This window comes from Chiloscyllium plagiosum, unplaced genomic scaffold (genome assembly GCF_037043375.1).
Source record: "Chiloscyllium plagiosum isolate Xiang-an unplaced genomic scaffold, Cpla_swu_hap1 HiC_scaffold_31, whole genome shotgun sequence".
In the NCBI taxonomy this organism is placed as follows: Eukaryota; Metazoa; Chordata; class Chondrichthyes; order Orectolobiformes; family Hemiscylliidae; genus Chiloscyllium; species Chiloscyllium plagiosum.
The window spans coordinates 71,617,763-71,742,658 of record NW_028270169.1 but is presented as its reverse complement, the minus strand read 5'-3'; the positions used below and the strand labels follow the sequence as shown (position 1 = coordinate 71,742,658).

Genomic DNA, 124,896 nt, shown 5'->3' with positions numbered 1-124,896 from the left:
CTCCCTCGTTGTGTGTGTGTGTCCCTCCCTCGTTGTGTGTGTGTGTGTCCCTCCCTCGTTGTGTGTGTGTGTGTCCCTCCCTCGCTGTGTGTGTGTCCCTCCCTCGTTGTGTGTGTGTGTGTCCCTCCCTCGCTGTGTGTGTGTGTCCCTCCCTCGTTGTGTGTGTCCCTTGCTGTGTGTGTGCGTGTCCCTCCCTCGTGTGTGTGCGTGTCCCTCCCTCGCTGTGTGTGTGCGTGTCCCTCCCTCGTTGTGTGTGCGCGTGTCCCTCCCTCGCTGTGTGTGTGCGTGTCCCTCCCTCGTTGTGTGTGTGTGTGTGTGCGCGTGTCCCTGCCTCGTTGTGTGTGTGTGTGTGTGTGTCCCTCCCTCGTTGTGTGTGTGTGTGTGTGTCCCTCCCTCGTTGTGTGTGCGTGTGTCCCTCCCTCGTTGTGTGTGTGTCCCTCCCTCGTTGTGTGTGTGTGTGTGTCCCTCCCTCGTTGTGTATGTGTGTGTGTGTCCCACTCGCGGTGTGTGTGCGTGTCCCTCCCACGCTGTGTATGAGCATGTCCCCTCTCTCACTGCATGTCTCAGCATGTCCTTCCCTCACTGTGTGTTAGTGTGTGTATATGTGTGTGCGTGTGTGTGCGCGCGTCCCTCCCTCGCTGTGTGTCTGTGTGGGTGTGTGTGTGTCCCTCCCTCGTTGTGTGTGTGTGTCCCTCCCTCGTTGTGTGTGTGTGTCCCTCCCTCGTTGTGTGTGTGTGTGTGTGTGTGTGTGTCCCTCCCTCGTTGTGTGTGTGTGTCCCTCCCTCGTTGTGTGTGTGTGTCCCTCCCTCGTTGTGTGTGTGTGTCCCTCCCTCGTTGTGTGTGTGTGTCCCTCCCTCGTTGTGTGTGTGTGTCCCTCCCTCGTTGTGTGTGTGTCCCTCCCTCGTTGTGTGTGTGTGTGTCCCTCCCTCGTTGTGTGTGTGCGTGTCCCTCCCTCGCTGTGTGTGTGCGTGTCCCTCCCTCGTTGTGTGTGTGTCCCTCCCTCGTGTGTGTGTGTGTGTGTCCCTCCCTCGTTGTGTGTGTGTCCCTCCCTCGTGTGTGTGTGTGTGTCCCTCCCTCGTTGTGTGTGTGTGTGTGTCCCTCCCTCGTTGTGTGTGTGTGTGTCCCTCCCTCGCTGTGTGTGTGTGTGTGTCCCTCCCTCGTTGTGTGTGTGTGTGTCCCTCCCTCGCTGTGTGTGTGTCCCTCCCTCGCTGTGTGTGTGTCCCTCCCTCGTTGTGTGTGTGTGTGTCCCTCCCTCGTTGTGTGTGTGTCCCTCCCTCGTTGTGTGTGTGTGTGTGTCCCTCCTTCGTTGTGTGTGTGTGTGTGTCCCTCCCTTGCTGTGTGTGTGTGTGTCCCTCCCTCGCTGTGTGTGTGTGTGTCCCTCCCTCGCTGTGTGTGTGTGTGTCCCTCCCTCGCTGTGTGTGTGTGTGTCCCTCCCTCGCTGTGTGTGTGTCCCTCCCTCGCTGTGTGTGTGTGTGTCCCTCCCTCGCTGTGTGTGTGTGTGTCCCTCCCTCGCTGTGTGTGTGTGTGTCCCTCCCTCGCTGTGTGTGTGTCCCTCCCTCGCTGTGTGTGTGTCCCTCCCTCGTTGTGTGTGTGTGTGTGTGTGTCCCTCCCTCGCTGTGTGTGTGTGTCCCTCCCTCGTGTGTGTGTGTGTCCCTCCCTCGTGTGTGTGTGTGTCCCTCCCTCGTTGTGTGTGTATCCCTCCCTCGTTGTGTGTGTGTCCCTCCCTCGTTGTGTGTGTGTGTGTGTGTGTCCCTCCCTCGCTGTGTGTGTGTGTCCCTCCCTCGTGTGTGTGTGTGTCCCTCCCTCGTGTGTGTGTGTGTCCCTCCCTCGTTGTGTGTGTATCCCTCCCTCGTTGTGTGTGTGTCCCTCCCTCGTTGTGTGTGTCCCTCCCTCGTTGTGTGTGTGTGTCCCTCCCTCGTTGTGTGTGTGTGTGTCCCTCCCTCGTTGTGTGCGTGTGTGTGTCCCTCCCTCGTTGTGTGTGTCCCTCCCTCGTTGTGTGTGTGTGTGTGTCCCTCCCTCGTTGTGTGTGTGCGTGTCCCTCCCTCGCTGTGTGTGTGTCCCTCCCTCGCTGTGTGTGTGTCCCTCCCTCGTTGTGTGTGTGTGTGTCCCTCCCTCGTTGTGTGTGTGTGTGTCCCTCCCTCGTTGTGTGTGTGTGTGTCCCTCCCTCGTTGTGTGTGTGCGTGTCCCTCCCTCGCTGTGTGTGTGTCCCTCCCTCGCTGTGTGTGTGTCCCTCCCTCGTTGAGTGTGTGTGTGTCCCTCCCTCGTTGTGTGTGTGTGTGTCCCTCCCTCGTTGTGTGTGTGTGTGTCCCTCCCTCGTTGTGTGTGCGTGTGTCCCTCCCTCGTTGTGTGTGTGTGTCCCTCCCTCGCTGTGTGTGTGCGTGTCCCTCCCTCGTGTGTGTGTCCCTCCCTCGCTGTGTGTGTGTGTGTCCCTCCCTCGTTGTGTGTGTGTGTGTCCCTCTCTCGTGTGTGTGTGTGTGTCCCTCCCTCGCTGTGTGTGTGCGTGTCCCTCCCTCGTGTGTGTGTCCCTCCCTCGCTGTGTGTATGTGTCCCTCCCTCGTTGTGTGTGTGTGTGTGTGTGCGTGTGTCCCTCCCTCGTTGTGTGTGTGTGTGTGTCCCTCCCTCGTTGTGTGTGTGTGTGTGTGTGTGCGTGTGTCCCTCCCTCGTTGTGTGTGTGTGTGTCCCTCCCTCGCTGTGTGTGTGTCCCTCCCTCGCTGTGTGTGTGTCCCTCCCTCGCTGTGTGTGTGTGTGTCCCTCCCTCGTTGTGTGTGTGTGTCCCTCCCTCGTTGTGTGTGTGTGTGTCCCTCCCTCGTTGTGTGTGTGTGTGTCCCTCCCTCGCTGTGTGTGTGTCCCTCCCTCGTTGTGTGTGTGTGTGTCCCTCCCTCGCTGTGTGTGTGTGTCCCTCCCTCGTTGTGTGTGTCCCTTGCTGTGTGTGTGCATGTCCCTCCCTCGTGTGTGTGCGTGTCCCTCCCTCGCTGTGTGTGTGCGTGTCCCTCCCTCGTTGTGTGTGCGCGTGTCCCTCCCTCGCTGTGTGTGTGCGTGTCCCTCCCTCGTTGTGTGTGTGTGTGTGTGCGCGTGTCCCTGCCTCGTTGTGTGTGTGTGTGTGTGTGTCCCTCCCTCGTTGTGTGTGTGTGTGTGTGTCCCTCCCTCGTTGTGTGTGCGTGTGTCCCTCCCTCGTTGTGTGTGTGTCCCTCCCTCGTTGTGTGTGTGTGTGTGTCCCTCCCTCGTTGTGTATGTGTGTGTGTGTCCCACTCGCGGTGTGTGTGCGTGTCCCTCCCACGCTGTGTATGAGCATGTCCCCTCTCTCACTGCATGTCTCAGCATGTCCTTCCCTCACTGTGTGTTAGTGTGTGTATATGTGTGTGTGTGTGCGTGTGTGTGCGCGCGTCCCTCCCTCGCTGTGTGTCTGTGTGGGTGTGTCCCTCTCTTCGTGTGTGTGTCCCTCTCTCGCTCTGTGTGTGTGTGTGCGTGCATGTCCTTCCCTCGCTGTGTCTGTGTGTGTCCCTTTCGCTGCGTGTCTCTCCCTTGCTGTGTGTGTGTCCCTCCCTTGCTCTGTGTGTGTGTGTGTGTGCGCGCGCGCGCCCCCATTGCTGTGTGTGTGTGCATGTCCCTCCCATGGTGTGTGTGTGTGTGTGTGTGTGTGTGTGTGTGTGTGTCCCTCCTCACTGTGTGTTTGTGTGTGTGTATCCCTCTCTTCGTGTGTGTGTGTGTGTGTCCTCCCTTGCTGTGTATGTGCGTGTCACTCCCTCACTGTGTATGTGAGTTTCCCCCCTTGCTCTGTGTGTATGTATGTGTGTGTGTGTGTCCCTCTTGGTGTGTGTGTGTGTGTGTGTGTGCTTGGCCCTCCCTTCTTGTGTGATCATGTGTCCCCCCACCTCGCTGTGTGTGCGCGTGTCACTCTCTTGCTCTGTGTGTGTGTTTGTGTGTGACCCTCCCTCGCTGTGTGTGCATGTCCCTCCCTGGCTGTGTGTGCGTATCTCTCTCACACTGTGTGTGTCTGTGTTTGTGTGCTTCCTCATGTGCGTGTCGCTCCCCCGCTGTGTGTACATGTCCCTCCCTTGCTGTGTGTGTGTGTGAGACCCTGTGTGTGTCTCTCTCTCGGTGTGTGTGAGTGTGTCTCTCTCTCGGTGTGTGTGTGTGTGTCCCTCCCTCGCTGTGTGTGTGTATCCCTCCCTCCCTCGCTATGTGTATGTGTCCCTCCCTCGCTGTGTGTGTGTGTCTCCTTCCTCATGCATGTGTCGCTCCCTCGCTGTCTCTGTGTGTGTCCCTCCCTCACTGTGTGTGCGCGTGTCATTCTCTTGCTGTGTGTGTGTGTGTGTGTGTGTGGTCCCACCCTCGCTGTCTGTGTGTGTGCGTGTCTCTCCCTTGCTGTGTGTGTGTGTGTGTGTGCCCCCTCTCAATTTGTGTGCCCATGCCCTCCCCTTTTGCAGTGTGTGTGCTTGTCCCTCCTTCGCTGTGTGTCCCTCCCTCGCTGTGTGTGTACGTGTCCCTCCCACGCTGTGTATGGGCATGTCCCCTCCCTCACTGCGTGTCTCAGCATGTACTTCCCTCACTGTGTGTGTTTGTGTGTCTCCGTCGCTGTGTGCGTGTCCCTCCCTCGCTGTGTCTGTGTGTGTATGCGCGGATGCACGTTTCCCCCCCCCCCCGCTTCGATGTGTATGTCCATGTCCCTCCCTTGCTGTGTGAGTGTGTGTCCCTCCCTATCTGTATGTGTGTGTGTCCCTCCCTCACTGTGTGTGTCCCTCCCTCACTGTGTGTGTGTCCCTCCCTCGCTTTGTGTGTGTCCCTCCCTCGCTGTGTGTGTGTCCCTCCCTCGCTGTGTGTGTGTCCCTCCCTCACTGTGTGTGTCCCTCCCTCACTGTGTGTGTGTCCCTCCCTCGCTTTGTGTGTGTCCCTCCCTCGCTGTGTGTGTGTGTGTCCCTCCCTCGCTGTGTGTGTGTGTGTGTGTCCCTCCCTCGCTGTGTGTGTGTGTCCCTCCCTCGCTTTGTGTGTGTCCCTCCCTCGCTTTGTGTGTGTCCCTCCCTCGCTGTGTGTGTGTCCCTCCCTCGCTGTGTGTGCGCGTGTCCCTCCCTCGCTGTGTGTGCGCGTGTCCCTCCCTCGCTGCGTGTGCGCGTGTCCCTCCCTCGCTGCGTGTGCGCGTGTCCCTCCCTCGCTGCGTGTGCGCGTGTCCCTCCCTCGCTGCGTGTGCGCGTGTCCCTCCCTCGCTGCGTGTGCGCGTGTCCCTCCCTCGCTGCGTGTGCGCGTGTCCCTCCCTCGCTGCGTGTGCGCGTGTCCCTCCCTCGCTGCGTGTGCGCGTGTCCCTCCCTCGCTTTGTGTGCGCGTGTCCCTCCCTCGCTGCGTGTGCGCGTGTCCCTCCCTCGCTGCGTGTGCGCGTGTCCCTCCCACGCTGTGTGTGTGTCCCTCCCTCGCTGTGTGTGTCCCTCCTACGCTGTGTGTGTGTCCCTCCCTCGCTGCGTGTGCGCGTGTCCCTCCCTCGCTGCGTGTGCGCGTGTCCCTCCCACGCTGTGTGTGTGTCCCTCCCTCGCTGTGTGTGTGTGTGTCCCTCCCTCGCTGTGTGTGTGTGTCCCTCCCTCGCTGTGTGTGTGCGTGTCCCTCCCACGCTGTGTGTGTGTCCCTCCCTCGCTTTGTGTGTGTCCCTCCCTCGCTGTGTGTGTCCCTCCCTCGCTGTGTGTGTGTCCCTCCCTCGCTGCGTGTGCGCGTGTCCCTCCCTCGCTGTGTGTGCGCGTGTCCCTCCCACGCTGTGTGTGTGTCCCTCCCACGCTGTGTGTGTGTCCCTCCCTCGCTTTGTGTGTGTCCCTCCCTCGCTTTGTGTGTGTCCCTCCCTCGCTGTGTGTGCGTGTCCCTCCCTCGCTGTGTGTGTGTCCCTCCCTCGCTGTGTGTGTGTGTGTCCCTCCCTCGCTGTGTGTGCGTGTCCCTCCCTCGCTGTGTGTGTGTGTGTCCCTCCCTCGCTGTGTGTGTGTGTGTCCCTCCCTCGCTGTGTGTGTGTGTGTCCCTCCCTCGCTGTGTGTGCGTGTCCCTCCCTCGCTGTGTGTGTGCGTGTCCCTCCCTCGCTGTGTGTGTGCGTGTCCCTCCCTCGCTGTGTGTGTGCGTGTCCCTCCCTCGCTGCGTGTGTGCGTGTCCCTCCCTCGCTGCGTGTGTGCGTGTCCCTCCCTCGCTGCGTGTGCGCGTGTCCCTCCCTCGCTGCGTGTGTGTGCATGTCCTTCCCTCGCTGTGTGCCTGCGTGTATCCCCCTCACTGTGTGTGTTTGCATGTCGCTCCTTTTCTGTGTGTGGTTTAAGTAAGTTCATCACGAGAAATGCAGGGTTTAATGTACAGGTAGAGGGGTGGGATCTGTGTAGGATGCTCTTCAGAGGTTTGGAATGGACTGGTTGGGCCGAATGGCCTGGTTCCACACGATGGCGATTCTATTCAGGTTATTGGCCAGCCCTGTCAACCATCCCCGTCTCTTACACCTTGCCTTATCCCCAATATTCTCCTAAACACTGTAATCTCCTCCAGACTCTAAAACACTCCTTGGCGATGTAACCTTCTCCAGTCGTTGCAAAGATCGATATGTCTGTCACCTCTTCCTGCTTTTAGAACCCTCCCTATAACTATTACCATTTGGTACAGCACTCCCAATCATTGTTCCCTCTTGAAACTCCCACAAACATTTGTATCTCTGAAAACTCATCTGGACTTGCTCAACTTCCCTTTAACAGTTACGTGCTGAGACCTGCTCTATATCAGTGAAATAATTAAGTCTTGGCAACACTCACTGTTCTAATCTCCCTCCAGCCTTACAGCACCGAGGATCTGTAGAAGTTCTTTTCAAACCGACAGCCATCTCTGTGTCTGTAATCTCCTCCACTCCCCATAATACATTCTCTCTGAGCTCCTCTGTAGTCCACTAAACACTCCCTAACACTGTCTGTATCAGTGTAACCTTCTCCAAAAACACAACCTTCCCTATCTGTGTAAATCTCTACACTGGTCCCTGTCCCTCTCAGCTCCATCTAACAATACAACCCTCCATGTCTGTGTATTCACCTTCAGTCCCTACTCACCTCCCTATCTGTGTAACCTTCTCCATGCGTTTTTGCTTCAGTCTCTTCAACTGTCCCTGTCAGTGTAACCTCTTCCAGACGTGAAAACTCTCCTCATTTTGACTTACTCAGACCACACAACCCTCACTATCTCTAACCTACTCCTGTCTGAGAAACCTACCTCTGCAAATTGCTCCAACTCTTCCACTCTCCTGCAGCTCTTACATCCCTCCCTATCTACCAAGTCTCTTCCAGTCCCTAAACACCAACAGTCTGTGGAGACCCGACCACCATCCCTATCAGTGTAATCCTCTCAGGTCTCTGCAGTCATCCTGATCTGTCGAACTCACTCCATGCCTGTGCCTCTCCCAATCCAGTCTCTACAAAACCTACTATCTATTTAACACCCTCCTGTCACTATCACCCCCATGTCAATGTAAGCTCCTCCTGTGTCTCCACCATCTACCCATCTCCATAACCTTGTCCAGCTCTTACACCACTATCTATTTAAACATCACCCTCCCCTATAACTTCCTCCTGATTGTGCTATGCTCCCTTATCTGTGAAACTGTTTCTGACCAAAATTGTTATCTCAGTCTCTGAAAAGAAATCCAGATTCCACAGCCTCCATAACCCCCAGAACCTAAGCCTTCCTATGTCTATAAACATCTTCAGTCACGACTACCCTGCATATCTCTGTTCTTCCAGTCAATACAAACATCTTTATCTCTGTAATCTGCTCAGCTCCCTAAAACACTCCATGTCTGTGATCCAGCCCTGGCCTACAAACATCCTTATCCCTGTACACATCTCCATCCCTCCCAACATTCCCAACTCCATGAACCCGTCAGCCCTACAGCTCTCTACATTTCTGTAACCTCCTGTGGGTCTATGGTCCTCCCTCCCTGTGAAACCACCTCCAGTCCCCACATCCCTCCCAATCTGGGTCCTCTGCTCTAGATCAGACCATTGCTGTCTCTGTAAACACCTCCACTCCTGACAACTCTTCCCATTTGTGTAACCTCGTTCAGACACCATACTCTCCAGCTTCCTGAATCCTCTTCCTGCATTGCAACCAAAACCACATGTTTATGTAATATCCACCAGTGCTTACACCCTCCCCAACTCAGTAACCACTTGCAGCCCTAACAAAACACCTAAACTGTGAAACCTCTCATTTCCCTAAATTCCTCCCTCCCTCCCTCCTCAAATGCCTTCATCACCATGAAACCTCCCAATTGCTGAAGCCTTCTTTTTGCATTGCAACCCTCCTAATGTCTGCAAAATCCTCCTGTCCTGATATCCCTCCCTGACTCTGTAATCCCCACCACCCTCCAGTGCCCTTCTGGGGAACATGGCAGAGGAGGGAAGATTTGTAAAGTCCGAGCCATGTTACGGAGGTAGAATTCTGGGAATTAAAGATTTGGTCTAATGTCTGTGGTGTGCAGATTATTGGCAAGGACTCTAAAGACAGGATTTATGACTACTTGGAAAACCATAGTTACATTAGCCACAGTCAGTATGGGTTTGTGAGGAGTCAGGTCATGCCTCACAAACCTTATTGCATTCTTTGAGGATATGGCAGAATACGTTGATGGCTCATTCAGAATAGAAGGATGATTGGGATACAGGGAAATCTGTCTGTCTGGATACAGGATTGGATGGCCCAGAGAAGATAGAGGGTGGCACCAGATGGACAGTATTGAGCCTGGAGCTCAGTGACCAGTGGTGTTCTGTAACAATCGGCTCTGGGACTCTGCTCTTTGTGATTTTTGTAAATGACTTGGATGTGGATGTTGGAGAGTGGGTTAGTAAGTTTGCCAATCGCCTGAAGGTTGGTGGAGTGGTGGGTAATGTGGAGGGCTGTTGTAGGTTGCAATGGGACATTGACAGGACGCAGAGCTGGGCTGGAAGTGGCAGATGGAGTCCAATCTGGAAAAGTGTGAAGTGATTCATTCTGGAAGGTCGAATTTGAATACAGAATACAAGGTGAAAGGCAGAATACTTGGCAGTGCGGAGGAACAGAGATCATGGGGTCTGTGTCCATAGATCCCTCAAAATTGCCACGCACATTGGTAGGGTTGTTAAGAAGGCATATGTTGTGTTGGCTTTCCTGAACAAGTGGATTGATTTTAAGAGCCGTGAGGTTTTACTGCATCTTTATAGCAGCCTGGTGAGACCACACTTGGAATATTGTGTTTAGTTCTGGTCCCCTGTTTACAGGAATGCTGTGCAAGTTTTAGAGAGCGTACACAGGAGATTTACCAAGATGCTGCCTGGAATGGAGGGTATTTCGTATGGAGAAAGGTTAAGGGAGCTAAGACTTTTTTCATTGGAGTGAAGAAGGGGGCGAGGCGACTTTGTGGATGTGAACAAGATGATGAGAGACACAGAGTGAGTGAATAGTCAGAGACTTTTCGTCCTATGGAATAAATGGCTATTACAAGGGGGTGTAATTTTAAGGTGATTGGAGGATGGATAAGAGGATAGAGAATGGTAGGTGGTTGGATGCACTGACAATGGTGGTCGTAAAATTAGATACTTTCAGAACATTTAATAGACTCTTGGATAGACACATGAATAGTAGTAAAATGAAGGGTATGTCGTATACTTTGATCTTACAGTTGGATAAAAGGTTGGCATGAAATCATGGCCGAAGGGCCTTGGGCTGAACTGTTCTGCGTTCTATGTTCTGTCTGGTAAACTGGGTAATAAGCTCAGATCAACGTAAAAGGATATGGCATTCAGGAGGAGCTAGTGAACTGGATACAAAATTTGCTTGATGGTTGTAGACAGAGAGTGATGGGAGACATGTTGTTCTTCTGACTGCAGGCATGTGACCAGCGGTGTAGTGGGCCCACTGGTGTTTGTTATTTGGATAAATGGTTTGGATGGGAATATTGGTTTCCTGGTAAGTAATTGTTTTGGCTGACACTGAAATTGGTGGCAATGTGGACAGTGAAGAAGGTTATCTATTTTTCAACAGGATGAACAGTCCTGCTGGGATAGTGAGCCGAAGAATAGCAGTTGGAGTTTAATTGGATAAAGGTGAAGAGTTCCATTTTGGTGAAACAAACCAGGGTGGGACTTGTACAGTTAATGTTCTGGCCCTGGGTAGTGTTTTCAGTCAGAGACCCAGTGACCCAGGTACACAGTTCTTTGAATGTGGTGTCACAGGTAGACAGTGGGTGAAGCAGGCGGTTGGGGTGGTTACCTTCATTGGGGAGAGCATTAAGGGTAAGAGTTGGGATGTCATGTTGTGGCTGTAAAAGACATTGGTGGGGCCACCATTATAATATTGTTGATCAGTAGGAAGAACTCATCTAGTTCACTAACCTCCTTTAGGGAAGGACATCAAATATTCTAACCTGGTCTGGCCGACATGTGACTCCAGACCCACAGCAATATGGCTGACTCTGAGCTCCCCTCTCAGTAATTAGTAGAGGGGTCAAAGAACGTTGTTCCAGGCAGTGACACCCACATCCCATGAATGAATATATATAAATACATATATCCCTCCCGACCTCTGCAAACCCCTCCAGCTGCAGCAATCCGTCCTGGCTTTGTAACACCCTGACCACTCTCTATAACACTCTGACCACCTCCAGTACCTTCACCTCTCCCTGTTCCTATTGTGTCAATGAACCCTGACCGTGGATCCCCTTCCCACAGCCCTCCTCCTGCGAGCAGACCCATTGCAATGCATTAACATTTACTCCTAAAACACTCTCTCACTTCAGGATTTTAAGTACTTTTTGGTGATCTTCTCAGCCTCATAATCTCGTATGATTCCTTTTGTCCTGAGTGAGGGATCAGTGGGAATTTCTTGCTGAGGTGTTTACTGTTTCAATTGATTGTCCTTTTGTTGAGTATTTTGCATTGTCCCTTCAAATGTTTTCCACTGTTCATTGACAGGCACATATTTCAGTCTGTTTAGCCTGTTTACCTTGGTCAGTTCTCCTCTCAAACTCATGTCATTGGCTACTTTTGTTTCTAGTTGTAGCTTGTCCTTTCTGTGATTCACTTTAAAACTTTATATTTATTTAAACTGCACTTTATCACAATTTCCCGAAGGATCTCTCCAGGTGACATTACTCATTCACTAAGTTTCATTACACGGTCGCTGTGCGATAGTTATGTCCCAAGCCAGTTGCATAATGTGTTTTTCAAAGAAACACTGAAAAAAAAATTAACCGAACTCCTCTTCCAATATCAATGTTGCCCGTGTGATTGTCCCATATTATACAAATATTGAAATTTTCCAAAATTATCACAATGCCTTTGTTAAAAAATTCCAATGAGTTCCTGTTTATTGCAGTGATGAGCAATGAAATGCTGTTCGGTGGCTAAAACTGTTTTCCTGCTTGTGTCCTTGGCAAGTAGTAGCCAGAATTTACATTCAGACTGACACTACTTCATGATCTGAGGTCAAATGCTTTCTCTGTAATGCCTTTGTTAACCATTATTGTTAGTGTTGCCCATTTTGCCTGAGTTTGCACATGATTACGAACCACTGAATATTTTTGTTCACCCTGTATCCATGTCTCCCTGGTGTCTAAATCTCTTTTATCTCTGTGTCACAAATCCATCTACCGTATTGCAGCAACGTTGTCCATTCAAAAAAAAACATAATATACTCTCTTCCACAATGTCCTGTCACAAATCTATTTGCTGATGTACAATTTTAGTTAAACTCTGTCCCATCCTGTTCCTTTCTGCTTGTCTTCAGCCACATTCCCATGCTGTTCCATTGCTTCACCTTTTCCCTTTGGATTTGGAAAGCTCCTTTCACCTGCATCCTCTCTGTCAGTTTAATGCCCTGTCCATAAACCTAACGACATGATTGGCCAGGACACTGGTCCCAGCACAGTTCCAGGGGAACCATCCTAATAGATTTTTAAATCAGGTCTGGGATGTGTGAGTCTCTGGCTGACCAGCCTTTCTTGCCCAGTCCTAGAAGCCCTTGAACTGAGTAGCTTGCTTGGCCATTTCAGAGGGTAATCGAGAGGCAAACACTTTGCTGTGGGGATGTCGTGCAGACCACGTGAGGATGGGCAGATGTCCTTCTCGAAAGGACAAGTGTTTGGATTTGTTGTATATCAGCAATGGTTTCATACTTATTTGTGGATTGTTAATTATTATTTTTAAAATTATTGATTTCAAATGTCTCCTTTTCAGATGGCGGGATTCAATCCTGCCTCCCCTGAACATGAGCTGAGGTTTTGGATACATTCTCTCGCAATAATACCACTCGGCCATCACTTCGCCTGCTCACTGGGTGCTCATCCCTGAGCACTGATACCAGGGCATCATGAAGCTAAACCCATTCTTCCGACACAATTGTGTGATCCTGACACCTTCCAGCAATCTGGGACTATTACTTAATATCGCTCCATTTTCCAGACCTCTGTGGAACTCAGTGCCATCCTCCATGTGTAACCCTCACTGCATCTGTTTTATTTCCCATTCTGTCTATTTCTCTGTCTCCTGTAGTTACTCAGGAAAGTCCTGACTCAATAGCCTTCCCAGCTGCTGGGTGGATCGTCCATCACCACATGGAACGCAGTTGGTCTGCCAGAGAGAGACAAAGGGAAAGGAGATCTGGATCCTTCAATAAATCCTGTAGTGAAGTAAGGTCACCCACAGTGCACAGAGCAAAGAACAATGAGAGGGCTCCAAACATCTGTTAACACAACATGACATAGATACAGTGCTGGAGGGGGAGCACAGTACACACACACAGACTCCAGGCTCAATCACCACCCCAATGTAAGTTCTGTTATATTAAAACTCACTACTCTGCAACAGTGTATCTATGGCATGTCTTGTGGTCCAGTGTCTTCAATAATATTTAATTCCTAGAACAGATCCTATCGCTGTAACCTCCTCCCTTCCCGATACTCCCTCCACATACTTGAAATGCACTGCATTCCAGACTACCAGCCCTATCGCTGTAACTTGCTTCAGTGTCTACAACATGCCTTACCTCGGTAGTCTGCTCCTCCAATAAGGTAAAAACAAGGACTACAGATGCTGGAAACCAGAGTCTAGATTAGAGTGGTGCTGGAAAAGCTCAGCAGGTCAGGCAGCATCCCAGGAACAGGAAAATTGACGTTTCCTTTATCAGGAACAGATGCCGGGAGCCAGCAGAGTGGGGAGATAAATGAGAGGGGAGTGGGGATGGGGAGAAAGTAGCATAGAGCACAATAGGTGAATGGGGTGGGGAAGAAGGTGATAGGTCAGAGTGGAGGATGGAGAAAGGTAGCAAAGAGTACAATGGGTGAATGGGGGTGGGGATGGGGGTGCTAGGTCAGAGAGGAGGGTGGAATGGATAGGTGGAAAGGGAGATAGGTCATGAGTGTGGTGCTGAGCTGGAAGGCTGGAGGGGGGTGAGATGGGGGAAGGGGAAATGAGGAAACTGGTGAAGACCACATTGATGCCCTGGGGTTGAAGTGTTCCGAGCCGGAAGGTGAGGCGTTCTTCCTCCAGGCGTTGGGCGGTAAGGAAGTGGTGGTGGAGGAAGCACAGGAGCTGCATGTCCTCGGCAGAGTGGGAGGGGGAGTTGAAATGTTGGGCCATAGGGCGGTGGGGTTGATTGGTGCGGGTGTACCAGAGATGTTCCCTAAAGTGCTCCGCTAGGAGGTGTCCAGTCTCCCCAATGTAGAGGAGGCGATGGAGCCTGTAACTGGAGTGGGTGTGGTGTTAGGGGGAATGGGGATGGAGTCATGAGCAGGGGCGGTGTTCCCCTCAGGGTTCTGGGGGCGGGGATGGTGACGGTGGGACCTGGGGGGGGTGTCAGCAGAATGCAGGTGAGTAGCGTTGATGTGGGTGGAAGTGGTGGCAAACACGGCAGTGGGGGAGCGTGGAAATCACTGAGTGTGTGACATCAGCGATGATGTGAGGGGTGGAAGTGATGTCAGAGATGGAAATGTGTTGCTGGAAAAGCGCAGCAGGTCAGGCAGCATCTAGGGAACAGGAGAATCGACGTTTCGGGCATTAGCCCTTCTTCAGGAAGTGATGTCACTTGTGTATGAGGAATTGTGAGGCATTTACTTTATTTTAACCAATAATTTCCTGTCACCAATCTGTTTGACAATGTCATATTTCAATTAAACTCAGTCCCTTACTGTTTCTTTCTTTTGGTCTTCATTCACATCTCCATGGTGTTCCAATATTTCAACCTTTCTCTTTGGACTTGGGAATTTCCATTCACCTCAGACCTGTCCCCCTCCTCATCTGTGTCCATTTATAGCACACTGCATAATCTGGTACCAGAGGAGCCTATCCCAATAAAATAACTCAGTCTTCTCTGAGTACTGGTAGCAGTGCTCACTGGTCAGAACCACTTCTGATAATACCATTGTGTGATCCTGATACATTCCTGCATTCTGCTGATATCACTGTCTCTCTCCATGTGGTATCCCTCACTGTGTGGGTCTAATTGCTGCCTCTGTCAGTGTCTCTCGCTCTTCCAGCTATTCCAGATCCTGAGCCAACAGCATTCTCCACTCCAGAGGGAAGCAACTGCACAGGTCATGGATGGAGACTGGGAATTTCCAGATCTCTGTGGGACTCAGTGCCATTCTCCATGTGTAACCTTCATTGCATCAATGTAATTTTTCATTCTGTCTACTTCTCTGACTCCTGTAGGTATTCCTGATGTCCCTGACTCAACAGAATTCCCAATTCCTGTCTCGTCCATCACCACATTGAAGACAGTTGGTCAGCCAGAGAGAGATTGAGAATGAGATCTGGAGCCTTCAGTAAATCCTGCAGCCGGTAAGATCACTCACAGTAAACAGCACAGGGAGGAGTTCGTGGACTTTAATTCAGACCCTGAGGGCATGATGTAGGAACAATGCTGGGCAAGGAACATGAGAAAATTCTCAGGCTTCATTATCACCATCTTGTCTGTAAATTCATCTGTTCCACAGAACCCTCCCTATGTCTGTCAGTTTCTCCATTGTCTGTTTCATAGATACCACTTCCCCTATCTCTATCATCCTCTACAATCCTGCTTATCCCTGTAAGCTCCTCATATATCAGTAAAACTCTCCAAGTTTCTGCCTTTGCCTTTAATCCCGGGTTCTGTCACATCTCTCCTTAACTGTGAAAAACAACTTGTCAGTTCCTTTAGCCATCCCTGTCAGTGTAGCCCTTTCCAGACCTGAAAAACTTCCCTGTCTTTGTGACTTTTTTGAACTCCTATTACCTTCATGATCTCTGTAACCTTCCAGTCACGACAACAAAAAAGTTCTGTATCTTCGTAACTCCACCAGCTGTTAGACTCCTCCTTGTCTCTGGACACAAAGCAGAGTGACTCTGCTTCTCTCATAAATTGGTTTCTACATTTCTAATGATGACTATGAACTCTTCCTGTCTCTAAAACGCACTCAGTCTCTGTAAACTCTGCTGGTCCCGCTTCATGTAATTTCCTTCAGAAACTGCAAACCTCTATGCCTTTAATCTCCTCCAGATGCAACCACGCAGTTTATTTCTATAACCCCCACGAGTCATAGAGTCATAGAGATGTACAATATGGAAACAACCCGTCCACGCCGACCAGATATCCCAACCCAATCTAGTCCCACCTGCCAACACCCGGCCCATATCCCTCCAAACCCTTCCTATTCATATACCCATCCAAATGCCTCTTAAATGTTGCAATTGTACCAGCCTCCGCCACCTCCTCTGGCAGCTCACTCCATACACGTACCATTCTCTGTGTGAAAAAGTTGCCCCTTAGGTCTCTTTTATATCTTTCTCCTCTCACCCTAAATCTATGCCCTCTAGTTCTGCACTCCCCAACCCCAGGGAAAAGAGTTTGTCTATTTATCCTATCATCCATTTATCCATACCCCTCATAATTTTGTAAACCACTGTAAGGTCACCCCTCAGCCTCCAAAACTCCAGGGAAAACAGCTCCAACCTGTTCAGCCTCTCCCACTGGCTCAAACACTCCAACCCAGGCAAAATCCTTGTAAATCTTTTCTGAACCCTTTCAAGTTTCACAACATCTTTCCAATAGCAAGGAGACCAGAATTGCACAAAATACTCCAACAGTGGCCTAACCAATGTCCTGTGCAGCCGCAACATGACATCCCAACTCCTGTACTCAATACTCTGACCAATAAAGGAAAGCATACAAAATCCCTTCTTCACTATCCTATCTACCTGTGACTCCACTGCCAAAGAGCTATGAACCTGCACTCCAAGGTCTCTTTGTTCAGCAACACTCCCGTGCATCTTACCATTACGTCTAAGTCCTGCTAAGATTTGCTTTCCCAAAATGCAACACCTTGTATTTATCTGAATTAAACTCAATCTGCCACTTAGCCCATTGGCCCATCTGGTCCAGATCTGAGGAAACCGTCTTCGCTGTCCACTGCACCTCCAATTTTGGTGTCATCTGCAAACTTACTAACTGTACCTCTTATGCTCGCATCCAAATCATTTATGTAATTGACAAAATGTAGAGGACCCAGCACCAATCCTTGTGGCACTCCACTGGTTACAGGTCTCCAATCTGAAAAACAACCCTCCACCACCACTCTTTTACCTTTGAGCCAGTTCTGTATCCAAATGGCTAGTTTTCCCTGTAATCCATGAGATCTAACCTTGCTAATCAGTCTCCCATAGGGAAACCTTGTTGAATGCCTTACTGAAATCCATACAGATCACATCTATCACTCTGCCCTCATCAATCGTCTTTGTTACTTTGTTACTTCTTGATTTCCCACGCACAAAGCAATGTTGACTATCCCTAATCAGTCCTTGCCTTTCCAAATACATGTACATCCTGTCCCTCAGGATTCCCTCCAACAACTTGCCCACCGCCGAGGTCAGGCTCACCGGTCTATAGTTCCCTGACTTGTCTTTACCGCCCGTCTTAAAGAGTGGCACCACTTTTGCCAACCTCCAGTCTTCCGGCATGTCACCTGTGACTATCGATGATACAAATATCTCAGCAAGAGGCCCAGCAATCACTTCTCTAGCTTCTCACAGAGTTCTCGAGTACACCTGACCAGGTCCTGGGGATTTATCCACCTTTAAGCATTTCAAGATATCCGGCACTTCCTCCTCTGTATATCTGGACTTTTTGAAAGATGTCATCATCGATTTCCCTACAGTTTATATCTTCGATATCCTTTTCCACAGTAAATACTGATGCAAATATTCATTTAGTAGCTCCCCCATTTTCTGTTGCTCCACACAAAGGCCGCCTTGCTGATCTTTGTGGGGCCCTATTCTCTCCCCAGTTACCCTTTTGTCCTTAGTATATTTGTAAAAACCCTTTGCATTCTCCTTAATTCTATTTGCCAAAGCTATGTCATGTCCCCTTTTTGTCCTCACTGGGCGGTCCCGCAGGAATATCCTCTGTCAGTCCTGCTGGGATGTTTCACCCAGTCAGAACCAGCAGCTCTCCTCCTCTCTCAGCTCCCCTTCTGTCCTTCCTGCAGCATCTGTCCCCTGGAACATTGAGCTGCCGGTCCCCTCCCTCCCTCTGCTGTTGTTCTGTAATACCTGTGAATTTTCAGTCCCATGTTCCCATCCATGCCATGCGCTCATCTGCCTTAACTGTCAGGCCTTTTACATCAAAGTCAGTGCAGTTGTATTGATCGGTTTTCCCTCATTGCCTGCTCTGCTCTTGCCTGCCTTATCGATTGAAATGACTCTTTGAAATTCAGTCCCAACTTCAAACTTCAGTCTCTAGCCTGAGACAATCCCCCTCACTGTGGACAACACCCTCACCCTTCATGTCATCTGTAAACCTTCTGCTGTCACATCCAACTCATTAATGTACATAATAAACAGCGATGGTTCCTGCACAGATCCCTGTGGTACATCCGCTGGTGAAAGGCTCCTCATCACCGAAACAACCTTCCACCAGTTTTGGATCCAATTTGCCAACTTGCCTTGGATCCTAGTGGCTCTTCCCTTTTGGACCAGCTTTCCATGTGGGACCTTGTCAAAGGCAGTACTGAACCCAATGGAACCCACATCATCTGCACTGCCCTCATCAAGATTTTTCAATCATAATTTCAAAGAAAACTCAGCTGAATTCATCAGACAGGATCTTCCTTTGCCAAATCCATGCTGAATATCCCTAATTGCTTCCTGCCTTTCCAGTTATTGATTCAAACTGTCCCTCAGAGTTGTTCCCAATAATTTCCCTCCCCCCGCTGTCAGACTGTCTGCTCTGTAATTAGCTGGCCTATCCTTTGGGTCCAGTGACCACAACTGTCTTCGTTTTAACATTGTTATGGAAAAAGATCAGACAGATTGACAGATTAAGGTGTGAAACTGGAGCAGGGCCAGATTTGGGGACATGAGGCAGGATTGAGCAGAGGTGAATTGGGTGAATTAAAAATCACACAACACCAAGTTATAGTCCAACAGGTTTATTTCAAAGCACTAGCTTTCAAAGCGCAGGTGATCAGCCTAAAAGATGAAAGGCTTAGACAAAATGTGTTTGATATTACATTCCATGACACTGCTATCATGTTGCTATAAATTCTGAGCCTTAAGATTGTGCTCCACAACCACCTGATGAAGTAGCGCTCCGAAACCTAGTGCCTCCAAATAAACCTGCTGGACTGGAAGCTGGGGTTGTGTGATTTTTAACTTTGCCCATCCCAGCCACCATCGGCTCCTCCACATTATGACTATCATCGATTGGGCAAGACTGTTTGAAGAAAAATGAATGACTGGAAAACGGGATGCTTCTAAAAGTGTGATCTCAAGAATCCAGGGCCAGTATGTCCCTGTTAGAGTGAAGGGAAAATCTGGCAGGTTCAGGGATCCCTGGCTGATGAGGGATATTGTGGCTCTGTTCAGGAAAAAGCAAACAGCATACATACAGTTTCAGCTATTCATATCTTCTTCCAGTCCTAAGGACATGATCAATCTCAGGTCCCTGCAGCACTCCTGATCTGTAGATCTCACTGCAATGCCTGTGACTATCTGATCCAGTTCCGAAAAGACTCACTATCAGTGTAACATCCTCCCTTGCCTTTCACCCATCCTGTCAATGTCAGGTCTTCCATTCTGTCCCTCATCTACTCATCTCCATAACCTTCTCCATCTCTTACACCCCTATCTGTGTAAATGTCACCTTCCCCTACAAACTTTCCCACTTTGACCAAACTGCAGGAGTTACTAATGCTCCCTTATCTGTGAAACTGTCTCCAACCAAAATGGATGTCCTTATCTCCTGTTAAAATTGTAAGACACCACACCCTCTTTATCTAAAAAACCTGCAGAACCTAAGCCTTTCAATAACTATAAACATCTTCAGTCACGATTACCCTCCACATGTCTGTTTGTTCTTCTAATCTATAAAACCGTCTAGATTTCTGTAATCTGCTCCATTCACATAAAACACCCCTGTCTGTGCAAACCACCCCATCCTATCAACATCCTTATGCCTGTAACTGCTGCATCCCTCCCCACCTCCTCATCTCCATGAACTCCTGTAGACCCTACAGCTCTCCACATTTCTGTAACACCCTGTGGCTCTCTGGTCCTCCCTCCCTGTGAAACCACCTCCAGTCCCCACACCCCTCCCAGTCTGGGTCGTTTGCTCTAGGTCAGACCATTGCTGTGTCTGTTACCTCCTGACAATCCTAGCAACCATTCCTATTTGTGTCTCTTAATTCCGATCCCATCTCTCCAGCTTTCTGAAACCTCTTTGTGCCATTGTGAGCCTCCTTATTTAGAATATAGAGCGGTACAGCACAGAGCAGGCCCTTCGGCCCTCGATGTTGCACTGACCCTTTATCCTACTCTCAGATTAAACTAAACTAAAGGCCCCACATTTTACTATCATCCAAGTGCCTATCTAAGTGTTGCTTATGTAACTAATGTATTGGTCTCCACTACAAATATTGGCGGTCCATTCCATGCATCTGCCACTCTGTGTGTAAAAAAAAAAAACCCTCTCACATCTCCCGTTAAACATTCTCCAATCACCTTCCATTTATGTTCCCTCGTTATAGCCATTTTTGCAATGGGAGAAGTATCTGGTTATCCTCTCTATCGAGGCCTCAAATCATCTCGTTCACTTCTATCAAGTCACTCCTCATCCTTTTTCATTCCAATGAGAAAAGCCCAAATGCTCTCAACCTACCTTCATTAGACCTCCACTCCTGATAAATCTACTCTGCACCCTCTCTAAAGCTTCCACATCTTTCTGATAATGAGGCAGCCAGAACTGAACACAATATACCAAATGTTCTCTAACCAGATAGAGCTGCAGCATAACTTCATGGAACTTAAACTCAATCCCGCTGCTAATGAAAGCCAACACAACAAACACCTTCTGAACAAGGCAATCAACTTGAGTGATAGCATTGAGGGATCTATGGACGTGGACTTCAAGATTCTTCTGTTCCTCTACACTGTCAAGAATCCTGCCTTTCACCCTGTAAAGCTTGTCTGTGGAATCCTGCAATCTTAAACCCTCCCTATCTTGGTAACTTCCTGTGATCCCTACAACTCTCGCAAACAGTGAAACCTCTTCATGTCCCGACAATCCTCCTTCGCTCTGTAACCTCCTTTATTAGCATCTGCCCTCAAAAGTCCTGAAGCCTCCTTTTTTTTACCACAGCAGTATTCCTAATATCTGCAATACCGTCTCACCCTGATCTCATTCACTGTCTCTGCAACCCCATCACCCTCTAGTCCCCTCTGGGGAATATTGCAGAGTAAAGGAATGGTTGTAGAGTCCGGGTCATGTTACAGAAGTAAGAAGGGCTTCAGAATCTGGAGGATGGTACAAATGTATGAAGGGACGTGGATCCTGAGGAGGCTAGAGGGAGCAGGATTCATAGAACCTACAGGATGGGACCGAGAGTGGTTTGTGGAACCTGAAGGATATTACAATTTAAATGACTGACTCTTTTTGATTGGACTATTTATGCAGATATTTATCATGATGGCTGTGCACAGCTTCAGATTGCCAGGCTGGGAGATGTGAGCTCAGATGTGAATCTATTTGCCCATTCTGTCTGTGTGCCTGACACTGACCTGGTGCTGCTCAGGTAGAAAGCACTCTCCGTGTATATTTACGTGACTGACCAGAGCTCACCACATCCAAGCCTTTGTTTGGAATGTTCTTTATTTTTTTCATTATTTTCAAGTGACAATTCCGCAAGATGCCGTAATTGGGGAGTTTCCATTTTGAGAGAATGAAACCTTTACCATTGGAAATTGGGAAGCCTTCCAAAATGAGATAACGGCAGTCCAGAGACAGTATCCAGCATTCCTGTTAGGGTGAAAGGAAAGGCCGGTAAGGTGTAGGGAATGCTGGATGATTAGAAAATTTGAGGTTTTATTTCAGAAAAAGACGTAAGCATATGTCAGATACAGGATTAGTGGTGCTGGAAGAGCACAGCACTTCAGGCAGCATCCGAGGACAGGCAAAATCCGAGGACAGGCAAAATCGCCTGTACTCGGATTTTGCCTGTCCTCGGATGCTGCCTGAACTGCTGTGCTCTTCCAGCACCACTAATCCAGAATCTGGTTTCCAGCATCTGCAGTCATTGTTTTTACCTATATGTCAGATACAGACAGGAGGTCTCCCGACATATTTGTTCCTCAGTCTGCCACAGGTTATTCAGGGTCTGTACACTCGTATCAAATTGATGACCCATTCTTATTTCACAGTTCCACTAACACAGTGGCCAATCCCATAAGAATGTCCTCTCTAAGTATTGCTGTGATGGTTCATGCACTCAAAACCCACCACCACGTGTCCTTCCTCTCTTGCCAACCCTTCCATGCTTCCTGTGGTCTCTCTACCTTGAAACAATGATTTGTTGGTCCTATCCCTCCCTCAGCAGTGTTTCTGTAATGATTTGATTAGATTAGTTTACTTACAGTGTGGAAACAGGCCCTTTGGTCCAAAAAGTCTACACTGACTCTCCGAAGAGCAACCCACCAAGACCCATTCCCCTACATTTACATCTTCACCAAACATGACGGGCAACTTAGCATAGCCAATTCACCTAAGCTGCACATCTTTGTGACTGTGGGAGGAAACCAGAGCACCCAGAGGAAACCCACGCAGACACGGGGAGAATGTGCATATTCCACACAGATAGTAGCACAATGATAACTATAATCTCCAAGTCCCATATACCCATCCATCCCCGTGTTCATCTTCCTTAGCTGTCAGGCCCCTTGCATTGAAATAAATGCAGGTTAATCATCAGTTTTTCCCTATTCCCTGCTATGTTCTTGCCTGCCTTGTCTGTTGGAATTGCTCTCTTTAACTTGTGTAACAGTCTCAATCTTCTTTCTGTCTTTATGACAGTTTAAGGTCCACTAGTTTATACACTCTCAAGCCGCTTCTCTAATTTGCCCCACCAGAATGTTGGTCCACATCCCACCCCCAGGTCAGGTCCATTCCCCACCCTGTCTCCCTGTGCTAACCCCTTCAGGGATCTATGGCATTGTCCACCAAGGTCCCTGTATTCCTCAGCACTCCACAAGGACCTAACATTCATTATGTCTGTCTGTCGCTTATCATTCCTCCCACAGGGTATTATCTCACTTCGATCACTCTAAACCCTGCTCAAATTATCATCTGAAAGACATTGAACTGTAGACTGAGATCAACCGTCGCACTGTGGACAGAACCTCACCTTTCATGTCATTTGCGAGCCTACTAATGGTTCATTCTGCTTTCACATCCGAGTTGTTAATGCCCATTATAAACAGCAATGGTTCCTGCACAGATCCCTGTGGTACACCCACTGGTGAAGGAATTTCAAACACGAAGCAGTCTGTCCACCAATTGTGGATCCAATTTACCAACTTGCCTTGGAACCCAATGGCTTTTTACTTTTGGATCAGCCTTCCATGTGTGAACTTGTCAAAGGCCTTATTCAATTCCATGTAACATCTGCATTGCCCTCATCAATACGTTTAGACACCATTTCAAAACACTCCACTGACTTTCTCAGACAGTATCCTCCTCTTCCAAATCCGTGAGGATTGAGCCGAGATGATCTTTACCGTTGTAAGTGTTGATTTGTCCTCAGAATTGTTTCCAATAATGTCCCTCCCCCTGCTGTCAGACTATCTGCTCTGTAATTACCTGGCCTATCCCTGCTGCTCCTGAACAAAGGAACCACATTAGTGATCCTCCAGTCATTCGGCACTTCATCTGTGACCAGAAAACTATTAAATATATCCACCAGGGCCCCAGCAACCTCCTCCCTTACCTCCCATAGCAGCCTGGGATACATTTTATTGGGCACTGGGGATTTCTCCAGCTTTATGCCTATGAAAACATTTAATACCTCCTCCGTATTGATCTTAACATGTTCTCGAACCTCACCATCCCAACTAAAATCCCTGGCTCCTGTGTGAATACAGATGAGAATTATTCATTGAAGACCTCACCTACATGCACAGATTGTCTCTTTTATTTCTAACAGGCCTCATTACTTCCTCAGTAATCCTCTTATTCTAAACATATTGATAAGATACCTTGTGACTTTTCCTTAATAGTATCTGACAAGGATATTTTATGGTCATTGTGTGTCCCTCATTTCTAAGGATATCCTTGCAGTCCATACACTTTTGAATGGCTTCACTTGGTTTTATTGCACTGTGTTTTCTTTTTAAAACTCACGATGTCGCTTGATCAGTATTCACTGGATATGCTGCCTTTACTATTCCCTGCTCAGGAACACACTGGCCCTGAATTCTCACTGTATCACTTTAACATACTCGCACTTTCCAAATATGGACAAACTGCAGATAGTCTTCCCAGTATATGTTTGCCAGATCCTCTCGAAGAAAGAGATACTGATAGGAGACTCAGTTGTGAGGGGGACAGACAGGAAACTGTGTGCCCGCAGAAGAGACCCCAGGTGGTGTGCTGCCTCCTGGGAACCAGGGTCAAGGATGTCTCTGAGCGGTTACTGAACATTCTGAAGGGGAGGATGAATAGCCAGAGGTCATTGTGCACATCGGTTCACATGACAGAGGTAGACAATGGGATGGGGTCCTGTGAAATGAGTATCAGGAGTTAGGTACGAAGTTAAAAAGCAGGACCTCAAGGGAAGTGATCTCCAGATTGCTCTCAGTGCCACCTGCCCCAGTGAGGATAGAAATAGAAAGATAGGCCAGATACATGTGTGGCTGAGGAGCTGATGGGGGTGGGGTTAAGGTTTGGATCACTGAGATCTCTTTTGGGGTAGAGGTGACCTATACAAGATGATGGGTTTGACTTGAACCAGAGGGACACCAGTATCCCAGCGGGGAGATTTGTTAGTGTTATTCGGGGAGGGTTTAAAAAGGTTTGGCAGGGACTCTCAATAAGGGAGGGCCTATCGACCAGTCAGCGGAAAAATGCATCAGCCATCGAGAACAAGTTTGCTATTCAGGATATCCAAGGGCACAGCCAAGGTAGGGAAAAGACTTTTGGTTTAACATGCATTTATTTCAATGCACGAGGCCTGACTGGTAAGGAAGACGAGCTCAGAGCGTGGATTTGCTCTGGGGACTGGGATATTATAACCATAACAGAAACATGGCTGAGAGAAGGGCAGGACTGGCAGCTCAGTGTTCCAGGATACAGATGCTTCAGGCGTGGCAGAAGGACAATTAAGTGAGGAGGGGGAGCTGCCCTTTTGATAAGGGATGGCAGAACAACAGCGCTTCGAGAGGATACTCTTTAAGAGTCATCAAATGAGGCCATATGTTTAGACGTTAGAAACAAAAAGGGAGTGTGCACTCTGTTCTGACAGTCTTCAAGATTCCCAAATAGCCAGCGGATGTGAGAGGAACAGATGTGTAGAGAGATTGCAGGTACCTAATGAAATAATAATGTAGTATTGGTTGGAGATGTTAACTTCCCCTGGATGGACTGGGCCACCCACAGACTAAAAGGCCCATACGGAATTCAATTTGTCAAATGTGTCCAAGAAGTTTTCTGAAATCAAGATGTAACTCGAACAAGGCCTAACTCTACTCAGGTGGGTGCAACACCGGACCTCCCCTCAGACAACGTGGTCAGGCAAGTCACTGAATAATCAATCAGAGAACACTTTGGGTCCAGTGACCACAACTGTCTTAGTTTTAACATAGTTATGGAAAAAGATCAAACAGGTCCACAGAATAAGGTGTGAAACTGGAGCAGGGCCAATTTTGGGGCTATTTGGCAGAATCGAGCAGAGGTTGATCGGGTGAATTAAAAAATCGCACAACACCAGGTTATAGTCCAACAGGTTTATTTCGAAGCACCAGCTTTCGAAGCGCAGGTGATCATCCTAAAAGTGAAAGGCAGAAACTAAATGTGTTTGATATTACGTTCCATGACACTGCAATCCTGTTGCTATAAATTCTGTGCCGTACGACTGTGCTCCACAACCACCTGATGAAGAAGCAGTGCTCTGAAGCCTAGTGCCTCCAAATAAACCTGCTGGACTGGAACCTGGTGTTGTGTGATTTTTAACATTGTCCACCCCAGTCCAACAACGTCTCCTCTACATTATGATTACCATCGATTGGGTGAGTCTGTTTGAAGGAAAAGGAATGACTGACAAATGGGAGGCTTTTAAAAGGGTGATCTCAAGAATCCTGGGCCAGTGTGTTCCAGTGAAGGGAGAATCTGGCAGGTTCAGAGATCCCTGGCTGCTGAGGGATATTGAGGCTCTGTTCAGGAAAAAGAAAACAGTATACATAGAGTTTAAGCTATTCGTATCTTCTTCCAGTCCTAAAGATATCATCAATCTGTGGAGACCTTGCAATCCTCTCAGGTCCCTGCAGCACTCCTGATCTGTAGATCTCACTGCAATGACTGTGACTATCTGATCCAGTTCCAAAAAGACTCACTATCTGTGTAACATCCTCCCTTGCCTATCACCCATCCTGTCAATGTCAGGTCTTCCAGTCTGTTCATCATCCACCCATACATTGACTTTAAGTTATTTGTATCTTTTTCCAGACCGAAAGATACAATCAATTTTTTAGACCGTACAATCCTCTCAGGTCCGTGCAGCATCCCTGATCTGTAGAACTCACTCCAATGCCTGTGACTATCTGATCCACTTCCGAAAAAGACTCACTATATGTGTAACATCCTCCCACCCTGTCAATGCAAGCTGTTCCAGTCTCTCCATCCATCTACTCATCTCCAGAACCATCTCCAGCTCTTACACCCCTATCTGTGGAAACGTCACCCTCCCCTACAACCCTTCCCACTTTGACCAAACTGGAGGAGGTTACTAATGCTCCCTCATCCGTGAAACTGTCTCTAACCAAAATTGCTGTGCTTTCCTCCTGGTAAAATTATCTAACTCCACATCCTCTATATCTAAATAACCTGCAGAACCTTAGCCTTTCTATAACTATAAACATCTTTAGTCGCGACTGCTATCCACATAGCTGTGTGTTCTTCTAATCTATAAAACCGTCTTGATTTCCACAATCTGCTCCATTCACCTAAAACACTCCTGTCTGTGTGAAACATCCCATCCTACCAACATCCTTTTCTGTGTAAACTGCTCCATCTTTCCCAACCTCCCCATCTCCATGAACTCCTGCAGGCCCTATAGCTCTGTAACCTCTTGTGGCTCTATGGTCCTCCCTCCCTGTGAAGTTACCTCCAGTCCCCACAGCACCCCCAGTCTGGGTTGTCTGTTCCAGATCAGACCATTGCTGTCTGTGTTACCTCTGACAATCCGAGCACACCTTCCTATTTGTGTCTCTTCATTCAGATCCCATCCTCTGCAGCTTTCTGAAACCTCTTTGTGCCATTGTAACCCTCCCTATTTAGATCGGAGAACAGTACAGCACAGCGAAAGGCCCTTTGGCCCTCAATGTTGTGCCGATCATTTATCCTACTGACCCTACATTTTACTATCAGCCATTTGCTTGTCTAAGAGTTCACTAAATGTCCCTAATGTATCTGACTCTACTACCACTGTTGGCAGTGCATTGTACGCACCTGCTACACTGTGTGTAAAGAACCCACCCCTGATATCTCCTGTAAAATCTTCCTCTGATCACCTTCACTTTATGTCCCCTTCTTATTTCCATTTTTGCAATGAGAAAAGTATGTGGCTATCCTCTCTATCTAAGCCTCAAATCATCTCGTTCACCTCCAGTAAGTCATCTCTTGTCCCTTTTCATTCCAAAAAGAAAAGCCCTAACTCCCTCAACCTTTCTCCATAAGATCTCCCCTCCAGTCCAGGCAGCATCTGGTAAATCTCCTCTACACCCTCTCTATAGCTTCTACATCTTTCTGATGATGAGGCAACCAGAACTGAACGCAATATACCAAGTGTTGTCTAACCACACTTGTCTTGATAGAGCTGCAGCATAACCTCATCGCTCTTAAACTCAATCCCTCTGCTAATGAAAGCCAACACACCACATGCATTCTGAATAAGGCTAACCACTTGAGTAGCAGCTTTGAGGGATCAATGGATGTGGACCCCAAGATTCTTCTGTTCCTCCACACTGTCAAAAATACTGCCTTTCTCCCTGTAAAGGTTGTCCGCGGAATTCCTCAATCTTAAACCCACCCTATCTTGGTAACTTCCTCCAATCCCTCCAACATCATAAACTGGGAAACCTCTTAAAGTCCCGATAATCCCCCTTACCTCTGTAACCTCCTTGATTAGCATAAACCTTCAAAATTACTGAAACCTCTTTTTGCCACAGCAACATTCCTGATATCTGCATAACTCTCTAGAATGGCTATGCACCCTTCAGGTTCCCAGGCCGGGAGATGGGAGTTCAGATGTGAATCTATTTGCCCATTCTGTCTGTATGCCTGATACTGACCTGGTGCTGCTCTGGTAGAAAGCACTCTCCGTGCATTTGGTAACCTCCAGATCTATGTAACTGATCAGAGCTCGCCTTATCGAAGCCTTTCTTTGGAAAGTTCTTTGTTTTGTCATTATTTTCCAGCAAACATTTCATGAGATGCAGGAACTGGGAAGTTTCCATTTTGAGAGAATGACACCTTTATCACTGGAAATTGGAATGCCTTCTAAAATGAGAACAGCAGTTTGGAGGCAGGAGACATATTCCTTTGAGGGTGAAAGGCTAGGCCAGTAGGTGTACGGAATGCTGGATGAGGAGAGAAATTGAGGTTTAAGTTAAGAGAGAAGTGAACATATCTCAGGAGAGAGTGTGAATCCTTAGGAGAATATAAAGGCAGCAGGCGTATACTAAAGCTGAAGATCAGGAGGACGAAAGGGGGACATGAGATAGCTTTGGCAAATAGGATTAAGGAGAATCCAAAGGGTTTTTATAAAAATATAAAGGACAAATGGTAACTAGGGCCCCTTGAAGATCAGCAAGGCAGCCTGCACGTGGATCTGCAGGAGATTGGGAGATATTAAACAAGTGTTTTACATCAGTATTTATTGTGGGGAGGACATGGAAGATATAGAATGTAGGGAAATAGATGGTGTCAACTTGCAAAATGTCCATATTACAGAGGAGGAGGTGCTGGATGTCTTGAAATGCATAAAGATGGATAAACTCTCAGGACCTTATCAGGTCATAGAGATGTACAATATGAAAAAAGATCCTTCAGTCCAACCCATCCACGCCGACCAGATATCCCAACCCAATCTAGTACCACCTGAGTCTCCACCACTTCCGCTGGCAGCTCATTCCATACACGTACTACCCTCTGTGTGAAAAAGTTGCCCCTCAGGTCTCTTTCATATCTTTCCCCCGCACCCTAAATCTATGCCCTCTAGTTCTGTACTCCCCGACACCAGGGAAAAGACTTTGTATATTTATCCCATACGGGCCCCTCATAATTTTGTAAACCTCCATAAGGTCTCCCCTCAGCCTCCGATGCTCCAGGTAAAACAGCCCCAGCCTGTTCAGCCGCTCCCTAGAGCTCAAATCCTCCAACCCTGGCAACATCCTTGTAAAGCTTTTCTGAGCCCTTTCAAATTTCACAACATCTTTCGGTTAGGAAGGAGACCAGAATTGCAAGCAATATTCCAACAGTGGCCTAACCAATGTCTTGTACAGTCGCAACATGACCTCCCAACTCCTGTACTCAATACGCTGACCAATAAAGGAAAGCATACCAAACGCTTCCTCACTATCCTATCTACCTGCAACTCCACTTTCGAGGAGCTATTAACCTGCACTCCAAGGACTCTTTGTTCTGCAACACTCCTTCGGACCTTACCAGGGCCTGATCAGGTGTACCCTCGAACTCTGTGGGAAGCTAGTGAAGTGATTGCTGGGCCCCGTGCTGAAATATTTGTATCATCGATTGTCCCAGGTGAGGTGCCAGAAGACTGGAGGTTGGCTAACGTGGTGCCACTATTTAAGCAAGGTGGTAAGAAGAAGCCAGGGAACTACAGACCGGTTCGCCTGACGTCAGTGGTGGGCACGTTAAAGGAGGGAATCATGAGGGACAGGATTTGCATGTGTTTAGAAAGTCAGTGTCTAATTATGGATAGTCAGCATTGCTTTATGCATGGGAAATCATGTCTCAAGAAATTGAATTGAGGTTTTTGAAAAAATAACAAAAAGGATTGATGAGGGCAGAGCAGTCAATGTGAGCGGTATGGAATTCAATAAGGTGTTCGCAAAGTTTCCACATGTGAAATTGGTGAGCAAGGTTAAATCTCATGGAATACAAGGAAAACCAGCCATTTGGATACAGAACTCGCCCGAAGGTAGAAGACAGAGGGTGGTGGTGGAAGGTTGTTTTTCAGACTGGAGACCTGTGACCAGTGGAGCGCTACAAGGATCAGTGCTGGATCCACTATTTTTGTTATTTATATAAATTTTTTGGATGTGAACATACGAGGTGTAATTAGTAAGTTTATAGATGACACCAAAATTGGAGGTGTTGTGGATAGCAAAGAATGTTACCTCAGATTACAACGGGATCTGTATCCGATGGGCCAATGGGCTGAGGTGTGGCAGATGGAGTTTAATTTAGATAAATGTGAGGTGCTGCATTTTGGGAAAGAAAATCTCAGCAGGACTTACTCACTTAATGGTATGTTCCTAGAGAGTGTTGCTGAACAAAGAAACTTTGGAATGCAGATTCATAGCTCCTTGAAAATAGAGTCGCAGGTAGATAGGATAGTGAAGAAGGTGTTTGGTATGTTTGCTTTTACTGATCAGAGCATTGACTAGAGGAGTTGGGAGGTCATGTTCTGGCTGTACAGGACATTGGATAAGTGACTTTTGGAATATTGCGTGCAATACTTGTCTCCTTCCTATCGGAAGGATTTTTTGTAAATTTAATGGTTTCAGAAAAGATTTGCAAGGATGTTGCTAGGATTGGAAGATTTGTGCTTTAGGGAGAGGTTAAATGGGCTGGGGTATTTGAGGCTGATGGGTGACCATACAGAGATTTATAAACTCATTACATTATTTTTTTTTACATTACATTACAGTGTGGAAACAGGCCCTTCGGCCCACCAAGTCCACACCGACCCGCCGAAGCGCAACCCACCCATACCCCTACATTTACCCCTTACCTAACACTACGGGCAATTCAGCATGGCCAATTCACCTGACCTGCACATCTTTGGACTGTGGCAGGAAACCGGAGCACCCGGAGGAAACCCACGGAGACGAGGGGAGAACGTGCAAACTCCACACAGTCAGTCGCCTGAGGCGGGAATTGAACCCGGGTCTCAGGTGCTGTGAGGCAGCAGTGCTAACCACTGTGCCACCGTGCCGCCCACTGTGCCACCGTGCCGCCCACCGTGCCACCGTGCCGCCCACAAGAGAAGCATGGATAGGTTTAACAGACAAGGTCTTTTCTCTGAGGTAGTGGAGCCCAGAACCGGACAGCCTAGCTTCAGGGTGAGAGGGGAAAGATATAAAAGGAACCTAAGGGACAATGTTTTCAGGCAGAGGGTGATGTGTGTATGGAATGAACTGCTAGAGGAAGTGGTGGAGACTGGTACAATGACTGCATTTAAAAGGCATCTGGATGGGTATACGAACAGGAAGGGTTGAGAGGGATTAGGGCCAAGTGTTGGCAAATAAGACGAGATTATTTTAGGATATATGGGTGGCATGAACGAGTTGGACACCGAAGGCCCTGATTCTGTGCTGTACACCTCCATGACTGAATGTTTTCCACTGTCCATTTCCAGCCATACACTTCACTATTTCCCCTGTTTATCTTGGTCAGTTTTCCTCTCAAATACATGTAAATGGCTTTGGTTGTGATTGCAGGGTGTGCTTTATGGTCACTTTAAAAATCCATCAGCCCTTTGAATTCCACTACACGACAATTTCCCCGCGGATATCTCAGTGTGACATTACTCCTTCACTCAGCTTCATCACCCAATGGTCGATCTGAGATAATCATATCCCTGGCCATTTACTCAATGTGTTATTTAAAGAAACACTGACAAAAACATTCGGAGAGGAGTTCGGAGAATATCATTTTTGACAAACATTGAAGTCTCCCAAAATTATCACAGTGCCTTTGCATTACACAGGAATTCATTGGAATGTGTAACAGTGTTGAGCAATGAAATATTGTCAGGCCGCCTCAAAACTGTTCTCCTCCTTGTGTTTTTGACACATGTTACCCAGATTCTGCATTCAGGCTGATTCAGCTGCATCATCTGATGTCAAAGTCTTTCTCTGTAATGCCTTTGTTACCCATTACTGTCAGGGTTACCCATCCTGCACTCCCTGAGACCCCTCAAGGATGTGTACAATTCAATATTTATGTTCCACCTTTTGTTTCTCCTATAACCACACCTTTCTGGTGACCGAATATTATTTATCTCGGTGTCACAAGTCTATTACCTTATGGCAGGTACTTTGTCCATTCCAAAGAAAGAACATTGTAATTGATTTTTTCCCACAATTTCCTGTCACAGCCTAATTCCCTGATGTACAGTTATAGTTAAACTCTGTCCCTTCCTGTTCATTTCTGCTTGTCTTCAGTCACAACCCCATGCTGTTCCGATGCTTCACCATTTCTATTTGGATTTGGAAAGTTCCTTTCACCTGAACCTTGTCCCTGCATCCTCTCTGTCAGTTTAAAGTCCTGTCCATAAACCTACTGACACGATTGGCCAGGACACTGCTCCCAGCACGGTTGTTTTTAATTCCATCGTGGGATGTTGCTGTCTCTTTCTGGCCAGCATTTCATGCCCACCCCATGAGCTGCCCTTGAGCTGAGTTGCTTGCCAGGTAACTTCAGGGGACAGTTGAGAGTAAATCTCGTTACTTTGCGTCTGGAGTCACATGTAGGCCAGACCTGCTGTCGATAACCGATTTCCTTCCTTAAAGGATATTAATCAGTTAGATTGGTGTAGTTGACATCGGCATTAAATTCTGGATGAACAGTCGGGTGAGAATAACCTGAGGTTATCACCTGTCCCACTCGTAGTTCACCCATCACTGAGTACTGATCCCCGTGCACCATGAATCGAAACCCTTTCACCATGACTGTTGTTTGATCCTGACACCTTCATGCACTTTGGTGATATCACTCATTATCTCTCCATGTGGTATCCCTCACTGTGTGGTTCTAATTGCTGCCTCTGTCAGCTCCTCTCACTCTTGCAGCTGGTCTGAGATCCTGATCCAAAATAATCCTCTGATCAGCAATAGCACAGACCAGGGACAGAGACTGGGATTTTCGTGATCTCTGCGGGACTCAGTGCTACTCTAGATGAGTTATCCTCACTGCATCAGTCTAATTTTCCATTCTGTCTATTTCTGTCTCATGCAGGTAATCAGGATGTTGCTAACTCCTCTCTCATCCATCACCTCATTGAAGATGCTTGGTCAGCCAGAGAGAGATGGAGAGGGAGGTCTGGAGCCTTCAGTAAATCCTGCAGCCGGTAAGATCACTCACAGTAAACAGCACAGGGAGGAGTTTGTGGCCTTCTGTATTCAGACCCGGAAGACAGGACATAGACACAGAACTGGGCAAGGAACAGCAACATTCTAGGCTTCATTCACATCATCTTGTCAGGGCCCTGCATTCACCTTTGCTGTACTGGTCCTCACAGAGACAGCACAGAAGCCCCAAGCATCAATCCTGGCCCATGTTGGACTAGTGATCTCTGTAATATCCTCCAGTCCCGATAATCCTTCCTCTGTTTGGAAGCTCTTCTAGTCCACATAATGCTCTCTGTTTCTGTCAGGTTCTCCAATCCCTAACACCCTAATCCAGAAACTTCTCCAGTGGATACTAAATTCCTTCATCCCTGTAAACCTCACAGTCCTGTCTGTCCCTGTAAGCCCCTCATAACAAAACCACTCTGTATGTCTATGTATTTGCCTTTAACCTCTCCATCCGTCCCTATCTGGGTAAACTTCTCCAGCTCCTACAACCCATCCTTTTCTGTGAAAAAAATCGTAACTTCCTTATCGTTCTCCAAACCTTCAATCTTAATCTACATAAACTTCACCCTGTCTCCACCAACCCGCCTGACCACAGGAACCTCTTCCAATTTGTGCAACCCTCCCCATCTGTGTTACTGTCTCCAACCCCGTAACCTGGCATTCTCCATTGCCTTCCGATCTATGGAGCCTTCCTGAACCTAGAAGCCTTCTTATATCTGTGAACGTGTTCAGTCGCTATAACCTTCCATATCTCTGTTATACACACAAAACTCTTCTCTCTGAAACACCACCTGTCTGTGCCTCACAGTCTGCCTGCCTCTCCCTATATCCATCCCTATCCCTATCTCCAGAAGCTAATCCAGCTCCATCTATCCGTATAAATTCCTCCAATCCCCAAACTCCTTTGTCCCACTGACATTCTTGACCAGATGTAACTTTGTTTAACTCTAACATCCTCCAGCCCCTGTAAGCCTCACTATCTCTGTAACCTGTACCATCTGTTCAACCTCACACTACTGAGGAATGACTCCCTGCATTCGACATAAGGCAGATGGAATGACAGAGAGCAGATATGATGGAACTGTCATTCTGGCAATGTAAAAACAGAATGATAATCGCTGGGAAGGAAATATTGAAGGTTTGTTGGGATCGAGGCAGGCTTGGCAAAAAGCCACCAAGGAGTGAAGAAAGGATGAGCTTAATGCTTTAATGAAATTGCGACGTGGAACTGAAATCCAAAATTTGGAGGCTATTGGATGGAGCTGGGAATAAACAAGCAGCAACAATCATTGGCCGGAATTCTTTTATAGGGACCAACCAGTGGTGGGAATGCAAATGTGGTTACAGTCAGAACACTGAATATACTTACAGCAAGGGTAGTACAGCAACTGTGTGTGACAGTGGTCTCCATCCACACTAGATAACTAATAAGTGTCAGTGCTGTATTAGATAGCATCCTGGATTGTGTACTAGATTGTTTACGATAACATCATTGAACAGGCAGAGAATAGAGGGATATGGACCATGTCGGGGCAGGTGGCATGTGTTGAGAATATCATCATGGTCGGCACAGCCATGGTGGGCCGAAGGGCCTATTGCTGTGCTGTACTTTCTAATTTCCTACTTCCCAGCATGTACTTGATCAAAGCTCTTCCGAATCTTGAATCTTACATTCAATTTTTCTGTCATGTTTTCTAAACATCAGTTGGGTGCAAACTCAATCTAATCCACCTCTTATTGGAAAATTCATCCATTTCCAGGATCAGCCAAGCGACCCTTCTCTGACCTGCCTCCAATAGAAGAATATCATTCCTTCGGGCACTCACACTGTTCATAGTATTCTGGGTGTGGTCTGACTTGTACCTTGCATAGTTTTAGCAAGACCTTCCTATTTTTAGACTCCATTCCCTTTCTAATAAGTGGCAGCATTTGATTTGCCTTCTCTATGACCTGCTGACCCTGTAAGTTACCTTTTTCAGATTGATAAACAAGAACTCGTACAACCCTTTCTGCTGTCAGTCTGAAACCAAACAATGTTTGCCTGACAGTAAGTGAGGAGCATGCTGAAATGAGTGAGAAAGGACCTATCAATAAAAAATAACTGGACCCTTAGAAACACATTTTATAAAGAAGAATGTGTTTTTGAGCCTGTTGGATTTTAAATGTTGGTGTGAATATGAATGGCAGAATAGATAAGGGTGTGGTGGGTGATGGTATGGGGGAAATGTGCTATTTGAATTTACAGAAGCCTTTATGCAAGTTTCAGTAAGGGCTTAAGAATAACTAGGAAGAGAATAGGGCCCCTTCAATATCAATAAGGTCGCCTATGTGTTGAACCAGAAGAGATGAGTGAGATCTTAAACAAAAAAAAATCTTGTCTGAATTTACTATGTAGAAAGACATGGAAGATCAGGAGCTTGGGGAAATAAATAGTGATGTCTTGGAAAGAATCCTCAACAGAGAAGGGAAAGTACTGGAATCTTAAAACAAATAAAGATAGATCAATCCTCAGTAGCTCATTAGGTTTATCCTCGAATATTATGGGAAGCTGGGGAAGAGATTGCCGTGTCTCTAACAGAGATATGTATATTATCAACAGACACAGTGAGTTACAGGAAGACTGGAGGGTGGCTAATGCTGTTCCATCACTTAAGGGCTGCAGGGAAAAGCCAGGAGTGAGCCCAGTCATGGGGAAGTTGTTGGTGGAGATTCTGAGAGAAAGGAGCTACGCATATTTGGAAAGGTAAGGGCTGATTACAGATGGTCAGCATGGATTTGTGAGTGGGAAACCGTATTTCACAAACTGGATTGACTCTTCGAGGAGGTGGCCAAGAGATAGATGAAGGCAGAAAGTCAACGTTGTCCACATGGACTTCAGCAAAGCATTTGACAAGGTTCCAACGTGTAGAACATCTAGTCAAGAGGAAGAAGGAAGCTTACATAAGGTTAAGGACGCAAGGATCATTAGACTTCTATAGGGTTATATGGGAGCGGCACAATGCCTGAGTAGTTAGCACGGCTGCCTTATAGCACCCGGGACCCGATTTCAATTCCAGCCCCGGGCGACTGTCCGTGTGGAGTTTGTACATTCTCCCCGTGTTTGCGTGGGGTTCCCCCAGGGGCTCCAGTTTCCACCCACAGCCCAAATCAGCCATACTAAATTATCCATAGTGTTCAGGGATGTGTAGTATTGACACGTTAGTTAAGGTACATGGAGAGAAATAGGGTCGGGGAATGGTTTTGGGTGGGATGTTCATCAGAGGGTCGGTATAGCGTTGTTGGGACAAATGGCCTGTTTCCACACTCTGGGGACTCTGAAGGTAGCCAGGAAGGAACTGAAGAATGGACTTAGGACTGCCCGAAGGGGGCATGAAAAAGCTTTGTTGGGAAGGATTAAAGAAAACCGTAAGGCATTCTCCACTTATGTGAGAAACAAGAGGATGGCCAGAGTGGGGGTAGGGCCGGTCAGGGATAGTGGAGGGAACTTGTGCCTGGAGTCACAGGAGGTAGGGGAGTTCCTTAATGTATACTGTGCTTCAGGATTCACTACTGAGAGGGGCCTTGTCATTTGTGAGGACAGCATGAAAAGGACTGATATATGTGAACAGGTTGATGTTAAGAAGGAGGATGTGCTGTATATTTTCTAAACATAAGGATAGGTATATACCAGATAGGATGTACCCAACGTTACTGCAGTAATCAAGGGAAGGGACTGCTGTGCCTTTGGCGATGACCTTTGCACCCTCACTGTCCACCGGAGTCATACCAGATGATTGGAGGGTGTCAAATGTTACTCCCTTGTTCAAGAAAGGGAGTAAGGATAATCCTGGGAATTACAAACATCATGTTCTTATGTCTGTGGTGTGCAGATTATTGGAGAGGACTATGAGAGACAGGATTTATGACTCCTTGGAAAACCATAGTTTGGTTACAGATAGTCAGCATGGCTTTGGTAGGGCCAGATCGTGCCTCACAAATCTTATTGAATCCTTTGAGAATGTGATAAAACACATTTATGGCTCATTCAGAAATTACAGAGGCATGGGATACAGGAAAGATGTCTGTCTGGATACAGAATTCCTGGCTCATAGAAGACAGAGAGGAATAATAGATGGGAAGCATTCAGCCTGGAGCTCGGTGACCAGTGGTATTCTGCAGGGACCGGTTCCAGGACCTCTGCTTTTTGTGATTTTTTTTTTAAATGACTTGGATGTGGGTGTGGAAGAGTGGGTTAGTAATTTTGCCAATGACATGGAGGTTGGTGGAGTGGTGGATAGTGTGGAGGTCTGTTGTTGGTTGCAGCCGGATTTTGACAGGATGCAGAGCTGGACTGAGAAGTGGTAGATGGAGTTCAATCTGGAAAATTGTGAAATGATTCATTGGGGGAAGATCAAAGTTGAATGGGTTAAATGCAGAATATTTGGTTGTGTTGTGGAACAGAGGGATCTTGGGTTCCACGTCTATCGATCCCTCAAAGTTGCCACCCAAGCTTACAGGGTTGTTAAGAAGGAATATGTTGTGTTGGCTTTCATTAGCTGGGGGTTTGAGTTTTAAAGCTGTGAGGTTATGCTGCAGATCGATAGAGCCCTGGTTAGACCCCACTTGGAATATTGTGTTCAGTTCTGGTCCCCTCATTACAGGAAGGCAGTGGAAGCTTTAGGGAGGTTAAGTTGGAGATTTACCAGGATGCTGCCTGTGCTGGAGGGCATGTCTTATGAAGAAAGTTTGAGGGAGGTAAGGCTTTTCTCATTGGAGTGAAGAAGGGTGAGGGGCGACTTGGTAGAGGTGAACAACATGATGTGAGACACAGAGAGAGTGAATAGTGAGACACTTCTTTATACCATAGCATAAATGGCTATTATGAGCAGGCATAATTTTAAGGTGATTGGTGGATGGTTAAGGAGAGATAGGCTCTTTACAAAAAAGCTGTTAGATGGGTGGAATGCACTGCCAGCAGTGGTAGGAGAGTCAGATACATTCGGGACATTTAATACACTCTTGGATAGACACATGGATGGCAGTAAAATGAAGGATATGTAGGTTAGTTTGATCTTACCGTCGGATAAAGTTTGGCATGGCATCATGGCTTAGGGGTCTTGTGCTGTACTGTTCTGTGTTCTACGTCCCGTATGGTAAACTGAGTAATAAGCTCAGGTCAATCTAAAAGGATATGGCATTCAGGAGGAGCTAGTCAACTAGATACAAAATTGGCTTGATGGTTGGAGGCAGAAGGCGGTGGCAGACATGTTTTTCTGACTGGAGATATGGGACCAGCGGTGCAGTGGCTGCAGAGTTGTTGTAATGTGGATAAATGGTATGGATGGGAGTACTGGTTTCCTGGTAAGTTTTTTTGGGTGGTACTGAAATTGGTGGTAAAGTGGACAGTGAAGGAGGTTATCTGATTCAACAGGATGAACAGTACTGCTGGGATAGTGGGTGAAGAATAGCAGATGGAGTTTAATTAGATAAATGTGAAGTGTTCCATTTTGGTGAAACAAATCAGGGTGGGACTTGTACAGTTAATGCTCGGACCCTGGGTAGTGTTGTCAGTCAGAGACCCAGGGATGCAGGTAGACAGTTCTTTGAAAGTGGTGTCACAGGTAGACAGGCTGGTGAAGCAGGCCTTTGGTATGGTTACCTTGACTGGGCAGAGCATTGAGAGTAGGAGTTGGGATGTCATGTTGTGGCTGTACAAGACATTGGTGAGGCCACTATAAAAGCATTGTTGATCAGTCTGAAGAACTCCTCTCGTTCACTTACCTCCTTGAGGGAAGGACATCTGAAATTCTAACCTGGTCTGGCTGACATGTGCATCCAGTCCACAGCAATATGGCTGCCTCTTAACTGCCCTCTGGACAATTAACTGTGGGGCAAAGTATGCTGGTCTAATCAATGACAACTTCATCCCATGAATAAATATGTATATGCTCCTCACTACCTCTGCAAACACCTCCAGCTGCAGCAATCCATACTGGCTTTGTAACACCGTTCAGGCCCTGACCACTCTCTGTAACACTCTCACCACCTTCAGCAACTTCATTTCTCCCTGTTCCTGTAGTGTCATTAGCTCCTGACAATGATTCCCCTTCCCACTGCTCTCCTCATGTTAGCAGCCCCTTTGCAATACCTTTAACACTTACTGGTTAAACTCTCTCTGATTTCAGGATTTTAAATACTTTGTAGTGATCTTGTAAGCCTCATAATCTAATATGATCCATTTTGTCCTCAGTGAGTGAATGGTGTGAATTTCTTGCTGAGGATTTTCTGTTTCAATAGGATGTCCTTTTGTTGAGTGTTTTTTACACTGTTCCTTCAAATGTTTTCCACTGTTCATTTACAGACACATGTTTCAGTCTGTTTAGCCTGTTTACCTTGGTCAGTTCTTCTCTCACACTCATGTAATTGGCTGTTTTTGTTTCTAGTTGTATCTTGTCGTATTTGTAATTCACTTTAAAACTTTATATTTCTTTAAACTGCACTTACTCACAATTTCCCAGAGGATCTCTCCAGGTGACATTACTCATTCACTAAGTTTCATCACACAACGGTCGCTCTGAGATAGTTACGTCCCTCGCCAGTTGCACAATGTGTTATTTAAAGGAACACTGAAAAAATTCTACAATCTCCTCTTCGAATATCACTCTTGTCAGTGTGATTGTCAAGATTATATGAATATTGAAGTTGCACTGAATTATCACAATGCTCTTATTAAAAATTCCAATGAGTTCCTGCTTAATGCAGTGATAAGCAATGCAATGCTGTTCAGTGGCTAAAACTGTTCTGCTGCTTGTGTCCTTGGCAAGTAGCAGCCAGAATTACATTCAGACTGACTCTATTTCATGATCTGAGACCAAATGCTTTCTCTGTAATACCTTTGTTATCCTTATTGTTCGTGTTGCCCATTTTGACTGAGTTTCCGCAAGCTTGTGATCCATTGAATATTTATGTTACAACTTTTGTTCGCCCTATAACCACGTGTCCCTGGTGTCTAAATCTCTGCGTCACAAATCAGTCTATCTTATCGCAGACAATTTGTCCATTCCAATAAAAACATAATTTACTCTTTCCCACAATTTCCTGTCACAAATCGATTCACTGATGTACAGATTTAGTTAAACTTTGACTCATCCTGTACCTTTCTGCTTGTCTTCAGCCACATCCCCTTGCAGTTCCAAAGCATCACCTTTTCTCTTTGGATTTGGAAAGCTCCTTTCACCTGAACCCTGTCCCTGCATCCTCTCTGTCAGTTTAAAGCCCTGTCCATAAACATACTGACATGATTGGCCAGGACACTGCTCCCTGCATGGTTCCAGTGGGGCCATCCGAATGGATTTTTTTTAAAAATCTGGTATGCGATGTGGGTGTCTCTGGCTGACCAGCCTTTCTTGCTCAGACCTAGCTGCACTAAAGCTGATTAACTTGCTCGGTCATTTCAGAGGGTAATTAAGAGGCAAACACTTTGCTGTGGGTACGTCGTGCAGACTACGTGAGGATGGGCAGATGTCCATCTCGAAAGGAGAAGTGTTTGAATTTATTGTACCGCAGTAATGGTATGTATTGATTGTCAATTACTATTTTAAAAATAATTTATTTCAAATTCCACCATTTCAGCTGGTGAGGTTCAAACCTGCCTCCCCTGAACATTAGCTGAGGGTTTGGATATATGCTCTAGCAATAATACCACTAGGCCATCACTTCGCCTGCTCACAAGCTATTCATCCCTGAACACTGATACCAGTGCATCATGGAGCCACACCTGTTTTTGTTTCATGATTGTTTGATCCTGATACCTTCCTGCACTCTGGTGATATCACTCAGTATCTCTCCATGTGGTATTCCTCATTGTGTGGGTCCAATTTCTGCCTCTGTCAGTGTCGCTCACTCTTACAGCTACTTCAGATCCTGAGCCAACAGAATTCTCCACTCCAGGGTGACACAACAGCACAGGCCAGGAATGGAGACTGTGATTTTCCAGATCTCTGTGGGACTCAGTGCCATTCTCCATGTGTAATCCTCACTACATCAGTCTAATTTCCCATCCTGCCTATTTCTCTGTCTCCTGCAGGTAATCAGGAAAAATAGACTTCCCAACTCCTGGGTATCTCGTCCATCGCCACATTGAAGATTGTTGGCCAGCCAGAGAGAGAAAGGGCAGGGAGATCTGGAGCCTTCAGTAAATCCTGCAGTGAGGTAAGATCATTCACAGTGAGCAGAGCAGAGATCAATGAGAGGGCTCCAAACATCAGCTAACAAGACACGACTTTGATACAGTGCTGGAGGGGGAGCACAGTACTGACACACCCTAGGACAATCACCACCCTTACTGTAAATTTTGTTGTACTGATACAGCATCGGAGTGTCACAGTTATCCATCCAGGCTTGTGAGGTCTTAGTGAACATCAGTATAACAGAGGTGAAAGCAGACTTCCCATGAGTGTGTGGGAATGCTGCCTGGGATCTTTCTGTTCTGTGTTCCCCCTCCAACACTGTACATATACAATGTCTCCTGGACCAGTGTCTTCAATACTTTTTAACTCCTATAACAGTTTCTGTCCCTGTAACCTCCTCCATTCCTGATAGTCCCTCCACATGTTTGAAATATACTGCATTCCAGAGTACCATCTGTATCGCTGAAACTTGCTTCAGTGCCTATAGCATGCCTTATCTCAGTAGTCTCCTCCTCCAATAACTGGAGAAAGAGCCATGCAGAACAGAAACGGTTCCTTCGATCCAACTAGTCCATGCTGACCACGGTTCCTGAACGAGTCGCATTTGCCTGCGTTTGGTCCCTATTCCGTCAAACCTTCTCCTCTGCATGTACCTGCCCAAATGTCTTTTCCATGATGTAATTGTACATTACTCTACCACTTCAGCGGCAGCTCATTCAAAATGTGCACCATTCTCTGTGTGGAAATGTGCTCCTCTGGTCGCTTTTAAGTATTTCCTCTCCCACCTCATATTTTTGCCCTCTAGTTATGGATTCCCTTACCCTGGGGTAGAGACCTTCACTATTCACCCTACGTATACCCCTCATGTTTTTTATAAACCTTTATAAGGTCACCCCTCAGCCACCTACACCCAATGGAAATACGAAGGATATTGATACAAATATCTCTGCCACGGTCCCCACTGCGACTTTGCTGCAATGTTCTGAGATACACTTGTTCAGGATCTAGGGCTTTCTCCGCATTTGTGTTCAAAGACTTCCAGCACCAACTCTTCTGTAATGGGGACTCTTTTCAATACATCACTGTTTCTTTCTTTTGTTTCATAATCTTTGTCCACAGTACTTTCTGACATGAAATATTCATTTTGGGTCGCGCCCATATCCTGTTGTTCCAGGCATGGATGCCTCTTTGACGGGCTCTATTGTCTCTCTAGTTGCTTTTTTGTACTTGTATGCTGTAGAATCTTTTTGAATTATCCCTAACCTTATTTGCCAAATCTATCTCATTCCACCCATGTTGCTTTCCAGCTTATCCAGCCTCCCTGTTTCTGTCAAATCCTCCAGTATCAGTAACATCTTCGTCAATCTTTGCTCCATTTTCAGTTTCAGAATATGCTTCCTAAAGCAGGAGGATCAGAATTCTACACAGTACTCCAACTGGAGACCCAGCAATGTCTGATACAGCCGTATCATGATGGACCAACTCAGGTACTGAATGCTCTGACCCATGAGGGCTAGTGTGCCTAACCGCTTTCCCTGCCCTGTCCACCTGTGACGCCACTTTCAAGGAACAATGTAATTGCACCCCTTGGTCTCTCTCTGTTCAACGACACTGTCCAGAGCTCTGCCATTAATTGTATTAGTCGTCTCTGGTTTGTCTTAACAAAATCCAACACCTGAATTCAGCTCCATCTTTCATTTCTTGACCCACTGGCTCAGTTGGTTCAGATCACCTTTGATAACTGTAATCACTGCCCACTATAACACTTATTTTACTATCGACAAACTTACTAACAATAATTCATATATTCTAGTTTATGTCAATAATGCACATGCGTGGCCCCAACACCAATGCTTATGGCACACCGCTGGTCAGAGGCCCCCAGTCTGCACAACAACCCTCTCCCAGCATCCTCTGTCTCCTACTGTCAAGCCAATTTTGTGTCCGTTTGTCTCGCTCTCCCTGATCCCATGTGATCTAACCTTACCAACCAGTGCACCACGCTAACCCCTGTCTAAGGTCTTCTGAAGTCAGGATAGGGACGTCTACTGCTCTGCCTTCATCCATCTTCTTGGTCACCTCTTCAACAAACTCTATCATGTTTGAGAGGCACGACTTTGTATGCACAAAGCTATGCTGACTATCCCTAATCAATCGTTGCCTTTCCAAATGCATGTAAGTCCTGTCGCGTGGAATCGCTTCCAACAACATTGGCACCACTGACACCAAGCTAATTGGTGTTTATGTCCCTAGCTTTTCGTCGCAGCCTTTCCTAAATATTGGCACAACATTAGGCAAGCTCCAGGCTCCGAGCTCATCGCCCGTGGCTGTCAGTGATAGAAATATCATTGTAAGTTTCTTCCTGAACTTACCCCAATGTCCTAGGATATACTTGATTAGTTCCCAGGGAGTTGTCTAATTTTAATGTGTTTGAAAACCTTCAGCACCTCCTGTCCTCCAATGTGGACTCTTTTGAAAACATCACTGTTTATTTCCCTGCTTCTCCAGTGTGTCTTCCACAGTAAGTTCTGACGTGAAGTTTTGTCTTGGATCTCACCCATTTCCTATGGGTTCACACATGGATGGCTTCATTAATCTTTAAGGAGTCACATTCTGTTCAGAGTTAATGATAATCTTATGTTGCTAATATACTTGTAGAATCTCTCTGGGTTTTCCTGAACCTTCTCTGCCAAAGCTGTCAGTTCCCCTTTAGGCCCTCATGGTTTCCCTCTTAAGAGCATTACGACACCCACAATTTTCTTCAAAGTATTGACTTAATCCAGCTGGCTATATAGGATATGTACCCCCTTTTGCCTTGACCAGAGCCTCAATATCCCAAGTCATCCAGTATTTCCCACTGGTGTCAGCATTGTCCTTCACACTAACAGCAATATGCTGCCCCTGAAATCTTAATTTATCTCTCTTTTGAAAGAATCCTACTTGACCAACGTCCCTTTATCTGCAATTTTTAGACAGTCTTGTCTAATACCTTCTAGATTGCAGCAAGGCCAGTTTTGACGTTTAACTTGCGGACCAGGCGTGTCCTTTTCCATCGCTATTTTCAAACTAATAGAATTGTGGTGACTTTGCAAAAGTGCTCCCCCACAAACTCTTCAGCCCCTTTCACAACCTTATTTCCCAAGGGGAGGTCAGGTTTTATCCCTTTCTCCAGTCGGGCCAGTCACATACTGATTGAGACAGTTTTCTTGAACGCACTGAACAAATCCCTCCCATCCAACCTATGGAACACTCTGGCAGTCCCAGTCTAGGTTTGGAAAGTTAAAATCCCCCACCATTACAACCCATCCTTCTTACAGATATCTGAGATCTCTGACATATTTGCTGTTCAATTTCCTGCTGACTACTGCAGGCCTGTAGTACAGTCATATCAAACTGATTATTCATTCTTATTTCTCAGTTCCATTACATAGTTTCAGTGGGCGATCCCCAGGAATATCCTGTCTCAGTGCTGCAGTGATGTTTTCACTGATCAAAAACTCCACTCCCCCTCCTCCCTTGCCTCCCCATCTATCCATCCTGTTGAATCTGTCCTCTGGAACAATGATCTGCGAGTCCTGTCCCTCCCTCAGCTGTGTTTCTGTAATTCCTGTCATTTCCCAGTCCCAGCTTCGCATCCATGCCGTGCGTTCATCTGCCTTACCTGTCAGGCATTTTACATCAAAGTAAATGTAATTTAATTGATGAGTATTCCCTCATTGCCTGCTGTGCTCTTGCCTGGTTATCAATTGAAATTACTTTGTTGAAATTCTGTCCCAGCCTCAACCTTCAGACTGCAGCCAGAGACCGTCCCCCTCTCTGTAGACAACACCCTCATCTTTCCTGTCTTTTGCAATCCTGATAATGATACCTTCTGCTTTCACTTCCGAGTGATTAATGTCCATTAGGAACAGCAATGGGTCCTGCACAGATCCCTGTGGTACACCTGCTGGACAAAGGCTTTCAATTACAAAACCAACCCTCCACTAATTGTGGTGCCAATTTGCCAACATGCCTTCGATCCCATAGGATCTTCCCTTTTGGACCAGCCTTCCTTGTGGGACCTTGTCGAAGGCCTTAATGAACTCCATGGTATCCACATCATCTGCACTGCCCTCATTAATATTTTCAGACACCATTTCATCAGACAAGATATTCCTGTATCAAATCCGTGCTGACTATCCCTAATCAATCCTTACCTTTCCAGTTATTAATTCAAACTGTCCCTCAGAATTGGGACATTGGGATCACTTCTTGGGTAGAGGTGACCTGTACCAGGGGATGAAAGGCACTGGATGCAGAGGGGCACCAGCATCCCAGGGAGGAGATTTGCTTGTATTACCTTGCAGAATTTAAACTATTTTGGCAGGAAGTTGAGACTCTGAATAAGACAGGGGCCATCAACTCGTCAGGGGAAAATACATCAGCCATCGAGAGCATGTTTCCTATCCAGGATATCCGGGGCACAGAATAGGAAGGGAAAAGACGTATGGTTTTCAATACATTAATTTCAATGCACGAGGCCTGACTGGTAAGGCAGACAAGTTCAGACCATGAATTAGCTCTGCGGACTGGGATATTATAGCCACATCAGAAACATGGCTGAGAGAAGGGCAGGACTGGCAGAGCAGGGTTCCAGGATACAGAAGCTACAGGCGTGACAGAAGGACAAGTAAGTGAGGAGGGGAAGTTCTCCCTTTGATTAGGGAGGACAGAACAACAGTGCTGAGAGACAGTATTGTTGAGCAGTCATTAAATGAGGCCATATTTTCAAAAGTTAGAAACAAAAAGGGGATGGTCAGTCTGCTGGGTTGGTGTTCTAGATGCCCAAATAGCCAGCAGATACGAGAGGAGAAAATGCGTATAAAAATAATAGAGTAGTATTGGTTGGAGATTTTAACTTACGATGGATTGACTGGGTCACCCACATTGTAAAAGGACCATACGAGGTGGAATTTGTCAAATACGTCTAAGAAAGTTTCCTAAACCAAGATATAGAGGGTTCCACGCTACTCAGACGGATGCAACACTGGACCTCCCCTCAGAAACCGAGGTTGGGCAAGTGACTGAAGTGTCAGCCAGAGAGCACTTTGTGTCCAGTGACCACAACTGTCTTTGTTTTAACATAGTTATGGAAAAAGATCAGACAGGTCCACAGATTCAGGTCTTAAACTGGAACAGGGTCAATATTGGGGCCATTCAGAAGGATCAAGCAAGGGTTGATTGGGTGAAGGGAAAAATCACACAACACCAGGTTAACATCCAGCTGTTTACACAGGAACCTTGATTATCTGAACGAGAAGGGCGGGCAATAGTACATTCAGATAATTGGTTATTCGATTAATCGATTGCATGTCGTTCGTTGAGGGCTCAGAGTTTTCGGTAATGCCTAGTCCCCGTTGAGGTGACTAGGCAGCAGCAAACCATGCGTGAGGCCTCACGCCCCATCAGCCCCCCAAAACTTCCCACTGCTCGCCCCCAAACTCTTCCAGCACCGCCCCCCCACCCCTCAACATCGCTCCCCCGCCCGCTCGCAAACCCATCCAATACCACCCTCCGCCCACCTCCAACAGAGCACCCCGCCCGCCCCAAACGCATCCAACATCACCCTCCGCTCGCCTCCAACAGAGCACCCCGCCCGCCCCAAACGCATCCAACATCACCCTCCGCTCGCTTCCAACAGAGCACCCCGCCCGCCCCCAAACCCATCCAACATCACCCTCCGCCCACCTCCAACAGATCATCCCGCCCGCCCCCAAATCCATCCAACATCACCCTCCGCCCACCTCCAACAGAGCACACCGCCCGCCCCCAAATCCATCCAACATCACCCTCCGCCCACCTCCAACAGAGCACCCCGACCGCCCCAAACCCATCCAACATCACCCTCCGCCCACCTCAAACAGATCATCCCGCCCACCTCCAAATCCATTCAACATCACCCTCCACCCACCTCCAACAGATCATCCCGCCCGCCCCCAAACCCATCCAACATCACCCTCCGCCCACCTCCAACAGATCATCCCGCCCACCTCCAAATCCATTCAACATCACCCTCCACCCACCTCCAACAGATCATCCCGCCTGCCCCCAAACCCATCCAACATCACCCTCCGCCCACCTCCAACAGATCATCCCGCCTGCCCCCAAACCCATCCAACATCACCCTCCGCCCACCTCCAACAGATCATCCCGCCCGCCCCCAAACCCATCCAACATCACCCTCCGCCCACCTCCAACAGAGCACCCCGCCAGCCCCAAACGCATCCAACATCACCCTCCGCTCGCCTCCAACAGAGCACCCCGACCGCCCCAAACACATCCAACATCACCCTCCGCCCACCTCCAACGGATCATCCCGCCCGCCCCCAAACCCATCCAACATCACCCTCCACCCACCTCCAACAGATCATCCCGCCCGCCCCCAAACCCATCCAACATCACCCTCCGCCCACCTCCAACAGATCATCCCGCCCGCCCCCAAACCCAACCAACATCACCCTCCGCCCACCTCCAACAGATCATCCCGCCCGCCCTCAAACCCATCCAACATCATCCTCCGCCCACCTCCAACAGATCATCCCGCCCACCTCCAAACCCATCCAACATCACCCTCCGCCCGCCTCCAACAGAGCACCCCGACCGCCCCAAACGCATCCAACATCACCCTCCGCTCGCCTCCAACATCACCCTCCGCTCGCCTCCAACATCACCCTCCGCCCGCCCCAACTGAGCACCCTGCCCGCCCCCAAACCCATCCAACATCACCCTCTGCCCGCCCCAACTGAGCACCCTGCCTGCCCCCAAACCCATCCAACATCACCCTCCGCCCACCTCCAACAGAGCACCCCACCCGGCCCAAACCCATGCAACACCACACTCCGCCCGCCTCCAACAGATCACCCTATCCATCCCATACCCATCCAACATCACCCTCTGCCCGCCTCCAACAGAGACCCTGTCTGCCCCCAAACCCATCCATCATCACCCTCCGCCCGCCTCCAACAGATCATCCCGCCCGCCCCCAAGTCCATCCAACATCACCCTCCGCCAACCTCCAACAGAGCACACCGCCCGCCCCCAAATCCATCCAACATCACCCTCCGCCCACCTCCAACAGATCATCCCGCCCACCTCCAAATCCATTCAACATCACCCTCCACCCACCTCCAACAGATCATCCCGCCCACCTCCAAACCCATCCAACATCACCCTCCGCCCACCTCCAACAGATCATCCCGCCCGCCCCCAAATCCATCCAACATCACCCTCCGCCCACCTCCAACAGATCATCCCGCCCGCTCCCAAACCCATCCAACATCACCCTCCGCCCACCTCCAACAGATCATCCCGCCCGCCCCCAAACCCATCCAACATCACCCTCCGCCCACCTCCAACAGATCATCCCGCCCGCCCCCAAATCCATCCAACATCACCCTCCGCCCACCTCCAACAGAGCACCCCGCCAGCCCCAAACGCATCCAACATCACCCTCCGCTCGCCTCCAACAGAGCACCCCGACCGCCCCAAACACATCCAACATCACCCTCCACCCACCTCCAACAGATCATCCCGCCCGCCCCCAAACCCATCCAACATTACCCTCCGCCCACCTCCAACAGATCATCCCGCCCGCCCCCAAACCCATCCAACATCATCCTCCGCCCACCTCCAACAGATCATCCCGCCCGCCCCCAAACCCATCCAACATCACCCTCCGCCCACCTCCAACAGATCATCCCGCCCGCCTCCAAACCCATCCAACATCACCCTCCGCCCACCTCCAACAGATCATCCCGCCCGCCTCCAAACCCATCCAACATCACCCTCCGCTCGCCTCCAACAGAGCACCCCGACCGCCCCAAACGCATCCAACATCACCCTCCGCTCGCCTCCAACATCACCCTCCGCTCGCCTCCAACATCACCCTCCGCTCGCCTCCAACATCACCCTCTGCCCGCCCCAACTGAGCACCCTGCCCGCCCCCAAACCCATCCAACATCACCCTCCGCCCGCCCCAACTGAGCACCCTGCCTGCCCCCAAACCCATCCAACATCACCCTCCGCCCACCTCCAACAGAGCACCCCACCCGGCCCAAACCCATGCAACACCACACTCCGCCCGCCTCCAACAGATCACCCTATCCATCCCATACCCATCCAACATCACCCTCTGCCCGCCTCCAACAGAGACCCTGTCTGCCCCCAAACCCATCCATCATCACCCTCCGCCCGCCTCCAACAGAGCACCCCACCTGCCCCCAAACCCATCCAACATCCCCCTCCGCCTGTCTCCAACAGATCACCCCGCTTGCCTCCAAACCCATCCAACATCCCCCTCAGCTCCCCCAAACCTGTCAAATACTGCCCCGCCCGCCTCCAAAAGCGCCCCCCCGCCCGGCCCCAAACCCATCCAACATTACACCCCCCGCCCGCCCCACCTACCATGTGTGCCCATACCCCCAGCTGCCCCGCTCCCCCGTGCGCCCCTGCCCTATCATCTCCTCCCCCTTCTGGGCAGCCAGAACGGACACCAACAGTAAGACAGGTGGGTAAGTCTCCAAATAGCGCACGCGCACATGCACACATAGCTACACACAACTTTTCCTTCAACATTTTGAAAAGTTACACGTCTGCCCTGTGCAGGACAATGTTCGAGAGAATATCTGGGGAAGGGGGATTTAGGATTTAGCCGTATGCAGAACTCCAGTCTACATCTGGAGAGCCAGAGAGGATGGGAGGTCAGTCATTTGGAGATGTAACCTGGGCTCAATATCTCAGCAGTATTTCAGTAGCTGAGATCTGTTTTAATCAGTGTGAACAAAAAAACACACAGTCAGGGTTCAAGCAGCTCTTTGATGTAATGTTTCTATCGGGACCTCGAGATCTCCTTTGGATAATCCGATATTCAGATAATTGATATTTGGATAATCGATGACCCACTGTGTTTGGAAGCATTAGATTTAGAAGCACTGGTGATCATTCAAAAGATGAAAGACTTAATCAAAACTTGTTTAATATTTCATTCCATGACACTACCATCCAGTTACTATAAATTCTGTGTCTTATGACTGTGCTCCACAACCACCTGATGAAGAAGCAGCACTTCGAAAGCCAGTGCTTCTAAATAGACCTAGTGCACCTGTAAGCTGGTGTTGTGTGATTTTTAACTTTGCCGATCCCAGTCCAACACCGACACGTCCAAATCATGGGTCAGTCTGTTTGATGGAAAAGGAATAACTGGCAAATGGGAGGCTTTTAAAAGTGTGATCTCAAGAATCCAGTATGTCCCTGTTAGTGTGAAGGGAAAATACCCTACAACCCTTCCCACTTTGACCATTCTGGAGATGGTTACTAATGCTCCCTTATCTGTGAAACTGTCTCCAACCAAAATTACTGCCCTTCTGGTAAATCTGTCAGACACCATACCCTTCATATCTGGCTCACCTGCAGAGCCTAAACCTTCCTGTATCTATAAACATCTTCAGCCATGACTACCCTCCATATCTCTATTTGTTCCTCCAGTCTATACAACCCACTTTATCACTGTAATCTGCTCGATTCGCCTGAAACATTCCTGCCTGTATAAACCGCTCCATCCAATCAACGTCCTTATCCCTGTCACCTGGCCCATCCCTCCCAACCTCTCCATCTCCCTGAAATCCTGCAGGCCCTACAGCTCTCCGCATTTCTGTTCTCTCCTATGGCTCTATGGTCCTCCTTCCCTGTGAAACCACTCCAATCCCCACACCCAGCCCAGTCTGGGTCATCTGCTTCAGATCAGGCCACTGGTGTTTCTGTTACCTCTGGCACTCCGAGAACACCTTCCTAATTGTGTCTATTCATTCACATCTGATCCCGTTCAGCCTCGTGAAACCTCTTCCTGCCATTGTAACCCACCCTGTTTGGAACACAGAACAGTACAGCACAGTTTCTCCTGTCACCACATCTTTCTGGTGACCAAACCTTGCTGATACTTTGACAATTCCAAAAAAAAACTGAAATTGACTTTTTCCTAGAATTTCCTGTCAGAGCCTAATTCACTGTCCGTTCCTGTTCCTTTCTGCTTGTCTTCAGTCACATCGCCATGCTGTCCTGATGCGTCACCTTCTCACTTTGGATTTGGAAAGCTCCTTTCACCTGAACTCTGTCCCTGCATCCTCTCTGTCAGTTTAAAGCCCTGTCCAGAAACCCACTGAAATGTTTGGCCAGGACACTGCTCCCAGCAGTGTTGTTTTTAATTCACTCATGGGATGTTGCTGTCTCTGGCTGGCCAGCATTTCATGACCACACCCAAGCTGCCGTTTAGCGAGTGACTTCCCGATCATTTCAGGGCGCAGTTGAGAGTCAACATCCTTGCTCTGGGTCTGGATTCATATGTAGGCCAGACCGGCAGTCCATAACAGATTTCCTTACTTAAAGGGTATTAAGTAAGTTAGATGGGTATCCCTGCTACCGGCGTTAAATTCTGGATGAGGAATCAATTGAGGGTAACACTAGGCCATTGCCTAGCCCACTGATTGCTCACTTATCCCTGAGTACTGCTCCCAGTGCACCTTCGTCCTGACCGTGATTTGATCCTGATACCTTTCAGCACTCTCGTGCTATCACTCAGTATCTCTCCATGTGGTATCTGTCACTGTGAGGGTATAATTGCTGCCCGTGGCTGCACCTTTTGCTGTTATTCCAGATCCTGACCCAACAGTATTCTCCACTCCAGGGAGACGCAGCAGCACAGGCCAGGGATGGAGACTGGATTTTCCAGGTCTCTGTGGGACTCAGTGCCATTCTCCATGTGTAACCCTCACTGTATCAGTCTAATGTCCCATTCTGTTCATTTCTCTGACTCCTGTAAGTATTCAGGATGCTCCTGACTCAGCAGAATTCCCAATTCCTGTTTCATTCATCACCACATTGAAGACAATCGGTCAGCCAGAGAGATGAAGAGAGACATATGGAGCCTTCAAAAAATCCTGCAGATCTGTAAGATCACTCACAGTGAACAGAGCAGAGTGTATTTAAGGGATCGAACTTTGGTCTAGAAGACATGACATAGATACAGTGTTGAAGAACGAACACAGTGCATGATGGTCCCAGGCTCAAACACCCCCCTCTTGTTAATTTTTAACTCTGCTGTACTGAGCCTTCCTGTGTCAATCCAGGCCTGTGCTGTCTTAGTAAGGATCTATACAATAGAGGGGAAAGCAGGCCTTCCTCAAGGTGATGGTATTGAATCCTGGGATCTTTCCGTTCTATATTCCCTCCTCACGCTGTCTCTTGTCATGTGATAGAGTCATACAGCAAGGAAACATGCCTTTCGGTCCAACTTGTTTGTGCCAATGTCTTGAATGCTTGTAATTCCCAGAATTTTTCCTATTTCTGTAACCTCCACCACTATCATATTCCCGCTGTATATTTGAAACCTACTCCGATGCTGACAACACTCGCTATGTGTAAATTGCTCCCATGTCGATAACATGCCAATCTCAATAATCTCATCCTGCACCCAGTACAATAATTCCTATTTCTGTAGTTTAGCACAATACTTACAGTGCCCCCATCTCTGTAAAATCATCCAGCCTGGACCAAAATACCCACGTGTGTACTTTCCTCAAGCCCCAAGAGAACATGATGTCACTGTAACCTTCTGCAGTTCCGATCACACTCCTGAATCTTGGCCTTTAGCACCACACGATTTCAGTAACCTTCTCCCATCCCTACCACCTTCCTTATCTGTATAAACACCTCCAGACCTTTTTCAAGCCACAACAGCAGGCCACATCTCTGTTTGCTCGTCCACTCCCTACAGTCCTCCCAGCACCTCAAACACTCTCTGTTTGCGTAATTCTGCAATTTGGGGCAGCACGGTGGCTCAGTGGGGTACAATAGTGCTTCACAGCACCAGAGACCCAGGTTCGACCCCAGCCTCGGGTGACTGTCGGTGTGGAGTCTGCGCATTCTCCCCGTGTCTGCGTGGGTTTCCTCCGGGTGCTTCGGTTTCCTCCCACGGTCCAAAGATGTGCAGCTCAGGGGAATTGGCCATGCTAAATTGCCCATAGTGTTAGGTAAATTGTCGGAGAGAAGCGGGTCTGGGTGGGTTACTCTTTGGAGAGTTGGTATGGACTTGTTGGGCCGAAGTACCTGTTCTCATGCTGTAGGGAATCTAATCTAAACTCTCCCTCTGCGTTCCATATTACTGTCCTAAATATATCCCTCTATCCATAAACAGTCCCAAACCCTTCACACCTCAAGACTCTGTGAACTCCCACAGCTCCAACATCCCTCCTTCACTGTGTAACCTTTTCCATTTCTGAAACACTCTGAAAATGTGGACATCCGACAATCCTCCCTATCTGCGTAATCCTCTCAGGTCCCTGTAAAACCCCCGATCTGTGGAAACAACTCCAATGCTTGTGACTCTCCCGATCAGTTTCTACAAGACTGGCTATCTATGTAACACCCTCCTGTCACTATCACCAGCCCTGTCAATGTAAGCTTCTCCAGTCTCCCCACCAATCTAATCATCTCCATAACCTTTTTCAGCTCTTAGACCCCTATCTGTGTAAACGTTACATTCCCCTACAACTATCCCTAAAGCAGAAACCTCCTCCAGTGTCTGTAATACTCCCTATCTGTGTTTGTGTCTCCAGGCTCTATTGCTGTTCCTGTCTCTGTAAGCTCTGACAGATTGTACAGCTTTCCGGTCCATATAATTTCCAGAACCTCAGCATCTGACATCAACAAATGTCTTCATTAACTACAGCCTTCCGTATCTCTGTTTGTTCCTCAATTCTATACAACTTCATAGTCTCTGTTAATAGCACCATTCCATAAAATACTCCCTGTCTGCGTAAACTGCCCCAATCCTCCACTGAGAAGCCTCCCTGTCCTTTTGATCACCTGTAATCCCTTCAGATCTCCCTGTATCTTCCCTGATTCCATTGAATACGGTTCATCTCATATTGTAACTCCTCTAACTCATGTGTTACTCCATATCTCTGTGGTATTCTTCAGTTCCTGCAATTCTCATTCTTTATCTCCAGAGTTTCTAATCCCCCTGATCGATGTAAGGTTATTGATCCCTTACAGCATGTTTAACACCTGTAGCAGCCGTCAACTCCTCAACGCATCCTGTCGCTGTAACCTCCTCAAGTACTACAGCTCACTGTCTTTGTAATATCTTCCAGTATCTGCAACCCTGTTGGTTTTTGTAACCCCCTCCAGAACAGCACTCCACATCTCTGTGTAACTGATGGGAATGCTGCAAACCTGCCTTCACAGTCCTCAATAACTCTCTGAATTCCTGCAGCCCTACAACCCTCAGTATCTCTGGTTCCTCCAATCCCTACACTTCTCCCTGGCTGTGTGAACTGATCCAACCTCTTCAACCCTCCATATCTCTCTCACTCCTGCAGCTCCATCTATTGTCCATGTCAGTGTAATTCCCGACACCAACAATCCTCCCGGTCTCAATAAACTCCTGCAGCTCCAACTACCACGACAATCTATGTAGTCTCCAGTCCGTCCAATCCTCCCTTTCTCTATAAACTCCTGTAGCTCCAAATACCACCCCATCTGTCTACTCTCCAGTGCCTATAACCCTCCCTTTCTCTATAATATCCTGTCTCTCCAACTACTACTGTGTAATCTCTAGCCCCTATATTCCTCCTGATCTCTGTAACTCCTTCAGAACTGATAACCCTGTAACTCTCCTTGACATCTTTCAGCCCGACAACCAAATGATCTCTAACCACCAATAGTGATCTCAAACCACCCAAACTCTGTAATATCCTCCAGTCTCTACAACCCAGCTTTTCTTTGTTCTCTTCTCTGGTGTCTGTATTCCCCTTTATCTCCGGTTACAGATCCTTGCTCAGGGAAGCAATGTCTCAGTACCTAATCCGTAAGCAAACAGGAATCTTTGGTGTATCAATAAATGTGCTTCATTTTCTAAATTTTAACGACTGCAAGTTCAACCTTCTCCACCTCTTCTCATCAATATCCCTCCATTTTGAGGAACAGTCTGGTTAACCTTCTCTGGGCTGCCCCCAATACAAGGAAATTTTCCCTCCAGATAGGGGACCAACCTGTTCACAGTATTCTCAGTGTGGGCTGACTGGAGTCCTCTATATTTATGGAGAAAGTGAGGTCTGCAGATGCTGGAGATCAGAGCTGGAAATGTGTTGCTGGAAAAGCGCAGCAGGTCAGGCAGCATCCAGTGAACAGGAGAATCGACGTTTCGGGCATAAGCCCTTCTTCAGGAATGAGGAAGGTTTGTCCAGCAGGCTAAGATAAAAGGTAGGGAGGAGGGACTTGGGGGAGGGGCGTCGGAAATGTGATAGGTGGAAAGAGGTCAAGGTGAGGGTGAAAGGTCAGACTGGGGTGGGGGCGGAGAGGTCGGCAAGAAGATTGCAGGTTAGGAAGGCGGTGCTGAATTCGATGGATTTGACTGAGACAAGGTGGGGGGAGGGGAAATAAGGAAACTGGTGAAATCCGAGTTCATCCCTTGTGGTTGGAGGGTTCCTAGGCGGAAGATGAGGCGTTCTTCCTCCAACCGTCGTTTTGTTGTGGTCTGACGATGGAGGAGTCCAAAGACCTGCATATCCTTGGTGGAGTGGGAGGGGGAATTGAAATGTTGAGCTACAGGGTGGTTAGGTTGGTTGGTCCGGGTGTCCCAGAGGTGTTCTCTGAAACGCTCCGCAAGTAGCCGGCCTGTCTCCCCAATATAGAGGAGGCCACATCGGGTGCAGAGGATGCAATAGATGATGTGTGTGGGGGTGCAGGTGAATCTGTGGCGGATATGGAAGTTTCCTTTGGGGCCTTGGAGGGAGGTGAGGGGAGAGGTGTGGGCGCAAGTCTTGCACCTCCTGCGGTTGCAGGGGAAGGTGCCGGGAGTGGAGGTTGGGTTGGTGGGGGGGGGGGGGTGGATCTGACGAGGGAGTCACGGAGGGAGTGGTCTTTACGGAATGCTGATAGGGGAGGGGAGGGAAATATATCCTTGGTGGTGGGGTCCGTTTGGAGGTGGCGGAAATGACGGCGGATGATGCGCTGTACATGGAGATTGGTGGGGTGGTAGGTGAGGACCAGTGGGGTTCTGTCCTGGTGGCGGTTGGAGGGGCGGGGCTCAAGGGCCATCATGTATAGGGATAGAATTAGGCCATTCGGTCCATCAGGTCTATTCTACGATTCGATTATGGACGCATTGTTTCTCAACCCCATTCTCTCACTCCCTGTAACCATTGATCTCCTTATTCATTCAGAACCTGCTTATCTCTGAGTTAGATACACTGAATCACTTAGCATCCACAGCCCCATAAGGGAGTGAGTTCCACAGATCCATCGCCCTCTGGCTGAATAAATTTCTCCACTTCTCCATTCTGAAGGGTCATTCCTTCGTTCTGAAGCTGTGCCCTTGGCCCCTAGTTTGTCCTTCTACTGGAAACATCCTCCCTACGTCCACTCCATCCAGGCCCCTCAGTATTCTGTAAGTTTGAATGAGATTCTACCGCCGTCTCTGAAACTTCATCCAGTGCAGACCCAGACACTTCACCTGCTCCTCATATGACACGAATTTCATTTCTGCGATCGTTCTTGGAAACCCATTTCTCGTACCCCTTCACATCCTTTGTCCAGACTCTGAATGAATATCGTGTAGAGTGTAGTCCCAAAACTGACCCCTGCAGAGCTCCCCTCATCACCAGTTCCCATCGTGATAAAATCCCCTTTCTTCTCACACTCTGCCTTGTGCCAATCAGACAAATCCACTATCCGTGTTAAGCATGTTGGTCTGAAATGAAAATTTCATTTCACACACACTGCTGAATTTATGTTTCGATCTGGCTGTAAACAGCAGAGTTTCACCATTACCTTCCCATCCGTAATTCCCTGGAGAAGGTGGTGGTGAGCTGGCTTCCTCACCCACTGCAGTCCTTTGGGTGTAGGGACAGACACAGTGCTGGGAGGATGGAGAGTGGCTTGGCGGGCACCTTGGAAATGCTGGTGTTCCCGTGCACCCGGAGCTCCTGTCCTTCCAGGATATAGTTGTTCCAGGTTTGTGAAGGGCTGTTGAAAGAGACGTCTTTAGTGATCTCAGTGCTACTTGTAGATATTTTATTCATTTATTCATGAAGATAAGCTTTGTTGGCTGAGCTCGCATGTGTTGTTGATTTGGAGTTGTCCCTGAGAAGGTGGCGGTGAGCCACTGCATTAGCTGTTGGAACTGTTATTATCTGTGTCCCCTCCAGCAGGCGCTACAACACTCCTCACGTCTATAACTGCACACAGACAATGCAGCTCAACCTTTTATATCTGGCATCCTCCCCGACTTATAACTCTTGTAGTTCCTCACAATATCTCACCTCCTCCATTCCCATCTGTGCCTGAGATCTCTAAAATTTCTTTATTCTTGTTTAAACTTCTGATCACCTAAACTCGATCCCTTTTTAAATTTGTAAACCCTTAAGCTTCTGTAACTCTCCACATAACTGTATTCAATGACAGCACAGGTTCCCTTCCTAAATCTCTATAATTACGATGGTTGTGTGTGCTAAATTGGCACTTTTCATCCTCCTTATCCTTCTAAGAACTTCCAGCCCCTATAATCCCATATTTGGAATGCTCCCATTCTCTGCACCTCCTCAATTCCTGAGGGTCCTTGAACACCACAAGTGCTCCAAAAGTTTATATTCCGCCCAGTTACTGTAAGTTTTCTAACTCTGTAACATCCAACATTCTCCAGTACCTTACACCACTTGCTGTCAATTTGTATTTGTTGAAGTCTACACATTTCTGTCAGCAGCTCAGAAAAAGCCTTTTAGGTTCTCCAAAGCTCCGTCATGGACAAGCCACCATCTCTGTATTTCCTTTGCCTTCTTCAATGTCTGAAACTCTCACTGTATCTTCCAGCAAACGTCTTTAGTTGCTGCAGGTCTGCCTAGCTCCCCAGACAATCTGTTCCATCCCATACAGCTCCCTCAATCACTGTAACCCCCTCTGTTCTGTCTAATCCTCCTCTTTTCCACTGTCTTCCAGGCACAACAGAGATCCTATAAGAGAGCAATGCGGAATGGGATGTTATAAACCTCAGCTGAGGCTTGAGGCCTACCAATACCTGGGAGTCACAAAGGAAGGAACCTGAGAGAGAGCACCACAGAGCGGGAGAATATTCATCAGCAGCGAGGATCGAGGCTGACTGGGACTTGGAGTTGGAGAAACAGCAGAGCAGGAACCTCGAAATCAGCACCGAATCACAGGTGGAGTGAACATGTGACAGAACAACTTGGAGCGGGAGCAGAGGCTAACTCACACCTGGGAGTTGCAGAGGCAGCAAAGTGGGAGGATATAAATCAACACTGAGGATCAAGGCCTAATCGTGCCTGGGAGTCACAGAGACGGTGACCCTGTGAGGGAGCAGAGTGGAGTGGGATCTGGAGGTTTACACATCCCTGAGAGTCACAAAGACGGTGACCCTGTGAGGGAGCAGAGTGGAGTGGGAGCGGGAGGAGGACACGTACCAGGGAGTCACAGAGACGGTGACCCTGTGAGGGAGCGGAGTGGGAGCTGGAGGATTACACGTACCAGGGAGTCACAGAGACGGTGACCCTGTGAGGGAGCAGAGTGGAGTGGGAGCTGGAGTATTACATGTACCTGGGAATCACAGAGACAGTGACCCTGTGAGGGAGCAGAGTGGAGTGGGAGCGGGAGGAGGACACGTACCAGGGCGTCACAGAGATGGTGACCCTGTGAGGGAGCAGAGTGGAGTGGGAGCTGGAGGATTACACGTACCTGGGAATCACAGAGACAGTGACCCTGTGAGGGAGCAGAGTGGAGTGGGAGCTGGAAGATTACACGTACCTGGGAGTAACAGAGACAACTTTCTGCTGCTGGGACCTGCCTGCACTGAGTTTGAAAGAAGTGCAAGAGCTATCACAGAAAAGTCTGCAAGTTCATTGGCTGATAAATACACCGGTATTAGCGACTGTCAGTTAATTGCTGTAAGTTAGCAATTTTTTTTAAACTTCTCAAATAAGGGTTGAGCACAGAAATAAGAGGGAGAAGTGAAATTGTGAGCCAATATCATAAATTCAAAGTTGGGGATAAGACTTATAGCTCGGGTGCTCACTGTTGTAGATCTGTTCGCCGAGTTGGGAATTTGTGTTGCAGACGTTTCGTCCCCTGTCTAGGTGACATCCTGAGTGCTTGGGAGCCTCCTGTGAGGCACTTCTGTGATGTTTCCTCTGGCATTTATAGTGGTTTGTATCTGCCGCTTCCGGTTGTCATTTCCAGCTGTCCGCTGCAGTGGCCAGTATATTGGTCCAGGTCGATGTGTTCATTGAATAAATCTGTGGATGAGTGCCATGACTCTAGGAATTCCCTGGCTGTTCTCTGTTTGGCTTGTCCGAAAATAGTAGTGTTGTCCCAATATACCGACCACTGCAGCGAACAGCTGGAACTGACAACCGGAAGTGGCAGAGACAAACCACTATAAATGCCGGAGGAAACATCACAGAAGCGCTTGAAAGGAGGCTCCCAAGCACTGAGGATGTCACCTAGACAGGGGACGAAACATCTGCAACACAAATTCCCAGCTCGGCGAACAGAACCACAATATAATAAATTACCCTCAGTCAGCCACAGTTGAATAAGGGACTTAACAATATTGTTATTTGCCAGATGTTAACTTCATTCTAAGTAATGAATTAAGTTACTCTAGACACGTTGAATTTTACGACATGGCAAGCCATGTTTATCAGATGGAAAATGTGTTCTGTTACATTGGGAATTCATAGCCCCCTGCTCGTGTCCTAGATGGACACTGGGTCTTGAGCTCAGACAGTGACTAGAGACTCTATGGGCCATCTGTGATGCTGAGAGTTAGGGGGATAGCACACAACCAGAGCAAATCACCCTGCAGACATGACAGCCTGTAAGAAGGAAGGGAATGAGGGACTAGGCAATCGAAGAGAAACAGTCAGGTAATACAAGAATATCTTGGTGTCTCCCTCCCAATTCAGTTTCCCAGTTTGGAAGCTGATGAAGGTATTGGCTGCTCAGGGGTGTGCAGTCAGAGCCATGTCTGTGGCCCCACAAGCAGCCTGACTGTACAGGAGGGGAGGGAGAAGGAAGGAGGAGCAATAGGCACAGGGGAGTCAGGAAAGTGAAGAAGGTGTCAGCGTTTCTGTAATTCCAGTATAGTGGACTTAAGGATGTCACGGTGTCTGCAGGACATTTGTCTGGGGGACAGTGAGCAGTCAAAGGTCATGTCCATGTTGGTGGGAATGACCAGGGTAGGAAGGGTGAAGTGGTCTGAGAGTCGGAATTTAGGGAGCTAGATGGATGCTTAGCAAGTGGTACCTCAAATGTAGCAATCCCTGGAATACTCCCCGTGCCATGTACAAGTGAGACCAGAACTCAGAGTTTTAGGTAGATGAGAGTGTGACTGGAACGATGGTGCAGTAGGAAGGGCTTCAGCTTCCTGGGACATTGGGACTGGTTCTGTGGAAGGCAGCAACTGGACAAGCTGGATGGGCTAACGTGACAGAGCTGGGACTGAATTCATTGTGGGCTGTGTGGGAGGGATTGAAAATAACTTGATGTGTGCTTAGGATCCAAAAAGGAATAGTAGAGGAGACTACCAGGATTCTCAAAATAATGGGAGATGCAGTTGGTACTAATTTACAACAACAAGTTAATTAGTGGAAGATGGAGTAAGAAAGGAAGCCTTAATCTGACGTACTCTGCATGAACATAAATACTCGGAATATAGGGAGTTCCAGATGTAGATTAGTGTGTGGAAATCTGATGTACTGATCACCGAGAGCTGGCTCAAGGAATGGCAGGACTGTGTGTTAAATATTGCTGAGTATAAAGGATTCCAAAATGATAGAAGGGAAGGGAAAGAATGAAGGTAGAAGTATTGGTTTAGATTAGCATTAGTTAAGGCGTCCAAGAGAAAGAGGATCCGTCCAAGGACAGAATTTGGCTGGAGCTACAGAACAAAAAGTGTACAATTACTGTGAGGTACAGTCTGTCTGCCAGGAACCAAAGAAATGATGGAGACAATAAATACGCAGGGTCATTTGAGACCGATGACAATACTACAGATCAGTTATACTGAGAAAATTAATGTTTCCAGATATTGACAGGGATACTGGTGGTGAAGGTTTACGAGGGTCAAGTGTTCCTGGATTACATGGAGGAGAGCTCACTGCAGGAGTATGTATCCAACCCAAGAGAGCATGTACTATTGGATCTGGTCCTTGGGAAAGAGGTGGGGCAAGTGGATCCAGTGTCAGTAGGGGATTGTTTTGGGGCGCCGCGATCATTTTATTGTAAAGTTCAGGATAATGGTAGAGAATGAAATGCAATAATTGAGAGGGAGAAACATTAGTTGACTGACAGCAGCCTTCAATGGGGCAAGAATGAAGCTGGGAACATTTCAACAAGGCCAGTGAAATGGTAGCTTTAAATAGTGTGAACCAGGTTCGATGGAGCTGTCATTATGGAGATGGGGCTGCAGTGTGACCACGACAGACCAGGATAATCAAATCTTTTCCCCATTTCTACAGGAAGGATAAATAGGCCAACACAGTGAAGGAGCATTGTGTATAAAGGATGGGATCAGTATTATTGTGATGCTCATCAATTTACACACTGCTCCTCCCTGCCCTCACCCCTCATCCCTGCGTATTAATCCTATCAGATATTGGTCACCTTTGCAAACTTCAGAAAATAGCACAGTTTCGAGGAGATAACTCTGTTCACTGTCTACGTTGGACAAGATGTAACGTTGTTTTTTAAAGCCCGAGTTCTGTCTCCCCAGACAGTGTAGGACTTCAGGTGCAGATCCCAACACCTTTTTAAAATGGTTTGAGAGTTTCTGCCTCTACTCCACTTCCATGTGTGACTCCCAGATCCCGACCATACTCTGGGTGAAATAACAACTTTCCTCATCACGTCTCTACTATTTAACCACATACATTAAGTATTCGCTAAAGGTAACTGAGGTCTCCAACAGGAACAATGTATTCTCTCCCTTTCTATCCAGGCTCCTGACAATATGCGCACCCCAATCAAATCTCCTCTCAGTATCCTCCATTCCAATCTTTTCCCATAACTGCACTTCCACTGTCACAGGGTAACGGATCTCCTCTGTTCCCTCTCCAGTCTAATTCCTTCCTCCCATATGATGGGGTGACCAGAAATGCACACAGTCCCCAAGCTGTGACTCATTATTTATACAATTCCTGTATAAGCTTCCTGCTCTGAAATTCTGCACTTTGGCTGAGAGAGGGAATGATGCCATTTGCTCCATTAATGAGATTATTGATCTGTCCAGCCTACTTCATTTACCTGCCCACACTGACCATGCTCTCATTTATTGTTCATTCCTCTCTATTGTTGATGTCCCCAAATGCCTTGCCTTGCACTTCTCTGGGTTGTTTACTTCATTCACCTGGCCCCCATATTTTCTGTTTTTTAACAGTCTGCCATGGGATCTCTCGTCAAATCCAAGAAATTCACATGCAGTCACGAGTTACTGACTCAAACCGACCCAGTCAAATTAATTACACACGATCTTCCTTGACCAAGTCCAGACCGACTATTCTGGAGTCCCTGAGACTTCCTCAGTGACCGTTTATCCACTGTCTCTGAATTCCAGCCGCGACCTATTCAGTCAGTCCCTTGCTCTACATTAAACAAAGTTGCGGTATTAGCCATTCTCCAGGCCTCCAGCACAATCCCTGCATCCAGTGAGGATTGGATAATCTAGGTAAATATAAGTCCGGGGATTTTCCCCAGCTCCTTTTTACAGTCTGGAACATTGTGTTACCCCTTTTTGAGGATTTGAATCTCCTGTATATTTGTCCGCTCCAAGTTTGTTGCTCCCAAAATGTCATCCCTATTTTGATCCAGACAGACAAAGGCCTAACCCATCTTATGATTGGTCAAGTCTCATTTTAAACAGGTTTTATGGAGGGTTTCTCTCCACAAGGTGAATTGCATGTTCTCATGATACCATCCCCAATCTGCCTCATTAACTACTCTCCCTGCCCGCGTGGTCTTCCTCTCATCTGACACTAACGCGATGATTTTTCCCCTTTGTCACAACAACTGCCCTCTGCCTGGATATCCCAGAATGCACCAGCCTCCCTGTTTCCCGGAGCTATCTTTAAAAAGTCATTTTACTCTTGGATTGTGAATCTGAAACTGCCCAGGACATGGCAGAGGGGGTAAAACTGGGGCCTCACTTTGTGGCCAAGCCCCTGAGTTTCTGGTGGATGGCATGGTGCAGGAGAGGGACATTATCTTCCTAAAGGGCTGGCAGGGGAAGCTATGACACCAGACCCTGCCAGCTTAGTCCGAGGCTGACCCCTAGGTCAGTGAGGTACCAGCCTTCTGGGTGAATACCCAGCAGTATAGGAAGGAGGTCAGTGACCTTCTCCACTCCACCAGGGTAAGTGCCACCATCTGAAATTTGTGACCTCACCGTCACTCTCTCTCTCTATTACTGCACCCACCTCCCACCAAGGCTCATGTTCTCCCACCGTCAGTGCATGCAGCACCTTCTCTCAGTCTCTCTGTAATCTCTTCTCTGCCCCTCTGCCCAACTCTGCCTGTTGTCTGTGCTGCCCATTCACTCACTCAGAAGAACTCGACATCTTTCCCCCAGCTGTGCCAGCACTAACAGCTGTACCAACACTTCCATGTCCCTAATCCTACTTGGTAATTCTCACATTCCAGAAGGAATCATCCCATACGAGGGCACAAAGAGCGAAGAGGGATATGGGACAGCCTAACATTCATCTCCTCACCCCCTCATAGGGGAAGGATCCTGACCCTAACAACCAAGAGAGGCTGACTGACTGACTGTGTCCAAGGTCCCGGACTGGGATCTGAGACTCCCCCTGGGTCACTGTGCTGGGCACTGTGACTTCCTGTGGACAATGATATCAAGCTTCCTGGGTTTGTGTCTCTGCTAAACACCAACACAACACAGCAGACGGGTGAGCCTGGTAGATGTAGCTGAGGAGAAACGCTGCTAAAGGCAGGGTAAGGCAAGGCAATAATTCTGTGAGCATTCAAATCAGTTCAAAGTGAATGTGTACAAATATGGATTGAGCAGCCCAGAGAGACAGACCATGAGCTGGGTGTGTGTCCCTGAGCACAGTGTCCTTGCAGCAGCATTGCAATGAGAGTTGTCAGTGCACCCTGAGCTGCAGCATTGAAGTACAGAAGCGTACTGTCAGTGGGTCGGAGATGTGCTGGGATGGCATGGTGAGGCTGGCATGTGTCAGATGACAGCATTGGTGGGTGTGGAGGACATGTAGCTTCTGTCAGTGCAGTGTGCCCCGAGACGCTGGTGTCCAAGGAAGAAGGCCACAGGAGCGAGCGGCGTGATGGCGTCACCAGGTACCCGCTCTGACATTCATGTCAAATTCTCAATATTGAGTTTCCCCAAATTGGGAAACGATCTGAAGCTGCAAGATGATGATGGGAGGAGTCCACAATAATGTGGCTGTTGATCATCAGTAATCATTCAGTGAGCATCTCGCCACTCCCGTGCTCAAATCTTGTCTTAAAGAACAGTCCAGCACAGGGACAGGCCCTTCAGCCCAGCAAGCCCGCATTGACACAGGATGACCTTCTAAAGTTAAAACAAAAGTTTTTGTTCCACTACCTTCTATGTCATTCTATTCCCTACTTATTCATACTTGTGCCAAGATCCCTCTGAAACCTTGCTATATTGACTTCTTCCCCTCTATCAGTGCATTTTCACGTTCTGTCTGGAACAGCAGAAATAAACTTACCTATCACATCTCCTGAACTTTCTCCCTTTTACCTAAAACCTACGGTCCTGAGTGATTGATATTTCTCCTCTGGGTGGGGGAAGGGTGTAGGGGTTGGGGGAAGCATCTAGCTGTCCTTCTATCTATGCCTCTGATGATTTTGTAAATATCTATCAGGTAGCCCCATAGCCAATGATGCCCAGGTGCAAATAAACCATGTGTGTTCAATTTCTCCTTCTGGGTAATACCCTCCAAACCAGACAATATGCTGGTAAAACTTTTCCATACCCTCTCCAACACTTCAGCATCGTGTGGCAACCAGTACTGTACACATAATTCTAAATGTACGTTGAACTAAGTTTCTCTACAGCTGCAATGTGACCTGCTAATTTTCATACTGCATGCTCCGATGTATGTCTGCAAGTTTGCCATCAGTCTTCTTGATCACCCTATCCACCCATGTTATCACTTTCAGGGAACTGTGGAGCTGTACACCAAAATCCTACGGATGTTGATGCAATCAATAGTTTTTCCATCCACTTTATACTTTTCTCCTGCATTCGACCTTCCAAAATGTATCACATCACAACTCTCCAGATAAAGTTACATCTGTGTTTTCTCTGTCCAAGTCTGCAGCTGACATATATCCTGCTGTATTATCTGGCAATCATCCTCACAATCTGCAACTCCGCCAAACTATTTACAGATCTCCAGTCACAAAAAACACTGTTCCACCACTATGTATTCTATGACCAAACAGTTCTCTATCCATCTTACTAACTGACCGCTGATCCCATTTCACTTCACCTTCTGCATGAGCCTGCCATAAGGAACATATTAAAGGACATGCTAATGTCCAATTGGTCAACATTCAGCCCCATGCTCTCATCAATCAATTTTGTCACTTCCTCAAAACATTCAATTAAGTTTGAGACATGATCCTCCCTGTTGCTAGTAAGTCCATACTAGAGTACTATTGGAGCTGCACTCATTCAGACAAGTGATTATTCCATCATATTCCTGACATGAACCTTGCAGAGTAGATTATATTCCCTACAGTGTGGAAACAGGCCCTTTGGCCTAACCAGTCCACATCAACCCTGTGAAGAGTAACCCACGCACATCCAACTCCCTCTGACTAAAACACTTAAAAAATTAGCATGGCCAATTCACCTGGCCTGCGGGAGGAAACCCATGCAGACACGGGGGGGAATGTGCAAACTCCGCACAGACGGTCGCCTGAGGCCGGAATCGAACCCAGGACCTTGGCGCTGTGAGCCACCATGCCACTCTTGATGGTTCCCATAGAGTGGGACTTATGATGGGCCGTGATGGTTACTGTACAGTGGGAGGTATGTTAATCTGATGGTTACTGTACAGTGGGAGGTCTGTCTGGCTGTGAGGTTGAAGAGTGTATGAGCTGTACAGAGTATGATTCTACTCCTGCCGATGGCCCTTGCACCTCATGGCTGCATCATCATTGTTTATTCAATCTGTTTACAGTCTGTCCCACTCAGTATTCAAGGGGCTACATATCATGGCGAGGAGGGCCTGCAAAATGTGAAGGTCGCCCTTGCTCCCCATTGTGGAGTGACCATTCTTACTGATATTTGAAATGGAGAGGTGTATCTGCAGTAGGCAGATCGGTAGCGATGTGGTCAATTATATGTTTCCCTTTTATTGATTCCACCATAACTTGCCACAGAGCAGTCTAGCAGCCACAGGATTCAGCATCAATGCTGAGCACTATCATTAGATTGGATTCCATACAGTATGGGAACTGGCCCTTCGGCCCAGCCAGTCCACACTGACCCTCCGAAGAGCAACACACGCCTTTCTGACTAATGCACTGAACACTATGGGCAGTTTACCATGGCCAATTCACCAGAGCTGCGCATCTTTGGACTGTGGGAGGAAACCCACGCAGACAGAGGGAGCATGTGCAAACTCCACACAGGCAGTTGACCGAGGCTGGAATCAAAGCTGGGACCCTATTGCTATAAAGCAGCAGTGCTAACCACTGAGCCACCATGCCACCATATATTGACTATATACCAAGGAGCTGTCCCCCTCTGCCTGGCTGTGTCCTGTCAGTGGGACTGAACCTACCAGAGAGGGTGGTGATGTTGCCTGGGACATAGTCCTGTTCACAGAATCCTGCATTACAGACAATATCTGACTGTTGCTTGATTAGTTAATGGGAAATATATAACAGGTCACTTTCACATTTTCTGTAATGAAGAGTTAATATCACTTTATTTCTTACATATTTTAAAATAAACCAAATATCATTGTTTTTCAGTTGAAAACAATTGAAGTGAACAATAATTGAATTACCAGAGCGCACACTTAACTATTACACAATTCAGTGACTGTAGTAAACAGCTGATTTATGTTCAGATCAGTGAACACACCATCTTGCAGGCAGCAAAGCTGTTGGAAATGACTTTGAGGAAAAGCCTGAATTCAGACACACTGTTACTGGGCCTCACCATGACCTCCAAAACACTGGCAATCTCCAAGATCAGTCCAGAGAGCTCCTAAACTGGAGCTGGGCAGTTTCTCACACAATCCCTCACAATATACTGGTTAGAGACATACCTGAACAACAGGGAGATGTGAGTGGGGCAGACTGGTCAATGGACTAGCACATGGCGCTGGTCCAGACACAGTTCAATATTTATAACAACGACCTGTAAACAGCCATGACTTGCAAGTATATCTTTTCTTGTGTGCCACCTAAATTCTGTAATTCTGCACCTTGGACCTGATCCTGAATGAATGTGTTATAAAGGTGATGGACTCCTGCAGCACATGGCATCTTACATTGAATCCATCATAAACCACATCCAGTGTATGTTAGCCCCACAATGTCAGTATCCAAACAGAATTGTGCAGCTCCATTGATGGCCAGCATCATCCCAGCCCAACGAGCTTGAGTTTGACTTGAGCCGGTTATTTCTGTGTAAATGTTTGCAGCATTGTTCTAACCGTTACCAGCCATTAAGTAAAGTCTCTTTACTGAAGGTCCGATATCCTTTCATAATACCAACTTTTCGATTGTCCAATAAGCACAAAATCCAACCATTTATTCAGTACACTGTTATAACAACAATATGATGAAAACTCACAGTAAGGAGCATTGAAATGATGAGTCGCATTGCCACACCCAAGACCAAATTGTTATTAAGTACAAGGACTTTGAAAATATACAATTATTTTCCCTTGAATTAATATTGTTAACTAATAGTCGATTCTCCTGCTCCTCAGATGCTGCCTGAACATCCGAGTTTTTTTTTTCAGAACCACACTTTTTGACTCTTATCTCTAGCATCTGCTGTCCTCACTTTCTCCCTGCTAATATTCACTCATAATCATTTTCGTGACAACAGTATTACTGTGTTTAAACATGTTCCAGTCAGATATGAGTACATTTTCAGTTGCTTCTGTCTATCTCGGAGCTCAGTATTGTGGGATGAGATTGCCAGTGTCTGTGTGATGCTCGGTGTTTAGGCCATGCCTCTGAGAGACTGACAGATTGTTTCAAACAGCATATCCCTTCAGCTGGTCACAACAAGCAAGGTACTGCCTGGACCAACCAGCCTGAGCTCACAAAACCTTAAACTCAGTGTCCAGCATTGAACAGGTCGAGACAATTTTTTTAATGTTAATTTATTCATGCAATGTGATTGGAACGGCATTTATTGATAGATAGGGAACTTGTGGATCCTAGAGGCATGGCATTCATCCACAAACTCCATCAACAAACACATCGACCTGGACCCAATATACCAACCACTACAGCGGACAGCTGAAACTGACAACCGGAAGCGGCAGGGACAGACCACTATAAACACCGAAGGAAGCACCAAAGAAGCGCTTCGCAGGAGGCTCCCAAGCACTGAGGATGTCGCCTAGCCAGGGGACGAAACGTTTGCAACAAAAACTTCCAGCTCGGCGAACAGAACCAATATTCCATAGATTTCTACAATATTGTCTCTATTAAGACATTGCACAATTCAATTTTTAAACTATTTACGTGTATCTCTGTATCTTTCCCTGTCATCCCCTCTAGCCGCTACATCCATCTGTATTTCAGGAAACCTCTGTATCACTACAAACTTTATATCATATTACAGCCTCGTCTATCACTGTAAACTCCGCCAACCCCTACACCCCTCCCTATCTCTCTAAACTCCAGCTGCTTCACCTTTCCCCATATCCTGTGAATGAGTTCAAAAATATCTCACTAACCTATTCTAGCATGTACAGGCCACACTATTTCTGTAATACCTCCAGTCTTACTTTCCTCTCTCTGTAACATCTCACACCTTGCTTTCCTATCTCTGTAACATCTCGCACCTTGCTTTCCTATCTCTATTACATTTCCAGCTTTGGTTTCCTCTCTCAGTAACATTTCCAGCCTTGTTTTCCCTCTCTCTCTGTAACATTTCCATCCTTTCTATAGTCTCTCTGTAACATGTTCAGCCTTTCTTTCCTATCTCTGTTGCATCTCTAGTCTTGCTTTCCTCTCTCTAAAACATCTCCAGCCTTGCCTTCCTATCTCTGTAACATCTAGAACCTTGTTTTCCTCTCTCTGTAACATCTCCAGCCTTTCATTCCCACCTCTGTAACATATCTTGCCTTGCTTTCCTATCTCTTGAAAAATCTCCAGCCTTGCTTTCTTCTCTCTCCATAACATCTCCAGCCTTGCTTTCTTCTCTCTCCGTAACATCTCTAGCCTTGCTTTCCTTTCTCTGCAACATCTCCGGCCTTGCTTTCCTCTCTCTCCGTAACATCTCTTGCCTTGCTTTCCTATCTCTGTCACACAGCAGTGGAGTATTGTGTTCGGATCTGGTTGCCTCAGTATAGGAAACTTGTGGAAGCCTCAGTGTCGAGAGGAGATTTACCAGGATGCTGCCAGGACTGGAGAACATGTCTTAGAGAGAAAGTTTGAGGGAGCTGGGGCTTTTCTCCCTGGAGCGAAGAAGGATGAGAGGTGACTTGATAGAGGTGTACAAGATGTTGAGAGACGTAGATAGATTGGATGGCCAAAGTCTTTGGAGAAAGGTTTCGGGGGCTGTCAGAGATAGGTTCTTTACACAGAAAGTGGTGGGGGCGGAATGCACCGCCAGTGGTGGTAGTAGAGTCAGATACATTAGAGATATTTAAGAAGACTCTTGGATAAGCACATGGACGTTAGTACATTGAAGGTTATGTAGGTTAGTCTGATCTTAGTGTAGGATAAAAGGCTGCCAAAACATTGAGAGCTGAAGCGCCTGCACTGTGCTGTACTGTTCTATGTTCCAAGTTTCACTCAGTTTGTGGATTCTCGTCGGTTGGTGAATGTGGGAGGAAGTGTGGCGGGTGAGGGAGTGAGGTGTGTGAGGTCAGGAATCTGGGGTGGGGCGTTAGACCAAGACTTCCAATTTTGATGTGCTTTGTTAGATTCACCTGAATGTCAGCACAATATGTGAGGTTTCCAAGACCAGAGAAAATCCACCAAGTTTCGTTATTAAAACGATTCTTGGCTTGCCATTTGCTCCTGGTTTCTTCAGATACATTCTGTTGGATGACCTACAATTAGTATCTGAGCATGCACAGGCATGTACAATTTTATTTTGATCCTGGTTAATGTGAAGGTACATTTAATGGATATAGTTTCAGAGGGTTCACTGTGAGACACAAGATGCTGCAATAGACTGTCAATTGTGAACGTTTTCACCCAGTGTCTGGTCCAGGGGGCAGATGTATGGAATCTGGAGGTCATGCCAGATGTCATCACCATAAGTAACGTGTGCGATGTGATTATGACACTCCATGTCCATACATCTGCTCCCTGGGCCAAGCTCTGACTGATGATGAATTTATAAGGCATGGTTCCTGGTCAGTCAGTGGTGTCTAATTTAGACAGCATTTGTATCGACACTGAGAGCAGTGATAGCCTGTTGGCTAGTTTCCTCCTGCTCAAGGCGGATCCCAAATGAATCTCTGTCAGAGAATGTTTGAATGACTGCCCTGACCCAGGTTGGAAACTGTCTGGTCAGATACAGGAGCAGGCCAGTGTCTCACTCAGTGCCACAGGCAGCTGTGAGGTCCAGTAGCACTTTACCCGAATTCAGGCCTTTTGGAATCCACTTTCAATGATGGTCATGATGCAAAGTCATAGGTTTACTGATCTGAACAATGATCAGGAGTTTGCCATGTTTGTGAATTGGGCAATAATAAGATATGAGCTACAATTATTCAACTGAACAATAACTGCATCATCTCTGAAACAATTAAGTTGATTCTATATTGATGGAATTAAAATATAAACACGAAAAACCTTTTATTATACAAAAGTAAGGAATTACATTTTGTTTTGTATCGAAAACGAACATGTCTGGCTATTTTGGTGATCACAATTACACATTGAATCTCAGTATTCAAATACATATATTGTCGCTCTATCATTTACAAAGTGACTGACCTCTAACTGATTACATATTCAGATTGAACAAATGATTGAAAAATCAAATAGACTTACAACTCTTACACATTTAAATATAATCAATCGATTTAATTTCTCACCGGAAATATGTGAGCTTCAGCTATTTGCCAACAATTCTATTAGTTTTAAAATAATGATGGAAAAGGATAGACTAGATGTAAATGTTAATGTTCTAAATTGGAGAAATGCCAATTTTGATGGTATTAGGAAATAACTTTCAAACGCTGATGGCAGCAGATGTTCGCAGGGAAAGGGATGGCTGGAAAATGGAAAGCCTTCAGAAATGAGATAACGAGAGTCCAGAGACAATATATTCCTGTTAGGATGAAAGGAAAGGCTGGTGGGTATAGAGAATGCTGAATGACTAATGAAATTGTGGGTCTGGTTAAGAAAAAAGAGGAAGCATATGACAGGTACAGGCAGGATAGGTCGAGTGAATCCTTAGAAGAGTATAAAGGCAGGAGGAGTATACTAGAGAGGGAAGTCAGGAAATCAAAAAGGGGACATGAGATAGTTTTGGCAAATAGATTTAGGGAGAATCCAAAAGGACTTTACAAATACATTGAGGACAAAAGAGTAAATAGGGAGAGAATAGAGCTCTCAAAGTTCAGCAGGACAGCCTTTGTGTGGAGCTTCAGGAGTTAAGGGAGATACTAAATGAATATTTTGTATCAGTGTTCACTCAGGAGAAGGACATGGACGATGTAGATAGACACAGAAATAGATAGTGACATCTTAAAAAATGTTCATATTACAGAGGAGGAAGTGCTGATGTCTTGAAATGAATAAAAGTGGATAAATCCCCAGGACCCGATCGATCAGGTGTAGCCTAGAACTCTGTGGGAAGCTATCTACTGATTGCTGGGCCTCTTGCTGAGATACTTGTACCATTGATTGCCTCAAGTGAGGTGCCAGAAGACTGGAGGTTGGCGAACGTGGTGCCACTGTTTAAGAAAAGTGGTAAGGACAAGCTAGGGAACTATAGACCAGCGAGACTGACGTCAGTGGAGGGCATGTTGTTGCAGGGAATCCTGAGGGACAGGATGAACATGTATTTGGAAAGGCAAAGACTGATTAAGGATAGTCAACATGACTTTGTGTGTGGAAAATGATGTCTCATTAACTTGATTGAATTTTTTGCAGAAGTAACAAAGAGGATTGATGAGAGCAGAGCGGTGGACGTGATCTATATGGACTTCAGTAAGGCATTCGATAAGGTTCCCCACGGGAGACTGTTTAGCAAGGTTAGATCTCATTGGAGTACAGGGAGAAATAGCCAGTTGGATACAGAACTAGCTAAAGGTAGAAGACAGAGGCTAGTGGTGGAGGATTGTTTTTCAGATTGGAGGCATGTGACCAGTGGAGCGTCACAAGGATCAGTGCTGGGTCCACTACTTTTTGTTATTTATATAAATGATTTGCATGTGAGTATAAGAGGTATAGTTAGCAAATTTGCTGATGACACCAAAATTGGAGGTGTACTGGACAGCGAAGAAGGTTACCTCAGATTACAAGAGGATTTTGATCATATGGGCCAATGGGCTGAGGACTGGCAGATGTAGTTTAATTTAGATAAATGTGAGATGCTGCATTTTTGGAAAGCAAATCTTAGCAGGACGAATACTCTTAATGGTGAGGTCCAATGGAGTGTTGCTGAACAAAGAGACCTTGGAGTGCAGGTTCATTGTTCCTTGAAAGTATAGGAACAGGTAGGTAGGTTAGTGAAGAAGGCATTTGGTATGCTTTCCTTAATTGGTCAGAGCATTAAGTACAGGAGTTGCGAGGTCATGTTGCAGCTGTACAGGTCATTGGTTAGGCGACTTTTGGAATATTGCATGCAATTCTGTTCCCCTTCATATCGGTAGGATGTTGTGAATCTTGAAAGTGTTCTAAGAAGATTTACAAGGATGTTGCCAAGGTTGGAGGATTTGAGCTATAGCTGGTGGTTGAATGGGCTATGGCTATTTTCCCTGGAACGTTGGAGACTGAGGTGTGACCTTAAAGAGGTTTATAAAATCATGAGGGCCATGAATGGGGAGATAGACAAGGTCTTTTCCCTGGCGTGGGGGGAGTCCAGAACATAGAGGGCATAGGTTTAGGTTGGGAAGGAAAAATATAAAAGATATGCAAGGTGCAACCTTTTCACACAGAGGGTGGTTTGTGTGTGGAATGAGCTGCCAGAGGAAGTGGTGGAAGTTAGTACAATTGCAACATTTAGATGGTGTCTGGATAGGTATATGAATAGAAAGGATTTAGAGGGATATGGGCTGAGTGCTGGCAGGTGGGACGAGATTGGTTTGTGTTATCTGGTCGGCATGGACGGGTTGGACCGAAGGAACTGTACCATGCTGTACATCTCTTTGACTCTGTGACTGTAATTTAGAAATGACAATAATTTGATATGTACTGTCAAATAAATGGTTTATATCATTAAATTGTAGCATACAATAGTTGAAATCTTGCTATTTTTAGAATGAATGATAAATAACAAAGAACATTCCAACACAGGAATAGACCATTCGGCCCTCCCAGCCTGTGCTGATCCAGATCCTCCTATTTTCTAAACGTGCCACCTATCTTCTAAGAGAATGTATCCCTCTGCTGCCTGCCCATTCATGTATCTGTCAGATACATCTTAGATAACGGGATTGTACCTGCCCCGATCTCCTCTGCTGGTAACACGTTCCAGGCTGCCAACACCATATGTGGAAAGAACTTTCCACATATATCTACCCTAAACCCGTCCCCTCTCACTTTGAACTCATGACGCCTAGTAATTGAGTTCCAAAATCTGGGGAAAACGCTTCTTGCTATCCACCCTGTCTATATCTCTCTTGATTTTGTCGACCTCAATCAGGTCCCCCTCAACCTTTGTCTTTATAATTAAAATAATCCTAATCTACTCAATCTTTCTTCATAACCAGCACCCTCCATACCAGGCAACATCCTGGTGAACCCACTCTCCACTCTATTCAAAGCATCCACATCCGTTTGGTAACGTGGTGACCAGAAATATATGCAGTATTTCAAATGCAGTGAAACCAAAGTCCTATGCAACTGTAACATGACCTGCCAACGTTTGGACTCAACAGCTGATCCAATGAAGGAAAGCATGCCTTATTTTGCCTTGACCAGTTTACTGACCTGCCACCTTCAGGAATCAATGGACCCAGGTCACACTGTATGTCAATTTTCCCCAAGACTTTTCCGTTTACTGTATTGTTGCTCTTGAACTGGATCTTCCAAAATGCATCGCCTCGCATTTGCACAGTCTGAACTCCATCTGCCATTTCTGTGCCCATCTCTCCAAACTATCTATATTCTGCTGCATTCTCTGACATTCCCCTTCACTATCTGCTACTCCAACAATCTTGGTGTCATCTGCAAACTTGCTAATCAGGCAACCGATACCTTCCTCCAAATCATTGACATATATCACAAACAACAGTGGTCCCAGCACAGATCGCTGTTGCATACCACTGGTCATAGGTCTCCAGTTAGAGAAATCCCCTTCCACTACTACTCTCTGTCTCCTGTTGGCCAGCCAGTTCTCTATCCATCTAGATAAAACATCCTGGACCCCATGTGGCATCACCTTCTCCATCAGCCTACCCTGGAGACCCTAATAAAACACCTTACTCAAGTCCCTCAGTATCTTCTCCAGAAACTTCCCTACCACTGATCTGAAGCTCACCGGTCTATAAATAACTGGATAATTCCCGCCATCCTTCTTAAACAAGGAGACAGCATTAGCAATGCTCCAGTCCTCCGGGACCTCACCCATGTATAAGGGTCCTACAAAGATATTTGTTAAAGCCCCAGTTATTTCCTCACTCCCATCCCTCGGTAACCTGTGGTAGTTCTCATCCAGACCTGGGAGCTTGTCTACATTTCTACCTTTTAGAATATCCAACACTTCCTCCCTCTTTATGTCGACTTGACCCAGAGTACGCAAAGATCTATCCCTAACCTCAACATCCATCATGTCCCTCTCCTTGGTGAATACAGATGCAAAGTACTCGCTAAGAATCTCACCCATTTTCTCTGACTCCATGCATAACTTTCTTCCTTTGTCCTGTGTGGGCCAAACAGTTCTCGATTGCCCTCTTGTTGTTTATATATGAAACGTAGTCTTTGGGATTTTCCTCAACCCTGTTTGCTAAAGATATCTCATGACTACTTTTAGCCCTCTTAATTCCTCAATATTTACTGTGAAATGTCGTTCATGTAAAGAAAATAAACATTTGTTCGTGTGAGTGGGAACTCAGACCTTTTCAAACTGTTTTGTGCCAAAAAATATTTGAAATCCGTCTCAGTGCAAATAAAAAGCAAGAGAAGAAACATCTTGGGAAGTATAATTTTCAGCCACTGTCCCCCCAAAGTACTTCTGAGGTAGAATATAGTGAGGGCTTGTCACAGGGGCACAATTTTAACTATGGGTGTTTTGAACATGCAAATTGACTTAATTAATCAACTTGACAGTGATATCCTCGAATAAAAATTCATGGAGTGTATGAGAGATTATTTCTGAGAGCAGGATGGCGTGGAACCAACCAGAGAATGGGCTAATTTCGATTTGATATTATGTAACAAGGAAGGATTGGTGGATGAGCTTTGACTTGGAAGGAGTAAACACAACTTGCTGGAGTTTCACATTCATATTGAAAGAGTGAAGACTGAGTCATACATGAGAATTTTAGTGTTAGGCAATGGTAATTATACTATTATCCTAAGGAAGGATTTGGCCTGGGTGGACTGGGGGCTGGGTGGGGGTGGGAGAAAAGAATAGTCAAAGGCAGGCAGATGAAGAAATTTGGCAAATAATTCAGGAGATATTGAAGACCGAACAGGAGTTGCATAACGGAGAAAAAAATCATCCATATCTTGATAAGGAAGTCAAGGATAACATGAAGGCCAATCCTAGTGCATATCATACTGCACCTGTTAGTCACACTATGGAGGATTGGGCAAGTCAGTGGCCTCTTGGTGTTATCACTGAATTCTTATGTGATAAGCCAGATAATGTTCTGGTGACCTGGGTCCAAATCCTGCCACAGCAAGTAGGGGAGCTTGAATTCAAATCTGGAATTAAGAGACTGATAGTGGTTATGAATCGATTGCCAAGAAAAACCCACCTGGTTCACTAATGTCCTTTAGGTAAGGAAACTGCCATCCTTACTATAGATTCACCACTCTCAGGCTGAAGGTCTTTCTGACCGGACGGGCCACCTGAAAGAATAATCTTACGATGGGCAATAATAAATTTACCATAGAGTTACAAACATGAACAATTATTAAAGCATGCTGCGAAATGGACACCAGCTTTGACTAAAGTCTCTGTGCTAATCCACATGCTGCAGAATACAGACAGGCTGCAGACACCCACAGACGGTTTGCAAACAAACCTGAAACTACAGACACTGTAATACTCACCTGAAGTTGGACCTGAATGGGACAATGGAATGTTGCCCTTGAGCCAACCCATGATTGAGTCTGATTGATCAGGGTAAATGAGCCTGATCATTCCATTGACAGATCCTCCTTACCTTCCCAAAAGGGCGTGAAGACTTGGAAAGATAAGAATCACCACAAAACTCCACACAGTGCAGTAACTGGAGAATAACCAGGGAAAGAGAAGACACCTCCAAGATCATCAGAAGAACAAGAAGACATCACCAAGTCGAGCCCGGTCAACTTCTAGTGGGGTGGTCTGTGACCATCCAAAGTTAAGTTAAAGCATAAGATAATGTGTTACGTTTATCATTGCGTTATAATACGTTTTATTGTTCTATATTAATTGTGATCAATAAACAAATATTGTTTGGAAGAGTTAACTCGGTTCTTTTGCTGAATATAAGATTTCAAACACACTGTGCATCAGAAACAACACCTTCCTAATTGCTGACTCAACCTACAAGTTTGTCTAGAGACAATCCTGAACTGGAACTCGCAACTCTCTTTGTACTTCAGACTTCTGATTTTTCTCTCCACTTACAAAGTAGTGTATGCCTGTATTCTTCCTACTAATGTGCATCACCTCGCACTTTCCCAAGTTGTACTCCATCTGCCACTTCATTGCCCACTCTCGGAATAGTTATTCAGTTTCTCATCTATTATTTGTTCCACACGACTATCTCTCCAGCGTCATTTCCCAGTGCCCCAATATCCACTTCTGCTTCTCTTTTGCCCTTTATATGTCTAAAGAAACTCTTACAGTTGTCCTTTATATCACTGGATAGCTTAACCTTATATTTAATCTTCTCCGTCCTTATTTCTTATTTTGATGCCATCTGTTCATCTTTGAAGCTTCCAAATCTTCTGGTTTCGCACTGCCATTTGCGATGTTATCTACTTTCTATTTTCCTTTTCCGCCAGCCATGACTGTCCCAGTCATCCATTGTTGCCTCCACCTCGCTGTGCAATGCATCTTTTACCACGGGATAAATCTCTGCTGTGACTCCTAACTTGCTCTGAGAAACTCCCGCCATTATTGTTCCATTGTCTTTCCTGCTCGGCTCCTCTCCCAGTCAATTCTATCCAGCTCCTCCCTTGTGTCTTTGAAGGTGTCTTTAGTTAGCTGTAATATTAACTCCGATTCTACTTTCTCCCTCTCAAATTGAAGAGTAGGTTAAATCATAGTAAGATCACTGCCTCCGAAGGTTCCTTCACCTTAAGCTTCCTTATCAAGTCTGCCTCACTGCACAGCTCTAAATCCAGTATTACCCGTTCCCTCGTTGCCTGCACCATAAGCTGCTCCAAAAAGCCATCTTGGAGACATTCCACAAATTCCTTTCCTTGCAAACCACTACCACTGATTTTCCCAGCCCACCTGCATATTGAAATCCCCCCAGTCACTGTAACTTTGCCTTTCCTACATATCGTTTCTATCTCCTCGTCTATCATGCGCCCCAGCTTCTGACTATGATTTGTCGACCTGTACATAACTCCAACTACGGTTTTTCACCTTTACGGTTCTTCAATTATACCCACACACATTCCACACCATCTGACTCTATTTTAAGTTATGGAACTGAGTGATGCAACTGCAAAACACTTTAGCATTGTCTCAAATTTATACTTTAGACATAAAGTAATAATATTTCATTGTCAATTAATTTGCAAGATCGCCACAGTGTATTTCTTTCGCCAAATACTCTGTCTTTATTAGAGAAGAATACAAACTTCAGCGTGGGTTTCCTCCGGGTGCTTCGGTTTCCTCCCACAGTCCAAAAATGTGCAGGTTAGGTGAATTGGCCATGCTAAATTGCCTGTAGTGTTACGTGAAGGGGTAAATGTCGGAGAACGGGTCTGGGTGAGTTGCGCTTCGGCGGGTCAGTGTGGACTTGTTGGGCCGAAGGGCCTGTCTTCACACTGTAACTAATCTAAAAAAAACTTGAAACTGTTCGAGAAGGAAGATATGAAGAGGACATGAGTCTATAAGGAGATTTAAGGTGGGTCAAGTGAACAGGCAAATATTGGTGTATGGAACATAGTAGGAAAAATGAGTCTGTGCTAAAAGATATTGGCGGGTTGAATGGAAACGTAGTGTATTATTTCAGTGGAGAGATTGGCTTTAGGCACAGAGGAACCGGGCACTTGGATTACAAAATAAAAATTTTACGTGTACATCAAATTTTTAGGGAGGTAAGACAAATGTTGAAACTTTCTGAAACAGAATACATTTAAAAGTTGGGACGATTTTGTACAGATTTACAATGTAGTGGTGTAACAACATCGAGAGAGCGATGGCCACAATGATATGAAATACAATCCAGAGAAGATTCACTCAGCTGACTCTTGCAAGGAGCGTTTATTTCAGGAGGAAATCTTGAAATGACTGGCTCTGGATCTGCTGGGGTTTAGGCGAACAACATGTGGTCTTGCTTAATCTCAAAATATTCCAAATAGTCTTTCAAGTTGAATTCTAAAACAATATTTCAGCTTGTGTGAGAGATTACCATGAGTGGATGGAGAGTAAAACAGAACAATGTCTCTGTTAAGAAGATGGTGATTTGGTGTCATCCTCTCAGAGTGTTGTGTCTTTGTACAATTCTCTTCCCAGATAGCGATGGAGGATAAGGCATTGAATATTCCTAAGGCAGAGGCAGGCAGATTCTTGACTAAGAATGATGCACGAACATTGTAAGGGCAAATGAGGAATGTGCGATTGAGGTCACAATCAGATCATCCACGACCTTATCACATGATGGAGTTGTTTTGATTCCTTACTCCTGATGCTCGGTTTTACATTTCTGTTGTCTTTAGATACTGAAAATAAAATAATACAGTTCTCTCAATTTCAAAACAGCGACAAACTCTTCAGATCAACAAAATGCCCTTGTTGTTTAATAATTAGTAGAAAATCGGATTGTCTTTTTAGTTCATTTGGGATGTTAATGGAGCCAGACCAGCATTAATTGCCCTTGAGAAGTTCCAGTCCAGTTGATGTTGGTCCATCCAAGTGGCTGTTGGGAGGGAGTGCCAGCAGTGCATCTCATGTGTCGGTTTAACTGGGAGTAAATATTACTGGTGAGGAACAGCTTGCGGGATAACAGACTCTTTGTCAATATAAATATATGGGAATGAATTTATTAGTCTTCAGAGAAATAACAACCTTACACGAGAAGTCTATATAATAATGAAGCGAAGTCTGTTTCTATGTTATTGGTGAACGTAAAATAATGGTGTCAAACAGCTGGAATAATGTTGATGCTGTGTTGGACGATTCTTGCACTGAGCATGTGAATTATCCTGGATGATTTCAGAGATGGCTGGGTTGTCCTAGGTTGAGTAAGTGCTGATACTCCATGGGATGATGCTTGTTTGTAATCTCACCACTTACTGAGCACAGTTCGTTGGAACAAACCAAGTCCAATTGGTCGCTGCTTCAGAATATATCAGACATTTCATGGCTGCCACCACATGGAATCATGTAATAAAGACAAGGCCCATTGAGTCTGCACCACCCAGTGCTGATACAAGTGTTTTATAATGTTTGTGTTACCTTCCTGAACCATCCTCCCAGGCAATGCATTTTTGAGACATATCATGCTCTGGGTTCGAAACAGATTTCACAAATCCTCTGTTAGTATATTCTCTTTGACTTCAAACGTATTTCCCATTGTTTTTGACCCTTTGACTAAGGGGAATAATTGTTGTCTGTTCACTCGTCCCATACCTCTCATGCTATAATACACCTCTGTCAGGTTCACCCCTCACCTTTCTCTGCTCCAAAAGCAAATCATGGTTTGTGTTCTCCCTTGTCTTGTTACATCTTCCAAAGTGCAGCATCTCACCTATTTCAGTGTTATCTTTTATCAGTCATTGATCTGGCCATCTGAAAATCTGTTTGTACCCTCCTGTAACCAACACGTTCCTGCTCACTGTGACCCACCTGGATAATCATTGTGTCATCTACAACATTGTTTATCATCGTCCAACATTGTTTATCATCCTCTAACATCCCCCCCCCACCCCCCGACATATACCACATTCTTATCATCACAATTTATGAATTTCAGAAACAAACCTTGATTTTCTTCCTGTTCTACAGACGTGGTTGCAGAATTGGGAATTCCAGTCTCTTGTTTTTCCTATTTTGGTGAATTTACACCGTGAATCAGTTGTGGTCTTTTGTGAGGGAGCCACAAACAGTATTTTGGACATGGAGCTGAATTCTGCTTTTATATTCCGCCCCTCTGCATGTATTATTCATAATGCTTGGACATAATTAATCTTGGACTAGCGTTTGGCACCTTGCCCTGCAGCATTTTCATTTTACGTGGGCCTGCAGCTTATTCTTTATAACATTCGCTGCAATAGCAGAGCTGAAAGAACTTTTTCATCTGCAGGATGGACACAGGCTCATTCATTATTTTTGTTTCAAAGAGCTAGAGCAATGATGATAAAGATTGAATTAAATTCTGGATTATAAACACACTATAGAAGATCAATTCACATTCTCATGTTTACACTGAATTGGATGCAAATTAAAAGAACAAACATCCACCGTTCAGAATATTGTTTGGAAAGTGATGTCATGTTGAAATAATGCATTAAGGAAGACTATGCATCAACTTTCTTTTGAATATTGCGAGGACATTGTTCAAGCAAACAGTGCTCTTGTCTTTTGCTCCTTATTCTTTCATCTAATCTTCCCGTGTAATTTGAGGTGAGATCAGAGTGACTTCCCTTTCGATCGAAGCAGGACTTGACTGAAGGACCCTGAGCAAAACTGTGATTAATGGGATTAAGAAAAGATTCTGCACTGGGAATGGGAACAAGAGAATAATCAGTCTCTGAAAGGTATCTTCCAAGTTGCATGTCATCCTGACTAGGGACTAATTTGCTGATCATTCACAAGTATTTGTTAAAAATCTTGGAATACCCCTACAAACAGCTCTGTCTGGATTTGCATCACTTTGGATTGAAGAGGTAAAACAGGGCAACTCTGTGTCACTTATTCCAGAGCCATTGAGGATGACAAATAAACTCTGCCCTTGCTCGTGCCTTCCAAAACCCTGGATGAATATGTCTTGTTAAAATACAAAGATATTTTATGTTTTCATAGATATATGGAAACTCTCAGAAAGGTAAGATCTTGGTGGATGAGTACGATGCCAGTGACATCAGGAGCATGATAAGACATTGTTAACAATTGGGATCAGTACTTCAATCAGTTACTTTCAGAGGATTGATCATGTGATGTCATGACCACCGAGTTCAACATTTTCATAATGCATTATGACAATGGCAATAAACTATCAGTATTTGGAGAGCTGTCAGGCACATAGTTTTTCATTTTTCATTCAAAAACCATAACCAAGTACTTGAGCGTCAACAGAAATGGCAGCTTCGCTGTTCGCTTTCAGATCAGACAAATATCCACTGTCCAGAAGAGTAACTAAGTTGAAAGTGCAGGAAAACATTTGCAGGTTCTGAGCAGAGAGAAACACAATTAACTTATTGATTCAAGTATGAGTTTTTCAGAAGAGGATCATATCAGACTCAATATGCTGCCTCTGTTTCTACCTCCAGATCCTGACTCATCTGTGGCGTTTTGTCACTGTTTACTGTTCAGAAAATAGAACATAGAACAGTACAGCACAGAACAGGCCCTTCAGCCCACGATGTCGTGCCGACCATTGATCCTCATGTGAGGTAAACCTAATGTACGAACTCTCAAATTTCTGAGACCATATGCATGTCCAGCAGTCTGTTAAATATCCCCAATGACCTTGCTTCCACAACTGCTGCTGGCATCGCATTCCATGCTCTCACAACTCTCTGCGTAAAGAACCCACCTCTGACATCTGCTCTATACTTTCCGCCAAACAGCTTAAAACTTAGACCCCTCGTGTTAACAATTGCTGCCCTGGGAAAAGGTTTCTGGCTATCAACTCTATCTATACCTCTCATTATCTTGTAACTTCAATTAGGTCCCCTCTCTTCCTTCTTTTTTCCACCAAAGAAAGTCCGAGCTCAGTCAACCTCTCTTCGTAAGATAAGCCCTCCAATCCATGAAGCATCCTGGTAAACCTCCTCTGAACCCTCTCCAAAGCATCCACATCTTTCCTATAGTAGGGCGACCAGAACTGGACACAGTATCCCAAGTGCGGTCAAACCAAAGTTTTATAGAGCTGCAACAAGATCTCACGGCTCATAAACTCAATCCCCCTGTTAATGAAAGCCAAAACACCATATGCTTTCTTAACCACCCTGTCCACCTGGGTGGAAATTTTAAGGGATCTATGTACCTGCACACCAAGATCCCTCTGTTCCTCCACACTGTCAAGAATCCTGTACTCAACTTTCAAGTTCGATCTTCCAAGATGCATCACCTCCATTTATCCAGTTTGAATTCCATCTACCACCTCTCAGCCCATCTCTGCATCCTGGCAATGTCATGCTGCAGCCTACAACAGTCCTGTATATTGTCAATGATACCTCCAACCTTTGTGTCCTCTGCAAACTTGCTAACCCATCCTTCAATCTCCTCATCCAAGTTATTAATAAAAATTACAAAGTGTAGAGGCCCAAGAACAGAGCCCTGTGGAACAGCATTCATCACTGACCTCCAGGCAGAATATTTTCCTTCCACTACCACTCGCTGTCTTCTGTCGACCAGCCAATTCTGTATCCAGACAGCTAAATTTCCCTGTATCCCATTCCTCCTGACCTTTTGAACGAGCCTACCATGGGAAACCTTATCAAATGCCTAACTGAAGTCCAGATACACAACATCCACCGCTCGACCCTCATCAACTTGTCTAGTAACATGGTCAAAGAACTCAATAAGATTTGTGAGGCATGACCTGCCCCTCACAAAGCCGCGCTGACTGCCTTTAATCAAGCCATGCTCTTCCAGATGGTCATAAATCCTATCCCTCAGAATCCTTTCTAACACCTTGCAGATGACAGACGTGAGACTGACTGGTCTGTAATTGCCGGGCATTTCCCTATTTCCTTTCTTGAAGAGAGGAATTACATTTGCCTCCCTCCAGTCCTCTGGTACGAATCCGGTGGAGAGCGAGGATGCAAAGATCTTCGCAAGCGGCGAAGCAATCACATTCCTCGCTTCCCAAAGCAGCCGAGGACAAATCCGGTCTTGCCCTGGCGACTTGTTAATATTAATGTTTGTCACAATTTTCAACACATCAGCTTCCTCAATCTATCTGTTGCAGCATGATTACCTGTTCCTCAATGGTTTCATTCACTACAAGGTCCTTTTCTTTTGGAAAGACAGAAGCAAAAAACTCATTTAGGGCTTCCCCTACCTCCTCAGACTCTATACACAAGTTCCCTATGCTATCCCTGATCGGCCCTACTCTTTCTTTGATCATTCTCTTATTCCTCACATATGTGCAAAATGCCTTTAGATTCTCCCTAATCCTTCCTGCCAGGCCTTTTTCCTGCCCCCTCCTGTCTTTCCTCAGACCATTTCTGAGCTCCTTCCTCGCCTGACTGTAATCCTCTAGAGCTGAGCAAGACCCTTACTTCCTCCACCTTACGTAAGCTGCCTTCTTTCTTTTGACGAGAAGCTCCTCCGCTCTCGACATCCAAGGTTCCTTTATCTTACCCCTTCTTGCCTGTCTCAGAGGAACACATTTGTGCATCACTCGCAACAACTGTTCCTTAAACCGTCTCCACATGTCTATAGTGCCCTTTCCATGGAACAATTGCTCCCAGTCCATGCTTCGCAACGCAGTCTGATAGTATCATAGTTTCCTTTTCCCCAATTAAATATCCTCCCATTGTGCTTGCTTCTCTCCTTCTCCATGGCTATATACAATGTGAGGCAGTTGTGGTCACTATCACCAAAATGCTCTCCCACCGCAAGATCTGACACCTGCCCCAGCTCATTGCCGAGCACCAAATCCAAAATGTCCTTTCCCTTTGTCGGCCTGTCAGCGTACTGAGTTAGGAAACCCTCCTGAACACACCTTACAAAAACAGCTCCTTCCAAACCATCTGCTGGAAGGAGTTTCCAATCAATATTGGGAAAGCTAGTCACCCATTACAACTACCCTATTCCATTCACACTTTTCCAAAATCTGCCGACCTATGCTTTCTTCAATCTCCCTGCTTCTATTGGGGGGCCAATAGTAAACCCCTAATGAGGTGATTGCTGCCTTACTGATCCTAATTTCCACCCATACTGCCTCAGTAGGCAGACACACCTCGATAATGGTACTTTCTGTAGCTTTGATATCCTCTCTGATTAGCAGTGCTACACCCCCTCCTCTTTTTACCCCCTCCCTATTCTTTTTAAATATTCTAAACCCAGAAACATCCAGCAACCATTCCTGCCCCTGAGAAACCCATGTCTCTGTTATGGCTACAACATCATAGCTCTAAGCTCATCACTTTTAATTACATTTTCCCCAATATTACCGAGCACAGTGCCTCCGTTTTGGGGGAGGGGGCGGGGACGGGGGAATGGTGTCTCAGTGGTTAGCACGGCTGTCTCACAGTACCAGGGCTCCGTTTTGGGGGGGGGGGCGGGAGAGGGACATGATGTCTCAGTGGTTAGCACGGCTGTCTCACAGTACCTGGGACCCGGTTTGGGGGGGGAGTGGGAGGGGGTGCATGGTGTCTCAGTGGTTAGTACGGCTGTCACATAGTACCAGGGACCCGGTTTTGGGGGAGGGGGAGGGGTGCTGGTGTCTCAGTGGTTAGCACGGCTGTCTCACAGTACCTGGGACCTGGTTTGTGGAGAGGGGGAGTGGGGCTGGTGTCTCACTGCCTTTGACATCTTCCAAAACCTTTCTCCAAACACCTTAAAATTATGCTCACCTCGTGACAATCATTTCCACCCTGGGAAGAAGTCTCTGGCTATTTACGCTGTCTGTAACTCTCACCATCTTGTTCAGCTCTATCAAGTTACCTCTCATCCTTCTTTACTCCAATGAGAAAAGCCATAGCTCCCTCAACCTTTTTTCATAAGACGAGCCCTCCAGTCCAGGCAGCATTCTGGTAAATCTCCTCTACACCCGTTCTAAAGCCTCCATATCCTTTCTATAATGAGGCGACCAGAACATTTCATTGTGGTCTCACCAGAGCTTTCTAGATCTGCAGCATTATCTCGCGGCTCTTCAACTCAGTCCCCCTGCTAATGAAAACCAACACACCAAGCATCTTCTTAACAACCCTATCAACTTAAGTGGCAAATGAGAGACCTGCAGACATGGACCCCAAGATTCTTTGTTACTCCACACTGCGATGAATCCTACATTTGACCCAGTAATCTGCATTCAAATTCGACTTCCAAAATGAATCCCTTCACAAAATAGGAAATTGGAACAGAATTAGGCCATTTAGACCCTTGGATCTGCTGTGTGGGTTGGTCACAGCTAAAATGTTTCTCAGACACATTCTCCTGCCTTCACCAACTGACCATTGATTCCCTTATTCATGAAAAACATACTTATCTCTATCTTAAAGAAACCACTGTGTGTGCGGGCGTGTGCATGTGTTTGTGTGTAAGTGTCCATATCTGTATGTATACGTGTTGTGTGTTTAATGTGTCCATGTATGTTTGTGTGCATCTCTGTGAAATGATGGCTCTGTGATTTTGGGGGTAAATCCATTGAAATTGAGATAAACCCTTACTCCCCTCGTCCACCTCTCCGTCTGTCCCTGTTCAGGTTATAGTAATAAAATGCCACCCTCTCCACATGCCACTGCACAAGTGTCAGTTTTTTTCTATCTGATGACATCAAATACTGTGAACCTCTCACATTGTACGGCTGTTTAGTTTTGCAAAATTCTCTGGATGCACAGAACAGTTTTGTCTGACACCTAGTTATATTACCACCACCACTGGGCCCGTTTCAGGACTTTTCAATCCTTTCTCACTTACATCTTGTAGGGGTGAATTATAAAATATTTCAATTTAAAGAACGTGTAATAAATTCATGGCATCACCTTACAAATGGTTTGGTCAAAGTTGCTTGGATGCAGTTGCAGTGGAAATACTCTTCAAGGTGTACACTTTGTGTAACGAATAATCTTCAAAGACAAATCACATTCACATTGCAGAGCGAGCACAGATATTACTCAGGAGCATTCGCCACTCTGAGTGTCCTCAGTACAATTATGCTCCTCCCTATACCCAACTGTGTGTGTGCATGTGCAGATGTTGCTGTTAGTTTGGATGGTGCTATGATCTACCTCCCTTTCCCCATCTCCTAGACTGAATCCCTTATGGTTTTCTCCCTCCACTGCCATCAGTGCAGTAGAGTGGGAAGGCCAGCAGAGGCGGACATTGCATCACTTTAAACACTACAGAGGCTGGCAGATCCGCTGTGAACACGGATACGCACAGAGACACGCAGATACACAAAGATATGCACATAGAGACTGGTGTGGTCACACAGATACTAAAGCACACAGAGACAAATCCCGATACACTGATGCACGTGAACACACAGATGTACAGGCATCAGTACAGATGCACCACAAACACTGACACACTGACGTGTATACAGACATGCAGAATCTGCCAGTATTTATTTTTCGCGTGATGACTTCCTCAATATTTCACTCGATTGTGTGGTGTGTGCCAATATTCCTGTTGATCCCTAGGGATTCCTCTGCACCCTCACTATAGCTTCTACATCTTTCCTATAACAAGGCGACCAGAACCGAAGACAATGTTCCAAGTGTGCTGTTACGACACAACAATGAACCCGTTTGTGAATTAAACCAAACACCCAGAAAAGCTCACCTTGCCTTATAATCTGTTAAAGCACCCATCCTCCTCCTCTAACCAAAATCAAAATACCTGTGCCACAGCATGGAAAGTTAACGAGTTTTTTTATTCCTTTTTTTTCCAACAGTCTCTTTGGGAATTTAGACTAGTGGGAATGGAGGTTAGGGCAGTTGAATGTTGCTCCTGCAGAATGTGGGAGGTAATGGTCACCACCAGTGTCATTGCTGACTACATCTGCTGGAAGTGCACCTGACTCCAGCTCCTTGAAAACTGCGTTAGGGAACAGGGGCTGGAGCTGGATGAACTTCGAGTCATTCGGGTGGCAGAGGGGATTATTGAGAGGAGTTACAGGGAGGTAATCACTCCTAAGGTACAAGAAAAAGGCAAATGGGTTACAGTCAGGGGACGGAAAGGGAACCGGCACGCAGTGCAAAGATCCCCTGTGGCCATTCACCTCAACAATAAATATACCCTTTTGGATACTATCGGGGGGGTGGACTTACAAGGGTAAAGCAGTGGGTAGACAGCTCTGGCGCAGCGTCTGTCCCTGCTGCTCAGAAGGGAAAGGGAAATAGGAGCAGAGCAGTAGTGATTGGGGACTCTATAGTTAGGGGGTCAGATAGGAGATTCTGTAGTGACGAGAGAGACTCATGGTTGGTGTGTTGCCTCCCAGGTGCCAGAGTTTGTGATGTCCATAATCGTGTTTTAGGGATCCTTAAGGGGGAGACGGAGCAGCCCCTAGTCGTGGTCCACATAGGCACCAAAGACATAGGTAGGAAGCGAGATGGGGATTTAAGTCAGAAATTCAGGGAGCTAGGATGGAAGCTCAGAGCTAGGATGAACAGAGTTGTTGGCTCTGGTTTCTTGCCCTCGCCACGTGCTAGTGAGGCAAGGAATAAGGAGAGAGAGAAGGTGAACACGTGACTACAGGAATGGTGCAGGGGGGAGGGTTTTGGATTCTTGGATAATTGGGGCTCTTTCTGGGGTAGGTGGGACCTCTCCAAGCAGGATGGGCTTCATCTGAACCAGAGGGGTACCAATATCCTGGGGGTGGGGGTGGAATTCGCTCAGGCTATTGGTGTGGGTTTAAACTAATCCAGCAGGGGGATGGGAACTAAAATTGTAGTTAGAGAAAAGAAAGGTTGAGAGCATGGAGGTCCAAAATCAAGTTTCAGAGATGCAAGATGGCACCGGCAAGCAAGAGGTTGGATTGAAGTGTGTCCATTTCAACGCCAGGAGCACCCGGAATAAGGTGGGTGAACCTGCAGCATGGGTTGGTACTTGGGACTTCAATGTTGTGGTCATTTTGGAGACATGGTTAGAGCACGGACAGGAATAGTTGTTGCAGGTTCCAGGATTTAGATGTTTCAGTAAGAACAGAGAAGATGTTAAAAGAGGGGGAGGTATTACATTGTTGGTCAAGGACAGTATTGCAGTTGCAGAAAGGATGTTTGAGGACTCATCAACTGAGGTGGTATGGGCTGAAGTTAGAAAGAGAAAAGGAGAGGTCACCCCGTTGGGAGTTTTCTATAGGCCTCCGAATAGTTCCAGAGATGTAGAGAGAAGGATAGCAAAGATGATTCTCGATAGGAGTGACAGAGACAGGGTAGATGTAATGGGGAACTTCAACTTTTGAAATATTGAATGGGAACACTATAGTACGAGTACTATAGAGGGGGCAGATTTTGTCTAATCTGTGCAGGAGGGCTTACTGACACAGTATATAGACTGGCCAACAAGGGGCGAAGCCACATTAGTTTTGATACTGGGTAATGAGCCTGGTGAGGTGTTAGACTTGGAAGTAGGTGAGCACTTTGGTGATAGCAATCACAATTCTGTTATGTTTACTTAAGTGATAGAAAGTGATAGGTGTATATCACTGGGCAAGAGTTACAGCTGGGGGAAAGGCAATTACGATGCCATTAGGCAAGATTTAGGAAGCATAGGATGGGGAACGAAACTGCAGGGGATGGGCACATTAGAAATGTGGAGCTTATTCAAGGAAAAGCTACTGTGTGTCCTAGATATGTATGTACCTGTCAGGCAGGGAGGAAGCTGTACAGCGCGGGAGCTGTGGTTTACGAATGAAGTGGAATCTCTGGTCAAGAGGAACACGGCGACGTATGTTAGGATGTGATGTGAAGGCTCAATTAGGGTGCTTGAGGGTTACAAGGTAGCCAGGAAAGACCTAAAGAGAGAGCTTTGGAATGCTTTGTCTGCAACGGTAGTAGATTCGCCAACTTTAAGTACATTTAAGTCGTCATTGGACAAGCATATGGACGTACATGGAATAGTGTAAGTTAGATAGACTTCAGATTGGTATGACAGTTCGACTCAACATCGAGGGCCGAAGGGCCTGTACTGCGCTGTAGTGTTCTATGTTCTATGTTCCCCTACGTCCTCCGACTCCTGGCGCAAGTTCCCTCCACTATCCTGATGAGCCCTACCCTCATTAAAGCAATCATCTTTTTCCTCACAAATGTATAGACATCTTAAGGTTTACATTAATCCTACTCACCAAGTCTTTTTCATGCCCGCTTCTGGCTCTCCTGAGATTATTCTTCACTTCCTTCCTGACTACCTTGTAACTACCTCTAGAGCCTTGTCCGATCCTTGCCTAGTTAACCCTAAGTCATTTCCTCCTTCCTCTTGAGATATTCTACATCCATTGGAGATATGGAGCTGGAAATGGATTTGAGCTGCACATCCTGTCACTTCGAGCATGGGCTGCAGGCTTCCACACGCTGGGCAGTGATCTAACACAGTGTTACTGAACAATACACTGGGGCAGTGTACACAGCTCTACATGCTGGGAGGGTAACTGCTCCTGGTTTACAGTTCAATGCACTGGGGTGTTGTACACAGCTCTACATGCTGGTAGGGTAACTGCTCCTGGTTTACAGATCCATGCCCTTGGGACGCGTACACTGCTCTACATGCCGGGAGGGTAAATGCTCCTGGTTTACAGATCCATGCCCTGGGGTGGCGTACACTGCTCTGCATGCTGGGAGGGTAAATGTTCCTGGTTTACCTAACAATTCACTGCTGTTCACTGCATAGCTCCCAGTGCTGGAGAGGCAGTTCATGGACTGGTGTGGTCTGCACAGATTGCTGGGTTGTATTGAGCAGTACACTAGCCTGGTCTGAACACTGCAACATGCTGCACAGATATATCATCTGGATTATGATGTCTGATTCTGTGACGGGGATTTCAGCTGATTTGTCAGCACATTTACTTTCTATTCTTATTTTTGTTATTGGACCTAAGAAAGTACTACCCATCCAGTTAATCCCATTTAACTGAGAAGAGCCACGTTTACTGAACTTGTCGATCAAGTAATCATCCAATTATAACATGAATATCTGTCCTTCTGTACCTTAACCTGGCCGTTGGTGCTCATATACCTGGAATCCCGGGGAAATCATTATGAAGCTCAGAAACAATGTGCAAAACGTATGGCGCGTGGTCTTCTGTACGTCCCGGCTGTGGGTCCCATTTGGATCCCGAGTGTATTGAGAGCTGGCATTGCGACTCTCAGAAACAATGAAATGGTATGTGTCAGACTGCTGTTCACTTCCCGGTGTGTTCCATGTGGTGCTCCATAGACAGGTGGATGTGTGCTGGGCTGTTGTTCACTTCGTGGTGTGTCTCATGTGGTACTCCATGGACAGGAGTGTATGTGTTTGACTGTTGCTCACTTCCCGGTGTGTGCCATGTACTGCTCCATGGGCAGGGTGTGTCTGTGTGTGTGTTTCGCTGCTGATCACTTCCCGGTGTGCCTCATGTGGTGATCCATGGACAGGGAGGTGTATGTGTGCTGGGCTATTGATCACTTCCTGGTGTGCCCCATGTGGTGATCCATGAACAGGGGTGTGTGTGCCCTGGGCTATTGATCACTTCCCGGTGTGACCCATGTGGTGATCCATGGACAGGGAGGTGTGTGCTGGACGATTGTTCACTTCCCGGTGTGCCCCATGTGGTGATCCATGGACAGGGGTGTGTGTGTCCTGGGCTATTGTTCACTTCCCGGTGTGCCCCATGTGGTGATCCTTGGACAGGGGTTCCGGCAGCTTTGAACCTTGGACTGTGCATGTCCACTGAACACCTGCGCTTGTCCCTCTCAGATGATTGTGTGGTCAGTAACACGAGGAAACTTCTCGAGTATAATTGTAAAAGAGCAGCCATCTAACTTGTAGCTGAGGGGCTTCTGACTGACTCGTGTTATTGAAACGTTAGTGGATGGTTTGCGAGCGGTTGTGCTCAGACATTCAGGGAGACCTGAGGATTTGGTGACCCAACTCTGGTTGGACAATAGGGACTGTAGTTACAACACCTGCATCTGTAAGATGAATAACAAATGGAGCAAAGGCTGCACAGAGAGGAATATCTGAAACCACGGAGTGAGTGTCCTTGGGGAAAGGGGCCTGCTGTATCCACACCGGGTTTTCCAGCAACAGCTTCCCAAGTTACATTTAACTCAGGAGCAGAGAGTGAGAGGACACTGATTGAACAAGGAGCTGGTCACAGAGTGGTGTCACCTCCTTCAACACGATCTGCAGCTTCAGACCAGGGGGAGGACGGTGCTGCCAATGGCTGTTAGGGTCACTGTTTCATTCAGCTTCTATGATCCAGAACTTTCCAGGCAGGAGTGGGTGACAGATCCATAATCTCCCAGTATGCCGACGTCAACATCACCATTTGGAGACGGAGGATATATATATATGGTAATTGAGAGCAGTGGGGTCCCTGGGAACATCAGGAAGATGGAGAAACACTTCCCGTGTCTGATCGGGTCAGAATGAACCCTCCAGTACACACTGCATCACAAAGTCCTGTAGCATTTTCCGTTTCAGTAACATACTACCTACCATTCTTCCTAAAGAAAATGACAGACTATATATTATCTTTAATTCCATTTGCTAAACTTTTATCCATTGACTTCATCTGTCCATATCCACTTACAGACTCTCCACCTTCCCTTGATAATTTAGTTTCCTGTTTATCTTAGTTTAATCGGCATACATAGTTACAGTACATTTGTTCCACTCCTCCTGATCATTGATCAGATTGGAAAGAGCTGTGGACCCTGCACTGGTCACTGTGTGACTCCACTGGTGACGTTCTGTCAAACTGACTAAGGTTGATTTTTCCGGAGTGCCTGCTTCCTGTCTGATAACCAGTCCTCCCCCATTTATGTGTAACACATTCGAAGCGCTGAATAAGAACGAGGAGCATCAGTTCGGCAATCCAGCCCCTCAGGCCTGTTCCGACATTGAATATAGTCATAGCTGATGTCATTGCGGCCTCAGTTCCACGTTCCTGTCCGCTCTCCATATTCCTTCACTTACTCAATATCCCAGCACCTACTGCACTCTGGGGCAGTGAATTACACTGATTCCCAACCCTGTGACAGAAGTATGTTCTCCTCACCCCTGTTTCATTTCTCCCCCACCTCATCCTAAAACTGTGGTTTTAGGATCAGGTGGGGGAGAAATGAAACAGGGGTGAGGAGAACATACTTCTGTCACAGGGTTGGGAATCAATGTAATTCACTGTGGTTTTAGGATCGTTCGAGATTGTCCCACTTGTGGAAATATCAACTTCACATCTACATTGTAAATCATCTTTAACATCGTCCAGACCTCCGACATCTCCTCTCATTTTTCTATACTCCAGGCAGTGTTGGCCTGAACTGCTCAATATCTCTTCAGAGGACAATCTCCTCATCTCTGGAGTAAATCGAGTAAACCACTTCTGAACTGCCTCCATGGCAAATATATCCCTCCTACAGTGAGGAAACCAAGACTGTACACAGTACTCAGTTGAGATCTCACCCCTCCCACCCTTTATAATCCATTGTTTAAGAAATAAATGCCAAAGTTGCACTTGCCTTTCTCATTATCTGCTGTACCAACATCAGAGTATTCTGTAGTATGGACGCAGGCAGCCAGATCCCTCTGCACCTAATCATTCTGAAGTCTCTCTCCATTTGGATAATAATTTGCCTTTCTGCTACACTGATCCAAACGGATACACTCATACTTTTCGTTGTTCAGTTTTTTCTTTCAAATGTTGCCCCAACCTATCCATATACATTTTCTAACTTCTTGCATCTTCATTGCAATTTCTCACCTGAGTTAGTATCATCTGTTAATTTGGTTACAACATGTTCTATCCTCTCAACTACTTAAGACTATAGATTGTAAATAGTTGGGGCCTGGGGACCAAGACATGTGGTTTCCTAAAAGTTGAATTTTGCCAACAGAAAATTACCCATATTTTCCATCTCACTGCATTTTGTTGCTTCACTAAGCCTGTACCAAGTTGATAAATTACTTTTAATCGTAAACGATCTTATTTTGCAGATTAATCATTTGTGCAGAGCTATTCAATGCCTTCTGGAAGTCCAAATATTTCATCTCTCGGATCCCATGATCCCCATTATCGAAATCATGTTGATTCTGATGGTTGTGGTTTAACTTTTTCAAATTTCTTGTCATTAATTCCTGACTAATCGATTTTTAAAAATATTTCTTATATTTGAACAGTTTTGTCACTACTATATATTCCATCGTGAAGGTGATAATTCTAAATTCTTAACTCTCTATAAAATCCTTGTTCACTCAATCCTATATAATTGGCACATGGCGTGATATGACCTGCTCTGATTGCTCTGTAAGAGGTTGGAGTCACTGAATGGACTCATTCTCTTCCTTGTGCACAAAATTGGTGGGCTGATGTCTTTCTGGTGTCCCACATCACCAATTCGATGGTCTGCCTGACTTCCTCCTGTTGATGCGTAAGAGCCGGTGAGGGCTTATGCAATCTTCCTGTTGCTGTGTAACAGTTTGAGGGGCTGAAAAAAACCTTCTCATATTCCTCCATCACAGGCTGGAGATACTGAACGGTCTTTCCTGCATCCCTGATATAGGACTGAGGGAGTGATTGGCCTTCTTGCGTTCCCATACACAAGACACGTGAGGTAAACTTCTTCCTCCTTTCCCATAATAAATCTTATAGTTTGCATCTTTCTCCAATTCCCGTGCAACAGGCTCGATGGGACTGAATGTACTCCTGGTATCCTCGTGCATCAATCCCCAGTCCCTGTGTGACCTATTCCAGTTCCTATGTTACAAACTTGAGGAGGCTGAATAGACTGATCCTATTGCTGCATAACAGGGTACTGGTGCTGCATGGCCTATTCTGGGCCCAGTGTTATCGACTCGAGGAGCTGACTGGCCTCTTCCCGTAACTGTAAATCAGGCTCCAAGGGTTGAATAGCCTCTTCCTGTTCTGGTGTAACAGGGTAAATGTCCTTTGAGACACTACCTCCTAATAAATGTTGGAAGCCGCTGACCGAGAGAGTGCCTGTACTCTGAAGCACTCTCGTCTCCATATCTGAATTTCAGAGACTAACCATTAATATAGACTTTTTCTGTATAAAGTCCTGAAGCTGAAAGTAACAAAAGAGGTTCCTCACAGATATCTCATATTCCTGGCTCAGCTGCTCAAAATTCATCATGACCGCTACCTCCCCACCCCCGTCAAACAATTCTCCCAATAATGACAAGGGTATAGATCAAGAATTGGTCCTTAATATTAGTGATAATAATGAAATGGAGAATAGTGACCAGGAGGTAGATATGATAATAGAGGAAAGAGGAACAGATGAGAGGAGTCTTCAGGATAATAATAATACTACAGAAAAATTAGGTTATAATGGTAGGTCACTAACAGAATTAATTAAAATAGTTGAAGATGATATGGGTAGGAATAAAGGTACTATTAAGGACTACGACAATATCATGGTTATGATAATGGATAAATTAGAAAAGAATAGTGAAGATGATAAGCCTAAAAAGTGAACTATGTTAAACGAGTAGGTTTTAAGCAAAGGGATAGTGGACAGAGAAGAAATAGGAAGGAAATTAAAGCTAAAAGAAGACATAGTAGAAAGAAGGGAAAATTTAAAGAAATACAGGTTTTATACAAAACTAAGAGGCAATACCTAGCGAGAACCCTAATGGGGGCCCCAGTCAAGTGCGAATGCCCCCTTCGTAAGGAAGAGTTAGAGGATTATTATAAAGAGAGATTATCTAACCCTAATGATAAAAATAACTTGAAAGGTTTTGCTAAATATAAAAGTCAAGGTGAGGGATCAGTAGGTGGAATTCTGACCGGTCCTGTAATGGTGGAGGACGTGAATCAAGCTGTAAAGGCGATGGACGTGCAAACCGCTGCAGGACCAGATCGGATAACACTGAACGTGATAATGAAGATATTCAATAAAGACAATACGGTACTTCCTAGAATATATACTATTTGGATAAAAACAGGCAAAATCCCAGATCAAATGAAGATAAGTAGGTATTGATTCGGAAAGTGAGTGAGGAATAAAGGTTGAGAGATATTAATAATTGGAGGTCAGTTATGCTTAGGTTATTCACAAAAATTATAGCGAATAGATTAAGTAAAGTGATAAAATTTAAACAAAAGACAGAAAGGATTTATGGCTGGTGTAGCAGGATGTGAAGAAAACATTAAAATCCTGGATAATATTATTAATGGAGCTAAAAAGAATAAAAGAGATTTAGCGGTGGTTGTTGTGGATCTAGTAAAAGCCTTCGATACAGTGGGCCATAAACTAATTATAACTGTCCTTAAAAGACTCCAGCTCCCTTTAATACTGATTAAATTGGTTACAAATTTATATGATATTAATTTAATTCAAGTGGAAGGTTTTAATTGTAAAACTGGAAAAAATAAAATTTTAAGAGATGTCAAGCAGGGGTTTCTGGATGGTTTCCATCCGTTAAAAGTATGAGAATTAAAAGACATAATAGGATATTAGAGGAATTAGTCAAGTTTGTTAGGAAGAATGGGTGGATAATTTATATAGAACCATGAATCAAAGATGATATTGGAAAACTTTGGATTGTCACCAATTCTTTTCAATATAATAATGGACCCCTTGATAAATACCATCGAAGAAAGGAAGAAAGGAATATTTTTAGGATTAGAGAGAGATAGTTTTCACTGCTCAACATTAGCGTTCGCAGATGATGTAGCTCTAATTAGTCAATCTATGATGGTATAGCTTATAACCTAAAACTTGTCGAAAAATGTTGTAACAATACGGGAATGGAAGTTAATATAAATAAAACGAAAGGATTCTACTTTACTTCTAAGAATAAGACATTCACATCTCACGATAAAGCAAATTGGAAGCTAAATGAAGGGAATATACAGTTCATAGACCCGAGAAACACAGATAAATATCTCGGAGCGAAGATAGACTCATGGATTGGCGTAAGCCAATCAGACTGGGAAAGCCAATTAAACATATCGATAGGAAATTTTTAATAATCCGCTTTAAAACCTGGTGCAAAAATTAGAACTTTTAAAAACGTATTTTATTCCTAGGTTGTATTATTATTTAGTTTTATCAGAAGTTTCAATTAATTATCTTAATAAACTAGACAACATAATTAAAAGCGCAGTTAAAGAAATTTTACACCTCCCGCAATCAATCACGGATGGAGTGTTATATGCTAAGTCCTGTAATGGTGGCCTTGCGTAAAACAGATTGTTAACCTTCATCCCAATCTCGATTTTGAGGAAGTATGGAACGCTACATAAATCCGTGGACAAAATTTTGCATGCCTCGTTTTGGTTCGAGGGTGATAGTGTGGCTGTGAAAATGTATAAATTCAGTAAATTAGAAGTGCTGGAAAATATCTGGAACCCGAATATAAATCGGCAATTGGGTGAAGACGGAATTATCGAGGAAGATAGTAAGGATGAGATGGAAGAATTTAGAAGTACAAATTATGCAAATTGGAGATCCATTGAATTACAGAGGTGGATAGCCCTCCCCTGTCAAGGGGCAGGGGTCCATTATTATAAAAACGATAATATGTCTAACAATTGCTTGACGAAATTGCAATTTATGAAGACGTCCAAAGTTATTAATTCGATCTTGTTAAGAACAAACTTATTCCCAACACGGGCGTCGTTGTCATACGGAAGGCCGTTCAACATCAAGAATTGCAGGAGGTGTAATGATACTTCGGAGACGTTTGCACATATTTCTGGATGGTGTCCATACGTTAAAAGTATAAGAATTAAAATACATAATAGGATATTAGAGGAATTCGTCAAGTCTGTTAGGAAGAATGGGTAGATAATTTATATAGAACCACGAATCAAAGATGATATTGGAAAACTTTGGATTCTGGATTTAATTTTTAAGAAGGAACATCAGATTGTCATGGTGGACGTTACTATTAGAACGGACCTACGGATTAACTCGCTTGAATCGGCTTAGGATGAAAAGAAAAGCAAATATAAACATCTAGAAAAGGAGATAATGGACCTCACCAGAGGAGGAAATATATCTTTTTATGGTTTTGTGATAGGTTCCCGAGGAGGTAGTTCGAGAAGACCACGGAATTAATGAAAGACCTCGGTATCATGAAATTTAAATCTTTCGCTCAGAATATCACAAACCTTGTTTTATCCTTGACTCTCGATTTTTCTATACTCTTAATATTCTCTATTACAAAATTTAATAACTTTTTAATGTTAACTTTTAAATGTTAAATATTTTAATAATGTTAATTAGCAATTTAAATAGGTTTGATTTAAATTAGTATTTTAAATTTTACACATTTTAATAATAAAATTATAGCATTTTAAGTGACATAGAAAGGGTGATGAATAATAGCGGTGATAAATAATTCAAGTACACGCTACACCAAACAGGTGATGAGTGGTAACATAGCCTAATGGTTGAAAAACCCAGCTCATCCCTTGCTTCTCTGAAATTCTGATTCATGTTGTTTTATACCGTCCCCTGAGGATCATCTAGCTGTGGTTTCGCTAGATAGGGGTATTCATTCGTCGTCGAGCGACGTTAAAATCTCGAAAAGGACATGATCCATCGCGTATGGTGAGTGCACCAAAGTATGGAAAATCGACACACCCCCATTCACTGTGGAAGCTGCAATTTGTCCAGGTTAATAGGAAGCCATCTTTGACGTCAAATGAAAGATCAAAGCCAACTGTTAAGCCTCTGTAGCGCCTGCCTCGGCAGCGTCAAAGCGAGCATTGGCATGGGATATCATAAACAAGGAAGGACATTCATTTGAACCAGAGCTAACCCAAACAGGATATTGGAAAATTCTGTCCTATCTTCTCTAGCAACTGCACGAATTTAGCTTTATATAATTGATCAAAGGCTTGGGTGATAAAAAATACCTAAACCTCCTTGCGACCATCTGGACGGGAATCAGATTCCAACCCAAGGTCGGGTACTCTAATAAGACCCCCAACAGAGATGGCCTCTGATTTCATAAAATTGAGAAAGAGCCAAATAAAGTAATCATTCGTATTATACGGGACACAGATACCATTGGGTTAGTTAGAAAGAGAGGAACAACATCTGCTGAAAGGGTGATCTTGTGCCTTCCTGATCCTACCTCCAGGCAGTGATATTGGCGTCCCTCCGGATGGCTTCTGCCAACGGCTCAATCATTAATGCAAATGGTAACGGTGAAAGGGGGGCAACTTTGTTGGCTGCCACTGTCAATACTAAAATGAGTGAAATCCACTAATTACCAAAAGTGAAATCCACTGCTTTCGGGTCACTATATAACAGCTGGCAAAGATCCCTCCAAGACCAAACCATTCAAGGTCATAGAAGGCGCACATCTACTCCATCCTGTCAAATGTTTTCTCTACATCCAGGGAGAATCCCGAGTCTGGAATCAAACCTTGCTGGCACACTGAAACCAAATTTAGCACTCTTCTAATATTATCAGAGGACCTATGGCCCCTAATAAAAATGGTCCTCTTCCACAATTACGGCAAGATCTTTTCCAGCTTCAAAGCCAACATTTTCGATAAAATGTTAAAGTCCATACATAACAATGATATAGGCACATACAAAGTGCAATCCTCTGAGACTTTCCCTCTCTTGAGAATAAGAGAAATATTTCCTTCCCTGAGAGAGGATGGGAGGCAGTCCTGACTGTACTATTAATTGTACATATCCAACATTGGCCCAGCCAGCCTGTCTATGAATTCCTTCTAAATCTCACTCCGAAAATCTATCTGGGCCGGGGGCTTTACCACCCTGGCACTGGCTCACTGTCTCGTGTATCTTTCGGATTATCAGAGGGGCATTCTAAAGAGACGCCTGCTCTGAAATTACACCTGACAGGTCCAAGGTCTTAACAAAGGACTCCATTGTCTCCAATCAGTCCTCCCAGCCCACTGACTGGAACATCCCAGAGTAGAACTTCCTGAATGCTGCGTTAATCTTTTTGGGATCGCAGACGATAATAGCAGCAATCTGCTTTCTGGCCAAGATCGCCTAATATCTTCCTGGTTATCACCATACTCTAATAACTTCTGTTTCGCAAAGGAAATCTCTCTCTTTGCTGTCTGGGCGAGCGCAGCATTCAGAGCAGTCCGGAGGGCTGTAATCTGCTGCAATTAAGTTACAGACAGTCTGCCAAAATATGGTATCTCAGCTGTCTTCAGCCGAGCCTCAAGCATACGCTGCTGCTCGCCCCTCTGCCGCTTCTGAGTCGCCGAGTAAGAAATAATCAAACCCCTTGTATAGATCTTGGCAGTCTCCCAGAGCATCATCGGATTACTGGCCGTACACAAGTGAATGTCCCCAAAAAATTAAATTCCCCGAAAAAATACTCAATGAATTTGCTATCCTTCAGGAGGAAAGGATCCACGTGCCAGTGCCGTGAGCCTGTCCCATCGCACAATCCTTGACCTCTATGTACACTGCCACATGATCAGAAATGGCTATGTTCCCAATTCGACAGGACAGCACTGAATCTAAAAAGACCAATGGGGCAAACAACATGTCAATCCTAGTATAGCATTTATGTGGCTTAGAAAAAAAGGTGAAGTCCCTATCTTCAGGGTGAAGACATCTCACACATCCACCAACCCAGCTACCTGTTCAAGCCCACCAGCTGCCTGGGTGGTGGGGAAATACCCGCGAGACCCGTCGACATCCTATCCACCTCGGGGTCCATACGTCAGTTCAAGTCTCCGCTTCATTGTATGACGTGCCCCAAGGATCATCAACCTGGACAGCGGACCTATTTGTAATTTGAGGGGGTGTGCTGGGGGCAATATTAATCAAGATCCCATATTCCTCTCCATGTATTAAAGCTTTAAGGATCAGAGACCACCCACATTCATTCTTAATTTGGTCAAACAACTGAAGTGGAAGGTTCTTATGAATGAGTATAGCTACTCCTCAACTTGTTGTATTAAAGAATGAAAAAACACCCGGCTGAACCTTCCCTGCTGTAACTTTAAATGCTCCTTATCGGTTAGCTGTGTTTCTTGCAGTAACCCTTTCCTTGTAAATGTTTGGACGTATATTTTTTTCTCTTAATCAGTGAATGGCTCCCTTTAACATTCCAGGTGCACCATTTAAACAAGCGGTTAGCCATAACCATCCGAAGCAGCCCATGGCCCACTGGGAGAAGAACCCCATTTATAGCGCACCGAGTGAAAGCTGTAAACAGTTCGTATAAACTTGAAAATATAATTACAAAAACAATCATTCAAAACTTCTAACAACTACTTCTCCCATGAACCTACATGGAACACAAATAAGAAGAGACTGTCCCCCTTGCTCACAGGGGATGGTCATACTACAACTAATCCCCCATGGCTCCTCCTAGCTGAAACCGCTCCCAACCTGGACAAAACAAAGTTAGACGGGTCTTAAAACAAGAAAATTAAAAGTGGGCATTCAACCCCATCCCATCCATACCTTCACCCGAGGTAGTCCTGGTGAAACAAAATGTAACCACCCCACCTCCCACAACCCCCTTTCCCATTCCGTACTAAGAGATAAACGAAAAGCAAATGATAGAAAAAAAACAAAGGATAATGGGAGGGGAGGAAGAAAGGAGGAGAGAGTAAAAGAAAACATGGGACCTCCACATACTAAAAAAAACCCCAAAACGAGGTAAACCAGGCAAACCCCAGAGAAAACAAAGCGAACACAATTGTCCATATTATTTGAACCAGCCAGTCTATTTTAATGTGTACAAGAAATCCTTTGCGTTTTCTGGTGAGTCAAAATTAAGCACAGACCCTCCATGGCTGAAAGGTAATATTGCTGGCTATCTTACCAATTACAGAATATTCACATCCCTCAAAGTCATTTTTGCCTTATCAAAGGCTTGCCGCTTGCGGATCACAATTGTAGAAAGGTCTTGGAAAAACATAATTCGTAATCCTTTCTAGATCAGGACCAATAGATCCTTCGCAGAGCTCTAGAAGGTTCCAGCACCAGTTTTTCTCTATCGTGCTGGAGTTGCACAAGGACTGGGCAGGGGCGCTGGTCTGATCCAGGCCTGCACACTGCGATCCGGCGGATCCCCTCGAGCCTCACCCAGTCTGCCCTGATATGCAGCTTCAAACATTGTGTGAGCCATTGTTCCAAGAAGCTGACGAGCTGGCTTTCTTGTTCTCGTTCCAGCAGCCAAACCAAGCAGATGTTCTTCTGACGGCTCTGATTTTCGAGGGTCCTCGACCTACTCCACTAAGGCCTGTATCTAACATTCCAGGGCTTGGACACGACCCGTTCAGGATTCTGCCATGGTTTCCAAAGCCGTGGTTCCCTCTTCCACTTCCACGACGTGTGGCCTGAGACGCTGTATCTCCTGGTCATGCTTCTGCAGCTTGGCTGAGATCAGTTCCAGCATGGTTCTGGTCTCCTCCATTGCTGAATCAATCTTCTCTTGCAGGCCCCTGCACTCCGAGACCAGGCTCTGCTCCACAAATAAGTTCGTGGGGTTCTCGCGGAAGACGACATCACAGCCGTGGGCGTATCCAAAGCTGCAGTGCCCTGCTGGTAGTGATCCTCGTGGTCATGTTTCCTTAGTCATTTTCCTTACTCACTTAAAATGACAGAGAGCAATACTGGGGATCAAAACCCTTCGATTTTACCACAATAGCGAAGAAAGAGAGGGTGAATGCATCACTTTGTCTGGGTTCTGGTGCAGAGCTCACCAGGGCAGTCCCACTGGATCGTCGCCATCTTGGATCTCACCCGAATAATCACTGTTAACAAACTTTTTTTGAAATGGTTTGAAGATGGTTCTTGTAGGGGAGACAATGGAAAACTGTTGGATGTGATATATTTATATATTCAGGTGGATGTTTAAGAATTCAGAAAGTGGATAATAAATAAAATTGAACTAACGTGGTTCAGGAGTGACTTTTGGAAATGGAAACGTAAAAGTGAAGTTGGCCTTCAGTTAACGGAAATTGGAATATCGAAGTAAAGGTGTTCTGCACAGACTGAATGCAGTGCAGATGAGATTATACTTGTGTTCTGGACTGTTTCAAAGAATGAGAGGTGATCTCAAGGAAACTTCGAAAATTCACGCACAGCAGACTGACTAACACAGGGGCATGGAGAAGTGCAGCAGGCAAAGTTAGCGGGGAACCCAAGATGTTCTACAAATACATCAAGCTAAACAGAATAACCAGGTAAAAAATAGGATCCATTTCGAAACCAAGGGGGTAATCAGTATGTGAAACTGGGGAACACTGATAGCCTGTGACATGAGAGCTTCACATCTGTTTTAGTTGGGAGAAGGAAGATGCAGGTACAGAATTCAAGAAGATGGACTGGGAAGCTCTCGAACAGTTTGATATAAGATGCAAGTTGGGATTGATGGTTTTGGATTATGTAAAGTCCAGATGAGTTGTATCGCAGGATGCTGTTGGAGACAAGAGAGGAAAAGTCCTGACCTAAATGTTTAAGGTGAATCTGACCACACAAGGGAGGTGCTAGAGGACTGGAGAACAGCTATGTCATGCCAAGTTACTGGAAAGGAGGTAGAGATAGACCAGTGTCTGGTGGTGTACCACAGCGAGCAGTGCAGTGTATCTAATTATTTGTGGTATTCATAAATTATATAAATATGAATGTGGAGGGGGTGGAGGGGGTGGGAGCTGAGTGTAATATGCAATTTTGTGTTTGACACAAAGATTGGCCAGGTGGTTGGCAGCGAATAGGAAGGCCTTATGTTACAGGAAGATACAGGTGGAATAGTCAGATGGTCAGATCATCGGCAGATGGAATGGAACCCTGAAAAATATGAGGTGATGCACTTTGTAAGAAGTAACCAGACAAGAGAGAATTCAATGAATAGCAGAACACGAGGGAGGTCAGTGGGTGTTTCTTCACACATCCCTGAATGTGACTGGACAGTGCAATAGCCAGTTAAGAAAGCACACGGGACTGTAGACAGAGTTTATTCATCGAGGCGACATAATATGAGTTAAACATGCTATTGGTTAGCCCATGGATAGAATACTGTGTGCAGCTCTGGCAGCCACGTTAAAGGAAGGGTTTTGGTTTCTCAGTAACATCAGAATCTATTGGGGTCTCCACAGAGTTGAAAGCTTCAGTGGAAGTCTCCTGGCCGCAAATCTCTCTAAATTTTCATTAGATTTGTTTTTCCTCCTCGATTGGAGAACTGCATCTGAGAATCTATATCTGATCTTTGTTTTTTGCCAAGTACATGTTTATGGGATATTACTGTATCAGAACACTTCATTATTAATACCATCTAGGCCAACGCCTTCAAATATTTTTGAGGAGCTCTGCTGCCGTCCATAACACATGATTCCTTCTCTTCCTGTGTAATTGTTTGGAGACATTAAATGGGCTATCTCTACACTTCTCCAATAATTTAATTGAGCTGAATGCCTTCCTCATATTCCAGTGAACCTAGCGTGAGAACTTTTGACTGTGGAAATGTGCAGTGTCCAGCAGCACTGTTACATGAATGTTATGGAGACTTCCAACAGCACAAGCCTGAATGTTGTCTAGGTCTTGCTGCACATGGACACAGACTAGTTCAGGAGCTAAAGGGGGATATTTTTTCCTGAATATTGTGTGATCTTCAGTGAACACGCCCACTTCTAATCTTATGGTGTGGGCAAGACATTTATGAAGCAGCTGAAGATGTTTGTGCTGAGGAAGCTACCTTGAGGATCTTTTGCAGACATGTCCAGGACTGCATGGATGTTTTTACACAAACCACAATCATTATGATTTATGCTTTAAATCATTCTAACCAGGGAAGTTTACAACTCATTCCCATTAAGTGCAATCCTACTCAGGCTCCTTGAGTCCAACATCAGATAAATGCTGCCTTGATGTCAGGGCCGCTCACTCTTCCCTGAGCCCTTGTGTTCATGTCTTTTGCTCATATCAATAGGTCACAGTGTGAGGCAGGGAGTGCTTTTTGACCAGTCAGAGGTGAGGGCTGTGAAGAATTGGACATGAAAGAGGATATTAGACCTTATGATCTTATTGTGGGTGAAGCCATGCTTGCGGGGGGCGGTGGGGGGGGGGGGGGAGCGATGTGGATGAATGACATATCACTGTTTGTGGGGTATTCACATTCTATTATTGGAAAGTAGAGGGTGTTATTTTCCTGGAAGCTCTGTTATTGAATGTTGCCAGATTGTTTTGACCATCTCTGGTTGAGGTGTAGGGACTGTATTCACAGTGAAACTGGGTCTACAACATGACCAATAAATGAAGCGCATGTTGCAGAGAGGGGAAGCTCTGTAATGAGAGATGAGCGACCACTTTCATACCCAGCCTGGGTTTTTCAATTACATTTTCCAAACCAGACCAAATTGTGTGGGATAGTTTTGAGTGGCTGAATGGTCTCCTGTGTTTCTGTGCACCAGGGTATCGCAGTAAGTAGCCTCTAACTGTTCCTGTCTAGCAGGTTTGAGGGACTGAATGGAACACAGAAACATTGGACTGACTAGCAGGAGTGGGCCGTTAGACACTTTGAGTCTTCTCCACCAGGCACTAAGATTGTGGCTGATCAGGTTATGGTCACAGCCCCACTTCCCTGACTGTATCCCGTTATCCATGACTCACTTCTCTGTCAAATATTTTACTAACTCAGCTTTGAATCAATGTAAACAAAGAGGCATCTCAAACTTGTGGGGAAGAGAATTCCCACTTGAAATGCCTGTTTAGAATGTCTCCTCATCCCTCTTATAACAGTCATATAGCATGCAAATTTGTCCGCACTGACCAGACATCCCAATCTGATCGAGTCTGATTTGCCCGCATCTGGCTCATATTCCTCTAAACCTCCTTATTCAGATACCCATCAAGATGCCAGACTCCACCACTTCCTCTGGCAGATGATTCCATATGCACACCTCCCTCTGTATGAAAACATTGCCTCTAACTTCCATCTAAAATATATCCCCTCGCACCTTAAACCTATACCCTCTATTTTTAGAATCCCCTATTCTGGGAAATAGACCTTTTCCATTTACAAAATCAATGCCCCTTATGATTTTATAAACCTCTATAAGGTCAGCGCTAAGCCCATAATTCTGCAGGGAAAACCACTTTAGCCTATTCAGCCTCTGCTTATAGCTCAAACTCTCCAAACCTGGCAACATCCTTTTAAATCCTTTCTGAACCCTTTCAGGTTTCACAGTAACCTTCGTACAGCAGGGAGACCAGAACTGCACACAGTATTCCAAAATGTGGCCTCACTGACATCCTGTACAGCTGTAACATGACATCCCAACTCCGAAACTCAATGCTCTGACCAATGAAGGCAAACATGCCAAACACCTTGTTCACTATCCTGTTCACTTTCAAGGAGCGTTGCAGCTACATCTCTCTCTCTCGTTGCGACACTTTGAGTCTTCTCCACCAGGCACTAAGACTCAAAGACTCAAATTATCGGTGTGACCAGTTTGATGATATGGCTTATAATATAGGTCTCACATTGGGTCAGGGCCTTCGTAGGAAGAAGTCATACAGATTTCCTTCTCTGTTAAAATAACAAATTCATGACTAAAACAAAGTTCCTCAAGCTATGATGTAAAGATGAACGACAAACAGTGTAGAAATTACAAAAATGTACATTGATATTTCCATTACTAAAAGTAATGAGGAGCACAAACATATGCAGACATACACAGATACATACACAGGCACACATAGACAAACTCAAACACACACAGACATACACACACAGGCACACTCAAACACACACACAGACACACTCAACATCACAGAAACACAAAAACACGGACACACAGACACACATGCACCTGAAAATACACACTAACACAGACGAATGCACGTACCATAGTGCGTACAAAATTAGCGCAGTAAAAAGGCCATTTGGCCCATCCAGTCTACTGAACTATTGATCATGGCTGACATGTTTTTCAAGCCAGTTCTACTACAGTCTCACAACAAGCCTTGAGCCCATCTTTAATCATAACTTATCGACTTATATCCTAAAGACGCTAAGATGTGTGTGTGTGTGCGGCACGCGCATGCACGTGTGTATCTGTGTGTGTGTGTGTCTGTGTGTGTGTGTATGTCTCTTTGTGCGTCCGTGTGTGTCTGTGTGCATGTGTTGTCTTTGTGTGTGTGTCTGTGCGTGTGCATGTGTCTGTGTGTCTCTGTGTGCGTGTCTTTGTGTCTGTGTATGTGTGTGTCTCTCTGTGTGTGTCTGGGTGCGTGTGTAAGTGTGTGTGTGTGTGTCGTGTACGTGTCTGTGTATGTGTGTGTGTTTACCTAATAGCAGGAGACAGCATTATCGAGGACGATTGTTTTTCAGACTGGAGGCCTATTGTTATGGACCACTCAAAATATTCTTGAGCAGGCAGCGCAGACTATAACTTTGTAATTTGTTTCAGTAAGTGCACAGTGAAAATTATCAGGTTTTAAAATAGACAAAAATATTCACAAAACTACACAATGAAACACAAAGAACAGAATAAAGAACCACTACAGAACTCAATCTATTCAAACTAGACTTAATTAGCTGTTCTGGAAGTACACAACCATCCCAATAAGCGAACCCCCCTTAAAAACAGTACAAATGGAACAAATGATTGCACGTTAAAGTTAGAAGGGCAGAAGGAGAGACAGAGAGAGAGAGAGAGCCTGTCCACACAGCTAAACTACAAACTGGTTTTGGACTGAACTGCTCACCTCGAAAGCTGACCACTCCCCTTTCATTATACCTTTAATCACAAAACCGTTTTATCTCTGTACCAAACCAGTCACCTTGGAGCCGGGAACTATTTACGACGCCTCTGAAAAAAAAAATCAAGGACACAGTATCTTTGAGAAAAGGAAGCTTTTAGAGAAAAGGCACCAACTTTGTGACACTGTGCACAGTGGTGTTCCACAGGGACTTCTGCTCAATCCATTTTTGTTTTGACATTTAGACAAAAGATTCAGATGAGAATTATAGAAGGCGTGGTTAGAAAGATTGTGGATGAAACCAAGTTTGGCTATATAGTGGACAATGAAGATTACAAAGGGACCTAGATCAAATTGCTTGATGAATCTAAAGAGTTGTACAGCATCGAGGCAAACACTTTTGACCAACTCGTCCATGCCAACCTGATTTCTGAAATTAATCGTGCCCTACCTGGGGTGGTGCAGTGGCTCAGTGCTTAGCAGTACTGCCTCCCATACCAGGGACCTGCGTTTGATTGTTAGCACAGCTGATTGACTGTGTGGAGTTTGCACATTCTCGCTGTGTCTGCGTAGGTTTCTCCCACAGTCCAAAATTGTGCAGGTTATGTGAATTGGCCATGTTAAGTTGCACATAATGTCAGGTGCATTAGTCGGGGTAAATTTGGTGAGATGGTTCTGGGTGGGTAACTCTTCAGAGAGTTGGTGTGGACTTGTGCTACACTGTAGTGAATCTAATCTATTTGCCAGCAATTGTAACATCTCATTCTAAATCCTTCCTACCAATATATCCATCTGGGTGCATTTTAAATGTTGTAATTATACCTACCTCCACCACTTCTTCTGGCAGTTCATTATGTACACGCTCCACTTTCGGAGTGAAAACGTTGCCCCGACGTCACTTTAAAATCTTTCCCCTCTCACATTAAATCTATGCTTTCTAATTTTGGACTTCCAAGCATGGGGAAAAGATCTTGACTACTCACCCCCTGTCCATGCACTTCATGAATTTATAAACCTCTAGAAGGTGCAAATATGTCTCCCACGCAGCCTCTGTGGTTTCAGTCATCCGGTGCTTAAATTCTGAAATTCAATACTGACACCTCTTCCATCTCGATCAAACCACAATTTTAAAATCATTTTAGTCAACGCGTTCAGACATATTATCAAACACCTCTAGTTGGATGAGAACTTAGACCTATGGGGGCCAGAGGTAGGGACACTACCACCACTCCACAATAGCCCCAAACGTTGCAGCGTTATTCTCCTGTGTGTTCGTTCATCAGCCTGTTCTGACATGATTCACCGGAAACCAGACAATCTGGTCTCGAGCGAGGGACACGACCAGACAAGTTCAGGAATTGGAATAGAATCCAGAGCTCTGCCTCAGAGGCAGGGATACTACAGACTACACAAAATCTAAACCATGCCCAAATTTTTAACTTTAAATGCCAGCTTCCAGATCGGTATGGATTTACTGAATTGCCCAGTCAAAATAATAACGTTGTTAAAAAATGCAAGGTACTTGCCTCAACAGTAGGATGTCGAGTTTATGTGCTCTGCCTTCGAGATAAACTATGAACATCTTTAAATACTTGTCTATTATTTCCAGTTTAAATGGCTATTATCTGTACTCTGCAATATGAGGAATGAAATCCTGCAGACAGACTCTGCCCTATGAAGGATCTCGAATAGATATCAACACTGAACACCAGAGACAAAGACAGAGCATATACTTTCTGGCCTGAAACACCGATCACTGTTTCCCACCTCTAACGTGTGACTGTCCTCTTCCTAAAATCACCAAATGGTACAAGGTAACTGATAATGTTCCAGCCTTTCTTCCCCAGTATTATCACTCACTGTGCTAAAGAATTGCTGATGGAGTTTAATGTTGATAAATGCAAGGTATTGTACTTTGGTAAAACAAACTAAAAAAAACATATACAATTAAATGTTGAGCCATTGGTAGTGTTGTAGAACAGAGCAACCGAGGTTTTCAGGCATAATTGCTTGAAGTTTGCTTCATATGTAGACAGGATGGTTATGAAGGTGTTTCACTTGATGTTCTTCATTATGTAGACATAGTCATAGAGATGTACTGAACGGAAACGGACCCTCTGGTATAACTTGTCCATGTCGACCAGATACCCTAACATAATGTTGTCAATTTTGCCAACACCTGCCCATATCCGTCTGAACCCTTCCTATTTATATATACCCATCCAGTTTTTTAAATACTTTATTTTTACCAGCCTCTGGCAACTCATTCCATACACATACCACCCTCTAAGCATAAAAATTGCCACTGTGGTTCCTTTTAAATCTTTCCCCTCGCATCTTAAACCTATGCCCTCTAATTGTGGACTCGCTTACCCCGGGGAAAAGACATTGTCTATTTACCTTATGCATGCCTCTCATGATTTTATAAACCTCTATAATTCACCTCTCAGCCCCTAATGAATCAGAGAAAACAGCCTCAGCCCATTCCGGCTCTCCCTTGAGCTCAAATCTTCCAGCCCTGGCAACATCTTTGTCAATTTTTTCTGAAACTTTCCAAGTTTCACATCTTTCCGAGAGGAATGAGACCAGAATTGTACGCAATATTGCAAAAGTGGCCTAACCAATGTCCTGCACGGCCGCAACATGACCTCCCGACTCTTGTACTCAGTGGTTTGAACAATAAAGGAATGCATATGAAACACCTACTTCACTATCCTATCGACCTGCAACTCTACATTCATGGAAATATGACCCTGTACTCCAAGGTCTCTTTATTCAGCAACACTGTCCAGGACTTTATCATATATAAGTCATGTTCTGATTTGCTTTATCAAGATGTAGCAACTCGCATTTATCTAAATATATCTCCATCTGCCACTCCTCAGTCCATTGGCCCATCTGAACAAGATTCCATTTTACTCTGTGGTAACGTTCTTAACTGTTTACTACACCTCGAATTTTGATGCCATCTGCAAATTTACTAGCTATATCTCCTATGTTCTCATCCAAATCATTTATATAAATGATGAATAGCAGTGAACTGTCCTTTGAGTACAGGTGTTGGGACGGTATTTTCAGGTTGCACAGGACCTTCATGTGGCATGTCCTGGAGGACTTTGTGCAGTTCTGGTCGCCATGTTATATCGAGAATATTATCACGTTCGGGAGAGTTCAGAAGAAGTTTATCAGGATGTTGCTGGGAATGGAGTGTTTGCATATAAGGACAGGCTCAATAGACTCGGGCATTTTCTACTCGAGCGTAGGGGGCTGAGAATTAACCTTTTAGAGGTTCATAATATCATGAAGTATCGGTAATGTTGAATGGTAGGTAACTTTTCCCTCGAGTGGGGGATTGTTTTCAGATAAGAGGAGGGAGTTTGTTAAAAGACATGGCGTCATAGAGCTGTATAGCATAGAAACATACCCTTTGGTCCAACGTGTCCATGGCAACCAGACAGCCAAAATTATTCTCCTCCCATTTGCCAGCATTTGGTCAATTTCCATCTAAACCCTTCCCATTCATCGGTCCATACAGATGCCTGTTAAATGTTGCAATTGTGCCAGCATCAATACTTTCCTCTGGAGGCTCATTACACACGGACCATTCTCTACATGAAGATATTGCCCATTAGAGCCCTTTTTGTCTTTCCCATCCAACCTTAAACCTTTGGCATCTAGTTTTTGACTGCACTGCCCTATGGAAAAGAATTTGGCTATTCAATCTATCCGTTGCACCCATGATTTTACTAACCTCTAACATCAACCCTCCTCCTCTGATTCTCCAGTGAAAACAGGCTCAGCCTATTCAGCCTCTCCCTGTAACTCAAACCCTCCAATCATGGCAACCTCAGTGTAAACCCTTCTTGAACCCTTTCGAGTTTGACAACATGCTTCCTACAGAGCAGGGAGATCAGAATTGCATACACTATTCCAAAAGTGGCCCAAACCAATGTCCTGTACAGTCGCAATCCAGTCTCCTAACGCATATACACAATGCACTTGACCAATAACATATCAAATACTTTCTTCACTGTCCTATCTACCTGCAAATCCACTTTCAAGGAAGTATAAATCTGTACTCTGAGATCATTTTGTTCAGCAACACTCCCCAGGATTTTACCAGTAAGTGTATAAGTCTTGCCCTGATATACCTTTCCAATATGCAGCATCTCACATTTATCTAAATTAAACTCTGTCTGCCACTCCTCGGTCCATTGGCCCACCTGATTAAGATCCCGTCGTAATCTGAAGTAACCTTCTTTGCTGGCCACTATACCTCCAATTTTGGTGTCATCTGCAAACGTACTAACTGTCCTATGTTCATATCGAAATCATTTATATAAGTGACGAAAAGTAGCGGACCCAGCACCGATCCCTGTGGCACTCCACTGGTCACAGGCCTCCAGTCTGCAAAACAGCCCTCCACCACCACCCTCTGTTCTCTACCTTTGTGCCAGTTCTGTATCCAACTGGGTAATTCTCCCTGTATTCCATGTGATCTAATCTTGCTAACCGGTCTCCATGGGGAGCTATGTCAAATGCCTAACTGAAGTCCATATAGATCAAATCCAGCGTTCTGCCATCATCAATCCTGTCCGTTACTTCTCAACAAAAACAAAATCAAATTAGTGAGACATGATTATCCACGCACACCCCCATTTCACGATGCATATAAAGGGCTTTTGTCCAGATCATGGATTTTGCTGTTCGTCAGATGCTGCCTGAGCTGCTGTTCTTTTCCAGTACCACTCTCATCTAGACTCTGATCTCCAGCATCTGCAGTCCGCACTTTTGCCTATCCCTAATCAGTCCTTGCCTTTCCAAATGCATTTAAATCCTGTCGCTCATGATTCCCTCCAACACCGTGCCCACCACTGATGTCAGGCTCCCCAATCTATAGTTCTTGGCTTTTTCTTTCCATTTTGTTTAATAGCAAAACTTTAGTCAAACTCATGACTTCCAGCATCTCACCTGGTGCTATTGATGATGACAACATCTCAGCAAGGGACCCAGCATCACTTCCGTAGCTTCCTACAAATTTATTGGGTCCACCTGATCAGGACCTGTGAGGTGATTCATGTTTTACACAGCATGTGGTTCGTGAAGGGAATGCACTTTCTGAGGAAGTGATGGATTGTGGGTGAAGTTATAACATTTAAAACGCATTTGGTTAAGTACAAGAATAAGAGAATATTTGGACAAATCTGAGCCAAGCGCAGGCAATGGGAATGATTTAGCTTGGGATTATGGTCAGCATCGACTGTATGGGCTGAAAAGCCTGTTTGCAAATACCCTGAATAACTCGATGAGTCTATGTGTGTTTGCATGTCCAAGTATGTGTCTGCATATTTCTGTTCGTGTTTGTCTATTCCTGTGTATCTCCATATGCCTCTATAAACCTCTGTGTGCATGTCTATCTCTCTGTGCTTGTTACATGTGTTCCTGCATTAGTGTGTGGATCTCTGTCTCTATATCTCTGTGCAATGGGAACTCTTCTTGTTTTTGGTATGAATCACTGAAACTGGGTCAAAACCACTCTCCCTTCCTCCCCAATTCCCTCTTTTCTTTAAAGTGATACAAGCCCACACTCTGCTGGTCTGGTTTAGGTCTTTTCAATCCTTTGTCACATGTAAGGTTACTTCTAAGAGTAAAACATTAAAAATTCCAGGTTACAGGAAGTGCATTAAAATTAATCCCATCGCCTTGGAAAGTGGCTCACTCGGAATTGCTTGGATATAATTGCAATGGAAATATGCTTTAATGTGTACACTGTGTGCTGGAAATACTACCCAGTGACAAACCATTTCCACATTGAAGAAGGAGCGCAGACATTTCTCCACACGAACATGTTCCAATCTGCGGGCCTAAAGACAATGACAATCCTCTCCAAACCAACGTGGTGTGTGCGTGTGCGTGAGTGTGCGCGCGCGCGCGCGTGTGTGTGTGTGTGTGTTTGGTGGTGCAATCAAAATTCAGGTTGGATTGTGCTGCGAGCTGCTGCCCTCCCTATCTCCCTCTCAGACTGAATCTCTGATCGTTTACACACTTTAGCACCACGATTACAGTGGTGTAGGGGGTGGGGGATCGGGGTGGGGGTGCAACAGAGATTGACAACAACAGAAATCTCAGCAGCTCTGGAAGCATTTTTGGACAAAAATGAAAGTTGACGTTTTGGATCGAGTGACCCTTACTCAGAACTCATATCGGGGCATATTACATCACTTTAAACATCACAGAGACTGCCAGACCCGCCCCACACAGATACACACACGAATACAGACACATAGAGGCACTCACTATACATTGACAGTAATACAGACATGGAGAGTGTGTCAATATTTCACTCGCTCTGTTTGGTGTGTGTCAGTATTTTTGAGTGGAGTGTGACTGTAGGACAATTTCAATAGTTGCAGATACCAAACCTGAAAGAATTGTAAAGTTGTTGAGGATGGTGTGGAACTCCAACAGGAAAGTGAGATGTTGGTGTAGTATTCAGGAGTATAGCAGATGAGGATCAATGCAGCGCAGTGTGAGGTGATGGTCTTTAGTAGGAATGACATTGAAAGACAATATAAAACAGGTTGTACCGTGAAAAAAGAGGTGCAGGAACAAAGGGCCAGGGTGTATATGAGAACAGGTTATTGAAGATGTCAGGACAAGTGGGGAAAGCAGTAAATCTCACAGATTAGTTTCAGAATCTGAGCTGTTTACAGGAGGAGGTGTAGAAGGGAGTCTCCGTGCTCCCTTCCTGGGATGTGATGGAGACGATGTGTTGCGAGCCCACCCTCTTGCCGAACGAGACCGTGGGGATTCCATTTGTACCAGCTCGACACAAAAGGGAGATGGCATCAGGGCCACGGCTTCTAAGTTGTGCCGGGGGGAAACGGAGGTGCCAGTGAGTTAAAAGTGAGAATTGCCCTTCACTGAACATTGCTCCTTACTCGGTTGCTGGGACGTTTCAGAATCTCCACTCGAGGCGTCCCAGTCCTCTCCGGCTCGTACCAGGGTCCTCCCAACATGGCAGGGGGAGGGGGGGACGTGAGGGAACGGATATCGGGCACTCCACCACTCGGCTTGACCCTTACTGTCCTATTCCAGGCTGTTTCTCCTGGAATGGGAGAAAGGGAGGGACGGAGGGAGGGAGGGTGGGAGTGGGCACCTCTGCTGTTAGTGCTGGTGTAGGTGGGGGGAGATATGGTGAGGTATCTGGAGGGAGTCAGTCCACAGTGTTGTATCCATGCAATGTTATTAGTGTGTGTGTGTGTGTGGGGGGGGGGGGGGGGGGGCGGGGGGATATAATGGGGAGAGAGAGAGAGAAGGAAGGTACTGCAAGCAGCAGTGAGAGTGTTAGAGCATGAACGTTGTTCTGGGTCGCTGCTGCAACAGATATACAGTGAGTGTGAAGGACCAGAGAGAATATGGTGACCCTTATCTTGACAGAGCGGGGAAGGTTATTGATGCTTGTGCTGTATTGTTAGACATTTCTTCAGACCGCAGATACTGCACTGAGCTGGTTGGGGAGCTCAGACCATACCAGGTGTGTCTGATAGTGTGAGCACCCTCTGGGAAGAGATTGGTCCCCCTCTGTACTAGCCCATCCACCAGGACCTCCGTGCCCCTGTCGACAAACTGTGGTGTAATTGCCCCTTATCTGCCATGATCGGGGTAAACTGTACAAACCAGCTCCGACGTCAAAAATGCTCAACTGTGTGCCCACTGGCCTTTTAAAGATGGCACCAGAGCCAGGGATCACGGAATACCCAGGGGCATCAGTGCGATGGTGAGTACCTCCAGCCGTGATGGGTGGGAGAATAGGGCTGGCATTGAATGAGAGGTACACCATGGGTGGGATAGGTAGTTAATGAGGTGAGTTCGATAAAGTAGCACCAGGAATCTAGCTCGACCTTGTGCAGATAATCCCTCTGTCACACTCAATGAAAATGACACTGAGATACATTTTGGTTCGATCCAGCCCAATGAGACGAAGACACCGTTGAGCCCAATGCCAGTTATAATGCTGCAGCTGCTTGACCAATGCTCTCCATCACAGAGAAGGAGCTCAACGTCACCTTTCCCTTGGGAAATATGGCAGGGCAGGAGACTGAGGTATCAGTGGGGAAGCACTTTGAGACACATAATCATAATTCTATTAGTTTTAAAATAGAGATGGAAAAGGGTGAACTGGGTCTAAAAGGTAACGATTTAACTTGGAGGAAAGCCAATTTTGATGATATTAGCAAGAACTTCCAAACTGGATTGGAACAGATATTCACAGTTACGGGGCCAGCTGAGAAGAGGGAAGCCTTCAAAAAGGAAATGTCAAAATCACAGAGACAGTCTGTCCCTGTTAGGGTGAAGGGTAAGGCTGATTGGGTAAGGAATGCTGGAGGACGGGAGAAATTGAGTGTCTGGTCACGGATAAGAGGGAAGCATATGTCAGGTAGTGAGAGCAGGAGTCAAGGTTATTTTCAGTACTCATTCACAGGTTGAGGGTATCACTGGTTGGGCCTGCATTCATTACCCATTACTAATTGCCCAGCGGGCAGTTACGAGACACATTTCAACTCTCCCTCCCACTCTGCGAGGACATGGAGGTCCTGGGCCTCCTTCACCGCCGCTCCCTCACCATCAGACGCCTGGAGGAAGAACGCCTCATCTTCCGCCTCGGAACACTTCAACCCCAGGGCATCAATGAGGACTTCAACAGTTTCCTCATTTCCCCTTCCCCCACCTCACCCCAGTTCCAAACTTCCAGCTCAGCACTGTCTCCGTGACTTGTCCTGACTTGTCCTACCTGCCTATATTCTTTTCCACCTATCCACTCAACCCTCCCCATGCCCCCGACCTATCACCTTCATCCCCTCCCCCACTCACCTATTGTACTCTATGCTACTTTCTCCCCACCTCCACTCTACTCTAGCTTATCTCTCCACGCTTCAGGCTCTCTGCCTTTATTCCTGATGAAGGGCTTTTGCCCTAAACGTCGATTTTACTGCTCCTCGGATGCTGCCTGAACTGCTGTGCTCTTCCAGCACCACTAATCCAGTTACGAGTCACACACATGGTTGTCGGTCTGGAGTCACATGTAACCCAGGCCTGGTAAGGCGGCAGTTTGCTTCCATCAAAGCAATCAGCGAACCTGATGGGTTTTCCAAAAATCGAAAATGGATTCATCATCGTCATTTGGCTCTTAATTCCAGATTTAAAGTGACTGTCGGGAAGGGTCTAAAGTCAGTAGGAGTATACATAAGAGGGAAATCCAGAGGCCACAAAGGGGACATGAGATAGTTCTGGGAAATGGGGTTAAGGAGAATCCAAAGGACTCTACACATGCATTAAGGACAAAAGGATAACTCAGGAGAGTTTTGGGCCACTTAAAGATCAGCAAGGTTGCCGATGTGCAAAACAACAGGAGATGGAGGCGATACGAAACAAGCATCGTGCGTCAGTATTTGCTGTGCAGAAGGATATGCAAGCTAAAGAACTTTGGAAATAAACCGTGACATGTTGAAAAGTGCCGGTATTACAGAGAAGGAGATGTTGGAGTTCGTAAACCCGTAAAGGTGGGAAAATCTTCAGGACCTGATCAGATGTACCCGAGAACTCTGTGGGAAGCGAGTGAAGTGATTGTTGGGCCCCTTGCTGAGATATTTGTATCGTCAATTGTCACAGATGAGGTACGGGAAGATAGGAAGCTTGCGAATTTGGTGCGATTATTGACAACATTTAAGAAGGATGGGAAGGAAAAGCTAGTGAGCCAGACTTCAGTGGAGGTCAAGCTGTTGATAAGGATTATCAGGCACAAGGTTTGCATGGATTTTGAAAAGCAAGGACTGATAAGTGATAGGCCACATGGATCGAAGCATGGAAAGTTGAGTCTCACTAAATTGACTGAGTATGTTTGAAGAAGTGACTAAGAGGATTCATTGCGGCAGAGGTGTATATTGTTGGTATGGACTTCAGTAAGGCATTTGCTAACATTCTGAATGGTAGATTTGTTAACAAGTTTAGTTCATATGGAATACAGGGAGAACTAGCCATAGGTATACAGAATTAGCCCGAAGTCAGGAGACAGAAGGTGGTGGTGAAGGATTGTTTTTCGAAAAGGAGGGTTGTTACCATTGGTGTGCTACAAGGGTTAGTGCTGGCTCCACTGCTTTTCACTATTCACATAAATCATTTGGATGTGATCATTGCAGCAATAGTTGCTAGGTTTGCAGATGAAACCAAAAATGACGGTGTAGTGGACAGCAAAGAAGGTTTACCTCAGAGTATAATGGAATCTTGATCCGATGGGCAGATGGGCTGACAATTGGCAGGTGGTTTTTAATCTAGACAAATGGGAGGTGCTGCATTTTGGAAATGCAAATCAGGGCAGGACATGTACACTTCATGCTAACGTCCTGGGGAGTGTTGCTAAACAAAGAGACCTTGGAATGCAGGTTCATAGTTTCTTTAAAATAGAGTCGCAGTTAGGTAGGATAGTGAAGGAGGCATTTGGTATGCTTGCCTTTATTAGGCAGTGCTTTGACTATATGAATTAGGTGGTCATGTTGCTGCTGTACAGCACATTACCTTGGCCATTTTTGGTGTACTGCATTCAGTTCTGGTCTCCTTCCTTTTGGAAATATATTGTGAAACCTGAAGGGAGTCAGTAAAGATTTACAAGGATGTTGCCAGGATTGGAGCTATCGTGAGAGTTCGAGTAGATTGGTATCTCACAAACTGGGATGATTGGGTTATTTTATTCCTGTAGCGTGAGGAGCATGTATAGTGGGCATAGCCAAGGTCTTTTTCCCCAAAACTAGAGGGCATGGATTTCTGATGAAAGGGAAAAGATTTGAAAATGACCTCAGGAGCAACTTTTTCCCACAGAGAGTGGTGCATGTGTGGAATGAGCTGCCAGAGGAGGTGGTGGAGGTTTTTACAATTATAACGTATAAATGATATTGGGATGGGTACATGAAGAGGAAGGGTTGACATCGACATTGGCCAAATGTGACTAGTTTAATTTGGGATATCCCATCAGCATGGACAAGTTAGACTGAAGCGTCTTATTCCATGCTGTACATCTCCGAGACTCTGACTCTATCTGACCTTGCACCAGTATCATATTAATTCATCATTCCCGGACATGCTAACCTATGTTGCTAGATATGATCGAAATGTCTTCATTTCAGCATTCTAAAACCTGCAAACATCCTTCCATAACACTGACTCAGAGCTCTCTCCCTCTGTCTATTTCCCAAATCCCTCCCATTTGTTGATGTTTAAACTGCTTCCCCGCCATCTCGTTTTAATTGTCCAGTTTCAATGTGAATAACTGTCCTATATCTTTTCCTGCCCTTGAATGTTGCTCACCCAAGAGCATCAGCTTCCAACACTAAGAAGCTTAGAAACAGTGTTCAAAAAAGCAATGCTTGCGTCTTCTTTGACTTGCCAGTATCCTGCCCTGTGCTCCATGTTGGATAATGGGGTTTTAACAGTTTCGAAGCACACCTTTGTAACTTGCTCTGTGCCTATTCATTAAACGCCTGTGTTAATCTCTCTCTGTTGCTCATGTGCTCAGTACCATGAGGAATCCTCACAACTCAGACCAGGCTGATCATTTGCCTTTGACTGACATTTGACTTAACTCTAGTTTTTGTACATTCGTGGAAATGCTGGGGATGGTTTCCTAGAGGCTGTGTTTTAAGCTGCTGTGGAAATTCAGGAAGACGAGACGCTTTGGTGATCCAACTCTGGATGAAACATGGTGACTGTAGTTACAGTATCTGGATCTGCAACATGACTAACAAATGGAGCAGAGGCTGCAGAGAGGGGAATCTCTGTAAAATGGAATGAGGGAATTACATTCAGATCAGCCATGGTTTTCACGAATGTTGGAGCAGGATTGAATGGCTCGTTCATGCAACTTATTCAGATGTTTCCGTTGGTACCAAGCCAATTCCTCTTCTCTCCCAGTGTCTCACAGAGGTGGGTAGTGAGTCATCTCCTCCTGTTTCTGGGGAACAGAAATATGGGCCTCACTAGCCTCCAGATTTCCCTGTATCCCAGTATCGAGCAGTTGAATGACTGCCTCCTGTTCCTGTGTCCCAGTCTCGAACAGTTGAATGACTGCCTCCTGTTCCTGTGTCCCAGTCTCGAGCAGTTGAGTGACTACCTCCTGTTTCTCCCTGTTCCTGAGCAGCAGTTTCAATGCTCTGAATGATGTCACAAGGTTAAGAAAGGACTTGATAACAGGGAATTTCAAACTTGGAGCAGCATTCCACAAAGGTATCTAGAATCGTCTCCACCAAATATTTTATGCAGCTCGTCTGTTATTTTATTCCTGTCTCCTTTTATAAACAGGGTGAATCATATACAACAGTGTCGTGTTCCGACAATACTCCCATATATAGGGAAGACAGATTAAAAAGATTGAGAGATTTATGATCTATCCCTCAGCAACTCTCATTCATTCCATCCAAACCTAGTAATGTGCCCTTTTATTGTGTTATGTAAAATGATGTAAGGAACTGGTTAACTGAACCTGTTTGTTTGGTGACTGTGATTATTGTCAGTCTCCATGGATTCTAATTATCCCAGTGGAGAGTTTCCATCTTTTAATGATGAAAGGTCTCGATTCAATATGTTATCCCATGGTATGGGCGGGAGCATCACCGATAGTACTAACAGGGATCGGCTGCTCCAGAGAGAGGGAAAGATCAGAAACTGAGAACATTAGACTGGATAGTTCCAACAGTGGATCAGAATCTGAGAACAATAGACTGGAATGTTACAACAATGGACAGGGGTTTATCCTATTATGTTTGGATTTTTTCTACATATTCTTGGTGGCCGTTATCATTACGGATCAAATAAGTACTTTACATTATTCAATGTTTTTATTATCCTATCCTGGCTATTGTTGGTGTCCCTGGTCAGTTTCACTGTCGATATATTATTTGCATTAACCATGTGCGACTGTATTCCTGTTATTTTCATTTACACTACTCTGTAAGTATTCACGGTCCAAACCACAACAACAACAGTGAACTTGTTCATTCTTTCTCGTCTTCTTTAGTTCTGGCACTGTGTTTTGTTGGTTGACCTACTCACTTTCAGGTATGAACCAGGATGCATTGCATCACTGCCCTTGCTATTTAAATATTGAGAGCTTGGAGGTCACTGTCTTCTGTTCTGGATGCAAACTCCATTTCCTTCCTCTGACTCCATCTCATCCCTGACCAATAACTGAGGCTGAAACAGACGAGTCACAAGTGCAGTGATCCCTTTGGCCACAAACTGATTACTGACAACATATCCTGACCATTCCTAATTTTAACTATTGACAACTGCAGAATATACTTCACTGGTTCATCCCATCTGCTGTTTGGACTTTCAGCTAAGAAAGACAGTCTTAATAAAGCCAATAATCTGCTGCTGCTTAACCAAATCTGAGTCGGTATTCCATGGCTTGTATCTAAATGCAACCAAAATCCCATCATTCCTGTACGGATTGCTTTATATTATTGTTGGGTCTGGCAATGTCTTTACTTTAATATTCGCAAGCACGTCGTCACCTCTGTCAATAACACGGTCTTCCGTCTCCCTCGGTTAATGACACAAAACCCTGTCAGTTGTTCACATTTAAATTGATTTCCTCTATGTCTATTCTCTCTCAAATAATAATTTTCATATCTACTGCCACCAACACACACAGACACACACACTCACAATCTCTTATCTCATATTTCAGCAGTGGAGGTACAGAGACATACATTTGTGGGAGTCTATTTACTGTCACTTACTACATGGGTTACAGATCTTCCCGTGCAAGACATTTCTGTAGTGCAAGTATAGTAGCAATATACTGGCAAAGGTTTGCAATGGTCCCCATGTCCAAGTAGTCCAGTTTATAGAGTAGTCCGCTAGCATGGTCTGCACAGCTCTCCATTCTGGCTAGTCCCTTGTCCCAGTTTATGCTGTCTTGGATGGTTCTGTGAGGCAGATTCACAATTTGATGTAACTAACCATTTCAACTGATCTGGCAATAATTTTATTGAATGCTCCAATTCTTGTGATTGGACCCACCATTGTCTCACTTCTCCAGTTACTCCAACTCCCTCGTCTCCTTATCCATATTTTCTAAACATGTTATCAGTTAATTAATTGTTTTTTTTCTGTACCTTTCCCTGGTGTTGTTTTTTTCACTCCCGAGTGTATCGAGTGCTGGCATTGTGAAGCTCAGAAACAATGCAATGGTATGTGGCAGGCTGTTGCTCCAAGTTGGAAAGGGGGTTCCAGCAGCTTTAAGACACGTCTTTGAAACTTGGTCTGTGCCTGACCTCTGAAGGCCTGTGTTTGTCCGTCTCAGTTGATTGTGTAGACCATAACATGAGGAAACCCCTCGAGTATTATTGTCAAGGAATAGGAGCTGAGGGGCGTCTGACTGCCTCCTGTCATGGAAAGGTTAGTGGAGGTGATGGAGGTGGTTTACTGGAGGTTGTGCTGTGAGCTGCCTTAGACATTCAGGGAGACCTGAGGATTTAGTGAACCAACTCTGGATGGAGCATGGGGACTGTAGTTGCAGCATCTGGGTACGCAACATGAACAACAAATGGAGCAGAGGCTGCAGAGAGGGGGAGCTCTGAAGCCACAGAGTGTTTGTGAGGAAAGGGATCTGCCAAACCTGCCTGTGTTTAAACGAGGAGACACACATCTTTTCCCTCTCCCCTTTAAATACACCCATGCAAATTCACCCTCGACTTCTCGCACACAAACACATTCCCCCTCTCTCACATGCACACACACTCTCCCCTCTCTCACACGCACGCATACCCTCTCTCTCCCTCCCAAAGACACACATACTCCCCCTCACTCTCTCACAAACACACACACTCTCGCTCCCTCCCACAGACATTCCACCTTGTTTTCAATCACACACACGCACGTGCGCGCAAACACACACACAAACACATCTAATATGTAAGATGAATTTTCATTTGCCGGTTTGTATTTCCAGATGCATTATATTTTCTCAAAAAAAAAACAATTTGTAGACAGTCAGTCAATACGATATTTTATTATCTCCTACTTTGGAAATAAACCTAGTCTGACTCCAAGTGAAGACATATACAGACTCCAAACAAGACCACATGCCTAAAATACGATGTCTGACTGGAGGGGTCACCTCCTTTACATCGATAATACCTGAAGGTATCTCCAGGCAGGACTTGAAAGGAACTCTGGATATGCATATTCATCAATCAAAATCTGCATCTCCATTCTAACCGATTAAAGATTTAGCAGCCATCTTAGATGTAATCAATTCATGTGCATGTGTTGTACAAGCCTTTCATCTTTTCCTTATGAATTTTGTGCCTAAGGTCTTTTCTCTCTAACACCTGACGAAGGAGCAGGACAATGAAAGTTTGTGTTTTCAAATTAACCCGTCAGACTATAACCTGGTGCCATATGATTATTGACCTTACTCAACCCAGTCCAAAGCTAACACCTCCATCTCATGGTTTTTTATTGGTTAGCCAATTTTCTCTCCAAGCAAATAAATTGTCCTAACCCCGTGTCTTCTTGTCTTGCATATTAATCTTTCGAGAAGCATTGCCTTCTTGAAGTCCAGATATAGTACATCTTTCAGATCCCCGTTATTCAACTTGTTTGTCACACGCTTTAATTAAAACAAGTTATGAAAATCATTCAAACATGATTTATCCTTAATACAATCATGTCGACTTTGATGGGTTGTGGTTTGACTTTCAAAGTCTCCTGTTGTTAATTCCTTAATAACAGATTGGAACAATTTATCTTCAATCGTTTGCTCATAACTTTTCATTCCCGATTGAAGTTGGTTATTCTAAGCTCTTCCTTTTCCATAACCTCGACAGTCCGTTTCAATTCCTGTGAAATAGGCAAGAGGCTGTGAAAGATCAGCTCCAATTGCTGTGTAAGAGGCATGGGTGGCTGATTGGACTCATTCTGTTCCTGTTTTACACACACGATGGGCTGAATGTCCTCCTGGTGTTCCTACAGTATAGCTTCAATGTCTTGCATGTCCTGCGCCTTTTCCTGACCAAGCCGCTTAAGATACCATTGTCCTTATCCTGTTACACAATGACAAGTTTGGGGACTTATGGAATCTCCCTGCTGTTATGCCACATTTCGAGTGTTGAATTGTGCAGGCAGGTTGCGTTGCCCACAGTGGGTAGCTCAGTGGTTAGCACTGCTGCCTACCAGCACCAGAGATCTGGGTTCAATTTCAGTCTCGGGCCACTGTTTGTGTGGAGTTTGCGCATTTTCCCTGTACATGCAAGGGTGTCTGTCCTGTACTGCAGTTTTCTCCCACAGTCCCAAAATGTGCCAGTTCGGTGCATTAGTCATGGGAAATGCTGGGTTGCAGAGATTGGGTTGGGAACGGGGTTGGAGAGTGGGGTTTGTATGGGATGGCCTTCAGAGGATCAGCGTGGAGTCGATGGGTCAAATGGTCTGCTTCCACACTGTAGGGATTCTATGATTAACACCTTCATTGCAGGAATCAGTTGAGGGAATAATATCTGAGTTAATACCAACACCCTTTCTTAGTGAGGAGATTAAATCTGTGCACATTACTCCAGAAGTGATCTCACTAAGACCCTGTACAGCAGCAGCCACACTTTACCAGCTTGTTGTAAGGTTCCCACTCAGGTTAGAGCAGGCTCAGCTGTCACGGGAATGCACAATTTTGTTGAAAATGAATGGTGTGCTGACCTTCATTTCAGGATGATTTGAGTCCAGGAGTAAGGGCGCCTTCATGAAGCTGTACAGGCCCTTGGTGAGACCCCATCTTGAAAATTGTGCAGTATTGTGTGCAGTTTTGGTCTCCATACCTAATAAAGGGAGAGCAGCGAAGGATGACCAGACTGGTCTCTGGGATGACAGGCTTGTTGTGGGAACAGTGTTTGGGGCGACTGTGCCTGTATTCCATGAGGTTTAGGAAAATGGGTGAACTATATAAAACTCTGACATGGCGAAACAGATTGGAAGCAGGGATGATAATTCCCCTGGGTTGGATGTCCAAAACACGGGCTCACAGTGTTGGGTACAGACAGGCCAAAGTGAGTTGAGATGAGACTAAATGTCTGCACTCAGAGACTATTGAACTTGGGGAATTATTTCCCTGATCAGGCTGTGAAAGCTAAGGTAATGCATATAAATAAGGATTCCAAGGCACAGAAGGGATGGGGAGAGTGCAGGAGTTTGGTGTGGAGATATAGAATCAGCAATAATTACAGACAGTTATCCAATAATGAGGCAGCTGTATTCCTGTGGAACACCGTATT

The 124,896-nt window shown here is 45.7% G+C and overlaps 2 long non-coding RNA genes across 2 annotated transcripts; both read left to right on the top strand.

Moving 5' to 3' along the window:
* Positions 1-12,247: 12,247 nt before the first annotated feature.
* On the top strand, positions 12,248-32,858 carry LOC148141994 (uncharacterized). The gene is made up of 3 exons (XR_015752282.1): positions 12,248-12,652; positions 14,673-14,801; positions 32,743-32,858. It is a non-coding gene; the product is annotated as an uncharacterized LOC148141994 (long non-coding RNA).
* An 8,075-nt stretch (positions 32,859-40,933) lies between these two features.
* LOC148141993 (uncharacterized) lies at positions 40,934-58,283 on the top strand. The gene is made up of 3 exons (XR_015752281.1): positions 40,934-41,051; positions 42,412-42,516; positions 58,058-58,283. It is a non-coding gene; the product is annotated as an uncharacterized LOC148141993 (long non-coding RNA).
* The last annotated feature ends 66,613 nt before the right edge of the window (positions 58,284-124,896 follow it).